Raw genomic sequence first — 116,802 nt, forward strand, 5'->3', positions numbered from 1 at the left:
GCTCTTGACCTAACCCTGAGGGTAATTACCTGGACACCCACTTCCACTGGGTCAGGGTATTTTCTCCTTCCCTCCTCTACTTTCCCCTCCTACCATCTGCCACAAATGGCACTACATCATCACACTGATTTGTGACAGTGGTAATCTGGTGCTACCACTCGCGAAGCAATCCCTGAGGGTGCTAGAACGATCCCGCTCCTACACCGTCTGTCAGGTATGATGTCAAGCGATCGATGTTTCGGTCATTAATTTCAACGATAAATCCGTGGGGACGCAAAGCGAGCCCTCCAGCAGGGTGCCGGCTGGGTTTTGAAGCGTGGAGAAAACGTCGAGCTTCGCTGCCGCCGCCCATTCAGCTTGAGGGGAGGGTGGGCTCTGGCCAGGGAAACCGCAGCGGCCGCCTGGGGCGGGGGCGGAGCCGACCGCAGACGTCACTTCCGGTGTACACAGCCGGTCCGGGCGGTGCGCCGGGAGCCGGGGCGCGTCGCAGGTGAGGTACGGGCGCCGGCGGGCGCGGGGCTTCGGGGACTGGCTGAGGGTGGCGGGCGGCGGGTCGCAAGAGCGACTGGCATCGAGGCGAGCTCGCGGGGCGCCGCTTTCCCTGGCGCCGTCCCTCGCCCGCCTGCTGTGGAGGACGCCGGGCTCGGCGGGTGCTGGCCCGGCGGACGGAAGCCCGGAGGGGCCTCTCGGCGCGCGCCCGGGACTGAGACCCTGAGGGGCGCGTCGGCGCTGAAGGACCCGGCTGCCTTGGGCCGCCGCGGGGGCTCCCGGAAGCTCGCGGCGCCGTGCGCCAAGGGCTGGCGGCCTGTGGGCGACCTGGGTCCACGGGCACAGGCGGGCGCCGCTGCCCTCAGGCCGCCCCGGGGCTGCCCGGCCCGCCGCGCGCCCCTTCCTGGCACTCACTGAGCCCGTGGGTGCGGCGGGGGTCAGGGGAGGGCCGAGGCTGGGCTGGGGTTGAGGAAGGACCCACACCCGTAGGGCGAGCTCAGGGGTCAGGGGTGTGTCTTCCTGCTCCGCGTGGAGCACGGGAAAACGAGCGTGCCTGTTTGGCATGATAAGAATTTTGTTTATACTTTAACCAAAATTGCCTGGGAAACGCTCAGCCTAGGGAGCCCCCAGTTTGAAAATAGATCGCCCGTGCCCTTCCCCACCCATTGCCGTTATGAGAGCGATTCATTCTTCTGTCCTTGTAAAAAACACTCGCGGCGACTGTATACAAAGTGTCAGGAGGGAAAATGACCACGGCCCCACAAGCTACTACTCGGTGACAGCCACTGCTAACATTTTTGGTGACATCAGTAAGTGCAGATATATATATATATACTGTCACTCTTAGAGGTTTTGTAGTAGAGCATCGGGTACCATAATTCATCCAAACCCTGATGAATATTTGATTGTTTGTTTCTGCCAAAGGATATAAAACATTTGTTGCAAAAGGACTTAATTGATTATTGTCTTAGGCTAAATTTACAAATGGGGATCAAAGGTAACATTCCGCTTTTCTCTTTGTGGATATGCTTGGAAATCTTAAACCCGATGTAGAAAATTTCATCTGTGTTTGCTTCTCATAATTCCTTTAATAATTTTAACCTTTTTTGTTTTTGTTTATTTACTCATTTATTTTGAAATAGAATTTCACTGTGTAGACCAGATTGGCCTTAGGCTTACAGAGATTTCTCTACTTCAATTTCTCAAGTGCTGGAATTAAAGACATAGGCCATTGTATTTGTTTTTATTTTTAAGACATATTTCCTAAGAGCCAGGATACCATTGTTGTCTCTTTATTATCTTATTTTAGGCTTAAAGTTCTAAGAATGTATTTGTCAAGGGCTACTTACAAGTTTGATTTGGCGTGTGTTTGGATGTTTTTATGTTTCTTGAAAATAGTAAGTTTTTCCTTTTTGGAATCTTTAAAAAGATTGTTTCTTTCACAATTTCAGAGAATGCTTTATATTTGATATATATGTGTGTGTGTGTTTGTGTGTATGTGTGTGTGAGATACATATAACATATACATACTAGACAAGGTTTCATTACTGTTTCATTTGCTTTCTTGCTGACAAGATAACAGACTCCATATGAAGAGTGCAAGTTTGTTGTGGCAACTTTTCAGTCTGGCATTTGAGATTCTAATCTTCCTCTATTTTTGCACACGAATACGTAGGTTAGCATTGGAGACCAAGATAGAAAAGTTCTCAGATTCCCTTGGCAAGCCTAGATTTTTTTTTTTTCAATCTAAAATTATCTCTGGATTTTTGGAAGACAGCATCCTTTAAAAAAAAAAAAAACAAAAACAAAATATTTTAGTAAATTCTTATTGTGTTGAGAACTTGAAGCCTACTACACCAGGATCTAGGAGTTGTATGTCTCCTAGATCTTCTGGGTTCCAGGGAAGTCACTAGCAGGCTAGGACATCCTATGGGGTTTGTGTGTCCACTCTGTCCCTACTCCTGTGAGACTTTGTCCTCAGTGGAAAATAATGACCTTCCTAGATGGACAAAGAATGTTGGTTAGAACAAGGAATTGCTTTGTTTGGAGTAAGAAGAGCCCATTGCCGGGTTTTCTCAGTATTAATTCAAAAAGAGCCCAAAGTGTCGAGTTGTGCTCTAAACATTTTCTCTTCACATATTGTCCATGTGAGGCCCCCTAGGTGGTTGATCTAGTGGTCGCTCCTTGCTTGTTTCTATTTCCTTTTTATGGTGTTTAGTTGTGTTTTCTATCTGATACACACACACACACACACACACACACACACACAACTCAAGACTTTGAGATCCTATTTATTTTTGGTTTTGTTTTATATGAATGGGTATTTTGTCTGAATGCTGCACCATGGGTGTACAGAGCCACAGAAACCAGAAGAGGGCTTCCGATCTTCTAGGTCTGAGGTTACAGATGGTTGTAAGCTGTCATGTGGGTGATGAGAAGAAACCCAGGTCCTTTGCAAAAGCAGCCAGTGCTTTTAACCCCTGAGCATCTCTTCAGGCCCTGAACTTACAAGTGTGAGCATGCTAGGTGTGCACTGTACCAGTGAGCTACCTCCCCAGATGCTGTGACTATGTAAATACTTGGTGAGGGCAGCCATTCTTGTTACAAACCAGCCTTGCTCTTGGCTCCCTACCTTAGAGCAGTAGTGTCTGTTTTCTTACCTTGTTTTTATTGCTCCGCTTTACCTTGTCTGTCTAGTGCTATTTTCTGAGGGCTGGCCTCATGCTTACTCCCCAACTTTTGATCCATGTTTTTCCCTTCACATCCAAAGTAGATTTGAAGGTAGCGACCACATCTCTATCCTAACTTCAGCTTTGCTTTTTCTATTGTTTGCTTGTTTGTTTTTGAGAATCTTTTATGTACCCAAGCTGGCCTCCAACTTGAGATCCTCCTGCATCAACTTCCCAAGTGTTGGGACTATATGCATTTGACATCATATCGGGTTTCTCTATGTCAGTTCTTTATTTCCTTCTAAGTGACCCCTAGCCATGGAATCCTTCATCACTCCCTAGGGTGGCCTGTCTGATGAATCTGTAGTTTTTGCTAGCTGACATCCCATGATCTCATTTTCCTTGTTGATTTAGATTACTCTTGTCATTTGTATTCTTCCCTATGTCTTTGTTGTTTTATTTTATTTTATTTTATTTTGAGACAGGGTTTTTCTGTGTAGCCCTGGCTGTCCTGGAGCTTACTCTGTAGACCAAGCTGGCTTTAAACTTCTAGAGATCCACCTGCCTCGGCCACCAGAATGCTAGGATTAATGGCACAGTCCACCAGGTTTGGCCTCCCCTACACCTTGATTTAGATTTTATACCCTTTTTCTCAGGGACTGCTCTAGTCCTACTCTGGTTAGGAAGAAAGCAACCCAGTGAATTTAGCTAGCTCACAGACACCTATGGTATAGGTCATTATTAGCTAAGAGACACAGCCTGGAGAAGACTGTCTCTGAAGTGTCTAAAGTACCTAGAGAGAGACACTAAAAACGTGCAAGGTTTCAGAAACCCTGCCTGTTTTGTTCACTGTGTTTATCATCAGGGTCTAGAACATACACTGTTGTGGAGACAATTGAAAATTTATTGAATAAATGACCTACAGAGAATAAAAGATAATACAAATTTTCTATCTATAGAGGAGATGCAAACATAAGCCAAGAGACATTTTGTAAATAGAGTTTGACAATTTCAGGGAAAACTTTAAATTCAAGCCGAACTGACCCAGCTATAACCCCAAGGAAGGCATGTTTGGAATGTGTCTGTGGCCAGAAAGCTTGAAACTAATTTTGTATACCCCAAGAAAGACTTGTGTTTCCAGGAGAGGTTTGGGATGATATCTGTATAAGTTGGGGTGGTGGGTGCAAGAGAACTAATTTAGGTGGAGTGAGGGCTTCTCTGTGTGGAGTTCTGACCAGGAGTGGTGGCACATAGTCCCTGTAGTATTAAAATGAGGGGCTGCCTTCCTTATACCCTGGAAGGTTCTGGCAAAGAGGTGGTCTAAGCTCTCGCCACAGTGTTGTTGTGTAATCTAGCTGTAGAATGGGGACAGCGATGCACCTTTCTTTTAGTGTTGCCATAAGAACTTTGAGCTTGGTAAAGTTCCAGCTAGGGTTAGCTCTTTTGGTATAGATGAGTTATTGGCCTTCTGGTTAATGTAACATTCATCTTTGAGCCTAGCTTGTCCCCCTGAAACTGTTCCTAGGCTCAGTGACAAAGCTGTTAACCACACAGTGGGAAGTGATGACAGACAGGCTCTTCCCAAACTGCTCAGGCAGGAAAGCCAACCTGAATGTGTCAAGGGAAAAACTCTGAAGAAAGTCGAGCTTAGCTGATAGGGTGGGGAGAATTATCGACTCCAGCCCCATTGAAAGAGCAGAGGGTGCTTAGACAGGATGGTGACATGAATGAAGCTGCAGAGGTGAGCAAGCCTGAGGTATATAATTAATATTGATATCTGTGTTACTGTGGATCACTTTGTTAGTCAGGTTTACCGCAAAGTGTTGTCTACGTGTTCCTTTGAGTAGTCCTCGCAGCCTTGTGATACGTTCAGAACTGACATGTTCAGTTTCTGTTGCTTCCAGTTAACCCACATACTGCTTCACATTCTAAACGTGTTGTGTACTTGTAAGAGCTTTTCGTGGATGGTGTTCCCAGTGGAGTCTATACACTCCCCAAGTCATCTATTTCACAAGACCCTCTTACGTTAAGATGGAAATAGGTATGACTTAGAATGGGGGTCAGCTCAGTGCTTGCACAGCATCTGAGGGCACTGAATATGATTCTCAGTATCTTCAAATTAAGAATTAAATCACCCAGTAAGAACACGTTTCAGAACAGTGTATGTATGTGCCTGTTTGAGTTATAGAAAGAAATAAATTTCTCAGTGCAGAAAGAAAAGCTGGGGGCAGGTGATAGAAAAAGAATAGTTTGCAATTGGGATGAGGTGATGGGAGTGGGGTGGGGGGAAGAAACAAAACCAAAATACAACAACAAATCATTCAGGTTGTTAACTAATCCAGTTCTCTGTCCCATCCTCTTGCGTGCTTGCTTATATTTCAAGTGTGTGTCACCAGACTAGGCCAAAAGTGATCTCAAATCTGAGATGTATCCACATCTCCTTTTTAAGAAGAACTACATTTGACTTATCCACTGAGGTATAGTTTCTTGGATAGATGCTTTTTCCCCCTTCTCTGAGTGGGTTCTGTAGTACAAGCTTAACAATAAGTATAGCAGCATAGAACTTGCAATTTTCTTAAAGCATTTTTAATGCAAACAGTAAATTTTTAACTAATCTAACTTTTTTTTTTTTTAAACTAATTTTGAGACAAGGTTTTGCTGAGTAGCCCAAATTAGCCTCAACTCCAAGATCCTCTTGCCTTAGCCTCTCATACTGGTGTATGCCAGCATGCTTTGACTTCGTTCTGTCTTGGGTACCATTTTGAATGGCATGCTTTTTTCCTGCATTATTTTCATTTTAAAAATTAATACATTTAAAAAGAAATGTCTGTGGTATCCAGCCATATATAGAGGGAACTGAGAGCAGGACCAGTCAAACTAAAGTCCTGCTTACTAGTCACTGGCTCTAAGTCACTAAACTTGCTTTACCCAGTATGAAAATAGGAGAGGAAATACTGTCGAGTTATAGTGTGGTTTTTATTCTTTTCTTTGAGATGCCATCTCTTTAGCCCAAACTGGCAAGTGTGGAACTTTACTGTGTATCCTAGGCCAGTCTTAAACTCCCAACAGTTCTCCTGCCTCAACTTCTGGGTTCCTGTATTACAAGCATAAGCCCACCACACTAAGCTTACAATGCAGTTTTACTGTGTTAATATAAAGCCCTTAGGACAGGTCCTGGTGGGAGTATGTTATTTGTTATTTTCCACACTGGGCAGTACAGTAAAGTGAGCCTGTAGCATACATCTGTCATGGCATTTGCTGTTCATTTGGTGAGACAGGCACAAGAGACAGCGACAACAAAGGCAGCCAGAGCTCAGGAAAAGCTTTATGGGACTTAAGGTGGTCCAGCCAACATGGCTTTCTTGAGATAGTGAAAGTTTACTTGTAGGCAGGGTTTTGCTATACAGCCCAGGCTGACCAGGTACTCATTGTGTAGACCAAGATGGCCTTGAACTCAGTAACCTTGTGTCTTAGCATCCCAGATGATGGAACGACAGTATATACCAGCACTACCATTCATAGCTGAGTTGAGGATCTTGAATATAGCTAACTTTTTAGAAAAAAGTAAAATAGGGTAAGGTAAGATCTTTTGAGACAAGATCTTGCTATGTAGCTTGGTTAGCGGGAAACTGTTTTCCGCCTCTGTCTTCTTAGTGCTGGGGTTAAGAGCGTATGTGCCCCTGCCCTCACCTCTCTGCTTACCACAGGTCTTGTTCCAAGGGTGATCTGATCTGTCTCCCAGACAACCAGACACAAAGAATTAAAAACAGGAAAGATGTTAGAGGGGTCTGAAATTGGGTTATTTTAGTAATGGCATGTCATTGGTGTATGGCACCTTTCCTTGGCATCTGTGTGCTGATGGTACCATTTATAAAATTATACGTTACTCTCTTTTGTCTTTGAACTCATGTCTAGTTTAGGTAATAAAACTCTTAATGCAGTATATGTGGGTCACTTCTAAAATGATTCCTGTAGTTCATGGTGCCATTGGTTTTCTTTTCTTTTCGGGACAGGGCTTCACTATGTAGCCCTGACTGATGTCATTTGTTTTCCTAATAAAAGCCTGCATATTTACTGTCTGTTTTAAGATTCATCCCTTGATATGGCATTTCTTTAAAAAATTTTAATTGTATTTGAGAATTTATTTATGTATATGTATGGGCATGAGTACCATGGCATGTGGATGTCAGAGGACAATTTGTAGGAATTGGATTTTGGTTTCTACGTTTGTGGGTCTTGGGATAGAAATCGGATCATCAGGCTTGGGAACAAGTAGCTTGATCCACTGACCCATTGAGCCATCTTACTGGTCCTACTTTTTTTTTTTAAACTCCCCCTCCCCCTCTGGTGGAGCAGGGGTTCACTGTAGAGCTTTGGCAGGCCTGGAACTTGCTATTTAGACCAGGCTGACCTGGAACTCACAGAGCTCTGCCAGCAATAGGAAGGTTTGTATATAGAATTAGAGCTAGATACTACCAGTAAAACAATCACATTTTCTTATTAAAAATGACTTGGGAGTTAGATACCAATGAGATTCAGTTATGGTTAAGGAATCTGGGAGAGCTCAATCTTCCCTACTCTATCACCCTGGTCCCAGAGGCAGAGGAAACTTGGCTCCTGGTTCCCAGACTTGGGTGCCCTAGGCTTCGGTGATGTAGGCAAGGAGAGGTGAAGTTGGGCCCCTCAGCAGCTCTGAAGGGCTGATGCTGCCCTTGACTCTCCAGGGAGGGGAGGATGCTGTGCTTAGGTAACTTTGTTCTGTGCTTTGTGTAAAGGTGGTAGGGCCCCGTCCTCAGCTCTGCCCACCACATCCTTCTAGCATGGAGCTGAAGTAGGAGGGCAGTGATGGGCTGAGAAAAGGGAAGGAGCCATGACCTCCTTTTGTGCTGGAGCCAGGTGGCACATTTAGTTTGTTGCCTGGATTTGGGGAATTGGGGCCACAACTGCAGAAAGGTAGGTTTTATTTTTGTGAGTTGTTAACTGTAATGTGGGATTGGGGTAGATTTGTCTAGTGGACCAGAATGAGGAGTTGCCAAAGATACCCTAAGGTAGCCCAAGGCTCTTGAAGAGAGGCTGTTTCCACTTCCGGAGTCTGGAGATATGCCAAGTCCCATGCTCTACAGAGTTTAGCCATTCCATTCTACTAAGGATACTGACGCACAAGATTTCAGCTGACTTGTTTAAGGTCATGGAGTTACCAAGTGCCTTTCACTCTGCTGATATTTACTGAGAGCAGAACTTCACATCTAGATGAATAGGACTATCCAAGCCATAGCAGTAGCCACTGCATTTTAGCAGGACCTGCCTTTCGTGGGGTGTGTGTGTATGTGTGTGTGTATTGCAGCATCTTTCACCTAGCAGCAGGTAAGGGCCTTTCTAGCCCATTGAACTAGACAGTACTTCTGTATCTTTGATGTCCGGAGAAGGGCTGTGCATAGATTTAGACCTCAGTAATTGAGTATGTAAAGGCTCATGGTCTGGGAAAGTGGCAAAGTCGGAAGGCAGCATGAGCCTTTCCTGCCTAGGGAGTCCATATGAGGAGATGCCATAGAATTTCTACATTTCTGGCCTTGGGGTATAGCTCAGTGCAAGAATGTTTACTTAGCATGGGCAGAACCCTGGGTTTGATACCTATCACACACAGACAGACAGACAGACAGACAGGCGCGCACGCTCTCCCCCTACCCCTTCCTCTCTCCTGAATTTCTGATTGTATGACCTGCTGAAATGTTTATGGGGAAAACAGGTTTCTAACTTTGTTTCTGACTTGCTGGCCTTCTTGACAGATGACAGGGCTTGCAGGGTATATAAACTTAGAGTCAGCATGCCCAGCTTGGAGGAGAGAGACACTAAAATTATCCATTAGTGAAATCGTTCCTGGGGGGTCTTACATGTTCGGTGTTTTGTTTGTTTTTGAAACTAGAGCCTCACTGTATAGCCCAGGTTGCTCTTAAATTTTTTCTCTCTGTCTCTCTCTGCCTCTACCTCTGCCTGCCTGTCTGTCTGTCTGTCTGTCTGTCTGTCTCTCTCTCTCTCTCTCTCTCTCTCTCTCTCTCTCTCGCTCTCTCGCTCTTTGAAACACGGTCTCTATGTAGCCCTGTCTGTCCTGGAACTCAATATAGACTAAGCTGGCCTCAGACTCACAGAGAATACTCAGATTAAATTGTGTGCTGCTGTGCCCAGCCTGAACTTTGATCTTCCTCTGCAAGTGCTGGTGTTAGAGACTTATGATACCAGGTCTGGTCACAAATTATATTAAATTTTTGAAAGTGTCTAAATTTATGTAATACTCCTTCATAGTAAGAAAAGTAATTTTAAGTAATTTTTTAACATATACTAAGTAGCAGTGTAGAAATTTAAGTTCCCTTGAATAATTTTCTTTTTAAAATATTTTTATTTTATGTATATTAGTGTTTTGCACACGTGCGTGTATGTGTGTGTGTGTATCACCTGGATGCCTGGTACCTGTGGAGGTCAGAAGAAGATGTTGTGAGCTGAGTGGTCGTGCACAGCAGTGCTCAGGAGGCAGAGGCAGGTGGACCTCTGAGTTCAAGGGCAGCCTGGTCTACAGAGTGAGTTACAGGACAGCCAGGGCTACACAGAGAAAACATGTCTGAAAAACCAAATCAAGCCAAACAAAGCAAAACAAAGAGAGAGAGAGAGAGAGAGAGAGAGAGAGAGAGAGAGAGAGAGAGAGAGAGAGAGAGAGAAAGAGGGAGAGAGACTGTTGGATCTCCTGAACTAGAGTTATAGTGGGTTGTGAGCTATCTCGTGGGTGCTGGGATGGAACCCAAACCCTTTGGAAGAGCAGCCAGTGCTCTTAATCACTGAGCCATCTCTTTAGCCTCTTAGATAGTTCTCTAAAGGATATAGTAAGTTTGTACCAGTTCAGCTTGCTTTGCAAATTTTCAAACTTCTTTTTTCTTTTTCAGACAGTATCTTCCTGTGCTCAGGTTGGCCTAGAACTCTCTGTGCTCTAGCCTAAGTTTTCTGGGTGCTGGGTCACATGCATATATCCCCGTGTCTGACTTGAAAGATGTTTTGATGTGATAGTTGTGAAATACCTATTTCATTTTCTTCCATCTTGGCATACAACCTCTGAAATTTGGGGAGCCTCTGAACTAATATGTTTTTGTATACTAATGAGATCACTGGGCTCCTAAAACCCCAAGTGTGACAGCACAGGCCTGGATCTCAGCATTTGGGGGATAGGTTAAAGGAGAGGATCGTGAGTTCAAGACCAGTTATATAAAGCAACCTGGAATTTTGGTAGAAGACTACAGACTGTCTTTTGGGACAGCATCTTCCTATGGGATCCATCCCAACCTTTAGATAGATAATTAGAGCCGTCTCTTTAGCCCCAGTCAAGACCAGTCTTAGTTATAAATGAAAACGCCATCTGAGCAGATGTTTCAGAAGTACAAGAGCCAACTTTGCCAGATGCAGTAGTACATACCTTTGATCCTGCACTCTGGATGTTAAGGCAGGAGGATCATGAGTTTAAGTTCAGCCTAGACTACATAGTAAGATTGTTCCTTAACCACCCCACCCCCCAAAAAATCCCAGCATTGTCAGTCTTGGCTGATGTTGTAGGTTTATGTGTGTGGACAAACTCTCCTCAAGATTCTGAGACAGAGTCTTTTTGTGTATCAGGCTGGCCTTGAACTCCTGATTCTAGTGCCTACTTCCCAAGTGATGTGATGTCGGGCTTTGCCATCATGCCCAGCTCTCCTTTTGAAGATCTCTGTTTGGCAGCTTTGTGTTGTGATGTTTGGTTTGCTCTGTTTCTGTGGTAAAGTTACTTTATAAGTTCCAGCACTTTGCTCAGTAGCAGTAAGATTATAACTCTGAAAAGAGTAAATGCTCATTTTAAATGCAGAGGAATGTGAGTCCTTCAGTCATTAGGAAATCAGAGTGATGACTAGGTCTGTCTGCACAAGACCAAATAATACTATTTCTGTAACTGTTATTAAATAGGCATTCTTTGTGTGGAATTGAGTGTGTACTGATTATCTTGTGTCTCATTTACTTTTCTACAACTGATACAGCAACTGTTTAAAAACAAGCCAGGTTTTGATGTTCCTCTCACCAAAAAGCACAAACAAAAGTAAAACACAATGAACCCTCAATGTATGTACTTTTTAAAGATTTTTTAAAATTCTATGTGTGAGTATATATATATATATATATATATATATATATATATATATATATATATCTGTGCCTGTGTTTGTTTGTGTACACCATGTACATTCAGGTGCCCTTGGAGGCCAGAGGGTGTCAGGTTCCCTCAAACTAGAGTGACAGGCAGTTGTAAGTTGCCTCATTTGGGGTCAAACCTGGGTTGTCTGTAAGACCAGTCACTCTTAACTGTTTATTCATTTCTTCAGATGCACTAACCCTCAATTTAAACAGAATTAAGCCTGTCCCCAAAAATGACCATTTAACACATTTAGCATATTTTTTTTCTAAAGCCCTGTTATTTTAGAGTAAATTTCAACTGTGTTGACTTTGTGGTTGCAACAGTTTTTCTTCTTCTTAAATGAAATGATAAGTTGTTTGTAGATCACTAGAAATAAAATGCCTTAGAACCACTAATGATAACCTGCTTTGGTTTTGTCGAGAAATGCCATGTTTTGTGGTAAAGCCGTATAGAGCAAATGTTAGCTCAGAGGCAATCCCCACCTCGTGTCCCCTTCTACTCTAGGCTGATAGCTGTTTGAAAGCAGGAGCTGTGTCTCTTTTGTTCATATCTGGGTGATTGGGCTGATTCTCTAGGCGGGTGAAGCATGATCATCTACCTACTTGATGGTGGTGGGGATGGAACCTGAAGCCTCATGTGTGTTGGGCAAGTGCTCTACCACCAAGTATGGCCCCAGCTTCTGCCTCTGTTACTGTTCCTGCTGCTGCTGCTACTACCACTTTTTAAATATTTATTTTGATTTATATATATGTATGCCACCAGTATGGAGTGTTTTGAGGTATAGAATCTCCTGGAATTACAGGAGGTTGTGAAGCTGCCTCACATAGATGCTAGGAACGGAACCCTGGTCCTCTGGAAGAGCATCAAGTGTTTTTAATTGCTGAGCCATTTCTCCTGCCCTTCTGTTGTGTCTTGACTAGAAAAAAAGTAACTTAGTCTTGACCTCCCTTGACTTCTCATGGACTGTGTGTATGCTGATAGGATTCACATTTCAGCCGTCACTGTGCATTAGTCTTTGAATTAAAATACTTTAGCATTCCTTTCCATGTAATAGCTGGCACCTGGCTTTGTTCAGTTTTTCTGTTAAGACAGCCTCTTGTGTGCAGAAAATGCTTTGGGCTTGGTGGATGGAAGAGTCATTTCCTTTCCTCTGGTCTTGGCTCTCCCTGCCTGCCTTTCCGTTAATGATTCTTGTTCAGATTTGTGTTCAGGAAACTGGGCCGTGATTGCTTTTGTTTCTGCTTTGTGAACTTCCTCCCCCACTTCCTATTTTTACTGGCCTTGTGCAGGAAATGAGGTGACTCCTGACTGGCTGCTGTTGAGCACTGATTTGAGGTGGCAGATGATGAGGCCTTAGGGTCCGAGACACGCCACATTTTCCACCTTCATGCCGCCTTCCTCTGGGAGACACAGAAACATTTTGTGATAGGGTTGAGATGATGTCATGTCCTTCTCAAGCCTGGGGTTTGGGGAAGATTGCTACTCAAAACTGAGGTGAGGCTTTATCCAGCCTGAACAGCATGGCTGGGTGTCTTACCATAGAAACAAGGGTCAGTTGAAGGGATGGGTCTGCTGCAGGAAAGGATGGGAATGGGGTAGGGAAGGTGGCTCAGTGAGTAAAGTAACTACACCACAAGCATGAAGTTCTGAGTTAGGATCCCTGGCACCTGTGTGAAAAGACATCTGTTGGCAGGGAGCAGATAGACCCTGTGCTCACCAGCTCGAGGCCAGTCTATATGGGTTAGTGAGTGCAGGGCTCACTAAGTGATTGCCTCAAAAGATAAGGTAGAGGACAGTTCTAGAAGACACCCATTGTTGACCTCTGCCTACACGAGCACACACAAGTGTAAATCTGGGAATGTGATTATGGGTTCTTGAAGTGACCTTGCAACAGCAGGTAGGAAGTAGACTAAAGAACCCTGGTCAGTCCAGAGCCTTGGTCTCTAGGGCTTCCCCTTTTTAATTGTTTCCTAAACCACTAAGTTAGCATTTACCCATCATCTCTAATGATACCTGTCCATGTCTTAGGAACTTGCGCCTTAATTAATAGGAGAAGGTTGTAACATGTTTCCAGAAAAAGTAAGGTTTGTTTGTTTGTTTATTTTATCTTATTTTATTGAGACAGGGTTTCTCTGTGTAGGCCTGCTGTCCTGAAACTCCATTGACCAGGCTGTCCTTGAACTAAGTTCAGAGAACCACCTGCCTCTGCCTTCTGAGTGCTGAGATTAAAGGCATTTGTCACCTCTGCTTGGCCAGAAAAAATAACTTTATTGGACTTACTTTGAGGCAAGACTGTGCTTTGTAGCTCAGACTACCCTTGCATTCACATGATCTGCTTGCATTAGCTTTCTAAATATTGAGAAAACAGATGTTGTGTACTACCACATGCAGCCAAGAAATAATTTCATAATACATTAGGTAACTTGAAAGTGCTCAAAGCATTTGTGATCAGGGTTTCTCAGTGGGGTGGAAGATCCCTGCTGTGAAGGCTGCTGTGTATTTTAGAGGATACTTAGAAGCAAGTGGATCTTTGGCTTCTACCAGCTAGATGCTACTGGCATTTCCTCAGTTGTGACAACCCAAATGAGTGTGAGAGGCCAGGAAAGAATATCACTTTTCTTAATGCTTCATAGGCAGGTCTGCTATGGTAAGAACGACTATGTTAAAGGATTGGATACTGAGTTACTGATTTTTTAAGATGGAGTGAAGTGTAATGCTTAGTTCTGTGGCCTTATACCCTTGTTTATTTTTTGAGACTGAACCTCACACTGTAGCTTTTGGTGGCTTTAAACTCTATATGTAGATCAGGCTGGCTTCAAATTCAATGAAACCATCTTGCCTCTGCCTCTGAATTGGTGACAGTAAAGTCATGTTCTGTCATGCTTGGCTTTCTTATTTATTAAGCTGCTGCTTGAGTTTTGCATTTCTCTATCAGCCAGTGTGCTATGAAAGCACACAGTCTTTGAATGCTTTCATGGGTGCTGTGGAGCCTGAGCAATAACATATTCTGTTTCTGATGCTTACAGAAGGCTTTCTTGTGGTGGATGTGCCTTGGGCTAGAACATAGCTCAGAGACAGCATGCATGAGGTCCCCTCCTTCTCTCTGACCTTCCCTCCTCTTTTCCCTCTCTCCCAGTTTCTTCTTTGATCTTGCTGAACAGCTCAGGTTGCCCTCAAATTCACCATCCTTCTGCTACTATCTCCCCAGTGACTCTTGCATATCTTCTGTATATATGTGTACATGAATGGGTGGCCATGGGTGTGTGCAGATGCTCATGTGCATTGTGTATATGTGTATGGGGACCAGAGGTCAACTTTAGTATTACTCTTCAAGAGTCATTTACCCTGTGTTTTGGTTTTTGAGTCAGGGTCTTAGTACTCGATATTGGCCAGTGAGCCCCAGGAACTAGGTTGTCTCTTCTTCCCCAGCACTGGGATTGTAAGCATGTGTTTACTCCATACCCAGCCTTTTCACTTGGGTATTGGGAAATCAAACTCCGGTCTTTGCTTTTATGGCAAGCACTTTACCTACTAAGGTATGGCCTCAGCCCTTGATTCTTGAATGTCTGTAATGAAGTCAGTGATCTTGTGCATTGAAGATAGCAAGGATATACAGGGAAGATGGTAAACTGTGTTAGGATAGTAATGCTATTGTAGAAACAGAGTTTGACAGAATACAATGTGACCCTTAACTCAGTCTTTGTCCAAACTACTTCTTAGACATCCCAAGAGGCCCAAAGGGCCTTCCACATGCTAGGAGGGAACATGTGACTGGATGTACAGGGAAGATAGGGCATGAGAGAAGTAGGTGGTAGTAGGGTGCAGAAGGAGGCCTGGATGCCTGGGAAGGGCACTGTTGCACAGTCTTCCCTGGGAGGATATGGTGGTGGTGTCAGAAACAGCAAAGGGTGCCCCACAGGCTCTGAGGAGCCATAGCACTTGAAGATGGCTGGGAGTAGGAGGGAAGCTAGGAGGACATGCCCACCAGGGATCTTCACCTTTAGATGTGGTCAGAGATAAGAGGAGCCAAAAGAAAGCTGAGATAAAGGAGGGGCAGACTAAGGACTGGATCTTCTAAGGTTTCTTTTCTTGACTGGATGGATATTTTAAATTTATGATTGTTGAGAGTAAAATTTTTCAAAGCATTTTTCTGGAGCTCATTCCTAAATATGGTTTGTGTCTGACTGAAGTGAAAACATGGAAGTGGTTGGGCTTTGAACTTCATAGACAATGACTTAACTAATCTGCCTAAGGAATTTCCTGCAGTGTCTCTGCATTAGCGTTGGAGATGTTTGGGTTTTGTTCCTGGGGAGGGGGTTGTGCTTACAAGTTATTTTCTCTCTTTTAGAAGAAGGAATTGTCTGTGACAGCAGTTCTTAACCTGTGGGGGATGATCCCTCTGGGGGTTGCATATCAGATGGCTACATTACTATTCATAACAATAGCAAAGTAACATTTATGAAGTAGCAACAAAATAGTTTTATTGTTGGGGTCACCACACATGAGAAACTTTATTAAAGGGACCAGTAAAGAGAAAGGCATTAGGAAGGCTGAGAACCACTGCTCGATGACCTCATTAGCTTAGTATGTATAACTTTATTGAAATACAACTCTCATGCTATATAGTTCACACATCATTTATAATTTAGTGGTTTCAAGGCAATTTACAGGTCATGCAGCCATTAACTACGCTAACTTTAGAGTATTTTTGAAGCCAGGCAGAACATACTTGTATTCCCAGTACCTGGGAGGCTGAAAGAGGAAGATCATGAATCCACAGCCAGTCTGGACTACACAAGTCTCTGAGAAGATTTTTTTAATCTCTCATCCTTCTCTTGAGCATTACACAACCTATTGTTTCAGTAAATTACCTAAGGTGGGCAGTTTGTAATTACAAACTTTGTGTGTGGGTACGCATGTGCATGTGTGTAAGTGTGTAATGTTGGGTATCTTTCTCAATTACTTGTCCATATTTTTAAGATAGACTCTCTCACCTGAACCTGGAGCCTACTGATGCATCCAAATTATTTTGGCCAGTAAATTCCAAGGATCCTCCTGTCTCTGTTGTTATTAGCATCCTCTATTGTATCTGTTTATTTTATTTTATTTTATTTTTTGAGACAGGGTCTTTCTAATTAGCCTTGGCTGTCCTGGAACTCACTATGTAGACCTGACTGGTCTTGAACTCTCAGAGATCTGCTTGCTTCTGTCTCCAGAATACTGAGATTAGAAAGCATACTCCACCATATCTGTCTTTTTAAAAAGATTTGTTGTTATTGTTTTGTCTGCATGCATGTATGTGTATTATGTGCATACCTGTGTCCAGAGAGGTCAGAAGAGGGTATCACATATCTGGTCTGAAGTTGCTGATGTTTGTGAGCCACTGTATAGGTGCTAGGAATCAAACCTGGGTCCTTTGCAGGTGCAGTGAGCATTAATTACTGAGCTATCTCTTCTATTCTCTTAACATTTTTTTTTAAAGGCTAAATAATTTTCTACTGTTTGACTATGCCATTTGTCAGTTGATAAGATGGTTCACATTGCAATTTTTAGTTAGAAATAATACTTGGAACATGTATGTGCTGTTCTTGGTATGTACATAGAAATATGTATCTTGGTCTTGTGGTTCTATGTGTGACCATTTAGGGACATATCAACTGATTTTCTAAAGCATCTATACCATTTTCCTTACCTGTGAGCAGTGTATGAAGATCACAGTCTCTACATCCTTCACAACATTTGCTATTCATTGTTGCCAGGCTAGTGGTTATGAAGTGGTGCCTTGTGGTTTTGGTTTGTGTTTTCCTCATAGTGAATGATTCTAAGCATCTTTTCATATGCTTTATGAAGAACTCCAGAGAGTTCATTTGTGTTTGAGCATCAGTTTGGGAACTGTAAAGGAACAGGAATATATATCTAACTATAGAAACAAGGGAGGAAAGTATAAGTGTACATACATATGTTTGTTACAAAAAGGAAGATGCCATAAACAGATTTGTAGATGGTAGAGAACAGGTCTCCCAGAGAAACACCGGAGTTTTCTAGCCATATTAAGCCTGGGCTTGGCTTTGGGGATCTCTAATGATCTTAAAATCTGGCCTTGATTTTGGAAATGGAAACCATAATATATGCCTTCTCTACATTCATAAGAGGGTGGTGGTGGTGGTGACAGTGACAGATTCTAGGGCCTTGGACAAGCCAGGCAAGGGTTTCCACTGAGCTGCATCTCCAGAGTACATCACCCATCTTAAGCCAGTGCCAAGTCTTCATACCTGACATGTTACAGGTAGATAAAGGTAACGACATAAGAGCTGGTTTCTTGATTTACAAAACGAACACAACCTAAACAATAACCCACTGATGTCAGGTTTCCAGATAGTCTGCCAGCAAACTTGTTGACTGTGGGAACTGGCAGTCACAAACAGTGCTGTCCTGTGACAGCTGCTGAGGTGTATGAAGCGAGTGAGATGGCACCTCGTTGTGGTCCGGGTGACCCTTGTTTCTACACTTGACTGGAGAAGGAGTGACACTCTTTTCAGGAATGACTAGGGCAGGGGAAAGGGATGAGAATAGGAGGCTAGGAGGGGTCACAGCTTCCTAGAAGAGGCTCCAACTGTGCAGAGCGCTAGGTGCTCTGAAAGAACTAGGGACGTGGCTAGAGAGTGCTGAGTGGAGGTGCAGGTTGATGAGGCTGGAGAGTGGCCAGCTGTGAATGGATCATGTTTGATTTTACTATATGGTACGTGTCAGTGAACATTAGTGTATGTAAATTCTAAGAAAATTACATACAGGAAAGAGATTTTTTTTAAGTTGGTAGAAAAGAATAAAAAAACAAAAAACAAAACAAAAACAAAACAAACAAACAAACAAACAAAAAACCTAAGGACTGAGCTTGTATAATTGTTCTGAGACTATTAGAATAACTTACCCAAGCTGTAAGGTTTGTGGTTGTTGGTTTTAAAAAAAAAGGTTGAGCCAGGCAGTGTTAGCTCTCACCTTTAACCTCAGCACCAGTGAGGCAGACAGAGGCAGATTGCTGAGTTTAAGGCCAGCCTAGTCTATGGAGTGAGTTCTAGGACAGCCAGGGCTACAGGGCTACACAGAGAAACTGGGGGGGGGGGGGGGGGGGGATGAAGAAAGAAAGACGGTTGAAAAGGTCACAGAAAAGATTTAATTTGCAGTTTTTCTTTCATTTGTCCTTGCTATATAGATAGGTTTAGTTGGGTTTTGATAGAAACACTTCATGTGTATTTTATTTTATTTATTTGTTTTAAAGATTTATTTATTATATGTAAATACACTGTAGCTGTCTTCAGACACACCAGAAGAGGGCATCAGATCTCATTACAGATGGTTGTGAGCCACCATATGGTTGCTGGGAATTGAACTCAGGACCTCTGGAAGAGCAGTCAGTGCTCTTAACCTCTGAGCCATCTCTCCAGCTCCCTCCCATTAAAAAAAAAAGTTTGTTTCTTTAAGACAGGCTTCTTTATGTTGCCCTAGTTGTTTTGTATCTTACTATGTAGAGCAGGCTGGTCTTGAACTCAGAGAGATCCTCCTGCCCCTGTCTCTCTGAGTATTGGATTAAAGCCAAGAGCCTGGCCCTCTTTTTTAAAATGTTTGTGCCTTTGTGGATGTAGGTGTGGGTGTGCATGCCTTTGGGCTAGAGCTCACCAGTTAGTCTAGAATTGCTGGACCAGCAAGCCCTAAGGATTCTTGTTACATGCTTGAGCTACTATGCCCAGGACTTCTTCTACAAGGGCTCTATGGGATGAACTCAGGTACTCATACTTGCAAGCAAATACTTCTGCCAACTGAGCCATCCCTATCCCTAGAATCAGCCATTCTTATAAGCTCTGATTCATCTTGGTGGGAAATGGTATTAGGGACATACATTGTAATTGGATTGGGAATTCTTTCATTTAAGGAGAGCTAGGAAATATATATTTTTTGGCAAAGTAAAAGATAAATCAGACTGATTTACCTCTCCACCCCCTTCCTTTTTCCTTTTGTTTTTTTTGAGACAGGTCTACTTTGTGTAGACCTGGCTTGTAATTCAATTCATAGACCAGGCTGGCTTTGAATTCAGAAATGCACCTGCATCTTGAGTGCTTCAATTAAAAGCAAGTGCCATCATGCCTAGCTTAAAACTGATATTTTCAACTCAAATAGATGAAAGTATTTTTATTTAATTTTATATTGTCGACTTGTAACCCTACAAAGGTCAAACATGAGGTAATTAAAGCTGGCTGTGGTAGTTCATGCCTTTCAGTCCTGGCACTTGGAAGGATGAGGTCCATGAGTTTGAGACCAGCCTGGGCTACATAGTGAGCTCTAGGTCAGTCTGGTCTATATAGTGAGAACCCATCTCAAAAACAAACAACACACAGCTGGGCATGGTGGTTGACTTTTTTAATCCTGACATTTAAGAGACCAAGGCAGGAGGGTCACTCACTATAAATTTGAAGTCAGCCTGGGCTATATAGTGAGACCCTGTCTCATCGAAAAAAAGGAAACACAGCAAAGAAAACATGGTATAATTCATTGAGTCTTTTGTCTGCTTATGTTTTAGGGATTTTTAAGGTGCAGAGCTGGGAAGATAGCTTAGTGGAAAAGTACCTAACTGTGTAAATGTGAGGACTTGAATTTGGATCTCTAGCACCCACATAAAAGCCAGGCAAGGCACTGCGCACCTGGAATCTGATTGCTGGGAGCATGTCATAGGTTGAAAGAAATGGGGCCTGTATTCTTGCCTTTGCTTTTCTGGGTACCTTATACAAAGCTTTTCTTTTCTTTTCTTTCTTTCTTTTTTTTTTTTTTTTGCTTTATGCCCATCCTCAACACTTTAAAAATGTGTGTATATTACATGTAGAGAGATGGCTCAGTGAGCAGGATCACTTCCTGTGCAAGCATAGGGACCTGACTTCAGATCCCAGAATATATGTGAAGAGCTGAGTGTGGATGCATGTGTGCCCATAACCCCAGCACTCTGAGGGCAGAAACAAGAAGATTCGAGGCTTGTTGGCTGACAGCCTAGCTCCAGGTTCGAGGCCTGAGCCAGAGGAATAAGGCAGAGAGTGATGGGGCAGGACGTACAGCACTGACACCACACTCAACACACATGCGTGTGTTTGAACCTCACGCCTTCTGTTTCAGTTCTCCCTGTGTCCTTCACAGTGCAATCATACTTCTTATTTCCCGGTTCTCACGGCTCACATATGATACCATTCAGAAAAACTCCAGGTGTTTTCTCTCTTCTCTTTCTTCATTTATATGTGCACTTAGGTATTTATTCATTTCCATATTATTCACGTCAGTGTCTTTCTGTGTAGCTCACACTAGCCTCAAACTCACTATGTAACTGAGGCCTTGCACGTACTCAGGATCCTTCTGCCTCAGCCACCTAAGTTCTAGACTTTATGAGTGCACAAGCCTGGTTTCCATAGGTCTTTTTGTAGGGTCTAAAATGCCTATTGATTAGGGAGGAGTGTTTGCCTGTCATGCTTGAAGCTCTGGGTTCAAGCCTCAAGACCACATAAAACCAGGCCTAGGGTCACAGGGTTATAATGCAGCCTCTGGTCTCGGCACTTGAAAGGTGGATGCAGGAGGATCAGAAGTTTAAGATAATCCTCAACTATTTGAGTTTAAAGTCAGCCTGGGGCATATAATAAAACCTTGTGTGTAAAATAAAACTTACTTTGAGAGAACTGATCTTTTCATCTTAGGCGTTTTTTTTTTTTTTTTTTTAAAGTAGAGTCTTACTATTAAGACTGGCCTCGAATTCACAGGGAACCTCTGGTCTCTGTCCTTCTGAGTGCATGTGCCACACCTAGTTTAGTGTCCTCTGAAGACATTTCAGTTTGTCTTTATTAGCGGGTGATTATTAATGAAGAACTCAGGGCCAGCAAGATGACTTAGCAGGCAAAAGTGTCTTCCACCACATGGTGGAAGGAGAGAAACAACTCCAACTCAACCAACCTCCACACATGCACTGTGGTGTGTGTGTAGTTTTAAAAAAATGAACTTGTTTGTTGGACTGAAGTGTAGCTCAGTGGTAGAGCTTTGCTTAGTTCTATCATAAGCTTAGCCCTTGGTGCCATCCCCTAAAACAACTAGCCAACCAACCAACCAACCAGACCTGGGTGTGTGTAGGTAATTGGCAGGAGGTTCCTCTTTCTGGCAATCCTGGCCTTTGTGGGAGCTGGCTAACTTGGTGATCAGATGGAAAGTATGGAAGAGATGAAGCTGATTAGATTGTTTCCCACTCTGATCTCTGTAGCTGCCCATTTAGAGCTGGGCACTTACCCAGCTCCTCCAGGAAGCACTGCTTACCTCATTGTGCCCCTTTGTCTCTGTGGGATCTAGGAAGTGGTCACCTCTGCTGTGCTGTATCTTAGAACACAACACATTTCCTGAGTTCTCTGTCTTCTCAGCAGTGGTTCACAGTTAAATAGACCGTGGCTCAAACCTTCCTGTTAGGCTGTGATTTCTCTCATGAAGGACTTTACCATTAGGCTACCTGGATTGGGAAAATGCTAAGGTAAGTTCGTATGGTCCATCAGTGGATCTTGTGCCCTTTCATTGCTGACAGCAGAGCTGCTTGCTGTTCTGTGTTCTCTTGTCTGAATGAATGAAATGGACAATTGTTTTCTGGCTGAAGCTAAGGATGTAATGTGTAGATCAGGGAGAACACTTTACCACCATGGTGAGGTTCTAGATTTGATCCCTAGCGCACACATGAGTGCACACACATGCGTACACACACACACTATATTTACAAATCATAGCAATCAAATTTTAGTCAAATAGGAACTTCTGATGAATTCATTCAGGAATCCATTTCTCTTTGCTTAGTGTATTGAAGTAGACATTAGGGTTCATGGAGCATGTGCTACCTCCTAGGGTAGGTAGACTTCTGTCTGGTTTAAGCACTAGGTAACTCAGCAAAACCGTTGTTGTTTATCAGCAGTGTATTTCCAGACAAGCAAAGATAATGAGGCCTGTTTACCTTCTCTTGTCTTATGTGACACCATCAAACAGTGCTTAGAGTGTTCCAAATATTATTCTGTTTTTCATATGTATGGGCTCATTAAACTCAGTAACAGTAGTTACTCTAATTATCTCTGCTTATAGAAGGTGACACTGTGGCAGAGAGACTAAAGAACCTACTCAAGGTCACACACTGGTCAGTGCAGAACCAGGACATCACCCGGACAGTCAGACCTGCAAGGCCACTCTCTTAGTGACCTCGCACTTTCCCTAGAGGGAAGTTGCTTCCTACCACTTTCCTGAGTAAATAGCACTTCACATTTTTTTGCTGGGGACCAAAGATTGCCCTACATTGGTTCTTAATCTAGTTTCAAGAATGTTTTCTGTTGTTTGAAATAGAACTTGTTGGATAGTTTGAAGGAATGAATGTTATTGAGTTTGTATTTAAAAGAGAACCTTTGCAAGTTATGTGGCGTTAAAACCGTGCCATTTAACCTACTGAAGTGTCATTCGTTTTCTGATGTGCTTGAGAATTGTAAGTAACATTAGAATTTATGAAGACATTACTGGATGGCTGCACTAATTAGTACAGCCTTTCACAGTGTGTATTTATGTCCATACTGTGAGCAGCTTCCTATATTTTGAATGTTTTCCTGTTGGCAATTTTATTAAGAAGGTATGGATAGAGAAATATTTTTTAATAGCTTACGAAGAAAATGTGGATCAAATGCATTTGAAAGACAGACAGCGTTGGGGAGAATTTTCTGAAAAGAAGAGAAAAAGAAGGAGCCAGGCAGGGTGTTACACACATTTAATCCCAGCACTTGGGATTCAGAGGCAGGTGGATCTCCTGGTTTGAGGCTAACCTGGTTTACACAGTAAATTCCAGGACAGCCAGGGCTACACAGAGAAATGCTGTCTTGAAAACCAGAAAAAGAAAAAAGAAAGCATAAGGCTGGAGAGGTGACTCAGCACTGGCCTCTTGCAGAGAACATGGGTTCAATTCCCAGCACCCACATAGTAGCTTAGAACCATCTGCAGCTCCAGTTCCAGGGCATCTGGGGCACTCCCGTAGCCTCCATAAACACAAAATAACAGTAAACAGATCTTTAAAACATTTAAAATTTATTCACTTAATATACCTACAGCTGGCACTCATGTGCATATGTGTACATTTTTAAAAAATGAACATCCTTTACTTTATTATTTTATATGTATGGCTGGCTGCATGCTTGTACATCTATGCACCACTGTGTTAGTCATGGAACCTGACTTCATTTATCATCCGCAGACTTAGAATTTCATTATGGTTTTTAAATCTGTCTGCTAATTTAGAACCATAGTATTTATTTATTTTATTATTTTTTATTTTTTTTTAGATTTATTTATTATACATAAGTACACTGTAGCTGTCTTCAGACACACCAGAAGAGGGCATCAGATCTCATTACAGATGGTTGTGAGCCACCAAGTGGTTGCTGGGAATTAACTTAGGACCTCTGGAAAAGCAAGCAGTCAGTGGCTCTTAACCACTGAGCCATCTCTCCAGCCCTATAGTATTTATAACATGAAGTCTATGAAGTTTTTTCAGGTCTGGGGATTAAACCTAAGACCTTGGGCCTGTTAGGCAAGAGTTGAGATAAAGGTTCTTGCTCAGTAGTCCAGGTTGGCATTGTCTTCAGGCTATAAGCACAATATTAGAACTGTCCAAAAGCAAGAGTGCAAAAGTCATGAACTGAATACTGGTTTTCACACAAAGTTTACATGCTGAAACTAATTTCCATATAATGCCATTTAGAGACAAATACTGGCAGGTAACTAATTAGTCATGAAGGTAAAGTCCTCTTGAGTAGGTTTACTATATTTCACATAAATCAGCTATATATGAGTTTGAGGGGGTTGTTTTTAGTGCTAGTGATTGACCCCCAGGCATTGTGCATGATAAATACATAGTCTACTACTGAATTATAACCCAGCCCAAGCAAGGTGTCTTTAAGCTGATATATTAAACAAGATTTCATATTGATCTTTTTTTTTTTCTTTCTGAAAGTGTTTTGACTTCATGCTCTAAGAAGCCCTACTTCTTAGTGTAGGAACAGAGGCTCAGGGTTCAGTGACTGGTGACATTATCCAATGACCATGAGGAGTGACTGTGCTGACTCACTTCTTCACAGCTTGGAGTTACCTTTAGATGCTTTGATCCTAAGGTGACTCTCTTAGTCTATCTCACAAAATGTGTTTACCCTCTTGAATGTATAGCTTAATTTTCATCAGATTTGTGGACTTCAAATATTCCTTGTATGCTTGATGGTGTCCCATAGAGCTCTCAGAGAATCATATAATAGTTTTCTTGTATTAGTGTTCCTGTTCTTCAGCTTCAGAGTCCTGCCCTGTCCCCTTTGACTGTCTTATTTTATGGTTCAAGCTGGACTTATACTATAGACCATATGTAGGTTAACCTGAAACCTCAGCTTTCCTTCTGTCCCAGCTTCCCAAGTGCTGGAATTACAGGCATAAACCATTTCATGTGTCTCAGGTACAGAATTTTTATCTATTTTTGTTTGCTTGATTGTTGAGACAAGACTTTCTTTTAGCCCAGGCTGCTTTGAAATTTAGCCTGGGCTGGTCTCAGGCTCATGGAAATACTCTTGCCTTGGCCTCCAGAGTGCTAAATTTGTTTTTCTTTTTTCTTTCTTTTGTTGTTGCTTTAAAAATATTTTTTTCTATATTTTTTTTATCATGTCCTTTTCTTTCCTCCTGTATTTGGTTTTCTTAAAAGTAGTTTCAGGGGCTAGAGAGATGGCTCAACAGTTACGAGCACTGGCTGCTCTCCTAGTGGACCTAAGTTTTGATTCTTAGCACTTCTATCGCAGCTCATAACCATTGGCAACTTCAGTCTCAGGGGATCTAATCCCCTCTTCTGGCCTCTGCAGACACCAGGCACACTCATATTGCCCAGACAATGCTCAAACAAAACACCCATACACATAAAATAAAATACATAAATCTTCTTTCTAGAAGAATTACTTCTGCCTGGTATGGTGTCCCATGTACAGTGGGTAGAGGGCTTGCTGCCAAGCCTGATTAGGATTCACATGATAGATGGAGAGAATAGAGTCCCACAGGTTGTCTTTCGAATTCCACATAAATAGACAGATAAATGTGGAATCTATAATTGTATTTGTACAAGACACATAGAGATTTTTTTTCTGTTATTACCATTACACAGATTAACTACTGGTCACATGATGCTTACATTGCCCTAGATACTCCAAGTCATGCAGAGATGATTTTCCCCTTTGATTGTATAGCCCTGATCTGATCTGACACTGTTGAGCAGGCCCTGTTCAAAGTGTTGCCAGTTAATTAGCTTTAGGTTCCTTAGTTGGTCTGAAGTCACAGTTGATTTTTTGTATTATCTTTGTTAGAATTTGAAGAATTTTTCTTCTTTTTATTTTTATTTTTTTCTTTTGAGAAGGATCTCCTGTAACCCAGGTTGGCCTGGAACACACTAGGTTAACAATATAACCTTAAACTTCTTATTCTCCTGCCTCCACCTTCTGGATGTTGGGATTAGAGGTGTGAATCATCATAGCTAACATGCAGTGCTCAGGGTTGAACCCAGGACTTCATGCATGTTGAATCACACCTTTACCCTTCAACCTAAGAAGTGAGCAAGTTAGCTTGCTTGCCTTCCCTTTCTTTTTCCTTTCCTTTCCTTTCCTTTCCTTTCCTTTCCTTTCCTTTCCTTTCCTTTCCTTTCCTTTCCTTTCCTTTCCTTCTTTCCTTTCCTTTCCTTTCCTTTCCTTCTTTCCTTTCCTTTCCTTTCCTTTCCTTTCCTTTCCTTTCCTTTCCTTTCCTTTCCTTCTTTCCTTTCCTTTCCTTTCCTTTCCTTTCCTTTCCTTTCCTTTCCTTTCCTTTCCTTTCCTTTCTTCTTTTCCTTTTTTCTTTCCTTTCTTTTCTTCCTTCTTCTCTCTTTCTCTCTTCTTCCCCTCCCCTCCTTTCCTTCCTCTTCCTTCTCTTTTCTCCTCTGCCTTGTGCTCCTTCTCCTCCTCCTCCTTTACCTCCAAGACACAGTTTCTCTGTGTAGCCCTGTCTGTTCTGGAACTCAAGAGATCCGCCTGCCTCTGCCTCCTAAGTGTGGGGTTAAAGGTGTGCAGCACCACTGCCTGCCCACGGAGTTTCCTAACATTCCTCCTCTGGTGGCTGGGTTCACTCTGTCCTGCTTTCATGAAGCTCACTATGTTGTCTTGATGCAGAGCTCACCAGAGTGGAGGATACAGCACTGTAGAAGTATTAAGAGTTGCTCTTTGTCTCACAGCCTCCTGACTTCATCTTCTTTCTTTCCTCTTACAGGAAATGACTTAGAGGCCTTATGAATACATCTGTGCTTTCTTGCTTCAGACTTTACAACTGCAGGCCAACCCAGTCTGGAAGCACTTTTTACTAATGTTACAAGGAAACCGCTACCTCAGCAAACAAAAGAAAGGAGAAGACACACAATAACAAATGCCATGTTTAAAGAAAACTTGTTCCCAGAAACTGTTACAGGAGATTTGGAAGTTTTTAGCACTGAGAAGCAGCTTTCCAGGTAAATGGATTTGACAGGCAGGCTCTGTCAGAATTCTGCAGAGGTGTGTTCTTCCGTAAGGACTTCTTGTGAAGTAAACCCTTCCGCCTAAATGCTGTTGACCAGCTGGAGTCCTTTTTGGTATATAGAAGATACATTATATTACATTTTAAAAGTTAAGTTATTTTTCTGCCATTGTAAATGTAAGTATCAAAATATTCTTGCAAAGCAATTATAAGTAAACATTTTCCTCAGCAAGTATATCTTCATTGAGGGTAGGATGCTGAACAGTTACAGAGCATTTTGGACACTGTTATTTTTTGTTAGAGTTCCTGCCTACACTGAAAATATTAATTATATAAATCTGTTATTTTTCTCACCTTTATGTTGGATCACATGGTCACCTGCCTCATGGAAATACCTTTTTTAAAACTTAGATTTGCAGAACTCCACTATTTTTATACCTAGCTACAACTTTTGGAAAAAAAGGACTCAGAACCCTGACCTGCCAGTGGTCCCCGGGACAGTTCCCCACCCGCATGTATTGCTGCAGTGCCCAGGACAATAAGATGGACTACAAGCGGCGCTTCCTGCTTGGCGGGTCTAAGCAGAAGGTGCAGCAGCACCAGCAGTACCCGATGCCTGAACTGGGCCGAGCACTGAGCGCTCCCCTGGCATCCACAGCCCCCTCTGCCCCGATGGGCAGTCTGACCGCTGCAGGCAGCTGCCACCATGCCATGCCTCACTCTACTCCCATTGCTGACATCCAGCAGGGCATCTCCAAGTACCTGGATGCTCTCAATGTCTTTTGCCGTGCTAGTACGTTCCTCACAGATCTCTTCAGCACCGTGTTCAGGAACTCACACTACTCAAAGGCTGCCATGCAGCTCAAAGATGTGCAGGAGCATGTAATGGAAGCAGCCAGCAGATTGACCTCAGCCATAAAGCCAGAGATTGCCAAGATGCTCATGGAACTCAGTGCTGGGGCTGCAAACTTCACAGATCAGAAGGAATTCAGCCTCCAGGATATTGAGGTAAAGTATTGTCTCCATAGGAAAATGTACTGCAAATGTCAGTGAGGATCCTCAGTTTCTCCAAACTGTAACAATAATAGCTTTTGTTCTTTTTCTGTTGATATATTCTTCTTGTTAAACATTTGGTGCCTGCTAAATTCTGATGCTTTCATTTTTCAAGTAAGTTAAATGATTACTGAGAAGGATTAGAAAGCTGGGGCTCAGTGCTAGTGTTTAGGGTGTGAGATCTCAGGTTCAACCCCAGCACACACAAAGAACAAGTTAAAACTGATTATCCATACTTGATGTTTGCCCTTAGTTTTCTCAAATGGGAAACTAATATCCAAATAATATACTATGAAAAGTATATAGTGAAGGACTGGAGACACATTACAGTGCACTTGCCTAACAGGTAAAGCCCTAGGCTCAATCCCTAATACTGCACAAACAGAAGTGCTTAGAAGTTTAAGCATGACCATGAGTTGTATTTTTCAATTTTTAACCCATAGAACCACTGGTTTATGAAAAAGTCCCATGTGTTTTAAGAATAACTTAGTTTTCCAGTTCTAAATCTGAAACGTTTTTCAGTTAAATGCATTTGAATCTTACTCAGTGTATTTCTTGTAGTAAAAATGAAACACTCTAATTAGGACTCTAGATTAGAATCAAGTTTTATTCAGAATAAAGATGGCCTTTTTCCCCCTTGACTTTATTGAGAAAATAATTTTTTTTTACTGTTCTTTTTATTCGTGGTAGGGATGGAACCCAAAACTTTATGCTCTCACCACAAATGCTGTGCCACTGAGCTAGATGAGGGTTTTTTAAAACTTTGATTCTCTTCTCTTGTATTATTTTTTGTATTGTGTGTGTGTATGTGTGTGTGTATTTTGCCTGCATGTATGTTTGGTGCTTACAGAGCCTAGGAAAGGGCATCAGATGTCCTAGGGACTGGAGTTACAGATGGTTATCACTGCTATGTGGGTGCTGGGAATCAAACCTGGGCACTCTGGAAGGATTCTTACTTGTTTTTTAGATATGTAGTCATGGCTGATCTGGAACGTCATATGTGTAAACTATGTTTGTCTTTAACTCATGGGGTGCCTCTGCCTCCTGAGTCCTGGGATTAAAGGCTTGTGCCATCATACCAGCTCCAATTACTGAAAACTGTGAAAGCTTGGAGCCTGGAAAGGTGGCTCAGAGGTTCAGTGTACACTGCTCTTCCTGAGGGAGGACCTGAGTCCAAGTTTGGTTCTCAGCACTCATGTAAAGGCAGCTCATAACCACCCGTGCCAGAATCTGAGGTCTTGACCTGTCCTCTGGGCACGTACACATATGTGCACATACACATGTGTACACACCCAGATACATGATTTAAAATAAACCTTTCAAACCAAACTCATTTCATCCAAGGGACTGTGTGTTCTATTCACTGGATTTGGTCCAGGAATTTGCTGCCTTTGGAGCATTGTTTTTATTTAAATATGAGACAATTTAGGAGTTTGTGTGTCATGCTTTTGGAACCGTTACAGTTTTTTTTGTATCATACAAATGTGTGTGTGTGTGTTTTGTTTTGTTTTGTTTTGACTCCTTAAACCCAAGTCCTCACGCATGTCAGGCCTATACCTTACCACTTCATACACCAAAGGTTCTTGCTATCTTGAATCCATTCAGGTATATTTGTAATTTCTGACTATTTCTATGATTTTATGAAATGGTTCATTACAGTAAAAGTATTACCTATATTGGGGGTTGTTCATTTGATTTTTGTTTTTGTTTTATGTGTGTGTTGTTTTTTGGTTTTGTTTTGAGACAGGTTCTACCTCCTGAGTGCTGGGATTTTAGGCATGTTTTACCATGTGCTCTATTCTTTATTTGGTTGGCGATATAACAAGGTTTATCACTAACACAGGTTGTTTTTGAACTCACAGTCTTCTTGTCTCATCCTTCCAAGTATTGAGATCGCTATGGTACGCTACCATACTGGGCTGGAAAATGCTTCTGATTAAGGTAGTTGGACTGTTACCATGGTTTTATACATAATAGACTAAACAGGCTTTCTGTTTCTAGTGTTAGTTAGTCTGGAAACTACTTGCTGTTGATGGGTTTTGGAATCCATGGGCCTGTTCTGTGTGGAACAATTTACTTATAAATTAGTTTTAAAATGTCTCAAGCAGACCCATAGAAGTAACACAATACCTGGATTTTTTTGCATATATTTGTGCGTTTATGTGTACACATGCTGGCTCATCATGACTCCCACCCGTGGAGGCGAGAGGAGAATGCTCTCTTAAAACTTAGGTTGTTAGGTTTGGCAGGAGATGATGCCTTTACCCACTGAGCATCTCCGCAGCCCAGCGTTATCCCTTTCCCCTAGAGCAGTATTGCTGCTTCTAGAATTCCTATACTACCAGGGTGTTTAAGTCAGTAGGGGTTCTTTAGGTCAGTTAACCAAACTCAGATGGAAAAGCTAAGCACTTAGATTTTTTTTCTCCTGTTGGTGTTTTGTTGCTTCCTACCTCTCCCCCCTGTTTTATAATCAAAGCCCTGATAGGCTTTAATGTTCATTCTGGAGAAAAGAATCCAAGCTGGCATTGCACATTGCGACTTGCTTTAGATTGTTGTGCTTGGTCCCCAGCAAAATTCGTTTCTCATGTACAACAGTGGAGGAGAACATGGGGCTTTTAGGGTAAATAAGCTGAAAAGTGCAATCCCCGCTCTTCTTACATGCGTTGTAGCCACAGAAGGACTGGGTTAGTTAGCTCGAGAGTGGTTGTTAACAGAGGTGGGTGCTTTTCATGTTCCTCTCTGTCCTGAGATACAGCAAGCAGTACATTGCCTCTGATGGTACTGTGCCGTTGGCTTTCCAGCCTTTAACCTTGCAGGCTAGACTCACCTTTCCTATTCAGGCTCCTGAACAGGACTTTTCTAGTATAAAAGCTCAGGAAAATCTCTTGTATCAGTAATCACTGTTCCGTTTGCCTTGCACTTAGAATGGGTCATGGAAAAAGAAGTGGAGAGCCAGCTTGTCTGTTGAACATACCTGTAAGTAGCTTAGAGGCATTGGATAATCCCACTGACAGATTTGGCAGGACCCTTCCCCATTGAGTCTCAAAATGTGAATTTAGGAAAAATATGTTTTTCCATAATAAACTTATTAGTTGTCCAAAGTTTTGACATTCCACCTAGACATTTTTTAAGAGTGGACTACACTGGACCTCTTGAGTCTTAGGAAAGTCCACTAGAGAATTTTTTTTTTTTTTTTAAATAATTGTGTTAATTTCAGTGTTCTTAAAAATTCCAAGCTGGCTGAATTGAGTTGGCTGATATCTCTTTCATTTTCAATCATTTAAAACTTTACAGTTAAACCTGTGGTTCATGATAATGGACAGTCCTATGTCTTCGGTTTGTATTTATTAAAGAATACAAATGTAATATAATATTCAATAACATTTGCTTATGATTAATGCAGCAATTCTGTGTGTATCAGTTGCACACTTTGCTAGTGTCCAATGCTGTCACTGGGGATGTGGTAGTCAGAAGTTAGGTATCTCTCTCTTCCGTATTAGAGGATGATCAGCCCTTAAGAAGGAGAGTTACTGAGCAGATCACACGTGAGTAAAGAGTAGAAGGTAACAGGGAACAGACCCAAGAAAACGAGGCAGAGAGAGCAGCTGGTGCAGAGCCTCTGAGACAGGAGTCAGCCTATAGTGTTTAAAGTGCAGGCAGGCCCCTCCTGTGCCTGAAAGGGAGTGAACAGATGAACAGAAGGGAGAATTTAGTTATTTTAAAATTTCATATTATATATGTGTGTGTGTGTGTGTGTATAAATTGTTTGTTATTTTTATTGTATGTGCATTGGTGTTTTGTCTGTGTGTGTGTTTGGTGAGGGAGTTGGGATTCCCTGGAAGAGGAGTCAGACAGTTGTGAGTTACCATATGGGTGCTGGGAATTGACCCAGATTCTCTGGAAGAACAGCTATTGCCCTTAACCAATGAGCCATCTTTCCAGCCCCTATTATATATATTTATTTGTGTGTGTGTGTGTGTGTGTGTTTGCACATGTGTAGGTCACTGTACACACACACATTGGAGTTCAGAAGACAACTTTTAGTTGTTTGTCTCCTTCCATACGAATCCTAGAGATTCAACCCTTATTGTCAGGCTTGGGAGCAAGTACCTTTACTTTCTCAGCCAACCTAACTTAAGTTACATATGTGCCTTCATTACCCAGCAGAACTTCATTTTCTCATTAAAGTAACAATCTAGATATTCATTTGGCATACATAGTTAGGAAATAGTTCAGTATGATTTGCTATAAAAGATCTGCTAGTTAATTCTAGGCACGGTGGCACTAAGGGGGCAGAGGCAAGCAGATCTGTGCCAACTCAGCCTTAAGTTAGATAGGGAGTGCTGCTTTGGTTTTTTTCTGTCTTAGGCCAGAGATGGGGCAGGGCGAGGAAAGTGTCCAAAAGGATTAGGAGGGAGGGCATCAGGACGGCTCACCATCCTTTTGTAGTGAACGATGCTGCTTACTCACTGGCAGTCATCACCTGCCAACAGCTGCAGGGTTCTGGTTTCACTTTGGGTCCTCAGTGTCTTGAGTGCCAGGTCCCTGGGGCAGGTGCTACGAAGACAGTCCAGAAACCCAGCATAGCTGTGGGCTCTAGGAGCTCATACACTTTGAAGGGGGTGTACATTTCTTTACTGGATTTTCAAGTCCCTCAGGCAGACATGAAATCACATCTTTACCTCCCTGAAGCTTGGCTTGCACTTTGACATACTAACAGGCTCCTTGGACTTCCATGATTGCCCATGAGTGTGTCTGAAGTAACTTCTATACTGACTCCCTCTTCGGGGCCTTAATTTAGGTATGCCAAAAATACTGTAAAGCAATAGTAAGGGAAAATATTAGACATTGTTTAAAAATGTGATTTTCATTAACCTTATGGAATTAAGTATGCACAGGCTATGGCTTTTCCCCCCTCTAAAGGTAAAAATCCACTGTCTCTGTGTTTTGTCTAGTAGATCTTATATTTCTTCAGTTTTGGAGGTAAGGTTTTTCTAAGTAACCTTGTTTGGCCTAGAGCTCACTATGTAGATGAGACTGGCCTCAAATTCAGATCTGCTTGCCTCTGCCCCCGAGTGCCACCGTGCCTAGTATTAACTAGCAGATCTTTTATAGCAAATCATACTGAACTATTTCCTAACTATGTATGCCAAATGAACATCTAGATTGTTACTTTAATGAGAAAATGAAGTTCTGCTGGGTAATGAAGACACATACCTTTAATCCCAGCACTTGAAAGAGCAAGTATTTCTGAATTTGAAGCCAGCCTGGTCTATAGAGCAAGTTCCAAAACAGCCAGGGCTATACAGAGAAACCTTGTCTCAAACAAAACAAACAAAATGATTGCATATGGCTTACATGGGGTTAGATGTGATGGCAAATGCTTTTATCCTAGAACTCAGGAGACAGGGGCAGGTGGATGAGAGTTCAGGTCCAGCCTGGTTTGCATAGTAAAATCCAGGCCAGCTGGGGGTACATAAGACCTTTTCTTTAAAAAAAAAAAAAAAAGTGAAAACAATTTAATCCCCCTCCAAGACTTCCTGGAGCTCACTGTGTAGACCAGGCTGGTCTCAAACTCACAGCGACCAACCTCCTGAGCGCTGGGATTAAAAATGTCCACCACCACCACCAGGCTCCAACTCAGTTTGTAAAAATAACTTCTTTTAGCCTGGTGGTGGTGGCACATGCCATTAATCCCAGCATTTGTGAGGCAGAGGCAGGTGGATATGTGAGTTTGAGGCCAGTCTGGTCTACAGAGGTAGTTCCAGGACAGCCGGGGTGGGGGGTACATAGAGAAACCCGGTCTGGAGAAACCTAAGTGAATAAATATATAATAGCAGCTTGGTTTTGAGATTATAATCATCTTACATTTCTCTTTTTTCCTTCTAAACCTTCCCATGTACACACACCCTCTTTATTCTTTTTCAAATGTGTGGCCTGTTTTTCTTAAATTGTTACCTGTATACATGACATATTTTTTTTCCCTAAATATACATACAACTTGCTCAGTTTGTATGATACTACTTGTATGTGTTTTTTATTATGTGACCATTTGGTATTGGATAACGGACTAGTGTTCTCCTCACTTGAAGCCATGTATGTTCTTGTCACCATCACATTAACATGTCTGTTGGTGGTGTTCTTGTTGGTGAGGCTTCATGGTGTAACTCATGACATTTGCTATGACACAGTCGTAGCAATCTTCCTGTTCTTTTCGCCTTCTGCAGTGACCCCTGAGCTTTAGGTGCAGAAGCTACATTGTAGATGTATCAGTTAGGACTTCTCTGTGATGGTCTCCTTCTGCTGCAAAGGCAGTTCTCCTTGAGGAGGGATGAATACTGCACTTACCTGTGGGTCTAAGGACAGACATCGAGAGCACAGTTAGGCATTATGCTGGTTTAGTTAAGTGGTAGTTGAAGGTTCTCCTCCAACATACGTGACGTCTTTATCCCCGATAGTTGGCTAAGTTTCTAGTCCTGGGCCTGATTTCCCTTTGTTTACTGGGTCTTAAGTTTAATCCGAGACCTGTTGGTTACTGTCAGCGTGTGTTTGCCACTATGGCACCGGCAGGGTAATTTTGCCATTTTGGTCATTTCAGTTCATAGGCATCATAGCTAGGCAGGATTCTTGGTTAATTTCTCTCCTTTGGAAGCTTGGAAAACTTGGGACATTTCATAAATCATTTACATATATTGTAGATATGTTTAGATGGTTAATCGTATGAGTCCTTAGGACATTTTCAGATGGTGTGTTATGCTGCTGTCTGTGTCTTTCTTACACTCTTCCACCCTAAGTAAAGCTCCTCCCTTTAGGTTACTGCCCTGCTGCCGCCTCGCTGTTGTTTGTTCGTTTGCTTTTCTCACCTCCACCATGGGCCCCTCTTACTTTCCTGGTTTCTGCAGCTAATCCAGATCAACTCTGGATATCTGGATATTAAAAGGTTGAAAAGTTGTCAGTCCTGGTGGCTCACATCCTTAATCTCAACACTGAGGAAGCAGAGGTAGGAGGATCTTTGTTAGTTCTAGTCCACCTTCCCTGCATAGTAAGTCCCAGTCCAAACCAAGATCTGTCCTAAAACAAAACCGGGGCTGGAGAGATGGCTCATCAACTAAGAGCACTGGCTGCTCTTCTAGAGGGCCAAGGTTCAATTCCCAGCACCCTCATGGCAGCTCACAACTGTTAGTAACTTTAGTTCTAGAGGATCTGGCACCTCACACAGCAGGCAGAACACCAGCGAACATAAAAATAAATCTTTAAAAAAACAACAAAGTACCAGTAACAATAATAAAAAGAGAAAAGTGAGGAATTAAACAGATTTTTTTTCTGGTATGTTATATAATAACCAAGTAACCTAGTTGGGCTAAAGAAACTTCTCTATAAAAGCATCTCAGCACTTTTAGCTGTCTTCAGACACACCAGAAGAGGGCATCAGATCCCATTAGAGATGGTTATGGGCCAACATGCAGTTGCTGGGATTTGAACTCAGGACCTCTGGAAGAACAGTCAGTGCTCTAACCACTGAGCCATCTCTTCAGCCTGCATCTCTGCACTCTTTAGTGGGGAAGTAACAATACAGTTAGAAAAGACATTTTGTTGACCATAAAGAGTTTAGTTATTTACACAGTGACTGGTAATAGAGAATAAAGCTATTTGGTAAAAGGTTGCTGAGGAATTACATAAAGGAGGGATTAGGTCTTCTGTACCCAAATCAGTCTCAGTGGTCACTGTCACCAGAATCAAGGCACTTGATGTCTCCCATTATGGAAGTTGCATAGTATGAAAATTATGTCTCTATATAATTTCTTTTCTTTTTCCTTCCTTCCTTCCTTCCTTCCTTCCTTCCTTCCTTCCTTCCTTCCTTCCTTCCATCCTTCCTTCCTTCCTTCCTTCCTTCCTTCCTTCCTTCCATCCTTCCTTCCTTCCTTCCTTCCTTCCTTCCTTCCTTCCTTCCTTCCTTCCTTCTTTCCTTCCTTCCGAGCTGGAATGAAACCCAGGAGCAGATGAGTGTTTTACTGCTGAATTATATTTCTAGTCTTCTTATCATATAGTCTTGTACCACTTCCTCTTGTTAAAAAAAATACAAAGACCAGGAAAAAACCTGAGAAAATCTAATCAAGCTTCTAAAATAAACTTTGAGTCTGTAGAAATATGGAGTATAGTGTACTAAGTTACACAATACACAAGAAACTAATCGCACAGAAGGTAGAATATTCTGAAATTAGTTGACCTGATTTGTTCAAGTCATGTGCATGAAAATTGGTAAATAGACTAAAAGAGAATTAAGAGAGATAACAACTAAGCAAAAGGACCTTTCGGGAAGCAGAATTCAGACATTAATTAGAGTTGGTTAGGTGGTGGTGGTGAATGTCTTTAATCCCAGCACTCAGGAGGCAGAGGCAGGCAGATTTCTCTGACATTGAGGCCAGCCTGCTCTACAGAGAGAGTTCCTGCGCAGCCAGGGATATGCAGAGAGACCCTGTCTCAAAAACCAACAAACAAAAGTTAACTTGAGTTAAGTTTGAATGTGTCTTTGGCTCTTGGTTGATTGGATTTTACTTGAAGACCAAAGGGGTGGGGGACGAGGATAGGTGAAAATTATGTGTCACAATGCAGGATGGAACCCTTTGATGGGTATATAGTGATAGTGTCTGCTTTGCTTTTGTGTGTGCATGGACATTTCCAGGTGTTTGGAGCAGGAGAACATTACAGATGCTTGATAGGAGTGCAGAGGACCTAGTGAGTGAGTGCATTTCTTGGAGGGTTAGTGCATGCGAATTGATCCTCTGACAGTCCAGGCTGATCTTTAGTAGTTTAGGAAACCCAGGGAAGTCAAGCATGGTACCACACCTGCATTCCCAGCTGGAGACTGAGGGGTGAGGATGGGGAGTTGCAGGCCAGCCCAGGCTACACAGGGAGACCCTGTTGAAAGAAAAGAGGGAGGGAGGAAGAAAAAAAGAAGGAAGAAAAAAAAAACCCAAGGGGAAATTAGATTATATGGGAAAATAATAAGTAATCAGAAGTAAAAAGAGTTCAGAAAATATAATTTAGGTAGGGCTAGCTTTTCTGAATTAATACTTACGGTTGCTGGTCAGCTTAGATTTCCTATGATTGATTAATGACATATGCTTACTGCCTCCCTCTTCTTTAAAATTAGATCATCTGTAAAATAGTTGCCTTAAAATCCTCTGGGCAGGGCTTGGGGTTCTGGGTTCTCTATTCAGTACATAGGAGTTAGTGTCCCATGCAGCTAGTCCCTCTGCAGTGCCTCAGGCAATTGCTGTACACAGAGCACATCCTTCCTGGGAGCTAGGCTTCCCGACACCCAGCTAATGTAAAATGCTCAGAACTAGGAAAGTGTAAGTAGCTGTATGCGGAGGAACCCCTGTAATACTTCTTGACTGTAGAAGTCCTGAGCAGGTCCCAGCCATCTGTCCTGCCTTGCTTTTTGCTTTCTGTACCAGCTACTCTCCTGAAAAGTACAGGGGAAGAAGCTACCAGTTGGCAGAGATGGGCAAGGACAGAAAGTGCACCAGGTCTGGTAGACCAGACAGATGAAGTCTGTAATGTCAGCTTTCAGACATCCTGTATCCATTCTCCACCCCAGACTCAGACACACACACTCATACCCTCCCTTCGCAGGGAGAGATTATTATTCGATCTCTAGTGTCCAGTCTCCCTTTTTCTTTACTAAGAAACTTTTTGTTTTTCAGCCGTGTTGTTTCGGGATTACCCTTCATAGTCTCTTGACAGCTGACAGTGACACTTGATAAGGTCTGTCCCATGGACCTGTGACAGGAAGTGCTAGATGAGACAACTAAGTCTCCTTACGGGGGAAAAGAGTGCTCCTTCATCTCCAAGTTGTTCAGAATGCAGGCAGAACAGCTGAAGGTCAAGCCCCATACAATTCAGGAAGTTGTTAGTGAGTGAAGGTAGCTAGAGGCTGTAATAGGAATCCAGGCAAGAGGTTGTAGTAGCTTGGATTGGAACAGTTACATAGGAGACAAGTAGGTTTTGTTACTAGTTTTTGTTTGTTTGTTTGGGTATGGGGGCAGTTGGGAGGGGGTTGTCTGTTTTTTGAGAAAGGGTCTGGTATAGCCCAGGCTGGGCTTGAACTCACTGACTAGCTGAGGACCACTTTGAATCTCTCCTCCCAGGTTATTGATGGCAGTACCACCATGTACCACCATGTCTAGTTTAGGACTAGATTTTTATAAGGTAAAATACATGCAGTGTAGAGTTTGCTGTTTTAGCTGTTAACAAGTGCAGTAACAACAAAACATTCACATGGTGTGTAGTCACCACCACCATCTGTCTCTTGAACTTTACTTATCTGGTGAAACTGAAACTTGGAGCTGAGCGGTTTGCGTGACATCATTTGTGTGTGAGAGTGTGACTGAGGACATGCACATGCCACTGCGCACATCTTCCACCTTATGAAGGCAGGGTCACTTTGGTCTTTGCTACTGCCCCATATACTCTAGGCTGACTTGGAAGGAACTTCTGTCTCCCCCTCTCATCTTACCATGGGATTGCTGATGTATGTTACCACATTTGTTTTTGTTTTGTTTTTAGCTTTGTTTTTTGTTTTTTGGGTTTTTTTGGCATGGGTTCTGTGGATGAGGTTTTTTTAATACTTGGGCAGCAGTTGTGTGGGTTTTTTGTTTGTTTCAATTTACATTGGTTTTGTTTGTTTTGTTTTTTTATTTCAAGACAAGGTTTCTCTGTGTAGTCCTGACTGACCTAAAACTCGGATCTGTAGACTAAGCTGGCCTCAGACTCAGAGATCCACCTGCCTCTTCCTCCCGAGTACTGAGATGAGAGGCATTCAACAATATTGCCCAGCTACTTGTGTGGGTTTTTCCTGTCTGTTTTGAGATAGGGTCTCTCAGTGTAATTCCTGGGTGATTAGACAAGGCTGGCCATGGACTTACAAAGGTCTGCCTGCTTCTGCCTCTCAAGTGCTGGAATTATATGTAATGCTGGTGTGTGTGTGAGATACAGAGAGAGAGTGACACACACACACACACACACACACAGACGGACAGACAGACAGACAGAGAGACAGACAGACAGAGAGGGGGTGCTATGAATCAGTGTTGCCTCCAGGGTTTTTTTCTGTATCTGTGTCTCTTCCTAGTACTGCTGTTGACTGAGATAAGAGCAGTGGGGAAGGAGGAAACACCTAGAATAATAGGTCTGGGATACCTCTTAAAGGGGGTGGTTTCCAGTAGATAGGTGAACACATGTGGAGAGACAAGGTCCACAGCTACAGAGCACGGGAACTGTCATTTAGAATACTCCAGCGTGTAGAGGTCAGGAGATGACTGGGAAGCAGCCAGGAAGTCTGAAACTGGATCAGCCGAAAAGCCAGGAGAGATTGAAGCCGGTATAATATCTTGGATGTTGGATGTCAGGCAAAAGAAATCAGTCAAGGCAGAGGAGGCTTACCCTCTCCGTATTGCTAGGACAGGCCAGGCTTCTTCTCTGACCCATTCAAGACCCACCAGAAATCATCAGTTAGAACACGGTGGGGGTGAGGGGTGGAGTGTATAAATTAGTTGTGAATGTCCCTGGCAGATGGGAGTGGGAGTTCCTAGTCTCAGTGAGCAGCTCCTGAAGCATTGGTTCAAGTTATGGTTCTTGTTGTTGTTGTTTTGTTTTGTTTTTTTCTTATTTTTATGCTGTTGAACCAACCCAGCCTGGCTTCAAACTCATACATTTGAATGATCCTCTTTCCTCAGCCTCCTGAAAAGCTGAGACTACAGGTGTATACTACTTTGACTAGTTTTGAAGCATTCTTAAGGGCAATGACAACTTTTTAATAAAAATATACTCAGTTCAACAACAACAAACAATTTTTCTAAGTTTTAATGGGCTTGTTGGCCATATGATATGTGGTAACTTGGATATATTTTTAATTTTTGCCCCATATAAACATACAATATAAATGTGGTTATAGAGAAAATTTGCATCTGAAGTGGAAAGAGTTTAGGAACAGATGCTCTCTTTGATTTACCATAATTAATGTGGATTTAGATACTTACCTTCTGTAGCCTTTCCCTGGATAATTTTTTTTTTTAATAGTTGTATTAAGATTTATAGCAATGTAGCTGAAATACGACTTGTGAGGTAGGAGAAATGGCTCTGAGGCTGAGAGCGTGTGTTGTTATTGCAGAGGGCCTGAGTTTGCCTTCCTGCACCCGTGTCCAGGGCTCACTGCCACCTGTGCCTGGCTCTCGGGGATCTTTTTCACTCTGTGGGTACCTGCACTTATATGGACATATAACTTATGCATATAATTTTTTAAAACCTCAAAAAGGAAGCTAAGTGTACTGGAACAAACCTCTAACCCCAGCGTTTGGGGAAGGCAGACTGATCTCTTTATGTCTGAGTATTTCTAGACTAGCCAGGGCTACGTTGTGAGACCCTGCCTCAAAAATAAGAGCAAGACAGATTTCTTATATATTTAGCACATATAACATGGTAGTAAATTAGATTCAGGACCCTGCACATGCTAAGACAGGTGATCAATGATTGACACATAATCCCAGCCTGGCAATATATTTTTGGTATAATTTATTTTTGGAAACGAGCAGCAAAACAACATATACTAACATCTAGATTTTGGATATACAGGAGATGGGACGGTGTTGGTTATGGTTATTCAGTAATCCTGTTTATAGCAGACCCTCCATTCCTCCAAGCCCTGTCTAGTTCACAGTGAAGATGTATCCCCTAAAGGCTTTGCATGTCAGGGTGCTTAGCCCATGTGATGTACAGGAGCTCAGAAACCACCTCCTGTTTTTACTGGCAATATAGCAGCTTGTCCAGGTCAGAGTGTATTTTCATCATAGTGGTAGCGTTTGGTGTTGTTGGCATACGCTGACTTTATGACATTCTCTGATTGCTCCATCTTATGTACAGCATGACTTTTCTCTGTGATGGAAAATTCTGGCTTCGAAAGATTCCTAGATTTTTTTTTTTTGATCAAAAGGAACCACACCCAACCGTGGGGTAGAAATGTGAGTCTTGGGCGATCAGCAAGCATTCTGCTCCAGTACAGCTCCAGCAGCCTCTTGTCAGTGCTTTGCATCTTCAGCCTGTAGTACAATTTCCATAAGTATTTTCCATAGTCTACAAGTAGTCTGCATTTTCTTTCTCCCAAGACACATTTAGATAGCAATTTCGGTCAGTCGGATCTGTGGGTTGGGTTATTGTGTAATGACTCTGGAATTACCATAAAGACAATAAGCTGTATTCAAAACAAGGTTGTGGACACTGAAAATCTAATGGAATGCGTAAGGTATATGAGTACTGGAAAAGGAAATGATGGAATGGCTTTGGAATTTGGAATGGAAGCAGCCAATCTGGCAACTTACTTTCACTCTAGAGACTTTTCATCTGGTTAGAAATAAGGTACAGAATCGCTTAGTTCTTCCCTTGCTAGGGAACTGAGAAAGATGAAGTTAAGTAGAGTTAAGCAAAGCAGTGAACTTTTAGGTCTGTCCATTTGTGTTAATATAGAAAAAGTAAGCTGTTCTGGGAGATGAGGTTGACCTAGGCATCTACAGTTCCATTCACAAGCAGGTAGAAAGTGCTGAATTGGGCAGGACCCTAGGAAGGATAGCTGTAACAAAATTTCAAAACGTGTAGGTTGACCTTCAACAACTATGATAGTGTAGAAAGGCTGTCTTAGTTCTCAAATAGGATAACCTTAAATTAGAACCCTTTGTAATCTGCTTAAGATATAACACATACTGAGAAGAAAGAGGGTGAGGTGGCCAGGCCTGTAATCCCAATACAAGGTCACTCGTGTTCTAGTGAGACTGCACTAGTGAGGCCTGTCAGGAACTTACAAATGGGGTGGAGAGATGACTGCTTTTGGAGAAGACCTGAGCCCAGTTCCCAGCACCTATATGCCAGTTTATTCTGTTTGTAATTCCAGTTCCAGGGGATGTAAACTCCTCTTCTGGCCTTTTCAGGCACCAGGCATACACATGGTGTACAGACATATATGTAGGCAAACACACACATAAAAATAAAATATTAACAACAGTAAACAACCAAGCATGCACACCAAGAAGAAAGGGCACTCTGGTTCTGCCCACGGCTACAGCATGGTAGGTAGTGTGCATACAGTGCAAGAGAACAGGAAAGTTCATGTGCTCTACTGTTCTGCTGAGACCCAGTCTCACTCTGTGACCCATGTGGGTTTTGAATTTGTGGACCTCATGTCTCAGCCTCCTGAGTGCTAGGATTATAGGCATATGCCATGGCACCAGGCTTACGATATACCCTTCTTGGCCATCAGGAACTTGGCCATCATCAGTAAGCAGGGTTCTGTTTCAGTAGCTCCCTGGTGGTTATCTGCTTTCCAGAATGTCTTCTTTTTAGTACCTACCCACTTTGCTTTTATATCCTGGATCTTGTCACAGGCAGACAGGGCAGCCTGGTGGTCAGAAATGTCTTTTGGAGTGAGATGGACACTCCTCACTAAACCTACTGGACATGAAGTAAATTTATCTTTTTATGCCTGACATGGATTAAGGTGTAGCTGCTGGGAGGTCGTCAATGCTATTTTACACTAGGTGCCTGGAACTTGACTGTTGCTCTCACCCATTCTCCAGCTTACCCAGTCTGTTCTGAAGTTCCCATACCTTGAGTCTGTGACCCTGGGACACATTCTTCCAAACCTACGTAAGGACGGTCCCCAAGAACTGGCCCACCCCTGAGTCAAGGAGGGTGAGGTCTATTTTTCGGGTTGAGGGCTGGGCCAGGAAGTGAGGTGAGATAAAGCGTGAGCAGAGAGGAGCTCTGTCCTCTCAGAAGGTTGTGTCTATGTGTCTGTTTCTTGAGGTGACATTTTATAATAAGTAGTCCCGAAACCAGTTTCAAGAGCCAGGGTAACTACTGGATCGGTTGGCCTTTAATTATTTACAATGTGTGTTTTGTCACAGTCTTAATTGGGTTGATGCTTTACACATCGTGGGAAAGAAGATGGCAGTTCTTACAGAGAACTGCAGATTAAATGACTCCTCATCTCGGGTCAAGCACATAATAAAGATCAGAGACAGCGGCTTGACAGTCCTTCATAAAGCTCTCTTGCATCTCTTCTCCCACTGCATCCTGCAGCAGGATCCTCTTCCACCATTCTAAGCAGTGCATCAGGAGGACCCAGCGCAACCCCATGCTTCTGAGACCCAGATACCAGGCTTCACTGCCATTTCTCAGAATATTCCTTTCAGAGTAGGAAGTGAGGCTTTCTTCCCTGGTTTATCCTCAGAGAGCCTTTTCCTCACCACCTGCCAGGCAGCTTGTTCTCCAGCTGCATCTGACCTTGTATCTATTTATGGCTTTGTTGTCTCCTAGCCCCATTAGTATGTAACCCTCATGAGCACAGGGACTTTCTCATTCTCCTTCCTGTGTACCCTCCGGGTTTTTGAGCTTTGTACATATTAGGCATTCACATATTGCATATTTATTATTAGAAGGAGCAAGTAATTTTCATTGGTCAGAAGCTGTGAGAATATGACCCCAGAGCAGCATGGCATCTTCACTTCCCTCCTTTTCTTTCTCCCTTAGCTTGCCAAGTGGCCAAGAAAGAGGGAAGAGAGTGCGACCTGGAGGAGCCAACCCGGCTCCTCTGTGCCGGCACTGTGGGGAGCTTCCTGGTGCCCTCAGCTGGTGCCAGTTAAGACTGAATTATTTTTGTGTGTCTGGTCCAGTGCTGCCACCCTCTGTCTGTCTGGGTGTTAAAAGTGTTGAAGGCAATGGGGCATACTTGCTAAAATTGTAGAAGCTAAACACTGAATGAAGAGACTGCTCTGATGTTTTGTGACATGACATTTGTGCCTGGTTTCATAACTTGTCTAGACTCCGTCTTTTTCTCTGTAACATGGAGATGACTTCATAGGGGTGTTCTGGGACGGTGACAACCCCCATGAGATCTGTAGTGTGGACCAAGTACATACTGAATGCTTAGTTAAAACTGATGTGTGCATGGTACTGGACGTATGGCGTTTATTCATGGCAGGAGTCTCTAGCTGGATCCTTAAATCTGCTACCTCTGTCCCTCACCTTACCCTTCATAGCCACAGCCTTAATGGGGAGGTGCTCTGAGGAAAGGGGCAGTGGAAACCCAGGAGGTAGAGTTCAGCTTTTAGCTGTTGACAACAGAGGGTAGACACTTCGGTGTGAGCTTTTTGTTTGATTTTTTTTTTTTTTTTTTTTTGCTTTAATTTTGGATGAAATTTTAAATTGACTTGCTTGTTCTGGTGCTTTCCACAGGGGAGAAATCATTTATCGGGAATAGGTATTACTGTGGGAGCTAGCCTGTCCCAGTTTCTTTAGCAAAGTAGCTCTGTTGTGTGAAGCTGGAATAGATTTGTGGTTAAGGGCAGCATCTGACTTGGATGTGGCTGAGTCTTTTGGCTGCTCCAAGGTACAAGAAGGGGTGAGAGCAAGGGCACCCTTTTGGATGTTAGATTTTTGTAGAAAACCGTGCAGACAGCTGGAGTAGATAGGGCCTCACAAGATTGCCTAGGCTGGCTTTGAACTTTGTATATTCCAGGTTCAGTATCTTATCAGCTAGCAGTTTCTCTTTCTGCTTTCCAAGGGGGGGGGGGGGACGACCAAACCATAGGAAACCATAACAAATATCACAGCTGTGCCCAAGTTAGAGAACCAGACTGGGAGTTGTACACTCCTGAAATCTAAGAAACTCACGAGGCTGAGGCAAGAGGATTGATTGCAAGTCCAAAGCTAGCCTGAGCTACTTAGTGAGACCCTCCTGTCTTAAAGAACAGAGATAAAAAGGACTGAGGATGTTAGCTCTTCCTCACTCTGTTCCAGGCCCTGGGATAGATTCAGTACCACTAAAATCATAAGGAAATGGGGGCGGGGGCATGGAAGTGGTGCACACCTTTAGTACTAGCACTTGGGAAGCAGAGGCAGGTGGATCTCTGAGTTCCAGGCCAGCCTGGTTTATAGATTGAGTTCCAGGGCTGCACAGAAAGATCCTGTCTCCTGAAGGGAGAGACAAACAACAACAACAGACAGAAGGACGTAAAGTCAGGAAGCAGCAAAGGGAACAGCTGCCCTGGTCTCCAGGCAAACACTCTTCCATGGCTTAAAATGCTCATTGGCTAACAGTATAGAACACTTGTCTATTAGCAGTGGGACTTCTATTATTGTTGTTGTTGTTTTGAACCTGGGGAAGAATGGCTTCTAACTCTCTTTATATACCAGACTGGTCTTAACTAAAGATGCACCTACTTAAGTGCTAGAATTATCTGAATGTATCATCACATCTGGTAGATTTATTGTTTGAAAAAAAAAATCTGTCTGGACTTGGTAGAACATGACTTTAATCTCAATACTTGGTAGGCAGAAGCAGGCAGATTGTTGGGAGTTTGAGGCCAGCCTGGTTCACAGAGCAAGTTCCAGGAAAGCCAGGGCTTTGTAGTGAGACCCTATTTGAATTATTAACCAGCCAACCAACCACTGGTATGTGTCAGATTAGTGGGCTTCTGCCCTGTTGATAGAGTTGTGTCCTATGTTTTGCTGACTCCTGAAAGACTGGTCTGTCAGCTTTGTTTCGTAATGAGTAGGAACAGGACAGACAATTGTTCATAACAACATTAGCACAGCACGGAAACAACCGGTATCTTTGGGTTTCGTTCCCAATGGTATGTTTCTTCTAGGTCAAGCCAACCTTTCAGATTTGTACTCACATGCCGTGACTTTCCTTTGCATTCTGAACACTCTGTGGCCATGATTGAGATTATGAATGGCTCTGGTCCACAGGAACTCAAAGCCAGACTCTAGACATGGGAAGTGAGGACAGGTGGTGGGAAATTGGAAGACTCACTTGTGCCTGAGGGTCACTGCATGCTTTGAAGTGTTTTGACATCTAAATTTCTAGTACCAAGGCCCAAGAGGCAGGCACTTGTAAAGCAGAAGAACTTTTTAGCATTACATGCTTTCATGATTTCAAATCTGTTGAGAATGTACTGCACTAATCTAAGAGCAATCACCGCCTAAAATCCCCTTGCTCTCTGTTTTCACAGGTGTTGGGGCGATGTTTCTTGACAGTGGTGCAAGTCCATTTCCAGTTTTTGACTCACGCCTTGCAGAAAGTCCAGCCGGTAGCTCACTCTTGCTTTGCAGAGGTAGTTGTGCCAGAAAAAAAGAACAGCAGTCGTCTGTCTGGCGTGGGCCACCCACCTGAACTGGAGGAAGCTGTGTGCTCCTGGCGAGGGGCTGCTGAGGTAACTGACCTGGGAGACCTGGCTATGTTCAGTGGAAGAGGCTGCGGGGCTCTTTGTCTCTTGGCTCCCAGAAGAGCCACTGGCTTTAGACATTAAGTTGTAAACCACTAGCTTGATTATTCTTGTGACAACAAACATCTTTAAGAATGCTTAATGTGACAGACATTAAAATGATACCTGTAGAGAAAGACTGACAAAACCAGAGGGTGCAGGAGTTGTTCAGACCCAGAAGAAGGGGCCAGCTTCTGAGTGGGAGTGGTACGGGAAAGTCCAAAGAGGTGAGCCACAGGAATGACAGTGCGAGAGACCAAGTCTTCTGGGTTCAGACTCCATCTCAGAAACCCTTACCTGCACATAGACAGCAGTCTATGTCACAGCACTTGGGAAATGAAGGAAGAGGATCAGGAGCTCAGTCAAGGCCATCCTTGCTTACATAGTTCGTTCAAGGCCATCTTGGGATTTATGAGACCCTGTTTCAAAACAAGCATAAGTGAAATTCTGATTTTCTGTCTCTTCCCCTCCCAGAGAGTTGTTGAGTTTCTTACACTGTGCCATTTCTCGTGTTGCAGCACTCTGTTGTGCTGCTGTCTGCCCTTTTTCCTGCTGTTTGTTTGGCTTTCTCTTCCCTGTGAAGGACTTTCCTCTGCTGGTGCGGGTTCAGGTCTTTGTCTGCAGTCTGGCTTCACAGCCTTCTGTCATTACTGCTTCCAGGTCCAGCCTCAAGAATATTCCCTTTACACTCTGAAACTTCAGTGCCACCTCACTGACCCTCCAGTGCCCTCTGCGCACACTACCTGTGAAACTGGAACCTCGTGGTATAGTCTTTCTTCTTGCACGGCTAGGACAGTACCACTTCTCCAGCTCACCTCCACCCCATCCGTCCCTTCCCTTTTACGACAACAGGAGGTGCCCATTTCTCAGATCCAGGGCTCACTTTGGCATTATCTTATTTCCATTCTCAAGAAACTGGCTTCTGCCATGGCGCTCAGCATTTTCTCTCTCGATACTTATGTGCTTCCAACCTAAAGGTCTACCCATTTCTCTGTTCTTTGGACAGTCAACGTCTTGGAGTTGTCTTTTCCTTGCCTTTTTTATTCTTTCTGAAAACCATATATTTTCTAATTTTTTTCTCAGCCAGAAAAATTGTCACCTTTTATTAAAAATCATGAAGTCCTATAGGCTTATTAAATGTGTTATGCATTAGCAGGATTTTGCAGCAGGTAAAGGGGCTGACACAAACCTGATGATGTGAGTTTTGTATAGGAGAAAACTGGTTCCCTAAAAGTTGTCTTTCAGACTTTATACATTATACATGCATAATGTGGCACATGTGTGCCCAGTCTGAGACTCACACTAAATAAATTCATATAAGCATTTGGAATCAAAGTTAAGAAAAAGTTGCCTTCTTTGCTTAGAGCTGCTTCTAAGTTGAGCCTCTTGTGGTTCACTGTTGGGATCCCTTCTCCCTAGGGAATCTTCACCCAGTGTGTATGTGCCAGTCCACTTCCCATGGGCTCCAGGGCCCTGAATTAAGCCGCTCGCTCCTCTTCGGTTCCCCAGGTGGCTCAGTTTGGCTTCTCATGTATGTTTCTCTCCATGTCATCCCCATGAGAGTCAGCAATACCACCAGACACTAGGCCGTGCATCCAAGACCTGAGACCGACGTTCAGTCTTCCCATCATGTCTGTACCCCTTTGACGCCTTAGGTCTGTCCCCATTCCACCAGCTCACCCACCTCACCTATCCCCTTCTACCGTCACTCCCTAGGTTTGAAGGGTGGTTCATACTTGTTTCTGAACTACATTCTCCCATTTCCACCTCACCATTCTGATTTTAAAGGGAGACATCATTGCTTCTCATTTTGCTCAGGTCACTATGACATACTGAGTCCTGCTGTGTGAGACTCCTGCCTTGCTTCTGGCTATTTTTCTGCTTGATCCTTAGACTCTATAGAGTTCCTTGGAATGTTCTGCACCTTCGCCTTGGATCTCTGTGGATGTTCGTCAATAACCTGACATACTCTCACCTACCCTGAGCACGTTCCAACTTTTAACCTAGATCGTCTTTTTATGAGACAGGTTCTTGTTTTATAGTCCAGTTTGGCCTGGAGCTCCTGATCCTTTCTTTAGAGTATGGGGAGTACAGGTATGGGCCACTGAAGATGGTCCCTAGATGCCACTTTCAGTGCCTGCTGTGCTCCCCACTACAGTTTTGGTTACTAAGATCACCTCTGACTGGTGAGGTATAATCGCCAGGAAGGCAGGACCAGACTTTGTGTTCTAGGTTTGGGGTAGTAGCTAGTACAACTCCTGTGAGCTAAACATTTCACTGGAAGATTTTTAGAAGTCAGCTGGTTTTAATCTTAAGTCTGTTAGGTTTCAGGACTTGGTTAGACAGGTAGGCTGGTGTGTACACATGGCTTGATAGCATTGAAGCTGCTAATTTTCTTTCCTGCAGTTCTGTATGTTTTGTAAATATTAACATTTCTATCCTGACTTAGAAGAACAGAGATTAACACCTAGAAATGTTATTTGGCCAGGGGTGGTGGTACAGGCTTGTAATCCTGAGGCATGCCGGTTGTAAGTTTGAGGCCAGCCTGGGTTACATGGTAAGACCATCTCCAAAGCGTTAAGTCTATAAAATTTCAGTCTATGACTTTGTAGTGTGACCTGTCTAAAACCCTGGTGAATATCCAGCTTACATAGTTCATTTTAGGTATGGGACTTGTTGCTGCTGGTATTGTTTGAATTTTACTAGGAACTATAATTGCCCTTCTTTACCTACTAGTTACTATTTATGTCACAGGCGACATCAAGATTAAGAGAGAGAGGCTGTGATGGACGCCTAGCGGGAATCGAAGTCCAACAACTCTTTTGTTCTCAAAGTGCAGCAATTCCTGAGCACCAGCTAAAAGAGCTAAACATAAAAATTGACAGTGCTTTGCAGGTAGGTTTCCCAATACTATTAGATACATAGAGAAATGAGTCCACCGAGGGGAAAGATTAGTCATGAAGTTGGACCATTCAAGTCTCAATAACTGTCCTTTCCTAACTTTCCAGATTCACTCCCTACAACTATAGAAACGCTAGGTTCTTATTCTTGTTGGACTTTGTCGTATTCTAATCTGTTGCATGATCTTGATTCTTACAGGCATATAAAATAGCTTTGGAAAGCTTAGGTCACTGTGAATATGCAATGAAAGCTGGCTTCCACCTAAACCCAAAGGCCATTGAAGCAAGTTTGCAGGTACACTTTTCTCTGCGGTGGCTCTGGGAGTTTGTGGGAGTTGTTCACTCAGTCCTGTGGGAACCAAATGCTTTATCATATGAGCTGTATGTCACCTCTACTTTCCCATCCAAACCTTTTCTAGGGCTGTTGTAGTGAGGCAGAAGCTCAGCAGACGGGGCGAAGGCAGACACCTCCACAGCCCATGCAGTGTGAGCTCCCCACGGTCCCTGTGCAGATAGGATCGCACTTTCTGAAGGGCGTCTCCTTTAATGAGTCGGCTGCTGACAATCTGAAGCTTAAGACGGTATCTTTCTGTGGATTCCCTGGGTTCCAGTAACGAAGCATGAACTTGGAAATAGAGCTGTTATAGAAAACTCAAGGGCTGTTGAGGAATGTAGATTAAAAACAAAAGTGGGAATCGTGGAAGGAGGTTCTAACTTTTTCGAGTACAATAATGGCCAAGTGTAGGCCTGTCATGTCTCTTCTTTCTCTGTGTGTGGTGCTAGGAGTTGAACTCCGCTTCACACATGCAAAGCAAGCACTAAGTCACACCTGACCCTGGGATACCATTAAGACATTTTCTAAGCAAGCTTTATAGGGCTGCTATAGTAAGGTAGGAGCTCAGCAAACAGGGCAAGTTTTGAATAAAAACAAATAATCTTGTTCAGATGTTTAAGAGTTTGAGAGCACACCATGAACTATTGTTGATGCTTTATGGTTGCTGATGGAGCTTTGAGAATTAAGTAACTGAAATCTTAGTGCAGGAGTAAGAGTCAGCTGTGAAGCTGTGGGTGCAGGAAATACAGCAGGGTGCTTCCCTTCTCGTACATTGTTTTATTTATTGAAGTGTCTCATTGAGGTGTGGGTATTCCCCCATTCCAATTTGACAAAGGAACTGAAGCCCAAAGTAGTATACCTAGAAATTAGGAGACCTGAAATTTGGACTCATTCAGTATGTAGCAGAGCCTGTGATGTCATCAAAAAAAAAAAAAAAAGCTAAGGTTGGGCCAAGCATAACTGCACCGACCTTTAATCTCAGCACTCTGGAGGCATAGGCAGGTGGTTCTTTGAATTTGAGGCTCAGATAGAGAGTTCTAGGCCAGTCAAGGACACACGATGAGATCCCGCCTTGAAAAAGATCTGGGTGCTGTCAGAGCTCCTCTCTTAAGGATGGTTGCATGAATGCACTCCGGTAAATTTTGGAGTCTTGAGGTATGAACTGTCCTCTCTCTTGCCAATCCGTAGCATACCATGTTACAGCTCATCAAGGAAGCGGGCTGCTACAATGGAATCACACCTAGGGATGACCTTCCTGTGACTGAAGTCCTGAATCAGGTGTGCCCGTCCACGTGGCGTGGCGCCTGTAAGACTGCCGTGCAGCTGCTGTTCGGCCAGGCAGGGCTGGTGAGTATGTGTGAGAGGATCAGAGCCTGTGGGTGGCACATATGCAAAACACTGCACAGGCCGAGGCAAAAAGAGGAATTGGATGGAGGTCAGCCTGAGATACGTAGGAAGACCCTGCTCTCCCCTTAGAACTGAAAGTTTTGTGTTGTTTGTCTGTCTGTTTGTTTGTTTTAATACATTGATAACCTGTATTTGCTGGGAATCTACTTGCGAAATAGTGATGTTGTAGCTTTCCTCATCTTACGGAAACAAACACATAGCACTGCCTGGGTGGCTGGGCCTTGACTGGGCTCACTGCTCTGCAGCAACACTGGCAGTTCCTGTTGCTCAAGTGAGCCGGGCTGGGGGCCTGTTTCAGTCCTCTGCACTCTGCCCGTTCTCTGACCTCTCTGAATATAGCTCGTTCTTCTCACCTTTCCGGTCAGCCCGTTTCATCTACTGTAAGAGTCCACTTGTGAGGCAAGGCCTCGACCCAATCATTTCTTATCCTGACTCTGCCCAGTACCTTTTGTGCAAGAAATGATAGTATCTGCTTTGGATAAAAATCCACTTTTTACCTGGCAGAGAAAAGGGGAAGGAAAATCAAAAACTTGAGATGGAGTTGGACCAGGTTCAGCACTCATCGTCTGTGATCTCTGTCTTTATTGTCTGCCGCATCAGCCCAGGTAGCTTGTGTGCACTTGATTCTGCCTCATAGTTATGGCTAGAGAGTAAGATCCTGATAAAAGTACTCTTTGTAGTCTGATGTCCGCTTTATTCTCGAAAGGACAGATTAGAGTTGTGTTTGTCCCTGTTTCATGCAGACTACTTTAGGGACAGCCTACTGTACAGAGCTGGGCTCCATTTCCTTGAAGATTCATATAGAAAGAAAAGCAAGAAACAAGGGTCACCCTGCTAACCTATAATAGGGAGAGACTGAGCCAGTGTCTTGGAGACCAGGACCATCTCTGCTGAAGCTGGAACTATGGCAGTGTGTGCTCAGAACAGAGCACAGAAGTAGAAGGCTGTTTTGAGAAAACAGTTTTTTAGGGTCTTTGTTCTAGCTGACAAAGACATTTAGGACCATAGTCGTAGGAGCAAGAGGAGAAAGGAAACACCTGTCAGATCCAACAATGGCTGTTCCTTGGACAGGAAATGTTTCTCAAAGGTCCAGCTGTGAGAGCCCTGTTTATTTATAACAGTGGAAATGAACAGCACTGGAGGCTGTGTTTGGAATTATGAGAAGTACCTATTAGTAGCTTAACCCTTTCTAAAATGGAGATAGGTTTTTCTACTAGTGAGTCATATGCCCAGCCCTTGAATTTGTAATCTTTCTGCCTCCTCCTTACAAGTAGCTTAGATAACTAGTCTGTGCCACCAGGCCCAGATTGGGTCAATTTCTGACATTTTTTTCTTTCACATATATAAATTTTAAAAAACCACTAAAATAGCTGTGTGGTGCACACCTTTAATCTCAGCATTTAGGAGGCAGAGGCAGAGGCAGGTAGATCCCTGAATTTGAGGTCAACCTGGTCTATAGATCAAGCTCTAGGACAGCTAGGGCATTTTTTTGAAAAGACAAAACCAACAAACCCCTAAAATAAGAGATGCATAACCTCTCCTCCCTTTGTGTTTCTCTTACCCATCACGTTCTTCTCCTCCTTTTCCAGTCCTTTTCTTTATCTGTCCCATCTTAAAAAAGTTGTGTGTGCTTGAGTATGTGCTCTGTGTGTATTTGTGTGTGTGTTTGTGTGTGCATGTGTACAGTGCCTTTGGAGGCCAAAGTAGAGCACTGGATCTCCTGGAACTGGAGATGTAGGTGGCAGGGAACAGCAAGACGTGTGTGTTGGGACTCAAGTCCTCTGAAAGAGCAGGAAGTACACTGAACATAACAGCCAGCTCTCCAGACTTGTTTATTTCTTCATTTTGAGACGGGCTAACTGCAAACTCATAATGCACCCATTTGCCTTGGCCTCATAGGATGACAGGAATATACAACCACAACCACACTCATCTTGAGTAATTTGTAATTATAACAACTACAAGTGTAGAAAATGCCTACAAAGTTGAGTGGATCCCACAATTAGAATTTGGTTTCTGTGTATTTTCGCATCATTGCTTGCTGTTATCTCTGGGGACCTCACTGGTCTTGGTACAGATGTGCTGCAGTCTCTGACTTGCTTATGTATTTGGATGTTTGATACTGAAAGCTCTCTCTGAACTTGGTGGTTTTCTTTGTTTCTTTTCTAGGTGGTTGTTGACACAGCACAGATTGAAAATAAAGAAGCCTATGCACCCCAGATCAGTCTTGAAGGCTCCAGAATTGTGGTTCAAGTCCCATCCACATGGTAACATGACTCTTTCTAACAGAAGACTCTTTCTAACTCTGAAGGCTGCGTATCTTTCACTCACTTCTGTGCGACCTGATATGGTAGCGCTTGCTGCCTCCGCACCTCCCAGGGCCTGTTTTGGTCTATGATGGCAGAATCTAAGACCTGAGAAAGAGCTCCTTTGGCCACAAGGACTGAAATATTAGTCATAGATCATATTGAACAATGTTATTTTGTTACTGAAGCCACAGGGTTTAGTGTCTTTTGTTCCCACTAAATTACCCATAATTTTTCTAAAGCTGAGTGGATACTGTAGAATTCTCTCTCAAGTCTTATCTGTTCCAGTCATTACCCTGGTAAAGTTGAGCTTATATCATTATATATTCATTCTCATTGTAAATCTGGGGTCAAGCAAAACTGTTTTTAGTTATATTTGTAACACTTCAAAAGATAAAGTTATTCATAATTTATGTTTTCTAAGAAAAAAGCTCCTATAAACCAGGAAGCAGGCCAGGGATCTGACCCCATATATCAGAAAAGAAGACACTGCACAAGGAGGTGAAAAAACGTGCAACCTCACACTGTGATCACAAGTGAAGATCATAAGATGCATTTTGCCCCCCCAAAAAAATTAGGCTCACTTAGAATAACATTAAGAGATTGGCAAGTACTGGTTTGAGCTAGATTACAGAAACATGCCAAGAGACTTTTGGATTGAGAAGTAATCACAACAAGGTTTTTGAAGAAAAGTTTATACAGTATCTGAAAATGAAGCTTAATTTTTATTTACACTTATGTGGAGGTCAGTGGACACCTTGCATGAAGAGTCCATTTTCTTCCCCTTTGTCTGTGTAGGTTCTGGGGACTGAACTTGGGTGATTAGAGTTGCTGGCAAGTGCCTTTACTGGCAGAGCCATCTCTCTAACCCTCTAATATCTCTGTCTCTCTGTCTGTCTGTCTGTCTGTTTGTCTGTCTGTCTGTCTAGAGATGGTTGATGTCTCATGTATTCCAGGCTGGTCTGAATTTGGGTGTAGTAGAGGACAACCTTGTAGCTAAGGATAGCATTGAACTGCTGATGCCCCTGCTTCCACCTCCGAAGTGTTGAGATTATATAGGTCTGCGAACCAACTGAGCTCAGTTTATAGGATTCTGGGGACCAAACCCAGGGCCATGCATTCTGGACCAGCACTCTACAATTTGAATTTCTAATTCAAATTCTCATTTAAACGTTGTTATTACTGTTGTTGAGATAGTCTTACATAACACAGGGTGGCCTGAAAGCTTACTGTGTGTCTAAGAATGACCTTGAACTCCTAATTCTCTTGCCCCACCTCTTGATAAGGATTACCTATGTATATTATCTTACCTGCCTCATTGGAAAACACTAAACTTTATATGGATTCTTATTTTGAGAAAAACAGACAAACTTTAATATAATTGGGTGACTGTGAACAGCTTCTATTGAACTAGTTTGTTTTCTACCTTGGGTCAGAGGTGATTGGCAGCTGTCTTTAAAGCCTGGTTTCTCACACTTTGAAGGTAGCAGACCCCTGGGAGCCAGCTGAAGATGGAGATTTCTGACACTCAGGGGATGCTGACAGTCTGCATTTGTTTAATAAGCACCTCAGGTAATCCTGGTGCAGGTGGCCAGAGGCCACACTTGGGAAAACACAGTCTGAATGTTGTCAGCCCTGCTGTGGGGAAGGCACGAGGCCTGCAGGCTGAGGACAAAACTGACAGAACACTGCCGTGTGGTTCATTTCCTTTGTAAGTCACCGTACCTCCTGAAATGGCATTGTATACTGTTACTGCTTGCAGAGGCTCCCTCTGCTGTCTGCTTTTTGTAATAATAAAAATTGGTTTTTGGTTTGAGGTTTTTGTTTTTTGTTTTTCCCTTGGAAGCCAAGATCAAGTATCTCTGACACAAAATGCTGGAGACCAGAAGTATTTCAGTCTTGAGCTATTTGATTTTTGTTTTGAAAGTGTTTGCACATGGATGTGATGTGTTAGTGTGAGAATGAAGCGTAAATACAGAATCGATGTGTCTTGGACTGTGATGCCCTAGGCTGGTGCTGCTTTTGCATAGTATTTATAGTGCTCTGAACTTTCACTGTGACCTTGCTTGCCCTTGAGATCAGTTGTGGAAGTCTCTTCTTGTGTCGTCACTGTGGCATCAGAGAATTGCATTTTGAACATTTCGTGCTTTCGGGTTAGAGATGTTGGACCTGTACACGTGTGTGCGCATTGGGAAGGCTGAAGTGGGACCATGTTACTGCATTAGGAAAATAATTGTCAGCAAACTAGCCAAGAGTTTATTCAGCCAGCCTGAGGAGTACATGTGTGTCTTGCTGTCCCTTAGGAGGCTGACAGGATCCCCACATGTAAGCCGATATGGGCTACATAAATAAGGCACCCTTCCCCCTGTGTCTGTCTGTCACACATACATACATATCTTATGTTCTCTACACGTGCCAGTACATGACAGAACAGCAGGAGGATGACTGTTGGCAGGACAAGTGGGGCGTTAAAGAGGAAAATAGTGAGCAAAGCACAGCGACAGGAGTGTGTGAGGCACTGTGGCGCGCGTGGGCCAGCACGCACCGGATAAGCAAGGGTGAAGACCTGCTTTACCCTGATCCCATGTAAGAGTAGTCAAGAACCAGCTCCACAGACCTGCTACCTTTACGTAAGTGTAGCACAGAGAACACGTCTTAAAAGAAAAAAGGAACGTAGTTATAGGGCTGGAGAGATGGCTCAGTGGTTAAGAGCGCTGGCTGCTCTTCCAGAGGACCTAGGTTCAATTCCCAGCACCCACATGGCAGCTCATGGCTGTCTGTAACTCCAGGATGCCACACCCTCACACAGACATATGTGCAGGCAAAACACCAATGCACATAAAATTAAAAAGAAAGAAGGAAACGTGGATGGCAAGATGGCTCAACTCTTTTTTTTTTTTAAATATTTATTTCATATATATGAGTACACTGTAACTGTCTTCAGACAACCAGCAGAAGGCATCAGATCCCATTACAGATGGTCGTGAGCCACCATGTGGTTGCTGGGATTTGAACTCAGGACCTCTGGAAGAACAGTCAGTGCTCTTAACCACTGAGCCATCTCTCCAGCCCGGCTCAACTCTTTAAGAACACTTACTATAGAAGACCTGAGTTTAATTCCCACACTGAGTAGTTCACAACCATCTCTCATTCCAGTTCTAGGGCATCTAACACTTCTGGTCTCCTTAGACTCTGGCAGTCACTCACATGTACTCATAATTAAAAATAATAAAACCAGGCATAGTGGGGACGTGTCTTGAAGTTTTCCCCAAACTTCTAGTGGTAGTCTAATCTTTCTGTTGACCAGCCCCATCCTGTTAGAGTTCAAAAAAAAGTAATCTCAATAGAATGAAAGGCAGTCTGGTGCTAGGTTACAGCTCAGTTACAGATGTGTGTCCAACATCTGTGCTCTGTTTTTTCCACTACCAAATCCCCAGCTACTAAAACACCCATGTTACCTAGGAAATCCCAAGTGCTGTAGGTGTCAGGGTCCTAACATGAGAGCTTAGAAGGTCAGTGTTTGGAACTGGAGGCAGATGTGGTCAGGTGGTCTCAGCTACTGTGAGAGTACACCTACTTTTACTGTCATTCAAGAAACTACAGCTAGGTGTGATGGCAAGTAACTCATCCCAGCAGAGCCTACAAAGAGAAATCCTGTCTTAGGAGAGAAATTACATGAAACAGGAAATGGATTTTGTATGATGTCTTAGTTATGGTTTTAGTGCTATGAACAGACACCATGACCAAGGCAAGTCTTATAAGGACAATATTTAATTGGGGCTGGGTTACAGGTTCAAAGGTTCAGTTCAGTATCATCAAGGCGGGAGTATGGCAGCATCCAGGCAGGCATAGTGTAGGCAGAGCTGAAAGCTGTAACATGTTCATCCAAAGGCACACAGGAGAAGACTGACTCCCAAGCAGCTAGGTATTAAAGCCCACATCCACAGTGACACACCTATTCCAAAAGGCCACGCCTCCTAATAGTGCCACTCCTTGGGCCAAGTATATTTAAACCTCCACATTAGAAGAGGTTTGTTACATGATCTTTAGTTTCAAGCTAATGTACACATTCAAAAGAGTAAAGTAAACCAGATTCAGCTAAGGATTTCTTTAGTTAGATATGTACTAGGTACTTTGAAAGAAAAATGACAGGATCCTACTCTGAAGCTCAGACTGGCCTGGAGCTTAATGGAAACCTCCTACCTCATCCTCTGAAGTGTTGGGATTATATAGACATTACCCTCCCTAGATTTCCATGGGGAAGTACATGAGTATGCACATGTGTGTGGTGGTCCTTAAGTTCCACACTGTAGAGAGAACCACTTAGAAGCATCACCTGTCAATAAAAAAGCTGATTGCCAGTGAGCTGAGGTAAGAAATAGGATGTGGGACACTGACAAGAAGAGAGGATTCTGGGAAATAGTGAGAGGTGCAAGAGATCTGCCCAGGAGCATAGAAGAGATCAGAAACATAGGCGTCTATTAAATACTTGGTCTCAGAGTCATCTGAGGAAACAGAGCCTGGGAAGCAAGAACTTTTTTTTTACACCACAAGTGTTTTATTTTTAAATTGTATTCCACCCTTATTTTGTTTGTTGAGAGGGTCTCTACTAGCCCTGGCTATCCTAAGACTAACTGTGTAGACCAGGCTGACCTTGAACTCACAGATCTATCTCCCTCTGCTTTCCAAGCTACCCTTACTTTTTGAGACAGGGTCTCACTGAAGCTGCAGTTACATCCAGGCCCATCTTTTTTCAGGGTATTCCAGCTCAGGTCCATTTTACTCACACACGTTGGCACATGTGTTTTTGAAGTACAGTGTTTCCTCTTACAGTGGGAGGTTTAGCTTCCTTTAGATGTGTTTTCTACAGCCATGCTGCCCTGTGTGCATCATATGTTGTCTAAATCAGCTCTCTATTGGAGCTTGGTCCTACTGAGAGACCTATGATGCCTCTGTTTCCTCTCCTTTTGCACAGAAGTGCTAGTGTCAGACTTCTGGGTGTACTCCCCAGGTTGATTGGTTGGTGCACTCCCTAGTTTTCTTTCTTGGTTGCTGTGGCTGTCCTTGGCTGTCCTGTAATGCCTGTGTATACCAGGATGGTCTTAAAGTCAGAGATCTGCCTGCTGGAACTAAAAGACACATGCACCACCACACCCAGCACTCCTGGGCTCTTTTTGGATGCTAGAGGTCCTAAGTGTCTTTCATAATGCTTTCTCTGAACACCTTTTCAGAGAAATGCAGTCCAGGCTAACACGACCTGGTTTGTTCTAGGTGCCTGAAGGAAGACCCTGCCACCATGTCCCTGCTGCAGAGAAGCCTGGATCCTGAGAAGACTCTAGGTCTGGTGGATGTGCTCTACACAGCCGTGCTGGACCTAAACCGCTGGAGAACAGGGAGGTTGGTGTCTTCTGCACGCTCTTGAAGGAATCATACATATGGTTCGTGTTTTAGATTCATAGCCAGGAGCAGTATAGCCACATACAATCCAATCCATGTATGCTCGTGCCACTGAAAGTATGTAGGTAAATAAAGCAAGAAAGAGAACTTTTTGGTAACTTTATTTCAAGATGGGTACAACATGCAGATAAGATGCAAGAATTTCTTCATTACCCACATTTCTTAATCTGTTAACACTGACCTTCCTTGTTTTAATCAGAGAGTGTGGTCATGGGGAGAGCTCTTAACCCAGTTCTCATTCCTGTCCACAAAAGCAGAGAAATTTACATTTATTTGTATTCTTCATCCAATTTATTTGTACTTGGAAATAGCTGAGTTACAAGCTCTGAGTTGCTTGTTTTAGCACTGATAAAGACCGTAAACATCACCCATGCTGTCATCTCTTTTCCTTTCCCCTCCTGACAGACTATTTGTATCTCAGGCTGGCCTCAAACTTACTACGTAGTCCAAATTGTCTTGAACTTTTGAAAGCATTTTGTCTTGACTCCTGGGGATAAGAAGCCACCACACTCAGCTTTCTTCTCTTAATATGAGTTCAATAATGTCTGGTCAAGGGTTATAGCAGCCAGTTGCCTTGTCCCCTGCTTCATGGCACTTCTATCTATATATTCTCATGTCCTCGAAAGAGTACTCAGGGCTCGGTGTGGTGACAAATACCTTTATTCCCAGAACTCAGCAGCAGGCTGATCTCTAAATCCAAGGTCAGCAAGACTGGTCTATGTGGCTAGTTCCAGAAAACCGAAAGAAAGAGGGAGAAGGGGGGAGGAGAAGAGTGCTCAGAAATTCTTAGAAGGAACAGCTGCACACACCACAGCAGCAATGTGTGGTCCTCCCCACCACCTGTACCATTTGCATGTGTCCACTGTTTCTCTGCTGAATCTATCCGTCATACCACCACACAAGCCAGGCTTGTCTCCGGTGCTGCAGTCAGCATTTACTCAGCTCCAGATGCTGCTGTTTCACAGCCTCGTGTGAGACCCTGAGTGGTCATTCATCTGTTTATACAGCACATGAACCCAGGACCTGCCTGATCGAATTTACCTTCTGTTGTTCTGATAAAGACCATGATCAAAAGCAACTAGGGGAGGAAAAGGCTTGTTTGGCCTACAGATCCTACAGCCCATCATTTAGGGAAGCCAAGGCAAGAGCCTGGAGGCGGGAGCTTTCTTATACAACCAGAATCACTGGCCCAGTGGTGGCACTGCCCACAGTGGCCTGGGCCCTCCCTTATCAAAGATCAAAGAATCGCCTACTGTCTTACCTATAGGATTGCCTCTCAATGGAGGTTCCAATTCCAAAATAGCTTGTGTCAAGTTGACCAAAGAACCTCAAACAGAAATGCCAACCAGGACACTTAACAGAGAGGTCTTTTTCAAACTCAGTTTGAACCCCTTCTCCACTCTTTCCTCGCTGTCTCCCTGTAGCTTACTTGCTTACTCTGCAGTGCTGGGACTTAGAGCACCGTCATGCCAGTAGTGAGCATCTAGTAACCAGCAGTATCTATCCTCCCGCTAGTAATCAATACAGAAAGTCCTTATTCTCCAACTTGTGTCTTTTCTCTCTCTCTCTCTCTCTCTCTCTCTCTCTCTCTCTCTCTCTCTCTCTCTCTCTTTTTTTTTTTCTGTTCAAATAGGGAACAGGCTTTACCCTGTATACAGATCCAGCTACAGAGGGATATCTGTGATTTTGGGAATCAGGCTGACCTGCCTTCTGGAAATGGAAGCAAATCCTCAGGCCTGCAGAAGACTTTCTCCAAACTGACATCTCGGTTCACAAAGAAGGTGTCATGCACCAGCTCTGGCAGCACTCACTATTCCAAAAACATCTTCACAGCTGGTTGTTCAGAGGAGAAGGCCAAAATGCTGGGCAATAATATTGATACACGGTTACAGAGCATTTTGAACATTGGCAACTTCCCTAGGACTATAGACCCTTCACAGTCGTCTCAGAATTCCAGTAATGCAATGGTCAATGGCTTCCTCCTGGAGAGACATGAGAACTTCCTGCATGGGGATGATGGCAAGGATGAGAAGGGCATGAACTTACCTACTGATCAGGAAATGCAGGAAGTGATAGATTTTCTCTCAGGCTTTAACATGGGCCAGTCCCATCAGGGGTCCCCTCTGGTGACAAGGCGTAACTCTACTGCCACTGCCATGGTGACTGAACAGAAGACAGGAACCATGCAACCACAGCAGCCATCACTGCCCTTGGCCCCTCCACTACGGCCACCCCAGGCTGGAGCACACACGCCTCTGGCAGCCCAGCAAGGTCTGGCTCCTCAGCAGCAGTCTCCAAAGCAGCAGCAGCCCCAAGTCCAGTACTACCAGCACCTGCTGCAGCCTATTGGATCACAGCAGACTCCAGCCCAGCCTCGGGCTCCTGGTAAATGGGTACATGGCTCATCTCAGCACCCATCACAGCCCATGGCAGCGGGTCTGTCTCCTCTTGGTCAGTGGCCTGGCATATCTGATCTCAGCTCTGATTTGTACAGCTTGGGTCTAGTGAGCAGCTATATGGACAATGTGATGTCAGAAGTTTTGGGACAGAAGCCACAGGGACCTAGGAATAACACCTGGCCAAACCGTGACCAAAGTGATGGAGTCTTTGGAATGCTTGGAGAGATTTTGCCTTTTGATCCTGCAGGTAGGTGAGGCCTTTCTGCTGTTCACCCCATTGAAAAGTTCAGTTCAGTCCCTGAGGAATTCTTAGAGGCCTGCCTATCACAGCCTTATAAGGTACAGTACATGGATGTACTAGTGTGCCCTACTAGTAAGTATCTGCACCCAGCCCCTAAGCCTTTGCTAGGACTCTTTCATTGTCTGGAGCAGGGACATGTAGCAAGAATGGAAAGCAGATTAGGAAAGTGTCTGAGAAGGGAGCACCTTAATCATCTAGAGTGCCCTTTTTTAAAATTCTATTTTAAATTTAATTTTTTTTTACTTTTTGTGGTACCAAGTATTGAACACAGGGCCTTCTCACACATGGTAAGCAAGTAATCCACCAATGAGCCATATACCCAGCCTACCCTTTTTACTCTTTCTTTCCTTCTTTCTTACCCTTTTCTTTCTTTCTTTCTTTCTTTCTTTCTTTCTTTCTTTCTTTCTTTCTTTCTTTTCTCCTTCCTTCCTTCCTTCCTTCCTTCCTTTCTTTCTTTCCTTCTTTCTTTTTCTTTCATTTATTCATTCATTAGAAAGTCTCACTAATTTGCCAAGTTGAGCTCAAACTTACTCTATAGCCACAGTCAGGCCTTGAATTTGGCATCACGAGTTGGAAGATGGCGTACTTGCTCAAGTTTGGCTTGAGTGGCAGTGATATGTCACCTCTATCTGGCTTTGGTAAACTCCATGATGTAGTTGGTTAAAAGTCATCATGTGATTCTCTAAAGTTATTAAATGCTGCAAACTCATATTTTGGGTTTTTTTTCATGTGTGTGAATGTTTTGTCTGCACATATGTGTGTGTACCATGTGCATGCCTGGTGCCATCAAAAGTCAGAATAGGGGCTCAGATTCCCTGGAACTAGAGTTATGGATGACTGTGAGCCACCATCTGGGTGCTTAGAAGCAAACCTGAGTTCTCTACAAAATCAACAAAAACTCTAAACCACAAATCCTTCTCCAGCCCAATACACAAATTTTTGAAAAATAATTTTTATGTTTATTTTTCATGTTTTGAGAAGGCTCTTACCATGTAGCCTTGGCTAGTTTGGAACTTAGTGTGGACTAGCCTGACCTTGAACTCACAAATCCACCTGCCTCTGCCTCCTGATTGGTGGGATTTAAAGGTGTGCACTACCATGTGTGACCTAGATTTTTATATATAAGTGTGTACCACATGAGGGCCTAGGAGTTATGGATGGTTGTGCTAGAAATTGAACCCAGGCCCTAATGTAAGAGCAACAAGTGCTCTTCACTGCTGAGCCCTATTTGTGTTAATAATTTAACTTTGGGGGACTAGAGAGATGGTTCCCTGGTTAGGAACACTGGCTGCTCTTCCAAGGGACCTGGGTTCAATTTCTAGTACTCACATGACAGCTCACAACTGTCTGTAAATCTGGTATCTAACACCCTCACACAGACATGCATGTAGATAAATACAGTACACATAAAAAAATCAGCTTTGGGCGACTGAGCCAGGGGTTCACTGAGAGTTTCAGAACAGTCTGTGATATATATGGTTTATTGGGCATATAGCAAGACTTTTTCTCAAAAAGCAAAGGTAGTTGTGGGTGGTTCTGACTTTCGTTCTTTGTCTTCTCTTCGCATCCCAGCCCTTGCCTAATGCCCACCTCAACCTCAAACCTGTGTGCTATAAGCCCAATATCACTTCAGGGAGTGGCCATAGCTTGCAGCCAACCAATGGGACAGTTTCTTGCTAGGTTCTCACCACTTTACTATGTGTATGACCAGTTCATCCTCAGAGGGGAGGAAAGGGAAGAGGTCGATTTGCCCTTAAATCCTGACTTTTCCTTTGTCTCAACATAGTGGGCTCAGATCCAGAGTTCGCACGCTACGTGGCAGGAGTGAGCCAGGCAATGCAGCAGAAGCGGCAAGCCCAACATGGCCGCCGGCCAGGCAACCCCCGGGGCAACTGGCCACCCATGGATGACACTCATCGGACCTGGCCTTTGCCAGAGTTCTTCACAGAAGGGTGAGTTCTGCCTAAAGCAAGGAAGCAAAATTTAGGATCTAGATGCCTCTTACAGACTTGGTTTGAAGGAAGCTGTCTTAGCCAGGGTTTCTATTCCTGCACAAACATCATGACCAAGAAGCAAGCTGGAGAGGAAAGGGTTTATTCAGCTTACACTTCCACATTGCTGTTCATCACCAAAGAAAGTCAGGACTGGAACTCAAGCAGGTCAGGAAGCAGGAGCTGATGCAGAGGCTGTGGAGGGATTTCACTTACTGGCTTGCTTCCCGTGGCTTGCTCAGCCTGCTTTCTTATAGAACCCAGGTCTCCCAGCCCAGGGATGGCTCCACCCACAATGGGCTGGGCCAGGGATGGCTCCACCCACAATGGACTGTGCCCTCCCCCCTTGATCACTAGTTGAGAAATGCCTTACAGCTGGATCTCATGGAGGCATTTTTCACAGAGGCTCCTTTCTCTGTGATAACTCAAGCTTGTGTCAAGTTGACACAAAACCAGCCAGTACAGAAGCTCACTGACTTTCATTCATTTTTTTCCTTGGCAGCGTAAGTGTAATGTGGCTAAATCTTGGTGGGTTCAGATTCTAATAGGATGTTAAGGGGTGGGATGTATCCACATAAACACTTCTGCTATGAATGAGTGACTTAAGACAGCCTCTTGTAAAAAGCAATACACGTGTATGAGATTAAAACATTTTAATTAAAATATTTTATCTCTAAAATTATAAATATGGGGGCTGAAATAAAAGTATATACATATATGTGTGTACTAACGTCTATAAGAAATTATAAAAGCGAGAAAACACAAGATCCTTTTCCTCTTGGAGCAGGGATCTTATTTGACAGTGTGGCCTTTCTGGTGAAAGGAGCCTGAGTATAAAACTCAGTAAGTATGGGAGTGCTGTTATTGTAGCCCTCAGAAAGCAGAGCAGGCTTGGGGCACGTGGCTCAGCAGTAGCATGTTTAGCTAGCATGTGCAAGGCCCTAGCTCAAACCCCAGTACAGCAAAGACCAGGGCATGTGCTTCAACTCTAGTGTAACGAAAAATCTGTGGGAGGCAGGCACGCGGCAGGTGTGAGTATAGGTTAGCCAGGGCCACAGTTAGAGGCTAGTCTGAATGACCTAGAGAAATCTTATTTCAGGAAAACAAATCAAAAAAATCACAGGCTGGAGAGATGGCTGAATAAATGATTAGGAGCCTTTGCAGAGGATCCAAATGATTCCCAGCGCCCAAATGGTGGCTCACAACCATTTTTAACTTTAGTTTAGGCCAGGCAGTGATGGTGCTTCCCTTTAGTCTCAGCACTTGGGAGATGGAGGCAGGTAGATCTGTGAGTTTGAGGCCAGCCTGGCCCACAGAGCCAGTTCGAAGACAGCCAGGGTATACAGAGTAACCCGTCTGAAGACAAAATAAATGGTCCAGTTGATCAGGGAGTTAGCCTTCTGTCCTCTGAGGCATCTACACACAGGCACACACATATACATAAAAACTTAAGTCTTTAAGAAAATTATGAATTTATGTCTCAGATTACCTCTTGGTTAATAAATGTAGAAAGTGAAAGAACATTCCCACTTTGTTTTTCTCTAAAACTATCCACATATCAGTCACAGGCCTCTGAGAGCCAAAAGGAAGTAGTGACTCTTACTTTCGAGGAGAAAGGAGGAAAATATCAAATTGTGGCAGAGAGAGGCAGGAGAGGCTTTGGGAAGTCTGACTGATTTCTCTGCATTCTCAGGGACAGCCTGCACAGTGGCTGGGCAGGTGCTCAGGGAGACTCGGCCAGCTCCAGTGATGAGACATCTTCAGCCAATGGGGACAGCCTGTTCTCCATGTTTTCAGGGCCTGACCTTGTTGCTGCTGTCAAACAGAGAAGGTAGGAAATAGCTGAACTGTGATTGGAGAATCGATCTGCCTCTGGGGAAGCAGGAAGTCCTTTTGTTTTCCCTGAGACCAGATAAAGGTTTCTGGGCAAAGGCTTCTGGAGGCATCTTCAAAAGGTGTCTTCCACTGTGAAAACCTGTGCTGGGCTGGTGGGACACTTAAGAAGGAAGTCACCTCTGTCGGGGGTCTGTTCCCGTGCACAAGAAAGCTCTGTCTCAGATCTGCTGTATCTTTCCCTTTTTACTGTTCGGTGTAAAGCGAGCATGCTTGTTTTCTCTTTTTGGAATAGTTTATTCTTCAACAGTTTCATATATGCATACAGTGTATATTGGTCATCTATCACAAAGCATTTTTTAAAGTCCACCCAGTGCATGTTAAACACTTTGAATAACTATTGAATAAATTAATAAAAAGCCAAAGGGGGTTAACTTAGCTGTGAAAACAGCCAGTGCCATCAGCTCTGTCCACTTCCAGCACAAGTTTTACAGGCATGCTGCACCCCCAGGGCACACTGCCTCAGCACCTAGACTGGGGACCTAGAGACCAGAGCCAAGTACTTAAGCTCTGTCCCGTACTATGAAGCCAAGTGGTCAGTGCTCTGAGCTCTTGATTCTTTCAGGAAACACAGCAGTGGAGAGCAGGAGACCAGCACACTGCCCTCACCACCTCTCCTGACCACAGTGGAGGATGTGAACCAGGTATTGTGAGCTAGGTCATGCTAAAGAGTTTGGGTCTCAAAGTCATAAGGGTTGCTATGGTGAATTGTTTTCTCATGATTTTTGTCTAAATGAGGAGATAGGATCACCTCAGCTGACACAGTCATGTGCTAAGATGAGCCACACAGCACACTGGCTGTTCAATCAGTTAAAATAAGGGTTGTGGGTACAGGAGTGGTGGGAGCTATGTAAATATTGAGCTATGAAAGTTATACACATATCTAAGTGTATATGAGTAGAAACACAAATTTAACTCCACAGTTGGGCTACAAGAATGTTGTATACATTGAGTAGGCATTGGGCACTATTGTCTCTGTAAGAACATCCCTGTACCAAGCTGTGGGGGGGCTGCTGCTCTCACCCTGTCCACTAGATAAAAAGAAGAGTGGGAGTTCCGGGGGATGGGTGGGGTGTGACAATGATACGTCACCTGAAATGGCACTAAAAACTCTCTTCTGTTTCTCAGGATAACAAAACCAAAACGTGGCCACCCAAAGCACCATGGCAGCACCCCTCCCCGCTGCCCAGCACACTGCCCAGCCCAGCTGCACCACTCTATGCAGTTGCCAGTCCTGGCGGCCAGTGGAACGATACCATGCAGATGCTGCAGTCCCCTGTGTGGGCTGCATCCAGTGACTGCAATGCCACCTCCTTCACCTATGTTCAGACACCACCACAGCCCCCACCTCCACCAGCACATAAGGCAGCACCCAAGGGCTTCAAGGCCTTCCCTGGGAAGGCTGAGCGCAGGCCAGCCTATTTGCCCCAGTACTGACCACAGCTAGCCTGCTGCCCATCCAAGCTGTCCCCAGGGCTAACTGGCTGATACCAGCCCCAGAAGGACCAGTGTACCCTGCCTCAGGGACGGAAATGTTCCTTGGGTCAGAGGTGATTGGCAGCTGTCTTTAAAGCCTGGTTTCTCACACTTTGAAGGTAGCAGACCCCTGGGAGCCAGCTGAAGATGGAGATTTCTGACACTCAGGGGATGCTGACAGTCTGCATTTGTTTAATAAGCACCTCAGGTAATCCTGGTGCAGGTGGCCAGAGGCCACACTTGGGAAAACACAGTCTGAAGGTTGTCAGTCCTGCATGTGGGGAAGGCACGAGGCCTGCAGGCTGAGGACAAAACTGACCATTCTTTGAAACTTTCTCCTCTTTAACACAGAGTGGGACCCACACCCATTACTGATTTTATAGATATTTTTTATGTAGGCTTTCGGTTAAAAACGTCTCCTGCCTAAAATGCAGTGGCTATCTTAAGATCCCAGGTACACTGGCTGGAGGTTTGTTAGCTCAGCACTGTCTTCGGTTAAGCTTATAACAAGATACTAGTGATCAGAATCAACCCCCTGGCTTCCCATGGGTCGGTATCTCCTCTGAAGCAACCAGGAGTGCAGGTCAATGTAATTTACAAGGCAGGATTGGAGCTGCTGTGAGGCATATTCTGGCAGCCCAGGGGGTGTAGCTGGTACATGTAGTGCAGAGTAAAGCTGGACCTGCTGCCGTCATCTGCCTCCTGTGACCAGGGCAGTACCAGTACCACGCTCCTCTATGGGAGGAACTGTGGGAGGGAAGGGGTTACACCAAGACCCCCACACTCAGAACCACAGTGACATTTGTGAGCTGGCTCAAAGACAAAGGAATTATGATGTAGACAGGAACTCAAAATTTTGTTTAGTCACCAACAAAAAAAAAAAAAAAAAAAAAAAAAAACCCTCATTTTTAGTTAACGTGTGCCATTAAACATATGACACTCCATGGATTTGGGGATATTTTCCAGCTAGAATGGATCCATAAAAATTGAATGGTGCTTAAATTGAGAAATAAATATATCTATATAGAGTAGACATTTCCCACTATATATTAATTGAGGTTGCAGAAAGTTCTTTATATAAAACTTATTTAAATTTTTCATATTTCATCTTTGAAAATGTCTAATTGAGAAAAATTCATGATATTTTCTGGTATGAAAGTTTGACAGTATTAATTTTTTTATATTTTCTTAAATCATTAAACCATTTTAATATATGTTAACTACTAATAAATGGTTTATTCTTTCTAACTCCATGTAAGCTTTTCCAACGAAGATTGTAATAACACATTTATGTTCTCATTTTTCTACAGATAAATTTATATTTCAAAATACCAAAAAAACCCCTATGTATACGCACCACATACATGCACACACACGAAAATTATAGAGGGCCTATACGGTGTCTGATCCCAGCCACCTGCGTTTTAGTACTGTGTCTCTAGGCTGCCTAAGGCCTCGGCTGTTGTCACTTGTGCTGTGGGGGTGCCATTTCTGCCTGTGATGATGATCCTTCTCAGTGGGTTTGGAATATTCACCTCACCATGTTTACAGAGAACTATTTTGTACATAGAGTTTTCCAGGCACGTACTTTACACCAGCCCTGCGTGGCTGCTGTCTGTGTTAGCTGTCACAGTGTGCACACTAATCTGTTCAAAGTTCCTTGTGGCTGTTTTACTTGTAAAAACTTTCTATTTCCTTCAGTAATGTTTCCACAGTGCCCTGTGTTTCTAGTTCTAGTTTACTGCAGTACTCTCATTTTCATAGTGCCTCCCTCAAGACCTCACCCTGGGCCAAGGTGGCTCCTCGGTGCCCCAGCACAGGTGACACTGCTAATTGTCATCTCTGGTCTGTCATTCTCTATTAAGGAAGACATTTTGTCTCCATGGCTGTGAGACCGTGTGAATCAGTTTGTGTAGTCTTCACGTAGGTGCTGTCCGCAGCACCACCTTGCTCTAAACACTGGTAATTCCAGGTGCTGCGCTTGGCAGAGGTGTCTCTCCAAAGTGCATGTATGCGTGTGAGTGTGTCCTCAGCACGGCCAAGCATGGCTGCCTTGCTCGGCATCAGTAGGACATCATGTGAATAGTTGTGACCTCCCAAACTGGAACTCTACATTTTGTATCTTACTTTTAAAGCTCCTATAAGTAAAATAACTTGGCTTTATTAAAATATACATTTAATAATACTCTGCATCTTTTTTAAAATTAACTGCAGCAGTTACGTCATAAGCAGCGGCTCTCAGCAGAGCTGTGCAGGAGCTGGTTTCTAGGTCGTCTTGTCCTGAGTCTCACATCTGTCAACAGGGATGGGATTGATGAGACAGGCAGAGGGCAGAGCTGAAGGTACAGTCCCTGAGCCCATTGACCTCTCTAATGTCCTGAGGCCTCTGCATGGGCAGTTGAAGACTGTCTGTGCCTGGAAGAATGTGGGCTCTTTCTGAAGTTGGTCCTGCTAGCACCCTCATCCTATCACTCAGGATGCCGTGACCTGCCCCAACAGCCTAAGGAACAAACCCAGGAATAGGGGTTTTCTTCCCCTTTCCCCTCAGCAAATTTATCTGTAATCCTAGTACTTGGGAGGCTAAGGCAGGAAACCAGGCATAATGGTACTCACCTGTAATCTGGGCGTTTTGGAAATTGATATTAAGAGGATTAGTTCAAGGTTCTTGTGGCTACATAATTCAAGGCTAGCCTGGACTACATAAGACCCTGTCTCAAAACTACAGGTGATTAGGTTGTAGTTAAGTGGTCGAACGATTGATCTGCAAGTCCAAGGCCCAGAGTTGAGTCTCCAGACCAATAAATAAAGAACTAACAACTAGCAGGACATAGACACCGAATGTGTTCCTGTTTGACATAAGTGCCCAGTGCTTTTGTCTCTATCAGTGGTGATGAATGGAGCGTGGTGTACCTACTGTGTCCTGCACATGTTGGGACACTGGCAGAGATGGTATTGTCAGAGCTGGAGAGCCTAGGAGGCTTCAGCCAGCCTGGGAAATGAAGCAGCACACCATCCATAGGTGCTTAGGAGACCATGCTCTAGAACAAAAGGATGATCTGGTGGTTTAGTTCTTGGCCTGTCGACAGGCCACACGGGTGAGCAGCATGCCTGGGGAGTCCCGGGAACAAGCCTCTCTGACGTGTACTGATTTCAACAATGCAACTGGCCTTACTAGCTTCAAGGCAAGTATGTGTTCTTCTATTGGTTACAGAATGAGTTGGGGATGTGGGCTTGGGTGACAAGGACAGTCTCATGCTCATTTCCCCTGGGGTTAGGCTCTTGCTATACAGGCAAATAGCATGCAGAGACTTGTGCAGTTCTTGTTCTACAGGGGAGACAACCCCGTTTTCCCATCCTTGGCAAGAGCACAGACAACCATCCTAGAAAGTAAATCAGCTGGCCATTTAAAGTGTCCTCAAGCACACCCTATCACTTTAAGTCACTGCCATTAGGGTTTCCTACCCACCCACCCCTCCTCACTGCCTTTACCCCGCTTCCTCCAACTCCTTGCTCTGTTGCTCTGAAGCAGTGGTTCTCAAACGAACAAGACCCCTTGGGGGTGGAATTACCCTTTCACAAGGGTGGCCTAAGACCATTGGAAAATACATTTAATTTACATTTCATATCAGTAGCAAAATTAAGTAACAAACTAATTTTGTGGTTGGGGTCAATTGTATTTAATTAGATTTCTAGGCTTATGCCTGGACAAACCACACCAAACCAAAGCACGGTTCCACGTGGAGAGGTTTAAAAGAATAGGGGTGGTACTGGAGTCGGGGTCAAGGGAAGAGAAGAGAAAAAGAGGAAGAGGAGGGGTTTCAATCTTTTATAGGGGTGGTGACGTCACTTGCTCCCAGGTGAAGGTGGGTTTTTGAGCCGATGTCTTCTGAGAATGCTTTGGTTGTTTCCATGGCAACGGACGTGCCAGGTTCCTGTCACCTGTGGGTGGCGCCATCGCCGGGGGTAGGAGCTGTCCTAATGCCAACAGTCACCACACCTTGAACTGTGGTTTAAAAAAGGATCGCAGCATTTCGAAAGTTGAGAACCATTACTCTAAAGGGTGCTTTTAAGTCTCAAGAATTTCTCTATGCCTTTGCTTGCCATTACAACAGTCAGCACTGCCTGGGCCCCGGGAGAGCGGAGGCTGAATCCTGTTAGGGCCACAGTTCCTAGACCACTGTCAGGCATTTTGTAGCTGATGCTGCTGGGGCCAGGTTTGCTAATTCTAATATATAGAGTGAAAAATCAGACCTGATGAGACTCAGGCTGAACTAAAGCGGTTTTCACCATAATTCTATCAGGACTGCTAAGGAATTACCATTGGGAGTTTTTAACGAGAGGGCTCACACTGTAGCCCAGGCTGGACTAAGTAGTTTAGTACTATAGAGCCCAGGCTGGCATCTAATACGCTAGCTTCAGCCTCCTAGTCCTGAGACCATAGGTGTAAGACGCCACGCCCTCCTGCCACACGCGTTATTCTTGGAGAGCGCGTCCCTCAACTCGGAGCATGCGCACTGCACCGTATTTCAGCCATCCCAGACGTGCAAATGCTGGCGTTTTCTAATTCACTCAGCTCCTACTCCGCGTGCGCACATGCGCACAGCACATGCGCTCGCCCTGCCACTCACCCCCGAACGTGCCAGCCTACACGCAGCTAGCCTAGGTGCTGCGCGTGCCCGCGGCCTCCATGCGCGCGGTTTCCCCGCCCGCCGCAGCGGAATGGACGTGCGCGTGCCTGGAGCTCCGCCCCCGCAGGAAGGCGCGCTCCCCCGCCTTGACGGCCAAGTGACTCAGCATCTCAGCCAGCCCTGCAGCATCCGGACTGGTCCTCAGCCTGGTGGCTTCCGTTCCGTTTTCCCCGCCTCCCGCCGGTGCATTCCACTCAGCGCCCGGTGGCAGCCTTCACTCCTGGATCAACCTAATTATTAGATTAATAATAATAATCTGATCCAGCCAAATACCCTGGCCTCAGCTTCCTCATCTTTAGGACGAGGAAGTAAGTGCCTTCCTCTGATATAGAACCACCGAAGTCGGGGAAGTGCCAGCATCACAAAACTTAAGGGCTTCGCTGAGGCCTCGTCGTAGGGAATTTCGACATTTCCTGGACTTTCTAAACACTGTCAAATCCTCCTATGATCCGGTACACGGGCTAGGCCATCTTGCGGAAGGCACTTGAGACTGATTTGAGCAGGTTCTCATGCGCTTTCTGAGCCAGGTTCAATGAATAAAGATTGTGTTTAATCTTGTGGCTATGATCCCAAGAACGTTCTGCTCAGGGACCTGTCGATCCGGACTGAAGTCTTTACTCCGTGGTTTGCATTGCTTGGCAAACAAACAAACCCTAGCTGTTGGAATTATTTGGGACAGGTCCTCATTATGTAACCCTGGCTGTCCTGTAATTTGTAGATCAGAGTGTTGGGATTAAAGACTGCACCAACAGGTGCAGTTCCTATCGGGTAGATAGGCGAAACACCCCTAAGATCATTGGGGAGACTTAAGAGTGTACCCACGTGTGGTTGCACAAACCTACAACTCCAGTACTCCAGAAACCTTGGCTACATCTTTGGTTTTGTTTTTTAAGGTGGGATTTCTCTATAGCCCTGGCTGTCCTGGAACTCTGTATAGACCAGTCTGTCCTCAAACTGAAAAGGGATCCCTGTATCTGCTTTCCCAGTGCTGGGGGTTAAAGGCTAGGGACTACTCAGTTGGGCTTCAGCTTTTAAAAAGCAGTAAACAGAAACTCAGAACAACATAAAAATCAAGGAACCCTACCTCTAGGGGTCATAATCCTGTTTCCCTTAAAACTGAAGCTCAAGGCAGAGAAGATGGCTCATCAGGAAAGTCAGTCAGTTCTGAGAATATTGATCTCTGACAATTAATAGGAACAGGGAGAGAGAATGAAGGAAAGCCTTCAAAAGGACCCCCTACCAAAAGGGAGTCTGAGGACCTCTAGAACAGGACAATTAAGACTGGCATTCTTGCTGGTTGAGGTTCAGGGTGTGGTGTGTGTGTGTGTGTGTGTGTGTGTGTGTGTGTGTGTGCAATTCACCTGGAGGCCAGAGGACAACTTTGAGCACTGTTCATTAGGAATGCCGTCTGCCCTTTATATTTAATTAGATTTATTTATTCGAAGGGTGTACCCCAGAGTGCCTGTGCTCAAAGAACAGAACGATTTTGAGAGCTCATCCTTTTCTTCTCTACTGTGGATTTCAGGGATTAGATAGGTTATCTGTCTTGACCCCAAATACCTTTGACCCATGAGCTATTTTTTTCAGCTCCACTTCTCCCTGCCCCTCTTTTTTGGGATAGGACCTCTCTGTACAGTCCTGGCTGTCCTGAAATTCACTCTGTAGACCAAGATGGCCCTGAACTCACAGATATCTGCCTCCCGAGTGAGAGTGAGTGCTTGGAATAGTGGTGTGCACCACCGCCACCCTGCCTTTTTTTGGGTTCACCAGCCCCCTTTTAATTATTTTACTAATTTTTAAATTAATTTATTAATTATTTTATTAATTTTCAGCTTCATTTTTGGTTGAGAGCCTAGCCTTCAACAGCTGAGCCATCTCTCCAGCCCCCAGCTTCTTTTTTGAGTCAGGGTCTGTATGTGAGACCCAGAGCTCACTTTTGAGGTCAGGCTGAACATTGACCCCTAGGATCCTCCTGTTTCTGCCTCTCTAGCACTGAGATTGCAAGAGGCCACCACAAGCAGGTTTTTACACCAGCTCTGAAGAGTAAACACATCCTCGTGCTTCTGAGGCAAGTGCTTTACAAAACTTCTCAGCTCCTGTGTTTCGTTTTAAAGACATGATGGCTTCAGACTCTAATGTTGCTGATACTGGCCTCGAACTCTCCATCTTCCTGCCTTTCCTCCCCACATGCTGGGATTATAGTGCCACCCCAGTGCTAAATGTCCAGCACTAATTTGAAAACTTAGCAAGGGGCTGGCTCAGCGGTTAAGAGCACTGGCTGCTCTTCCAGAGGTCCCAAGTTCAATTCCCAGCAACTACATGGTGGCTCACAACCATCTGTAATGGAATCCGATGTCCCCTTCTGGAGTGTCTGAAGAAAGCGACAGTAAACTCAAATTGATAAAATAAATCTTTTTAAAAGAGAAAGCTTAGCAAATTAAGCTATTATTAATATATATTAAAAATCACACACATTTCCCCCAAACACTTCCCCTCACCTACTCTTCCTCATCAGAAGTCTTCCTTGTTCCTTGGACTCGTGGGTGAGAAGTCCATTTCTTTTTCAGGAAGTTGCATTCTAAAGTGGATATCTTGACCTTTCTCTCCAAGCACTACTGGATGCCTCACTCTTCCCACGCTGCAAGTCCATCTTCTCCTGCCTGGACTGAAGGCGCCTCCTTCAGGACCTGCGTTATTCCGCAGAGCTCCTGTTCAGCTCAGATCCTTTATACAGAGTGTCAGATAAAGTCCCTGCTCCACGTAGACTCTTTCTGTGGCTTCTCATCTTTAAACAAAGCGCACAGTTCTCACGATTTGTAAGCCACTGGGGAATTCCCTCCTGTCTAATGTCACCTCTATGATTTCTTCCCCTCATCCGCTCCACTCCATCCACATGTACCTTCCGTGTGGGGACATCTGTCTGTGCTCTTGTCTCAGATTTCGCAGTGTCTCTTCTCTTTGACAGAACACTTTCCTTCCAGGTAGCAAACTGGTTCCTTCCCCCCCCCCCTCATATTTTTACTCAAATCTAATAAAGGGCGAATATTTTCTTAACCATCTATTTAAAGGAAATGCTTAACTCCAACATGCCTTTAAAATAGATACATAGAATTTCATTACTATTAATTATTATGTGTGGCGGACATTTTATTAATTATGTGTGGGAGTGGACATACGATTTTATTGTTAGTTATGTGTGGGGGATGGATATATAATTTGACTATTAATTATGTGTGTGGGGTGGATATGTACAGGAGAATGCAAGTGCTGTTGGTATTCAAAGGCACCTGCAGCGGTTGTTACAGGCAGTTATGAGTGTTGGGAACAGGTCCTCTGCAGGAGAACTGTGCTCTTTAATCACAGATTCATCTCCCGTGCCTCGTCCAGTTTGCCTCTTCTCAGGAGCCCTTGCCGGCCCTGAAATCCCATAAATTCTATTTACTTATTTGGCTTTTGTACCCACAACACTTTACTTAGTTCTTTCCTCTAACCAGGAAGGTGTTCCATAGCGTTCTGCTGAATTGAATACGTGAATGAATGAAACTCCGCCTCTGCCCTTCAAGTCACTTCCGCACAGAAGCCAGCCAAGGGACAGAGCAAGTGGCTACACTTGTGTTACTAAGAGGCCAGCAGAGGCCCCCAGATCTACAGCTGCCCGCAAGGTCGTCTAGCGGGCGCGGAGGACAGGGGCGGGACTGGGCGGGGCCGGGGGCGGGGCCCGGAGGGGCGGGGCCGGACGCCTGCGCCATAAAGCCCGCTGCGCGCACTGGCACTGACTTGCTGCGCGCTGCCGCTCCTCTTCCTTTCCTCTTCCGTGCACATCCTGCTCCGTGTACCTTTTGGGTCCCGCCATGGCTGCGCTTACCCGGAACCCGCAGTTCCAGAAGCTGCTGGAGTGGCACCGCTCGAACTCTGCCAACCTCAAGCTGCGCGAACTTTTTGAAGCGGATCCGGAGCGCTTCAACCACTTCAGGTGCACGCACGGGGTCGGGGCTCCCGGGACCCCCAGCCGCCCCGCAGGACCCAGGCCGGGGCCGCACTTTGTCCTTGATGCCTCCTTGGAGTGGGTACTTGGGACCCGCGTGCTGGCCAGAGGGCCGAGGCTGCTTAGTCATTAGGAGGAATCGGCTCCTCCTTGGGGACCCTCTCGCCCCCGCCTCTCAGTCTCAGCCATTTAAATAGGGATTTCTAACCGCCCGTGAGGAGGAGCCGTCGCTGGCGCGACCGGCACGAGAGAGCTGTCCCCTCCCACCTGCTCCTAGTGGGCTTTGGTCGGGTAGGGTGGGTAGGCTGAGATTTCCTGGGAGCCACGGTGTAAAAATAGACCGGCGGAGGCACGATGTAGAAGCCAGAGAGACTTGTGAACGCCTGCAAAATAGAAGGGAGGGTGGAAGAAATCTTACGTGTGATGCCTCCCAGCATGCCTTGTCACTGATGCTAGGAGGCAAGGGACATGGGATGGCCACCTGTGGTTCCTCACTGGAAGTCCCTGATACCTCTCCATGGGGGAAACTGCGGTTCTGCAGGGCAGCTGCACCCTCCTCCATCTAAACCACGCTTCTGGCTCAGGATCTGCCTACATCTTGGCTTCCTGCACTGTACTGCTACAGGTTAGCCTCTGTGGCCAGGCACTGGCCCTGGGGTGCGACCAGCAGCTTCCCCATCTTCTTGCAGCTTGAACCTCAACACCAACCATGGGCATATTCTGGTGGATTACTCCAAGAACCTTGTGAACAAGGAGGTGATGCAGATGCTGGTGGACCTGGTAAGGCTCTGATTGGGGAACTGGGATGTCTGGTTTGAGTATGGGAGCCTGGGGTTTGTTTTGGGTTCTAGGTCTAGGTGTGGAGTGGTATCCCTGGGTTCTCCGGGCCCTGCTCTTTAAGCAGACAGTGGGAAAGGAATCTGGCTATGAATGAACATCCGTCATCCTCACTGTGGGAGGGGGATGGTTGGACTTGGGATAGACAATGAGGATAGGATACAAGGCCTCAGTGGCTTCTCTTCCTAGGCCAAGTCCAGAGGCGTGGAGGCCGCACGGAGCAACATGTTCGGTGGTTCGAAGATCAACTACACCGAGGTGAGCAGTTCCCCACCCCGGGCCTCTTCCTTCCCTTTGCCCACGAGACCGCTATCAGCATCACCCCGTGTCTTCACCCTTACTCTTAAGCAATGCTTTTGCCTCATGAAGGTGCTAAAGGCTTTTCTTCGGGCACGGGGGGGGGGGGGTGTTGCAGAGCGTTGGGGTGTGGCTTCTTTTGAGACTGGCAGTCTGGACTTGGCAAGCAAATTGGCACTGTTCTGGTGTCCAGGGAGGGATTTGCCTAAGGCTGGCTGAGACATTCTCTTGGAGGGAAAGAAACCTTGATACTCCGATGGATCCTTGCTCCTGGGTGTACTGTTGACAAGGGGAATAATGTCACCAAAGCCCTTAGTTTCTTTGGCTGTAGGAGTAAATAGGAGGGTAAGAAAAGGGTTGGAAAATCCTGGCCCTGACTTGGTGTGGAAGCCTTCAGGCATAGTAAACACTCCACCCTGAGAATTCCACGCCGAGAATTCTCAGTGTGGATTTTTTTTTTTTTTCTCTAGAAAATATTATTTTACTGAATGACCCGAGTTCCACCCCGTTTTGGTTTTTCTTTTTAATTTTTTTTTTCTGGATTCACATCACACACCCCAGTTCCTCTTATCTCCCTGACCCCTCATATCCTCCCTCTGTCCTTGCAAACCCTCCCCCAAAAGAAAAAGTTAGCATCTACTTTTTTTTTTTTTTAAATTATGAGTGTGTGGGGTTGTGTACAGGGGTACAAGTACCTAGAGAGCTGCCAGGTTCTTCCAGAACTGGAGTTAGGGATGGTTGGGAGCCACCCAGTGTGAGTGTGTGTGTGTGTGTGTGTGTGTGTGTGTGTGTGCGCTGGGAATATAACTCTGGCCTTTTGGAAGAGTCGTATGTGCTCTGTTCGTTTGGTTGGTTGGTTGGTTTTTCGAGACCGTGTTTTTCTGTGTACCCCTGGCTGTCCTGGAAGTCACTACTTAGATCAGGCTGGCCTCGAACTCATAGAGATCCTCCTGCCTCTGCTTCCGCAGTGCTGGGTCTAAAGGTGTGTGCTGCCACCACCTGGCAAGCATGTGCTCTTAACTGCTGAGCCATCTCTTCAGCCCTGGGTCCTTTCTTACATGTGAGGAGGAAGGCTTAGAGGTCAGGGGTGCGATTAGAAGTGGCTGATCTCCCACTGCTGGGCTTGTGTGATACAAGGTAGGCCACAGTCAAGGAGGGCTTCCTTTGAGGGGGGAAGGTGTGCGTTTGCTTAAGGAACATGGGAAGGGATGAGACTAGATAGATAAGGTGGGTGGGGTGGCCTCAGACCCTCCCCCACACGGGGAGCCTCTCTCAGGATTGAAGTGGCTTTCCTGAGCATCTGGGACATTTGTCCCAGTGACTGCTATTGCCTTTAGCTGCCGGGGCCAGGTGAGCCGCTTGGCACCTGTTGCAGACTTCTGTTCTGGTTTTAGTTTGAGGCGGTTGTGAGGCTGGTGAGCGGGAGCTTCTGTTGCCTGTCTTGCTTCACATCCTGAGGCCTTGGGACGTTTTTTAGAAGGTGCCAGAAACAAGAAGCTCTCTCAGGGGGTGCTGAGTTTATGGCTGAAGGAGCTTATTGCTCTGATCTGTGTCCACATCACTATATGTACATCATTCAGCTTTAGTCAGGCCTTTCATGCCCTGGGGTCCTTCAGGCCCTTAGGGGTTGTTTCAGGCACCGACAGCTCCTGCTATATCTGCTTCTGACTGTTCACAGCATACAAGTTGGGGGCGGGGGTTACAGGATTTTCTGTCCTCAAGAGTCCCAGAATGGCTTTCACTCCCAGGCTCTCTGTACAAGGCACTGATTTTTTTTTCCTTTTTTTTTAATTTTTATTTTTAAAGATTTATTTAGTTTATGTATGTGGGTACACTGTAGCTGTCAGACACACCAGAAGAGAACATCGGATCCCATTACAGATGGTTGTGAGCCACCATGTGGTTGCTGGGATTTGAACTCAGAACCTCTGGAAGAGCAGTCAGTGCTCTAACCACTGAGCCATCTCTCCAGCCCCAAGACGGTGATAGTGCATGCCTGGACCTGCTTGTCCTGTGCAGAGGGCTGACTGCCACTGTCCCTTCCCCAGCTGGGACCACTCTAGCTCTAGGGAATGTGGTGCTCCTCACTGTCTGACCTTCGTGCTTCATGTGTAGGATCGGGCAGTGCTGCACGTGGCCCTTCGGAACCGATCCAACACACCCATCATGGTGGATGGCAAAGATGTGATGCCAGAGGTCAACAAGGTGCTGGACAAGATGAAGTCTTTCTGCCAGGTAAGCTAATGCTAGCCTAGACTCCTCTGACGTGTGTTCAGGAATCTGAGCCTGTAGCTATTTGTCTTAGTTGGGGTTTCTATTCCTGCACAAACATCATGACCAAGAAGCAAGTTGGGGAGGAAAGGGTTTATTCAGCTTACACTTCCACATTGCTGTTCATCACCAGAGGAAGTCAGGACTGGAACTCAAGCAGGTCAGGAAGCAGGAGCTGATGCAGAGGCCATGGAGGGATGTTACTTACTGGCTTGCTTCCCCTGGCTTGCTCAGCCTGCTTTCTTATAGAACCCAGGTCTACCAGCCCAGGGATGGCACCACCCACAATGGGCTGGGCCAGGGGTGGCACCACCCACAATGGGCTGGGCCCTCCCCCCTTGATCACTAGTTGAGAAAATGCCTTACAGCTGGATCTCATGGAGGCATTTCCTCAACTGAGGTTCCTTTCTCTGTGATAACTCCAGTTTGTGTCAAGTTGACTCAAAACCAGCCAGTATACTTTCCCTGGAGGCAGGACTTAGTCTGAGTAGCCTCCTTAGGAGGGGGTGACCTGTGTGGTTGCTGACCCTGCCATCTCTGCTAAGACCTGAATTTCCCTCAGCTCTTCTCATCCCCCAAGGTCTGGGACTATAGGTGTGCACCACCACAATCTCTTACTTGGTGCAGAGGGCGTTGGGTGCGGCTCCTCAAGCTTGAGGCTTTATGTGACAGGAAAGAGCTCTGCCAACTGAGCTACACTCTTCTTCCCTCCCCACAGCTGATGTGCAGTTTAAAGATGTAAAGCATGTCCTGGGTCTGTATTTATGCATATAACTACACCATATGTATGCATGCCCCCTTGTTTTCCTTCCTCCTGTCAGTCTTTCCTAGCAGGGTCTAACCTTGGCTAGCCTGGAACTGGCCTGTGTAGACCAGACTAACCTCAGACTCACAGAGATCTGTCTGCCTCTGCCTTCCTAGTTCTGGGATTAAAGACATACTATATACCGTGCCCGTCTGACCTCCTTGACTATCTGTGTATATGGGGTTGGGGGTGGGGCAGCATGGGTTGCCTTAGAGACCAGCTAACCTAACCTAAATAAACTTTTGTGGCCTTGGTGTATATTCCCCAGGGTAATCCTGCAAGGGTTGGCTGGCAGACGTGATTCAAGTCTGGAGCGCAGGGGTGATGCGTGGGCGGGCGCTGTGGGTGTGTGCGTGTGTGGTTGTGCGTGCCTGTATGGTGTTGGGCGTGCTCAGAGAGTGATCATCTGGTCGTCTGTAAGCGTTCTGGACTTGTGTCTGAAAGCAACTGCTCTCACATGTGTCCGGTCAAAGTCGGCTTGCCTTGGCCAAGAGCCATTTTCAGACCTGAAATTATGACCTTTATCTTAAAGGCCTGGTGACACCCGCATATAGGGCTTCCTGAGATGGGGAAAACTAGGAACCCCTGGTGGGATTCTGGCTTTCAGAATGTCCCCAATGTTTTGAATGTGAAGGATATTCCTGGCCATCTGTGTGGCAGGGTGGGAGCCCAGTATTCTGATCACACTGTGTAAGCCCAGGCTTACCGTGTGGACAGTGGGGTGTTAGTCCCCTCTAATGCTGTTGCAGAATTGACACCCCCCTTAAAGCTGGCTGTTCTGTTTGGTTGGCTAACTCCAGACTGACCAGGTATTTTTAGTTCCAAATGCACAGCTTGGATGATTCCTGTAACCCTAGCACAGGGAACCTGAAGTAGAAAGGTTTGCCCGTTCTGGGCCAGCCTGGGCTATGTGGAGAGACCCCGTGTCAAATGAAGAAGCAAACAAAGCATGTAGTCCTGGTGAAGAATTCTGCTTCCTGTGACTGATCCTCTCAAAAGTAGACAGTACAGACAGTGCTGCTGCTGCTGAGCCCAGCCCTGGGGAAGCTGAGGCCGGAGAGCTCAGAGGTCAGGGCCAGCGAGCCTACCATGTGACAGTCTCGCACTTGTAAAGAGAAATGGCTACTGTTTGAAACAATGGCTATCCCAAACTCTCACCTGCTTGTGAGGTAAATCAGTGTATCAGAATATCACTCAATAAACAGGAAATAAACCGAAAGAAAACCTCCCTGGTTTATCAGGTTTGTTAGTGACTGGCTGTATTGTCCGGCTGTCCGGTTAATTATTGGTCACACCCTATCACCCAGCACTCAGGAGGCCAGCCTGGGGCCCTGTGGTGACAAGGATTTTTAAAAAACAACAATGGCATGAGTCCTAACACCCCGTGTTCAGGAAGAAAGGCGGTGTGAACTTGCATTGGAAATGTCTTTTTTTTTTCTCATAATTTATGTGTGCGAGCGGACAGTACTTTGCTTGTGAGACTGCGGGAGAAGCTGAGCAGCTAAATATTATTTTCTGGGGTTGGAGCCAGGGCTCCTTGGTTAACAACATTGGCTGCTCTTGCAGAGGATCCGGGTTCAATCTCAGCGCCCGCGGGGTGCATCACAATTGTCTGTAACTCCAATCGCAGTGGGTCCAGTGTTTTCTTCTGACCTCTGGGCACCAGGAATACGCATAAAATAAGTCTAGAAGACCCACAAGCTTGGTGTCGTTGTCTGGAATTGATGGGATATTTTCCATGGCAGTTTTGGGGTAGCACTGGTTGGCCTGGAGCAGGCCTGCTCTGAACTCACGGAGATCCACCTGCCTTTGCCTCCTAAGGACCGTGATCAGAGGTGTGCTCCACCACACAGGGCCTTCTTGTGGCAGTCTTGATACCATCTTTTGATTTTTTTTCTTGTGTTGCTGGGGATAGAAGCCGGCGCTTTGGCATGCTAGACAAGTGTTTACCACTGAGCTACGTGCACACAGAGATGTTTGAAAAAATCTGAGTGGTGGCTCACACCTATAATCTCAGCACTTGGGAGCCTGAAGCCGGAGGGTTGTCTTGGGTTCAAGCCCAGCCTGGGGTTAGGGTTAGAACCTGTGACAAAAGAGCAAAGCTCCCTCCCTCCCCACCCCCCCACACACTCCCTTTCTCCGGAGGCCTTATATAAGCCATTACAGTAGCAGACAGAAGCAAACGGTCAGCTAAGCTAGGTGCATGCATACACAAGCCTGTTTCCTTTCACGCATCCCTCATTTGAAGATGAAGTGTGAAGACATCCACTATATGGCGATGAGCCAGGCACGGGGGAGCCGATGGAAGGACCACTTTAGAGAGAGGGAAGACAGAAGAGTTGATAGTCCTGTTGGTGTAGGTGGGCCTGTGTTTTATTTTGGAGGCAGTACCACTATGTATTTGAGGCTGGCCTGGAACACCTGACCACCCTGCCTCCATCTTCTTCCTGAGTGCCAGAAATGTAGGAATAATCCAGCAAGCAGGACAAGGCTGGGCAGTCGATTAATTCATTCTCACGGCTTGGGAATGATTCTTTAAGGCCCTTGGATCCTTTTTTTTTTCCCCCTAAGATTTATTTATTTATTTATTATATATACTGTATTATATTATATCTATTATACATTGTAGCTGTCTTCAGACACACCAGAAGAGGGCATCAGATCCCATTACAGATGGTTGTGAGCCACCATGTGGTTGCTGGGAAACGAGCTCAGGACCTCTGGAAGAGCAGTGAATGTTCTTAACCGCTGAACCATGTCTGCAGCCTGGCTTTGATTTTTTTTTTCCTCCTTTGAGATAGAGTTTCTCTCTGTAACCCTGGCTGTCCTGGAACCCACTTTGTAGACCAAGCTGGCCTCGAACTCACAGACTTGACACTGTCTGCCTCTGGAGTTCTAGGATTAAAGGCGTGTGTCACCATTCCCTGCCCATTTCTCTGAAGTTTTGGGTTTTTTTATAATGTTTATTTATTTATTATATATATGTATGTACACTGTAACTGTCTTCAGACACACCAGATCTCATTACAGATGGTTGTGGGCCATCATGTAGTTGCTGAGATTTGAACTTTGGACTCAGTGTTCTTAACCACTGAGCCATCTCTCCAGCCCTGTCTGAAGTTTTAGAAGACCTTTGTAGACAGGGTCTCATGTAGTCCAACTCGATCTGACATTGGACTCCCGTTCTCTTGCCTTTGGAGTGCTGGAATTGCAGGTGTGAGCCACCGTGCTGAGTTTATACAGTGCTAGGGAACTGAACTTGGGACTTAGTACCTGCTAGGTAGGCCCTCTATCAATTGAGATACATATACAGACCAACAAACGATTTTTGTTTTTTTTTTTTTCCTTTGTTTAATTTTGAGACAGGGTTTCTCAACATAGCCCTGGCTGTGTTGGAACTCACTCTGTAGACCAGGCTGGCCTGGAACTCAGATCCTCCTGCCTCTGCCTCCCGATTGCTGGGATCGCAGGCATATACATAATTCAATTCTGTCTCAAACCGTATGGGGTGGGGATTAAGCTCAGTAGTAGAGTACTTGCCGAGTGTGTGCAAGGTCCAGGATTTGACCCACATTTATTTGGATCTCTATGTAAGAGGCTGGTTGCTTTCCCCAGTCAAGACCTGTCAAAAGCATCACTGTGAGACCACCGTGGGTTCCACTTTGGCAATGAGAACATAACAGGCTCTCTGGTTGGGAATGTTTTCATACAGAGAACGGTTTACAATACACATGCTTTTGGTCTTTGAGTAAGTAGGTTTAATAAGTACATAGCAAGCAAAAGTTAACGGCAGATAACAAAACATCGTCAAATCGGGTGCTTACAGCATCCTGCAGAGCAACTGGAGTAGCTCAATTGAGCAAGCAAAAGTAACGTTTTCAAAGCAGGTGCTTATGGTACTGAGCAGAAATGATGGGAGAGGCCCTACAGAAGTAGTTACGTCACAGTCGCTGAGTGTGAGACTGGATTAGAACATCTCAGCTTTCTGTCGGTGTGTGTGAGTGCTTGTGTGCACTTTTGTGTGTGTGTGGTGCCTATGGAGCTCAGAAAACATCAGCAGATCCCCTGGAACCAGAGTTTCAGACGTTGTAAGCTGCCATATGGGTGGGTGCTGGAAACTGAACCTGGCTCTGGAAGAGCAACTCTTGCTCTTAATGACTGAGCCATCTCTCCAGCCTTGTGCAAGCATTTTTATGCCATGAGATAAACAGGTGGCTTCTGCTTTCTGTCGCAGAGTTAGGAAGCCAAGCCTGCCTTGAGACAGGGAGTTTCGGGGGCCATTTGAAATAAACACTGGGGAGTCTGAGACAAGAAAGCCCTGCTTCCCCTAGAGTCTGTTTAAATGGTGTATAGCAGAACTACAGGGTAACATGTCACAGAATATGACAGGGATCTGGTTCTGTGCCCTCCAGAGGCTCCTGACAGGGCCTAGCAGTTGTCGTATAGCTATAGGGATACAATACAGGACACAACACTCAAAAAAAAAGGTGACATTTTTGAGCTGTGCCATTTGGGTTAATGACATCTGATTCTGTGACAGCGGGTCCGGAGTGGGGACTGGAAAGGGTACACCGGCAAATCCATCACAGACATCGTCAACATCGGCATCGGAGGCTCTGACCTGGTAAGGAGCGCCCAGCTCACCTTGGGATAGGGTGAAGGTTGGGAACAGACTCCCTAGAACCTTGCCCTCTCTTCCTGCAGGGACCCCTCATGGTGACTGAAGCTCTCAAGCCTTACTCTAAAGGAGGCCCCCGAGTCTGGTTTGTCTCTAACATTGACGGGACCCACATTGCCAAAACATTGGCCAGCCTGACACCTGAGTCTACCCTGTTTATAATTGCCTCCAAGGTACGGCACTGGGGGTGGGGGGGATGGGTGGTTGCCCTGGGCGATAGAAGTCTCAGGAAGGAGTCTGAATGGCGCTTTGTGGATCTGATTAGCACAGCTGCCCTCAGATGGTTCCCATGTCTGGCAGCAAACGGGGTTTATCTAATAAAAGCCTGAACCTGTTCAGTTTGGATTCTTGTCACAGGCCATACCCACTTTATGTGATCTTTGCCTGAGCTTGCGTGCGTGCAACCTCTGAGTCTCTTGAAAGCTAAGCAAGCACTCTACCACTGGACTGCACGCCCAGCCCTTTATGTTGAGATAGGCCTTCTCTTAGTTATTTGATAGCCTTGAATTCACACTGCCGTCCACCTTGAATTTTAGATATTCCTGCCTCAGCTTCTCTAGTACATTACAGAGAGGTTCTTGCCACCAACATGCGTCTGAAACTACCTCCTCCCCACCCTTACCCGCCTTGTATAGCCTTGGCTGTCTTGGAACTCAGAGGTCTGCCTGCCTCTGCCTCCTAAGTACTGGGTGATTTTCCTTCCTTCCTTCCTTCCCTCCTTCCTTCCTTCCCTCCTTTTTTTTTATTTTACTTTATGTGTGTGAGTGTTCCATCTCTTTATAAACCTACACACCGGACGAGGGCATCAGATCTCTTACAGATGGTTGTAAGCCTCACGTGCCTGCTGGGAATTAAACTCAGGACCTCTGGGAGAGCACACAGTGCTCTTAACCACTGAGCCATCTCTCCAGCCCCTGGTTTTCTTTCTTAACAGATCTGTCTATTCCTACCTTCTCTCTTCCTCCTCAGTTTTTTTTTTCCACCCTCTCTTTTTAGGTTTTTGAAGCAGGGTCTTTACTAGCTGAGTGTAGTCTCCTGTCTCAGCCACCTGAGTTTTGGGGATGCAGGCATGTCCCACCACACCTGACATGTTTATGCCTTTCTGATTTCAGAGCCCTGGCTTGATAACTTAGACTTTATTTATTATCCTGTACACCTTGTTTATCCTAACACACAAAATAATAAAATGTCCATTTGAGGGTCAGTAAAATGGTTTAGCAGGTAAAGGGGCTTGCCGTCAAGCCCGATGACCTGAGTTTGATCCTGAGTCCCCTATGGTTGAAGACAATTATTCCCAAAAAGTTGTCTCCTCATCTCCACCACATGTACCTGTGGCACTCTCATGCCTGTACACACACACACACACACACACACACACACACACACACACACACACACACGTACACACACGTACACACTGAATAAATGTAATAAAGTTGAAAAGTAGAATTCCCATCTGAATTGTGAGACCCAGCCTAGGCCGGACTGAAGAAAGCTCAGTGTATACTCAGCCCCTCTCTGGGTGATGCCTGGGGGTTTTGTGGAGAGGGGGGGTCCTTCCGTGCTTAGATGTAATAATAGGGTGCTGCTGGAGGTGCTGCTGTGACGTATGCTTGTGGATGCCTATAGCATGTGTAGCTGATGAGTAGCCAGTGTGACCTCTGCTGCCCATCCTGGACTGTGCTGACCGCCACACCTTCCATTACAGACCTTCACCACCCAGGAGACCATCACCAACGCAGAGACAGCAAAGGAGTGGTTTCTTGAAGCCGCCAAGGATGTGAGTGGGCGGGGTCTCCTGGAGGCGGTGGGTGGGTGGGTGTCCTGAGTTCTTTCACAGAGTGCAGTATGTGTTCCTTCCCCCTCCCTCAGTTGCCCTTTCTGCTGAGGTATAAACAGGAGGAGGCCTTTCTGGCTTCTTTTCCTTACAGCTTTGGCATTAGCAGAACCTGCTCCAACTGTCTAAGAGCCCTTTCTTCCTTCTATTTATTTTTAACAGTTTCCATGTTGGGACTGAGGATCCTTTCTTTAAGTCCCCTTAGCTTTCGTATCATCTTTCTTCCCAGGAACCACACCCATCTACACTTTACTCCTTGGCCGCGCTTGTGGCTATTACACAACTTTTTTTGATTTATGGCATGGTCTTGCTATGCAGTCCAGGCTGGTCTTGGAACTCATGGCAATCCTCCAGCCTCAGTCTCCTGAGTGTTAGGATTATAGTCATGAACCAACAGCTTCAGGGCCAAAGAGAGGATAGTTAGTCCTGTGTAGAATCTGGTTTTCTCCAGATGGGGCATCTCCACCCTTAGGGATGGGTTTGGTATAATCTGCTTCTGTCTCTTGTAGCCGTCCGCAGTTGCAAAGCACTTTGTCGCCCTGTCTACGAACACGGTAAGTGCACGCCCTTGTGGGAAAAATCCCAGAATCTACCAGGTTCAGTTGTCTAGTTCGGGGCAGCCTCGTGGCTGGGGTGCTGGTGTAGAAGGCTCACTGAGATCCAGTTGGCCTTTCCTACTGTCTCTCTTCAGTCTCTGTAATCCTGAGGAAGCACAGGCAGTCAGGGGGAAAATGTCCTCCCGTATCTTCCAGGCCAGACTGATGCGTACGTCTCCCTGGCCTCCTGCCCACCTCCTGCACCCTGCCCACATAGGATGTGCAGAAATCTTGTTCCTCCCTTAAAGCTCTTAGGCCTGGTAAACGAATGTGCTTTTTTTGTTGTTGTTGTTGTTTTGTTTTGAAATGGTTTTTACATATATCCTTGGCCATCCTTGGCACTTCTCTGTAGACTATGCTGGCCTCAAACTCACAGAAAACCACCCGCCTCTGCCTCTGCTGGGATTAAAGGCCTACGCCGCCACCATTCACTTACTTCTCTTTTTTTAAGATGTATTTTTCGTGTATGCCGGTATACCACATGCATGTCAGGTGCCCACAGAGATCAGAAGGAAGCATTAGATCCTCTGGGACTAGAGGTTGGGGATGGTTGTAAACCACCCTACTGGGAATCGAACCTCGGTCCTCTATAAGAACAAGTGCTCCTAACCACTGAGCCATCTTTCCAGTGCTCGATGTAACTTCTTTTAAATTATTATTTTCTTTTATTATTTTGCATGTGTGTGTACGTGATATCTGTGGGCACACACGCCACTGGAGGTCAGAGGTCAACTCTGTGGTTCTCTCCTGCCTCTATTATGTGGGTTCATGGGATCAAACTCCGATCTCTAGGCTTCTGCAGTAAGTGCCTTTACTTTGAACCATCTAGCAGCTAGCCCTAGATAAGAGCTTTTTTGGCAGGGATTGTGTAGCTCTGGCTGTTCTTGAACCCCCAGAGAGCCACCCACATTTTCTTCCTAAGTGCCGGGATTAAGGCATTTACTACATTGCCTGCCATGCCTTTGTGAGCCACCATGTGGTTGCTGGGATTTGAACTCAGGACCCCTGGAAGAGCAGCCAGTGCTCTTAACCACTGAGCCACCTCTCCAGCCCATAATGCTCTTACCTGCGGTATCACCCCTCCAGTATTCCCAGATTTGTGTCACTACAAGGACGGTTGAGGTGACGATGATGGGATTAGAGCCCGGATTGTGTCTGCCACCTCACAGTTGGCCTAGCCTTGAGCCTGTATGAGGTGGGGGATGCTCCGAGTGGCTCAGCAAGTCAGAGTGAGGTCTGCTCTGAGAAGCACCGCCCTGTGGCCGTGCTGTGCAAGGCCGAGCTGGGACCCACGTGTCTCAGGGCTGCTAATCTGTGCCTTGTCTGCTCTCTGTCAGCAAAGCTCAATCAGTGGACATCCCCACTGAGGAGAGGTGTATGGGGCATCTGTCTGAGCCTGCCGAGGACCTAGACACGGAGACCAAGGCTGTCTCCTTAGGGATTTCTCAGGGGGCTTCATCTTCAGGAGCAGGGCTGAGCAGTGGTCCAAGCTTTGTTGCCCCGTCTGGGAAATGGCCTCTGGGTTTGAGTGTCAGATGTTGGGGGGGGGGCGGCTGGTCTACATTCTGGTCCCTACACACCAAGAGGAGGTTCTGGACCCCCGGTTGTTGGAGGGGAGCTAGCTTGGTGTGCAGTTCTGAGTGAACAATTTTGGGTGTTACCCTCGACTCAGAGCCTACTCCCTGGGCATGGAAGGAAGGTGAGGGGTTCCCGGAGTTTGTCATTCCTCCCTCCCTGCAGTGCCTCTTACTTTCTAACAGACATTCCCTCGCCTCTCCTTCCTTCGTATATTCCAGGTCAAAGTGAAGGAGTTTGGAATTGATCCTCAAAACATGTTCGAGTTCTGGGATGTAAGTACGGGCACCTTGTGCTGTGTGCTTGGTGTGTCCTTTGCCGAGTCACAGGAGGGTCCTGTGAGGTCAGGTCAGCATTTATTAAGCACTTGCTGCATGTTCGACTCCCTTGGGGAAAGGCAGAGAGACCCTTAGGGGAGGCTCAGTCTGCGGGCCAGTTCCTAGTTTACAAGGAGAAACGATACTCCCCTGGGTGCCTTCCAGCACACCCACTGTGAAGTAACCAGAGCCAGGCCTCTCCATTAGCCGAGGTGAGTTATTCTCAGGTGTGACCTTTCTCCAGGCTGCAGCCACGGTCGATAAAGGCTGAAGGGCAGGGTAAGGCAGGTCCCGGACCTGGCAGGCTGTGAAGAAACCGGAAGGAACAGCTGAAGTGGGGCAGGGAGGAGACGGTAGTCTCCGAGGCTGGGCAGCCCACTTCAAATGGTAGGCCTGCGTGCGGGTGGCCCTGCAGGTGGCAGTCCTGTGGACTCGAGCCAGGCATGACTAGGAACCTGCCTTTGCTGCGTGCTGTGAGGAGGGGCTACGAAGACTTAGGGTGCAGGGCTACCGTGCGTTTTTGGCCGTGTCCTGTGGGTGTAGTGGCTGGGCAGAGGCATGTTCTCTGACATGTCTGGGGTACACCCCAGAAGGTGGGTCATTTTCCCACCAGCCTTTGGACTGGAGGCTCTTTTCCTGTTGGCACTGTTGGCCAGATGGTAACTTTGCTTTAAAAGTTCTCAAAGACCCCTTTCTTTAAGTTACATAAAGAATGGTTTTCTTTCAGTGCCTAGGAGCTGCACATACTAAATAGTAGCAGATGACCCCTGAGCTACTCCCTCCCCATCCCCTTTTCAAGCAGTTTTGAGACAAGGGTCCAAGCTAGCCTATAGCTCACAATGTAGCTCAGGCGGGTCTTGAACTTGTCATCCTCTTGCCTTGGCCTCCTAAGGCATGCATTGCCACAGTTGATGTAATTTGTAGGAGAGATTACCCTGTGCCCTCTACTGTGTCTGAGGTAACTCCTTGGTAGACGGACCAGTTGTTACCATCTTTGGTACACACCCTGTGGTTCAGATGAGAACCCCTGTTGGGAAACTGCGGCTTCTAACAAATGTTCTCTGCCTGGTAAAGGAGGGGGGCCCTTTCCCTTTCCTTCCTAGGCTTTGGCGCCTGAACAAATGATGATGGGGAGGAGCCAATGGCCCCTGCTGGCCAGGGACCCAAACAGAGTGGGACCTCCGTTGTAACTGCCCAGTATACAGATTGATGGGACGTGACAGAGAAATTTGAGTCTTGCAGGCAGGGACAAAGAATGATATTTAGGTACACGGAGCAGGAGTTCAGGGCTGGCTGTGGAGACCTCGTGGGTCAGCATGAGAAGGGGTGTGTGTGGATGGACACTGCTCAGTGGAGGTTAATGTCAGTGGGATCCCAGGAGCAGGGCTGGGCTTTTTGGGTTACTCTCTCCGGTGAGACAGACGTCAGGCAGAGGAGTGCAGTGTTGCCTGAAGGGCCAGTCCTCAAGGCCGGTCCAGTAAGGTATGTGTGAGTACTACAGTCTGACATGACATGGCCTGGTGTGTCTGGAGGCTGGACCCGGTACAGGTACGCTGCTGAGCTTAGAGTTTCTCGGGGACAGCCTGAGTCCCACATCAGAGAACTGAGTTTGGCCTCTGAGACTGACACTCGAAGGTTTGTTTCTCTTTCTCAGGTATGTATGAGTAAGGATGTGTGTCAGTGGGTTTAGGAGAGCCCAGCTATGACACCAGCTAGGTATGCATCCCTGTCATTTTAGGAACATGAGACAGGAGGATCACAAGTTCAAGGCCAGCCTAGGCTATATAGTGGGCTCTGGGCCAGCCAGAGCTATGTAGTAAGATCTTGTTTTTAAACAACCGAAAAAGAATAGTTGTAGCAATTGAAGTCTGAAGGGCACGTGGAGAAGGACATGTAGGAAGAGGCTGGGTGGTCTCAGATGTGCTCATATTAGACTCTCTAGTAGCTTCCACAAAGGAAGGGTCAGATAGTAGTGAGCTGATTGCTCAGATGAGGTGACCCCAGGCCTCAATGTCCTTGCCAGCTCTTCTGAGGTGACACAGGCTGCTTTCTGTCATCGGGTGTGTCAGGGGTGGCCTTGTGAGGAAGGCAGAGTAGACAGGTTATTAAAAGGCAAGGCCTGGGGCGGGTAGATAGGCCAGACACAGGCAGGGACACTTGAGGAACTGTGTCATTAGGTGCATGAAACATAAAGGTTGGGAGACCATGGCCTTCAGAGTCACGCCGTGGAAGCAGGAAACCCTGAGGTTTGGCTTGGCAAATAGCATTTGTTCGGGCGAATGGTAGAGTCTGTTCTAATGTGGTGCCATGGCTGAGGACTCAGTAGCCGGGATCAGACAAAAGTGAGTGGTTGGGTTTTCCCCTGGAACTCGAGGAGCCAGGCTAGGCCCACGTAAGTAGAGCATGTCACGCCAAGGGGTGGGAGATAGCACTCCTTGGCGTGGTCCAGCCCCCAGCATCACGTGAAATAGGAGGGGAACTGACAGGTGGAGGAGCTAAGTCTCCCAAATCGGAGCTGAAGTGCCGTGATTGAAGCCAGGCCAAAGGCGTGTGGCCAAGCGGTCCCTGGGTAGTTCTGGTAGTCCACGGGTAGTTAGTTCGGGGTATCAGAGATGGAGCGTACCATCCATCCATAAAGTGCTGAGTCAGGTTCTTACAGGTGTATGCATTATCACTGGCAAGAGGTGGCTTCCTGGTCTTCTAGGTAAGGTACGGGAGAGGCTGCTGAGGTCACACCCTAGCCTCAAACCCCAAGTCTGCCGAACTTGGCTATGCACAGTGAGAGTTTATCAGGTAACCTCGTCTGTGGAACTGGTAGAAAGATTGGTTGATTGTGAGACACTGCCGTCAGTCAGCAAATCCTCTCTCGGGTCAGTCTGGCTGAGCAAAGTGGGCAGAGCCAGTCTGTCGGATGTGGCCTCCGAACCAGAGAAGAATTGATCTTTGAGGTGCTGTATGAGGAAATGAAGGTGAGCGGAACGCACGTCTGAGAGGAGAGAGGGGGGCGTGAGGTATGGTGGGAGTGGCGGTCTCTGGGTTTTCCGGGTATGGTCATGCCCAGTGTAGGAAACTTCACCTGGTAATGTTGAAGTGTGGCCGGATATGGGAACACGGAGGTCAGTTTCATGGGTAAGGCCAGGCACGAGGTTGGCTTTTCGGGTCCGTCAATCTGGAGTGAGATTAGCAGGTTGGTAGGTAAGCTTTTGTTCATGAGAGCCCATGGAGGCCGTGCTGGTGAGATAGGAAGTCATAGTCAAACCCGGGGAAGAAAGTAGCTGGCCTGTCGGGTGCATGGAGTGTGTGCCTTCAGGGTCAGGTAGACATGAAGATCTGAAGGCCCAGGAGCACATACAGGTAAAGCAGAGCTAGCCCATTGGGTATGGTCCGGTGAGCTGAGGCATGTTTTCCTGGCCTTCTGGGTATGGTCTGAGCCATGGTCAACATCCTGTTGGGTACCCCTGGTTCACCAAGGACATGCAGAGGACCCCGGTACACAGTGTATCTATCAGTAGGCAGAACTCGCTCTGTAGTCCAGGCTGGCTTCCAACTCAGAGGTCCGCCTGCCCCTGCCTCCCAAATGCTGTGGTTAAAGGTGTGTTCCGTCACACCCAGCCTGTTGGATGCAGTTTTGAAGTGAGGATTAGAACTGAAGTGTCTGTGGGCGACACTGGCTTATCAGATGTGCTCTGGAGGACCAGCATCAGAGGTAGGCAGGATCTGCCAGGTGTAGACCACTGAGGCCCAAGGAATTGAACACAGGTAGGTGTTGGGTCCAGTCAAAGGTAGGAATTGCCTCTGAGTCTTGATGGGGGTAGACACTGAAGAAGTGAGGTCAAGGTCAAGGTGATTTGAGAAGCCAGGGCCATGCCAGGTATGCTCTGGAGAGGCAGGCTCACATACTGCTCGGTGGAGCCGGCCAGATGTGGTCTGAGGACCTAAGGGTCCAGCACAGATGGGTGGACCTGGTCTTCCAGATGAGAATTGAGCTAAAATCAAACACAGAGAGTCGGAACTGGTCTGGGAGGCTAGGGCAGGAGAGCCTCTTAAACACGTAGTACTGTTCAAGTGCTGTTCATCTGTCAGGTAATCTGCAAACCCTAATTTGAATGTACATATATATATATATATATATACAGTCCTCTAAGCAAGGACTTTGGAGCTAGAAGTATACACCTGGGATTATTCAGTCCGTGGCAGGGACGTGTCAGCCTGCATCACCGAGGTAAGGCCCAAGTGTGGTTGAGTAAGTCTCACCTCAGGAGGGCCCTGTGGATCGCACGTGTTGGGATGGTGCTGTGGTTGAGCCAAGGCTGGTGGTGCTGGATGGGTATGTGAGGAACGAGAAGCTCTGCTAGACTTGGAGACGGTTGGCGTCACAGCACGGTGCGTAGAGCTGGGTCCCCACAAAGGTTAAGGAGTCTTAACTTGCTCCTAGGGAAGATGGACCTGCGACTGTTGGCTTAGGTAGAGAGTCAAGATTGGGCGGTGGCATTGCCGTATCCATGGAGATGGATACAGGTAGGTGGAGCCAGGCCTCCCAGGCTTCCCTTGTCAATCTTTGGATCCAAGAAGAGGTGTCCTTATCACCTGGGCTCAGACACTAAAGTACCCTAGGCTTGTTGAAGTGAAATGTGTGGGGCAGCCTAGCCCAGAGATACGTTTGTGGCTGGCCAGACCTGTGGGATTGGTCAGACGCAGTTGTGTAAGAGAAACGCAGCGGGGCTGGTGAGATGGCCCAGCAGGTTCGGACGCCCAGTCACCTGAACTGCATTCCTGAGACCCACATATCGAGAGGAGAATGAAGGACCTTCGTACACACACGGAGACACCCCAAACTACTGAAATAGAACAATTTAGAAGAAAAAACAAAGCATTAAGGCACCTATGTCTAACCCTAATACTCAAGAGGCCAAGACCATGTCATGAGAGACCTTGACACAAAACATGGAGGGAGGGAAGAAAGGCAGGCAGGCAGGCGAAACAACCAGTTGTAGCAGTATGTCTGGGTCAGCCTGGAGGTCAGATAGAGGAGGTGGGGTGCTCTAAGCTAGTCCACCACTGTCCTCACCAGTCGAGGCTTGGAGCTGTTGCAGAGATCTGGGGATCTTCAGCCCCCTAGTCTGTAGTCGCTGGTGCGTGGTCTTTGGCCTCTCTTTCTCTTTGGCGTATAGTCTGAGTCACCCTAGGGATACTCATGGTGCAGTGTGAGGGCTCAGAGGCTTGGGCCAGCCCTGCCTGGAATTGCTAGACAAGTGACTCTCACCTTCTCTCAGCTGAGGCCAGAAGCTTGTCAGGCAGGACGGCCGACCACTCCACTCCCGTTCTAAAACTGAGTCTGCTAGGCAAGATCTGAGAGCCCGTGTCACACCTAATGAGGCCCGTGAGACGGGCGCTGTGGTTCGTTATTTATTGTCCAGAGGGACATGGACTGTCTTTCACGGTCTTTTAGTTCCGCCTGTGGGAACTTCCTGTGTTGACCCTCTTCAGCCCCTGTCTCATCATCTCAGGACAACCTCAGGGTCCTCGGGCGTTTCTCTACCTTCATTTGAGCCTAGCTCTTTGACTGCAGTTCTCCAGCTTGGCCTCTCACCCTTCCTCACATTACACCCTGTGCTGAGCTTCCTCGAAGCCTGTCACCTCAGGCCTCCAGAAGATACATCCAAACAACTAACAGATACGTGGTCTAGCACCTCTCCTTACCAACTAGTGACGTTCTGGTCCTGTGTCAGCCTGAGAGACTTTAAAGGAAGTCGCTCCTGTTGTTTCCTGTGAGTTTCTAGTTCTCTGTTGTAAAAGGCTACTCCTGCCACAGGACTTGTCACTGCCACTCTGGGGTGCTTCTCTGGATGACAGTGTTTAGTCAGATCCCAGGAAGACACTGGTAGGAAGGAGGCTGTCTGGGTCTGTCCGTGGCTGAGGAGACAGGGAGGCACAGGTTTGAGGTTTGGGGTCTGTTCGTATCTGAGGGCCTGGGTCCTGGGTCTCTTAGTGTTTCATCTGGTAAGTTCGGGCGAGGTACGAGTGCTTGGTCGGCCAACATCTGAGGAGATGGGCTTGCGAACAGGTATGGAGGTCTGTGTAGGCCTGCATCTAAGGAAACAGGTTTGGCACAGATTGGAAGCCCTTTTGGGCAGCACTGAGGAAGTAGGAACTACCACAGGCCATGTTGAGGCAACTTAAGCACAGGTACAAAGCCCTGGCTCTGTCAACACTGAGAAGGCAAAGCTGTCTGCCAGTGCTGAGGAGACGGGAGCTGACGGATGACAGAGGTTTGAGGCCTTTGGTCTGCCGGGAAGAAAAGGCCAACCATGGTCACATCTTGACTCTTCAGCAGTGGCTTTGATTGGTCCCATGTGGAGAGTCACTAAGACTGCCTGCCGACTTGCTAGGAAGAGTTGGGTTGGGTCAAGCCCTACAAGCTGTACCCCGTGGAAGAGTGGCTTCCCAGGGACAGGTGTGGCAGGGGGCAGGGGGTAGGGTGTGCCTGCCCCCCTTTAATGCCCTTTCTCTCTCTCCTAGTGGGTAGGTGGCCGCTACTCGCTGTGGTCAGCCATTGGACTGTCCATCGCTCTGCATGTGGGTGAGTGTGTTCCCGAGTCACCTGCAGGAGGCAGTATTGCTGCATGATGGTGGCGTGTCCCTGAATTCCTCCCTTATCCCACAGGCTTCCGGCCTCTCCGCTTCTGCCTACGAGCGTGTGTCTTTTAGCACTGGGAGAAAGGACAGTAGGGTTGATAGCATGTGCAGGGCCAGTGCCGAAGAGAGAGAGGCTTTTCTTCGGGGCCCCTTTTTCTCCAGGGTCTCACTTTTCCTGGTTCCAGAAGGGACTGTAACCAACCTCCGGGAGGACATGGGGGTGGCTCTGCTGCTGACGCCGCTTTTGTGTCACAGGTTTCGACCACTTTGAGCAGCTGCTGTCCGGGGCTCACTGGATGGTAAGTGGCCTGAGACATGTATGGGTCCTGCCCCCTCCTTCCTCTCCCTGCCAGCTACTCGGCCCCAACTCACCCTGCCGTTCTTTCAGGACCAGCACTTCCTCAAGACGCCCCTGGAGAATAATGCCCCGGTCCTGCTGGCTCTACTGGGCGTCTGGTATATTAACTGCTACGGCTGTGAGACCCACGCCATGTTGCCCTATGACCAGTACATGCACCGATTTGCTGCCTATTTCCAGCAGGTACCAGCTGCCGGGCCAGGCTTTGGGAGGTCTAGTGGCAGGTTCCGGGCCCCCCCCCCCCCCCCGCCCCGATTTGCACTTGGGTATGACTGAGGTTCATCTCTGCTGCTGGGTTCATGGCACATCCTAGTAACCAAGCCTTAAATTCGTGTTATTGGCTGGATTTCACCACTGTGAGGGGCGTCCTGGATTTGTTGTGAGCATGTGTATTCCTCTTTGGCTCTCTCCTGTCGTTGCTGGTTTTTGGGTGGCGGTGTGAGCTAGCACCTGTGACCTATACTGTGGCCCAAGTGTACTTTATTCACATGGATGGATGTGTTCGGTGACCAGAGGATTTACAGCAGAACTTTGCCGTACTTGTGAACACATGCAACAAAAATTAGCACCCTTTGGGGCCTCGGACCCCGTGTCCAGCCCTATTGTTTGGTCTGGGCACACCTTCCTGCTCACAATCTCCTCTCTCCTTTTCCGTTAGCGTGTATTTGTATGTTTCTATGTGACTGAACACCACATGGGTGCAAGGTGCTCACGGAGGCCAGAAGAACTCAGTGGAACCCCTTAGAACTGGAGTTACAGGTGGCTGTGAGCTGCCTGTTGTGTGTGCTGGGAATTGAAATTGTGTTCTCTGGAAGAGCAGGAAACCCTCCTTTAACTATCGAGCCGACTCCTGTGAATGTGACTTTACTTGTCTGAGTAATTGTATCCAAGGTCTACTGCCTCCGTCTGCTGACCTAGGCCTAGTCCTGGAAGCCTCTAGCCTCTGTACAGTCTAATCTAGGCCTGAAATGTTTTTAGTCACTGAGACTCACTGCTGAATAAGCTCACCCCTCCCTAGTTCTTTGGCTGATTCAACTCAGCTGTTGTGGCTCAAACTTCTCTCCCAGCTGACTGATTCACTCTGGCTTCTCTCAGTTTCTTACTGAATTGCTCTGCTTGGCCTCATACTAACCCTAGCGATCTGTTCTAAGCTTCTGGCTCCTTCTCATTCTCTGGCTCATCCTGTCTTTACCTGTGTCTAGCTTGTTCTCTCTGTAACCTGTCTCTGTAAAACTCTCCCGGTAAAATTACATCCTTTTTTTTTTTTTTTTTGGACTGTGCCCTACGTAGCTTTCCTTTCATCTCTCCCTTTTTGTGAGAGTTGGGCATATCCTACTCTGTCAAATCTTTCTCTGGTTTGTCACTTTGTCTGCCGCTCAATTAGGGATCACTTTCAAACATGGGTTCCTCCTTCTACAAACCAGCTTTACCTTCATAGTTTGGGATTAAAGGTGTGTGCCAAGGGCTCCTGCAACAATTTTCCAAGGAGTGAACAAGTTTTGACTTCTCAATTTGCATGATTTTCTGGGTCAAGGGAGCAGTGGGCTGTCTTCCTGGGCTACCTTAGGCCACCTATAGGAAGACCAAATAAAGAGATGCTCCTCCTGCCTCCGTGTTACAACAGAAAGCTCAGGAGCCTGAGGACCCACATTTACAGGACTCCCCACATGAAGCTAATGCACCCCGGGAAGGATCCAGATAGTTTGTGACAGGCAAATCTTACAGGTAGAGGATTGAGTTTTTGTCCTCATTCCAGGGTGACATGGAGTCCAATGGAAAGTACATCACCAAGTCCGGGGCCCGCGTCGACCACCAGACAGGCCCCATCGTGTGGGGGGAGCCAGGGACCAACGGTCAACATGCGTTCTACCAGCTTATCCACCAAGGTAGGGTCCATCTGTCCTGGGCAAGTGGATGTGATGCCTGGTGAGATGGGGATGGGACATCAGGGACCTCCCACTTATAATGGCTTCCTATAGGCTTCTTGGGTGTCTTCCATGGCTTTAGGGCTGTATGGATGACTACTGTTCCCTTGCCCCTAACAGGCACCAAGATGATACCCTGTGATTTCCTCATCCCTGTTCAGACCCAGCACCCCATACGGAAAGGACTGCATCACAAGGTAAAAAGCCTATCTGGACAGTTCTTGTGCTTCTTGGGATTGTGGGGAAACCCTCCTGCCTTTCTTCTCAGCAGTTAGGTTAATTCTCTCACTGCCACAGCAGGTGACCACAAGTTTACTGCCTTGAAACACAGAAAATTAGAAGCCCAGCTAGGTTCCTATCTTATAGAAGTCATGGGCCAAACTCAAAGTGTTGGCCTGAATTACGTCCATCTATGCTACTGTGAGAAACTACTCTAAGCAAAAGCAATCTTGGGACTTAGAGGTCACAGTCCATGAATGGGGGAAGCCATGCAAGGACTTAAAGCAGAAACCATGGGGGAATGCAGTTTGCTGGTTTGTTCTCAGACTCATGCTTAGCTAGTTTTCCTGTACAGTCCTACAGTCCTAGGCATGTCCTACGTAGGAATGGTGCTGCCCACAGTGGGCTGAGCCTTCGTGTATCAATTAACAATCATGGCAATCCCCCAGAGGCTAGTCTGAACTGGGAAAACTCAATTGGAACTCCCATTTCAGGTTACTTTAGGCTGAGTCAAGTTAAGAAGTTAAAGCCTAGATAGAATACAGCCACTCTTGGAACAAAATCTTTGTTCATTCAGATTTCTGGCAGAATCTTCTCTGAGCACCAACATTCTGGCTCCTTACTGGTGGCTGAGTGTCTTTTTGTCTTGTTTTGCAACAGGGTCACACAATGCAACTCAGGCTGGCCTTGAACTTGGTAATCCTCTTGATTTGGCCTTGCACATGTAGAGATTGCAAAGTGTGTGCCTGCAGTGCTGTGATTCAACACTGTTGACTTGATTCAACTAGAAAAGGAGGGGGGGGTCAATGCCTCTTAAATGACAGTCTTTAGCAGAACCTCTTATCACGTACTGAATATTCTGCTGGGCAGCTTGGCAAGGTGGCACACACCTGTGACTGTTCAGGAGGCCAAGAAAGGATCTGCCAGTTGAGTGACTGAAAGACCAGTCTCAAATTTGAAGAAAAGATAGAGTTGTAGTTTAGCAGAGGGAACCTGGGTTCCGTCCCCTAAAAGAAGGATGGATAGTTAATCGCTGTCACTCTCCTGTGTCGTCTGATGTGGCCTCCTTCCTCACTCCAGTTGAGCTGTGAAATAAGTGGGCCATACTGGACCTGATGCCACCTCAGATGGGCTGGGCAGTCTCCGGTGCTTGCTACGGTAACTTTATGTCTCTCTTGTCAGATCCTCCTGGCCAACTTCTTGGCCCAGACTGAGGCCCTGATGAAAGGGAAGTTGCCCGAAGAAGCCAGGAAGGAGCTCCAGGCTGCGGGAAAGAGCCCAGAAGACTTGGAGAAACTCTTGCCACATAAGGTCTGCCTTGCTCCTGAACTTCAGCCTTAGGGTGACATGCAGGGGTCTAGAGGAATGGCATTGAGGGTTCAGAGTAGGGGATCCTGGTTGTCCTACACTGTAGGAGGGTCTGTTCCCCCAGAGTCAATGTCCCATGCTCTGGGATGGAGTGCCTTCTTCTTCAAAAACTTGGGGACTAGAATTAGCCTGGGGACTTTGTCCCCTGCCCGGTATCTTTTGGCAATATTCTTTATCTTCTTCCAATTCCTTTCAGATCCACCCATCCACCCAATTTATATTCTTTTGCTAGATAGATGGATGGATGGATGGATAGATAGATAGATAGACAGACAGGTCAGACAGACAGACACTGTTTCCTTGGAGTCATCTGCTACCCTTGCTCTTAGAATCTTTCCAGCTCCTCTTGTGCAGAGACCTGAGCCTTGAGGGGAGTGGTGTATATAGACACCTCATTTAGGGCTGAGTGCTCTAGAACCTCTGCCCACCGCTGAGGACATTTCTTGTTTCCTGCAGGTCTTTGAAGGAAACCGTCCCACCAACTCTATTGTGTTCACGAAGCTTACACCCTTCATTCTGGGAGCCTTGATCGGTGAGTGGGGAGGGGAAGGATGGGCTGGCTGGCTTGGGGTCACTTGGATGGGAAAAAGAGAACAAAGGGCCCTGACAGGCACCAACCATCTGCCGTGTCCTCTGCAGCCATGTATGAGCACAAGATCTTCGTTCAGGGCATCATCTGGGACATCAACAGCTTCGACCAGTGGGGGTGAGTTGCTGAGGAATCTCTGTTGTGCTTTTGGGTTGTGTCCAGCATGGGGCTTATCCTCCTCTCCCACCCTCCCCTCGCAGAGTGGAGCTGGGCAAACAGCTGGCCAAGAAAATTGAGCCGGAGCTGGATGGCAGCTCTGCCGTGACCTCCCATGATTCCTCCACCAACGGACTGATTGGCTTCATCAAGCAGCAGCGAGACACCAAGATAGAGTAGCTCCAGCTGACTGGTCCTGAGCTTTCCTCTCACTATGCACTGCATGGTCCTGCCCCTCCCCACCCACAGTGCACCACCGGGCTTGGACTACAAGGCTTTTGGGAGAAGCTGGTCTGGACTGCCATCTGCCCACTCTGTGCGCCCTCCCTGTAGAAGCAGGTGGAAGGGTTTTGACGCGTCCTGTGTTCTCTGACCTGTATTCACATCCCAGCTAGAATAAAGGCACCTAGTGGAGGCTCAGACTCTTAAGTTTACTTACGTGGTACTTTATCAACCAGGTGTTGGTTGGCTCTTTACTCAGTGGTGGGCTGGTCCAGAGTGGAGGGTTGATGGTGAAGAAGAGCGGGGGACAGCTGGGTGATGGGGGCGCACGCTTTTAGTCCCAGCACTCGGGAGGCAGAGGCAGGCCTATTTGAATTCAAGGCCAGCCTGGTCCACAGAGTAAGTTCCAGGATAGCCAAACAAAGGGCTTGGGTAAAGTAGATACCTACAGTTAGGTGATCGACTTGGTCTCTCAGTAAGTGCTCAACTCCTTCTGCTTCTCACCTTGTTGATGTGGAAAAAGTCATTCTGCTTCGTTGGGTGAGTTTTTTGTTGTTTTTGTTTTGGTTTCTTTTTGGTATCAAAACCCGGGAATGGGGCTGGAGAGATGGCTCAGTGGTTAAGAGCACTGGCTGCTCTTCCAGAGGTCCTGCGTTCAATTCTCTGCAACCACATGGTGGCTCACAGCCATCTGTAATGGGATCTGATGCTCTCTTCTGGTGTGTTTGAAGACAGCTACAGTGTACTCACATAAAATAATTAAATCTTAAAAAAAGGGGGGGAGGATTAACTCACTTACACCCTTCGAAGATGATTTTAGCAGGGTGTCATTACTGTCTTCCATTCTGGCTATCAGTGAGTCCTTGTGAGACTGGGGACAGTCCCATCATTCTGTTTTCCTCCCTGTTAATTAGGCTCACGAGATGGCCAGTGAGTAAAAGACTTGGTACATTGTAGGGAGCCGTATTGACAAAGGCCGCACCCTAAGATGGCGCTGGCTTCTGCTCTAACTAGTAAACACCTCAAGAGCACATGCACCTATATCATGCCACATTACTGACCAATTATATAATGATACACCTAAGCTGGTGGACAGCAGGGAGGATAAAAGGAGAGAGCCTCCCGGGCACGGGGCTCCCCCTCCACACAAGCATCAAGGAAGGAGTCCTGAGTAAAACGCTGAGAGAAGAATCTGGCCGTGTTGCATCTTTTCCTTGTGGAACGAGGTTGGGCGTGACAGCACATGTCTTAGGGTTTTATTGCTGTGAAAAGACACCATGACCATGACAACTCTTATAAAGGAAAATACTGGGGCTGGCTTACAATCCAGAGGCTTAGTTTATTATTGTCATGGCAGAAAACTTGGTGCTGAAGAAGGAGCTGAGAGTTCAACTTCGTGATCTGAAGGCTGCAGAGGAATGCTACACCAGGCCTAGCTTGAGCAAGTTAGAACTCGAAGCCTGCCCCACAGTGACACACCCTTCAGCAATACTTACCAATAGTGCTACTCCCTATGGGCCAAGCATTCAAACAGGAGTCTATGGGGCTAGGGGTCCATTCATATTCAAACCACAACTGTACACAAGCTTGGTCACTGAAGGGGGTGGGTCTGATGCTAAGGTCCGGTTCCCCAATTGGTTCTTGATTTGTCAGTAAAGAAGGCCAGGGACCAGTTGCTGGGCTGAGGGTACAGGTGGGATATCTGGGTCCCAGGAGGAAAAAAGGCAGATGTAGAAAAGGAGAAAGGGTCTTTCTTGCTATGCTCTGGAGGAAGGGCACAACAACCATGTGGAGTCTCGGGGAGCCAGAGCCTGTGGCCACTGCTACATGCAGGGGGACAAGGATGTTTGACAGGGGTTAGGTGTGACTAGCCACTAAATTTAGAGCAGGGGGAGAGATAGAGATAATAAATTGGTAAGTACATGTTTTTCCCAGTGGGAGGTCATCTGTGTCCAGCAATTGTGCTGGCAAGTCGTAAAGTAACCAAATGTGTGTATGTGTTTGTGTGTGTGTGCATGTGTGTGTGTGTGTGTGTGTGTTTTTTTTTTCCATGGATTCAAGGGAAGCTCAGGAGAGGACTGGTAATGTGGTACACCTTCTGGAGCTAAAGAACCATAGAACAAAAGGGAAGCTGGACGGGGGTTAGTAGATCTTCCAGGAGCAAAAGATAGTAGCATTTAAAACTACACACAACAGGTCACCTGAATTTGATCTTTGAGACCTATACAGAGGTGGATGGGGTAAACTGATCCCACACACACACACACACACACACACACACACCTAATAATGAAATGTAAATGGTACTTAATTTGAGGCTAGCCTGGGCTGAATGAGCAAGTTCCGGGTTTGTCTAGTTACCCAGCGGAAACCTGTCTCAAGAAAAGGGTGATAGGTCATAGGGTCTGGGATATAGGTCAGTGGTAGAGCATGCTCAAGGATTGGGTTCAATCTACACACACGCATGACTACTTGTGGGGGTAAACAGTTTCTCCAAGGTTCATGTGTTACAGGTTTGTGTCCAGCAGGTGGCAGTATTGGAAAGCAGGAGGTGGGGCTCAGTTGGAGAAAAATGGCTCCCTTGAGAGGGAAAAGGGCGACTAAGAGGTTTTGCTGCTGAGGCGCCTTTCCCTGTATCCTGGCTAACACCTTTGTGTAAACCAACAGTTTCTAACATTCTCACATTGCCATGGTTTCTCAAAGCAGTGGAACGCACATGTGCTAGTTTGCTATCTGTTCCTGTGACCAAATGCTTGCAGAGAAGAGGGTTTCTTTGGCTTATATTTGACCATCATGATCTAATATTTCGGGAAGTCCTAGAAGGGGCCAACGAGCTACTGCTTGTTGGCTTGCTCCCCAGCTCTCTCTCTCTCTCTCTCTCTCTCTCTCTCTCTCTCTGTGTGTGTGTTTGTGTGTGTGTGTGTGTGTGTGTGTGTGTGTGTGTGTGTCCCACAGTGGGACACATTAACTACCCTAATCTAATTAATTCCTGGGTTGAGGACTCTCAGGTAACTCTAGGCTGTTCTAAGTTAACCAGGCTAACCAGGACACCATGACCTGAAAAACCATAAACAAAAACAAATGACTTCATTAAGGTGGTTTTCCACACTAATAAAAACAAACACTGGGCTGGGAAGAACCAGAATTTTTTTTTTTTCTGTTTCTAATATGGATTTAAAAAAAATACACCTTGAGATTGAAGACACAGCTCAGGGGTTAAGAGTATATGCTGCTCTTGCAGAGAACCCAACCACTTTTCAGTCACCACAGCCTGCAGCTCACCACCACATTTAACTCCAGCTCCAGAGGATCCAGTGCCTTCAGACATAGATACACACATCCACACAAATGAAAAGTCTCTCTATTCATCCCTTCTAAATTCAATTCAATTCCTGGCACACGTGACTATATGCGTGTACACTATACACCTTGAGAAACACAGCTGAGATAAAACACCTGCGAAGCCAGATTTGCTGATTCAACCTGAAGTGAACATTACAGTCAGATGTCACAGAGCCTTTAATTTGGCCAGGTTAGGAGAGGGATAAACCAAGACCAACCAACCACCAGAATTAGGTTTCACCTCCAAGCTCTGGATGGATGGGTCTGAAGCCAGTCGTCGTAAGGCTGGGGTTCCTTCCACTCTGGTTAAAATATCACTTTCCCAGCATTTAGAAATCTTAAAGTAGTATTTACAGCTTCTTTTACTTGCTTGTGTATGGAGTTGTGTGGGGGTGGGTGTGCAGGACACAGAATAACCTCACATGTCATTCCTCTGGACCTGTCAGTCCTTTTATTTATAAAGACAGGGTCTCAGTACCCTGAAAGTTACCAATCAGGTTGGTTGATCCAGTCCCAATTTCAGGGTTGGTTGTTTGAGATACTTTTAAGCTGTAACCAGGACTGGCCTGAGTTTCACCCTGAAGTCCAAACTATCCAGAGTTCACCCTTACTTGGCAATACATGTTTCTCAAATGTGCTCATTTTTATTTTAGTAAAACTCATCACTAAAGTTTTCAATATTTGCTTTAATGTGCACCATGTGTATCCCTGGTACCCAAGGGGGCCAGAAGAAAGAATTAGCATTGGATCTCCTCCCTACCCTTCGAAAACTGGAGTTGTAAGCAGGTGTGAGCAACCTATGTACATGATCAACTTTTTGGTTTTGTTTTTCCAGACAGGGGCTCTCTATGTAACAGTCCTGGCTGTCCTGGACTCATCTTGCAGACTTCTGGCCTCGAACTCATAGAGTTTGCCTACCTCCCGAGTGCTGGGAATAAAGCCAGGTGCTACAATGCCCCCAGCACATGCTCAAATCTTAACCTCAGTCTTCATGCGCATTTTAAATCGTTCAAAATTAAGGAATTTGGGGGTGAGGGCTGGAGTGTTGGTTCAGGAGTTAAGAGCACTGACTGCTCTTCCAGAGGACCCAGGTTCAATTCCCAGCACCCACAGGGTAGCTCTAAACTGTTGGAACTCCAAGAACCGATACCTCACACAGACATACATGCAGGCAAAATACCAATACGCACAAAATGAAAATGACTATAAAAAAACTAAGGACTTTTTGTTATGTTTCTTGTTGACTGCCAATGCCGCCACCCTGTTTCCAGTTGTTAATTTCTAGTTAAACGTTTTTGTGGATACTAATAGAAGTAAAACAGGCTGTCTCCGCCCAGGACACGGTCGGGGCGGAGTCGGGGGAGGAGCAGGCGGCGCGCGTGCGCAGATAGCGCTCCCTCGCGGCCACCGTAGCTCGCGCTGTCACGTGGGAGCCCAGTTGTTATGGCGGCCGTCCGGAAACCGGTGCTGTTGGGACTTCGAGACACGGCGGTGAAGGGCTGCCCCAAGGGGCCCGCTGCCTGGACGGCTAGCAAGCTGGGCGGCGTCCCGGTGAGTGCGGCTGCGAAGCTTTGGCGGGTCCGGTGGGGAGGGTGTCCCTCGGGAGGGAGCGGAGTGAGTCCCCGGGGTCTGAGCAGCTGCCCCGCTCCTCAGGACGCCCTGCCCGCCGTTGCCACCCCGGGGCCGCGGTGTGAGCGCTGCGCACAGCCCCTCGCGCTCGTCGTTCAGGTGTACTGCCCGCTGGAAGGCTCCCCGTTCCATCGACTCGTGTACGTGTTCGCCTGTGCCCGTCGGGACTGCGGCGGCAGCCAGACACGCAGGTAGGCGGGGAAGTCCTGTCGCGAAGGCTCGTCCCAGGAGGGGCGGGCCGGGCGACACTAGGTGGGGCTGGACGTCCGGGGTGGAACCCTCACGCCTTCTGTCTTGCCTCTAAGCTGGAAGGTGTTCCGTTCCCAGTGCCTGCAGGTGCCAGAGAAAGAGACTCGGAACGCACAGGTAAAGCGATTCTGATTGGCACACTATGTTTTCCTATAATTTGAGGATCTTTCCCAGGAACTCGTTGTAGACAACCTCTGTCGGTCTGTTTTTGAGACACAGCCTCCTCTCTCTAGCCCAAGCTGACCTTTAACTCTCGGAAATTCGGTGGCTTAAATCTTCCCTAGTCCTGGGATTACCACTACGAAGCACCACATCCTATTTAAGACACTTAAAACAGAAGATTTATTTATTTACTGTATGTATGAGTGATCTATCTGTATGTACACTTTCGTGCCAGAAGAGGGCATCAGACTCAGCCTAGATGGTTGTGAACCAACATGAGGTTGTTGGGAATTGAATTCAGGATCTCTTGAAGTGTGGACAGTGCTCTTAACCAGTGAGCCATCTCTCAAGCCTCTTAAGACAGTTTTTAAAATGACTTCTTCTTAAAAAAAAAAAAAAAAGATTTCTCTGAAGGCTGGAGGGATGGCTTGACAGCTAAGATCTATTGATGCTCTTTCAGAGGACTCAGGATCAAATTTCAGCACCCAAGTGGCAGGTCAAAATCATCTGTAACTCCAGTTCCAGGGGTTCCAATGCTTTACTGGCCTCACTGGCACCAGGCACATAGTAGTGCACAGACATACATGCAGGAGAAACACCCATACGTATAAAATAAAAGTGAATCTAGGCCAAGTGGTGGTAGCACATGTCTTTAAGCCCAGGACTCTGGAGTCAGAGGCAGGTGGATTCCTGAGCTTGGGAACACAGAAACCCTGTCTGGAAAATTGTTTATGTGTATGCCTCATGTGTGTACCAGATTCTTTGAGCTGGAGTTACAGGTGTTTTGAGAACTGCTTAATGTAGGTGCCGAGCCATTTCTCCCTGCCTCAATACAAAACTTTTAAACCTGGTTCTTTAACGTGCAGTGGAATGAAATTTCGACTTTCAGAAACATCAAATGCTATTCCCTCACAGTTTTCTGACTTTTTCTTAAGATTCTACACATATGTGAGTATTTATGTGACTGTCAGTGTAGGTGTCTGTGGAGACAGTGGATCTTCTGGGCTGCCTCGTGGGTGCTGGGAATTGAACCCTGGTCCCCTGGAAGAGCAGCCAGTGCTCTTAGTCACCAGGCCATCTCTCCAGCTTTTGTGACTTTCTTTTAGTTTACACTAAAAGAGACATATAGTTTACTGATTTTCTCATTTGAAAAAATATAGGGGTACATATGTGCATGGCACAGGTGGTTGGTTGTGTGTGAGGTAGAAAATTTTTTGATTTTTTTTTTTTTAAGCTAAGACATTCAAATCTTTACTAGCTAAATTGATTGCCTCGGGGAAAGTCCAGGAAGGACTTCTGAAACACTTCTCAGAACTGGCCCATCTGCCAGGCTACCTCTGGATCCATACCTCAGGTAGCCTGGAAACCCGTGTCACCCAGGCTGAGATCAATGGCTTTCATGTCATTGCTCTCCATTACACTCTTGTCTCTTAGGCAGACCTGAGTAGCTAATCCCTGAATGCATCTAATCTAACATCTCAACTGCTAAGGAGTCTGGGAAATGTAGTCTTTTTTTTTTTAAGTCCCTATAATACATGAAGCACAACAGAAAGATTGTGGGACAGATGGATGAAGGTATCTGGACCTACATGTGCCACATTGCCCTGGAGAAAAAAAAGATGGTTTAACAACAAGTGCTCTTAATCACTGAGCCGTCTCTTTTGCTCCAGTTTTGTTGCTTGTTTGTTTGTATGTATTGAGACATGGTTTTTTTTTTTTTTTTTTTTTTCTTTTTTTTTTAAATTCTGGGGTCCAGGCTGGCCTGGAACTCAGAGAGTTCATCTGCCCTTGCCTTGCATGTGCTTGGATTAAATGGGTGCAGCACCACACCCAGCCTTTACATGTGTTAGAGTGCTAAGAATCTGGGAAGGTTAATTGGAGTGTGTCAGAGAGGAAGGGGCTGATATGAAGGCTCCCTGGGGAAGGTACAGAAACGGGTGGGAGAGCTGAAGGTATCAATGAAGTCATTGACGTGTGATTGGCCTGCATTCATTGACTGTTTAGGATCAGGGTGATGGCCTTGCGGCTGAGAACTGGTGTGAAGGCTCACATGACTGGGGAAGTGACACTGAGGAGACGCCGCCGCCACCACCACCACCCACCTCTGGTTTGGGAAGTGATTCTGATGCTGTCAAAGCTCTAGACTGGACTGAGAAGCTCCAAGCCCTTCACCTGCAGGACACTGCCCTGACTGTTACCTGCCCTTCCCCTTCAGAGGAAGGCCTAGCAGTCCCCACAGAAGTGCCACAGTTCCAGCCCTATTATATCTGTGTCGCCGAAGAGGAGGAGTATGGCCACTTTCTGGATCTTGACCATGCCCACAGCCTTCTGCAAGAGTACCAGCAGAGAGAAGGTGTTGACCTGGAGCAGCTGCTTTCCCTAGGGTGAGAGCTTGCTAACAAGGTTGAGAGGTGCTGACAGGAACCTGCCACGGTCAGTTTCCTTTGCCTTAGTACCTATGGCAAGTTCTAGAGAGGGTATGTGATTGGGCTTTTCTGTTTCACTCCCCTTAGATGAGAAGAGCAGATGCTGGCCTGGCTATCTGTATCAGTCAGCCTGCATTAACCTGCAGGCCTGATGCTTGAATGCCCTCAGGAACCGAGCCGAGATGAGCAAACAGAAGTTCATTGCCATTAAAAGGCCACTAGCATTTGTTTAGCTTCCTTCTCTGTTCTTTTGTCTGCTCATTTGTCTGTGTTTTGTTTCTGGCTGCTAGGGATGGAACCTAGAGCCTGGAACATGTTGGGTGAGGATTTTACCACTGAGCTGTGTTCTTAGCCCCTGTTCTGCTCCTCTCTTATACCATGTGGGTTCGGGAAAGGTAACGAGCACCTTTACCCACTGAGACATCTCTTGGACCCTGTTTTGATTTTGTTCTTTTTGAGACAGAGTCTCATGTAGATCAGGTTGGCCTCAACTCTGTTAGTAGTCAGGATGACCTGAATTCCTGATCCTTCTGCCTCTGCTATTAGTGCTGAGATTGCCACAGCAGGTTGTATGAGTGTTGGGGACCAAACCCAGACCTTCTTACTGGTGGCCAGCACTCTTCCAACCGAGCTACATCCACAGCCTTTAGTCTGACTTTATTTATTGTATCTTACTTTGTTATTTTTTTTCTTTTTTGTTTTTTTGAGACAGGGTTTCTCTGTGTAGCCCTGGCTGTCCTGAACTCACTCTGTAGACCAGGTAGGCTCCAACTCACAAGAGATCCTCCTGCCTCTGCGTCTGGAGTGCTAGGATCAAAGGCATGCACCATCATCACCTGGCTCTCATCTTACTTTTCAAATCCCTGACAAGGAATTTGCATTGTGTGCGTGTGTTCATGGTTGCAAGTGCACACATGCTGCCACAGCTAACGTGTGGAATTCAGAAGACCTCTTGTCGGAGGCTTTTCTCTCTTCAGCATGTGGGTTCTGGAGACTTAACTCAGGACTTTAAAAGAAACAGCAAGTGCCACCTTGCTAAGCCATCTTGCTGGCCGCCTTCTGTTTTCAGTGTCTTTCAAGCAGAGGCAGTCAGTTGAGAAGAGATGTGCCTTGTTTGGTGGCTCTGCTGTGAGTGCAGAACTGCCTCAGACCCCAAGGCCAGTTCAGAGTTTTAGCCTTCACTTACTAAATGAGAAGGGCAGCGCTGTCTGCTCTTTTCTCACAAGCTCTGGTGGCTCCAGTAAGAGCCGGACCTTGAAAGACCAGAGCCAAGGCACTAAGGAAGGCAGGGACTATAGCTTGAAAGTTGGCCTCCCTGTCACGGAGACATGGCACATGTGACCAACCCTCAACACACACACCAGTTAAAACAGAAGGAGGAAAAGTATCTCGTCCCTCTTGTAAATGCTCCAGACACTGACGGTCTTACATGGTCTCCGCTTCTCTTGTTAGCTCTAGTGATGGGGATGAAAAATACGAGAAGACCAAAGTTAGCGGTGGAGATCCAACGTTTTACAAGTTCATGAAGAGAATTTCTGCTTGCCAGGAGCAGATTTTGAGGTAAAGAAGACATGCTGTGTTTCTGGTTACTGTAGTGGTAGCATGCTTGCGAGCACCTAGAGGCCCAGGGACTCCTCAGGGTGAGGTGGGAGGCTCACTGTGTTTGTGCACACGACTGCCAGGCCACGGAGTCCACAAGAGCTGCTCCACGTGGGTTTGGGAACTTTTCTGTCTTAGAACAGGCTGTAAAGAAGCTCCCCGACTCACACTGACCCCGGTACCATCAGCATCACTTATGATGCTGTCTCCTGTGTGTCTGCCATATGTGCACACACTACATGTGGGGGCTAGAGGACAGTTCCGGTATCTTGCTCTATCACTTTCCACCTAGTTTTTCTTTTTACGTCTACACATGTGAGTTGATGTGCACCATGTGCATGCAGGAGCCTCTAGAGGTCAGAAGAGGGCTTCAGACCTCCTGGACCTAGAATTCAAGATGGTTGTGAGCTACCTCGAGGATGCTGGAAAACAAGCCCTGGTCCTCTGCAAGGGCAGTCAGTGCTCTTAACTACTGAGCCCACCCACATTGGTATTTTATGCATTTGTCTGTGGTTCTGTTTCTCAGTTCATGCCCATCAGAGAAAACAGAAACTGTAAAGACAGGAAACAGACAAACAGCTGTTTGAGCTGTGAATGAGATGAAACCCTTGGACTGTGTGGTTGCATAGCACCAAAAGCAGAGGCTCCCTGCTCTGGGGATCTGGGTTGGGAAGTCTTCCTCTGCCAGCTGCTTGGCTCACTCACCACAGCAGGCTGGCCTGGAGGGTTCCTTCGGCTGCTGCCCAGATGCCTCAGGTGAAGGAAGGACAAGAGGGCCTTGCCAAGGTGGAGGGCACTCCTGCATATAGGCTGAGCTCTCCTTCAGAATGGACCCAGCTCTGAAAAACCTCATCCAGAAGCTAAGTTAATAGACACCTTTCCCAGGAGACTGGACATCTGCCCTGCTTAAGTTCTAATAGGAACTTAGGCTGCTGCTAAGTGGGGAAGTTAAAAGCTACAGCGTCTTCACCCAGTGTAACAACCCAAGTCCTGTGTGGTACACACACATCCAGGCAAAACATCCCTACACATAAATATATGAATACTGTGAAAAGCATCTGTTCATCTTGCCTCCATCTCTAGATATGAGGTATATAGGCCTGCATTTCCATGTACAGTTTATACAGTGCTAGCTAGGCATCAAACCCAGAGCCGCACACATACGAAGTCGATAGTCTTGTGTGTATAATTGATTTTTACCCTGTTCTCCCCAACTCTACTTTGTGTGTATTGGGAATCTAAACAACTCACAAATGGCAAGCAAGGGTGCTTCCCTAGCTTCCATTCCTACTGTGTGTGTGTGCTTGAGCGTGTGTGCGTGCACTCGAGAGCCTGCAGTTAGTCTCAGAGGCCAGAAGAGATTGTCAAATACCCTGGAGCTGAAGTTAAAAGCAACTGATGTGGGTGCTGGGAGATGAACTCTGCTCCTGGAAGCACACACTAACCACTGAGCCATCTCTCCAGTTCTAGAATGTAAATCTTGAATGGAGTCTCTGTGTGGGTCTTCTCCTTTATCCTATCTGCTGTCACATGGATGATTATCAAACTCAGCTCCTCAGACGTGGTAGCAAGTGTCTTCACTTGCTGAGCTCTTTTGATGACCCTGACTTTGAACTTACTGCCTCAACCTCCCAAATATTAGGATTTCATGTATGTTCTCCAAGCCTGGGTTTTAAAACATATACTTAAGAGAGGGTTATACTGGCTTTAGTCAGCCAAATAATACTCATTTCCCTTGATAGCTGGCTGTTGGCAAACATGGGTTATTTGATTCAGGTCTTAATCATGATCAGGTTCCTTATCACACAGTATCTATAAGTGCATATATGTGCACATATGCATTCATCCGTCTCTGTGGTTACAGAGTGGCTACAGAAGGAAGGGAAATGAAGCCTCACTGGAGGCAGAGTGGAGAATGAAGTTTAGATTTGAAGATAACAGATCAGGTAGTGAGCTTTTGCAGACACCTCACCAAGCTGCAGAGGTAAGGTGCAGGACCTTGCAGGCCACCAGGCTGAGGAACAGCACTGGGTTTACGGACAGAGGGCACTTTTCAGTAAGTCGTGTCTGCAGTCAGGGCCCAGATGAGCTGAAGACCCTGCCGTTGACAATATATACTAAGTAGTCATGTAACAGGCTGGAGGTCAGTCACTCAGGTGAGGATTTCAGGTCCTTGGTTGCTTGGTTGTTCGGTTCAGGTGTTGGATACTTGCTGGTCCTGGTCTCCTGATGTGGCACAAGTGCATCTCTGTGGCCATTTGGTTCCCATCTACTTCTGTGAGCTCAGAGTGCAGCCTTTTGTGCTATCTGTCTCTCTCAAGGTGACGTAGAGCCACCCTGCTTCTGAGTCTGCACTCAAAATGAAGTTAGGGCAGGGCTCAAAGACCAGTCTGTAAGTGTCTTGTTTAACCTGTCTCACCCACCTCAAGGCAGAAGATAAATCATTGTCCTAACCCAACAGTCACCTTGGCCTCCTGGACGAGCAGTCTTTGAGGATAGATGGCCCTTCCAGATGAGAGTGAGGCTGTATCCTGCATGGAAGTGACCTTCTGAGAACTGCTCTGCCCCTAAGCAAGGAGGACTCTTTTCCAGACCTCTATGCAGGAGCAAGACAGTCTCAACAAGATGGCATGTTGCTAACTAAGCAGGAATTAGGCAGGTGGGTCTCTTTTCAGTCCAATCTGGTCTACATAGTATTCTCCAGGCCCGCATCTACATAATTGAGACCCTGTCTCAAGTAAAATAAAATAGTGTAGAAAGCAGAAAAAGGAGACAACACATTAGGAAGGGTATCATATAAAGGTTCAGTGACCCCCGAGCTCATCTCTTTATGGCCTCTTGTGGCACTGAGCCAAGTGTTAACAGTCCCCTCAATGTTCTCCATGGTCCCCAGTGATGCCTTGCCCCTGGGTGGTTTTTCCTGCTTTCTAGCTCTGCTCCTGATGCTGACAGTGTCTCAGATGCTGGGTTGCTGTGTGTTTTGCTCTCATGCATGATTGTCTCGTTCCTTTCCCTAGGTATTCATGGAGTGGAGAGCCTCTCTTTCTATCCTGTCCCACATTTGAAGTCTCGGAGGTCCCAGCCTGCAGTGGCTGTGGAGGCCAGCGGACATTTGAGTTTCAGCTTATGCCAGCATTGGTCAGCATGCTCAGCAGTGCTGATCTAGGTAAGAAGCCTTCACTGAGCTTGTCTATCTCTGAGTTTAGTATGGAATGATATTAAAATAAAATGCTTTTTGTTAATTGTTAAATACGAACTTCATAAAGCATTGAGAAATTAAATTGTAAGAAATTTGGATTCCAGCAAAATTGTAATACCACACTAACAATAACCATGTTGATAGTTTGAGACTGAGCAAGCTAATTTACACATAAGGGATGGAACTTATGTGTAAGTAGAGTTGTCCTCTGACCTCCAGATGTGCACCTACACAGACACACACACACCCATACCCGACAAGTATAAATTAACTATGAACTGCTTGGCTGGGTTGGGTACATGTTTCTAGTCCTCCTTTCTCAGGAAAGGAGGCAGGACAGTGCTTGAGAATAGCCTGCACAGCACCTAAGACAGTTGCAAAAGGAGAACAGAGCAGGTCGGGAGGACCTGTTAGGTCTGCACTCCTTTGGGATTATGATCCTGATGATCAAATTAGGGCTGGGCTGAGGCTAGAGAGATGGCTCACAAGTAAAGAGTACTGGCTGCTCTCCCAGAGGAACCAATTCCCAGCACCCACAAGGTAGCTCACACTACCTGTCACTCCAGTTTCAAGGGATCTGATGTTCTCTCTGACTTCCTTAGGCTCATGCATTCATGTGGTACATGTACATACACAGCAGTAAAGAATGTAGATTTTCAATAAATGACTATAGTGGTCAGTATCATATTCCTATAGTGAAATATCTGAGGCTAGGGGTAGCGAAGCATGGTGGCACAGCCTGCTCTACATAGTAAGTTCTAGACAGGCTAACCTGGGCTAATAATAAGACCCTGTCTAAGTCTCTGGACTACATATCATGGCAGAACCGTGTGGATAGCTAGCTAGGAAACTGAGGTAGGGTAGGCAGGTTAGGTCTGGTCTCTTTGGGATTATGATCCTGATAGCCTAAGGACCTGCCCCACAAGGCCCCATCCCCACAAGTCCTCCTCCTCCAGGCCTTCCAAGAGTATCATCTTGGGGCCCTGGTCTTTTCTTTTTGATGTTTATGTAGCTTCTGTGGCTGGCCTGGGACTCACTGGGGAGGTGTTTTGTTTTGCTTTCCGTTTTCCTAGGCTAGGCATTAAAGCTCAGCATTTTCCCTTCCTGTTGTCCTCCTTTTATTTTTGCAGTTGTAGGCCTGGAACCTGCAGCCTTTTCATGCTGGGCAGACGCTGTGCTGCCTAGCTGTGTCCCTGACACGCGTCTTTTGTTGTTTTGTTTGTTTTTTTCTGAGACATGTTTTCTCTGTGTAGCTCTGGCTGTCCTGGAACTCACTGTGTAGACCAGGCTGACCTTAAACTCAGATCCACCTGCCTCTGCCTTCTGAGTGCTGGGATGAGAGGTGTGCGCTGTCTCCACCCACTGAACCTCTTTTTTTTTTAATATTTGTTTTTATATGTGCACGCATGCCTGAGTGTGTGAGTGTGCTCACGTGTTACAGCACATGTGTATGGATCAGAGGGCAAGCCCAGGCACTTTGTCTGAGGCAGGGTCTTTCTTAAAAGTGTGTACCACCGCACCGGCTCACCTGGCTTTGTAAGTGGTTTCCGGTGATCCAAACTCAGCTCTTAGGCTTGAGCAGCATGGGCTTTGACTCACTGTGCCATCTTGCTGGCTTTTATGTTTTTTTTTTTTTTAAAGATTTATTTATTTATTGTTTATAAGTACACTGTAGCTGTCTTCAGACACACCAGAAGAGGGCATCGGATCCCATTACAGATGGTTGTGAGCCACCATGTGGGTGCTGGGATTTGAACTCAGGACCTCTGGAAGAGCAGCCAATGCTCTTAACCACTGAGCCACTCTCCAGCCTGGGGCTTTTGGTTTTATTCTAAAGAAAATAAGTTTATTATTATGGCAGTTTTACATACACACATACATAGAGATATAGTTTCCTTATGTTTTGTTGTAGAAGGCAGGGGCATGGTGTAGCCTGGCCAGTTTGAACTGGAGCTTCTGAGGCTCCAGCGCTCACCTCATTATGAATGCACCTTTTAACTTTCTCCTTGTGGACTCTACAGCAAGTGATATTTTTCAGGTCTTACTGTGGAATTTGGGACGATTCTCGTTTACACGTGTAAGCAGAGTTGCTGGCCGTCAAATCAGCAGATGCCCATGGAAGAGTTCTGTGTTCTACAAGAAGACCCAGATGAATTTTTATTTAAGTAGAACACTTTGTCTTATTTATACAAATTAAAACAAATTTTTATATTCAAATATATGTATGTTCACCTTATTTTAGCATCTCCCTTCTCTTGAGACATGGTCTCACCATATGTACCCTTAGCTGGACTTGAACTTGTAGCAATCCTCCTGCCTCAGCCTCCCAAGTGCTGGATCACAGATGAAGGCCATCATGCCTAACTTTAACTGTTACTATTATTTTTGTTTGGAGACAGGGTTCCTCTGTGTAGCCCTGGCTGTCCTGGAACTCACTGGTTACAGTTTACAGTTTAGGCTAGCCTTGAACTTGAGATCCACCTGCCTCTGCCTTCTGAGTACTGGGATTAAAGGCCTGTGCCACCACCACCCAGCTGTTAACTGTTCATTTTAATATTGCTCTTTATTTTGGAGAATGAGCTGGGTGGATCTTGAGCCACCACCCTCTGACTACAGGATCGTGATTATCTGCACGGTAGTAATTACAAAATGGTTGCTCTTGGTCTGAAGGACAGTGTCCCCACCAGCAGACACCCTAGTGGGCATTCTATCTCCATTTCTATAGTCAGCATCTTCCCATCCCCCACCTATTACCCCACTGGACCCTTTCTCAGCCTTCCACAGAGTTGTGCCCTAAGACCCTAGCTGCTTAGACTTGCCCTATGCTCCTACCCACCCCACTCCCCACCCCTGCAGCATCCCAGGAAGGATCTAGGCCACTGGCCCACTGGTAGACTGACTTTCCACTTCCTGTCCAGTCTCCCCTTTCTGCATTCAGTCTCTATGTCACTAGCCCCTCGTCGCCGTTGATGTTGACAGCAGTGTGACACTCCTAGTAATCATGTTCCAGCATGCTCTTGACCCTGTGCGAGGAGATAAGCCCTGATGAGCATGGGCGTGGTCACGTGCGCAGCGTAACTTGTGAGAGCTCTTTCTGAGGGAAAGCAGCTGTACACAAGGAAGGTTCTGGTCAGTGAGGCCCCAGCGGGGTTTGGCCGAGTATCCACTGTAGAGAGCGAGCTGTTCATTCCTCTTTCTCTGCCGTGCCAGGAAGTCTGTTCACGTCCTGCCCATCCCCCACTCCCCCACCGCACCTGAGCTATAGGCAGCGACTGCCTCAGCCTGCTAGACCAGTTACTCCAACTGGAGCAGAAAGTGACTGAGCACATGCACAGCGGAGGCCCTTGGAGGTTATTCAGATGGCCAGGGAGACCCCCACTCTGCTCAAGACACCCCGAAGGGTTGTCACGGGAATAGCTGCGCTGGGAGGTTTCTCAGTGTAGAGTTTTGCAAGGTCCCAGACTTCATCCCTAATACTAGCACCCCCCAAAAAAATTTCACAGCTTTTCAGATGGTTTCGGGTTACATTGCTTATTCCTTTTAGACAGGGTCTTGTACTGGCCAGGCTGACCTCCAGTTTTCTGCACAGCTAATGATGATCTTGGACTTCTAATCTTACTTCCACTTCCAAAGCTACAGCAGCGGACTGTCATGCTTGGTTTACAGGGTATTGGGAATCAAACCCTGAGCTATTCGTGCTAGGCAAGCACTCTGCCTACTTAACCTATACCTTGGACCCCTTTTTAATCATTTCTCTGCCTGTTTTTTACTTGGAGGTGAACTTAGGTTACTAACTAAACATTGAAGGGGGGAGGTGTTGTCTGTCTGCCCGTATGTTTGTATGTCTGGGTTTGTAAGTGTAGATGTGTACAAAGGTCAGAAGAGGCCACTGGTAACCTCCTGTCTGATTCTCCATCTTATTTGATGCACAGTCTCTCCCTGAACCTGGAGCTCATGTAGTTTTGCTAGTCTGACAACCAGTGGGCCCCTATCAGACCTATGGGTCTTCATAGACTACACCCAGCTTATTATGTGGGTGCTAGGAGGTGAACTC

General features: G+C 45.9%; 3 protein-coding genes across 6 annotated transcripts; all 3 read left to right on the forward strand.

Annotated features, from left to right (window-relative positions):
- The first annotated feature begins 429 nt into the window (after positions 1-429).
- GARRE1 (granule associated Rac and RHOG effector 1) lies at positions 430-68,942 on the forward strand. 4 transcript variants are annotated; one of them, XM_080908732.1, is made up of 15 exons: positions 430-490; positions 26,707-26,941; positions 27,358-27,954; positions 46,068-46,268; positions 49,074-49,214; positions 49,419-49,514; positions 49,639-49,800; positions 50,742-50,900; positions 53,130-53,227; positions 58,538-58,663; positions 60,357-61,369; positions 63,210-63,375; positions 65,108-65,245; positions 65,873-65,951; positions 66,436-68,942. In XM_080908732.1, the coding sequence occupies exons 3-15, from the start codon at positions 27,460-27,462 to the stop codon at positions 66,742-66,744; spliced, it is 3,183 nt and encodes a 1,060-aa protein (XP_080764858.1). In that variant the 5' UTR covers positions 430-490; positions 26,707-26,941; positions 27,358-27,459; the 3' UTR covers positions 66,745-68,942. The 4 variants fall into 4 exon arrangements, with proteins under 4 accessions (XP_080764858.1, XP_080764855.1, XP_080764856.1 ...); XM_080908729.1 differs by having other exon boundaries at positions 27,389-27,954; XM_080908730.1 differs by lacking the exon at positions 430-490 and adding an exon at positions 1,134-1,298 and having other exon boundaries at positions 27,389-27,954.
- A 6,290-nt stretch (positions 68,943-75,232) lies between these two features.
- On the forward strand, positions 75,233-100,342 carry GPI (glucose-6-phosphate isomerase). The gene is made up of 18 exons (XM_080908874.1): positions 75,233-75,444; positions 76,146-76,236; positions 76,483-76,551; positions 78,706-78,825; positions 84,207-84,290; positions 84,371-84,517; positions 86,053-86,124; positions 86,691-86,735; positions 88,574-88,627; positions 95,189-95,249; positions 95,561-95,604; positions 95,694-95,846; positions 97,420-97,549; positions 97,709-97,785; positions 98,990-99,118; positions 99,632-99,707; positions 99,815-99,881; positions 99,965-100,342. Exons 1-18 carry the CDS (start codon positions 75,323-75,325, stop codon positions 100,098-100,100), a joined length of 1,677 nt encoding a protein of 558 aa, XP_080765000.1. The 5' UTR covers positions 75,233-75,322; the 3' UTR covers positions 100,101-100,342.
- A 4,575-nt stretch (positions 100,343-104,917) lies between these two features.
- Positions 104,918-114,959, forward strand: PDCD2L (programmed cell death 2 like). Its single transcript, XM_080908558.1, has 7 exons — positions 104,918-105,035; positions 105,138-105,304; positions 105,419-105,479; positions 107,529-107,908; positions 109,403-109,510; positions 112,567-112,715; positions 114,787-114,959. The coding sequence occupies exons 1-7, from the start codon at positions 104,928-104,930 to the stop codon at positions 114,915-114,917; spliced, it is 1,104 nt and encodes a 367-aa protein (XP_080764684.1). The 5' UTR covers positions 104,918-104,927; the 3' UTR covers positions 114,918-114,959.
- The last annotated feature ends 1,843 nt before the right edge of the window (positions 114,960-116,802 follow it).

This window comes from Micromys minutus (genome assembly GCF_963924665.1).
Source record: "Micromys minutus genome assembly, chromosome: 32".
Lineage (NCBI taxonomy): Eukaryota > Metazoa > Chordata > Mammalia > Rodentia > Muridae > Micromys > Micromys minutus.

Bases quoted from the DNA above. Each gene is read 5' to 3' on its own strand.
- GARRE1 (XM_080908729.1), top strand. From the start codon at position 26,860: ATGCCATGTTTAAAGAAAACTTGTTCCCAGAAACTGTTACAGGAGATT. The intron at 58,664-60,356 runs GTTGGTGTCTTC...CTGTTCAAATAG, and splicing joins AACCGCTGGAGAACAGGGAG to GGAACAGGCTTTACCCTGTA. The intron at 65,246-65,872 runs GTAGGAAATAGC...TGATTCTTTCAG, and splicing joins GCTGCTGTCAAACAGAGAAG to GAAACACAGCAGTGGAGAGC.
- GPI (XM_080908874.1), top strand. From the start codon at position 75,323: ATGGCTGCGCTTACCCGGAACCCGCAGTTCCAGAAGCTGCTGGAGTGG. The intron at 84,291-84,370 runs GTAAGGAGCGCC...CTCTTCCTGCAG, and splicing joins GCATCGGAGGCTCTGACCTG to GGACCCCTCATGGTGACTGA. The intron at 84,518-86,052 runs GTACGGCACTGG...CTTCCATTACAG, and splicing joins TGTTTATAATTGCCTCCAAG to ACCTTCACCACCCAGGAGAC.
- PDCD2L (XM_080908558.1), top strand. From the start codon at position 104,928: ATGGCGGCCGTCCGGAAACCGGTGCTGTTGGGACTTCGAGACACGGCG. The intron at 107,909-109,402 runs GTGAGAGCTTGC...TTCTCTTGTTAG, and splicing joins GAGCAGCTGCTTTCCCTAGG to CTCTAGTGATGGGGATGAAA. The intron at 112,716-114,786 runs GTAAGAAGCCTT...GATATTTTTCAG, and splicing joins GCTCAGCAGTGCTGATCTAG to GTCTTACTGTGGAATTTGGG.